This window comes from Xenopus tropicalis, chromosome 5, assembly GCF_000004195.4.
Source record: "Xenopus tropicalis strain Nigerian chromosome 5, UCB_Xtro_10.0, whole genome shotgun sequence".
NCBI lineage: Eukaryota > Metazoa > Chordata > Amphibia > Anura > Pipidae > Xenopus > Xenopus tropicalis.
Window position 1 is genome coordinate 74780480 of NC_030681.2, and position 125168 is coordinate 74905647.

The 125168-nt window shown below is 39.1% G+C and overlaps 7 protein-coding genes across 8 annotated transcripts; 5 read left to right on the top strand and 2 right to left on the bottom strand.

Annotated features, from left to right (window-relative positions):
• Positions 1–12721: 12721 nt before the first annotated feature.
• Positions 12722–23599, top strand: LOC100487890 (G-protein coupled receptor family C group 6 member A-like). Its single transcript, XM_002938300.3, has 6 exons — positions 12722–12935; positions 13525–13828; positions 16566–17393; positions 19966–20181; positions 20560–20683; positions 22017–23599. Exons 1-6 carry the CDS (start codon positions 12742–12744, stop codon positions 23123–23125), a joined length of 2775 nt encoding a protein of 924 aa, XP_002938346.1. The 5' UTR covers positions 12722–12741; the 3' UTR covers positions 23126–23599.
• A 10528-nt stretch (positions 23600–34127) lies between these two features.
• Positions 34128–42840, top strand: fam162b (family with sequence similarity 162 member B). Its single transcript, XM_004914862.3, has 4 exons — positions 34128–34296; positions 35611–35722; positions 39352–39460; positions 42364–42840. The coding sequence occupies exons 1-4, from the start codon at positions 34164–34166 to the stop codon at positions 42475–42477; spliced, it is 468 nt and encodes a 155-aa protein (XP_004914919.1). The 5' UTR covers positions 34128–34163; the 3' UTR covers positions 42478–42840.
• Positions 42841–44602: 1762 nt separating this feature from the next.
• On the top strand, positions 44603–56573 carry zup1 (zinc finger containing ubiquitin peptidase 1). 2 transcript variants are annotated; one of them, XM_012963061.3, is made up of 10 exons: positions 44603–45015; positions 45309–46041; positions 46764–46871; positions 49185–49303; positions 49763–49931; positions 50106–50294; positions 50940–51108; positions 53200–53351; positions 54896–55116; positions 56383–56573. In XM_012963061.3, the coding sequence occupies exons 2-10, from the start codon at positions 45375–45377 to the stop codon at positions 56428–56430; spliced, it is 1842 nt and encodes a 613-aa protein (XP_012818515.2). In that variant the 5' UTR covers positions 44603–45015; positions 45309–45374; the 3' UTR covers positions 56431–56573. The 2 variants fall into 2 exon arrangements, with proteins under 2 accessions (XP_012818515.2, NP_001017224.1); NM_001017224.2 differs by lacking the exon at positions 44603–45015 and having other exon boundaries at positions 45361–46041.
• Positions 56574–59682: 3109 nt separating this feature from the next.
• Positions 59683–68759, top strand: LOC100486282 (amine sulfotransferase-like). The gene is made up of 7 exons (XM_031902873.1): positions 59683–59731; positions 59816–59986; positions 60720–60928; positions 61328–61454; positions 63760–63854; positions 64842–65022; positions 68551–68759. The coding sequence occupies exons 2-7, from the start codon at positions 59827–59829 to the stop codon at positions 68673–68675; spliced, it is 897 nt and encodes a 298-aa protein (XP_031758733.1). The 5' UTR covers positions 59683–59731; positions 59816–59826; the 3' UTR covers positions 68676–68759.
• A 7102-nt stretch (positions 68760–75861) lies between these two features.
• rwdd1 (RWD domain containing 1) lies at positions 75862–92102 on the bottom strand. Its single transcript, NM_001005815.1, is given in 7 exon segments — positions 75862–76134; positions 77579–77641; positions 78302–78434; positions 80380–80523; positions 87604–87734; positions 89719–89784; positions 91946–92102. Coding segments are annotated over 7 exon segments (720 nt in total). The 5' UTR covers positions 92019–92102; the 3' UTR covers positions 75862–76024.
• A 138-nt stretch (positions 92103–92240) lies between these two features.
• Positions 92241–107021, top strand: arsa.1 (arylsulfatase A, gene 1). The gene is made up of 9 exons (XM_002938291.5): positions 92241–92332; positions 95659–96081; positions 97169–97409; positions 99793–100011; positions 101060–101229; positions 101729–101853; positions 102050–102177; positions 102611–102713; positions 103654–107021. Exons 2-9 carry the CDS (start codon positions 95864–95866, stop codon positions 103971–103973), a joined length of 1524 nt encoding a protein of 507 aa, XP_002938337.3. The 5' UTR covers positions 92241–92332; positions 95659–95863; the 3' UTR covers positions 103974–107021.
• A 2204-nt stretch (positions 107022–109225) lies between these two features.
• calhm4 (calcium homeostasis modulator family member 4) lies at positions 109226–120216 on the bottom strand. The gene is made up of 2 exons (XM_002938292.5): positions 119585–120216; positions 109226–109995 (listed from the first exon to the last, which is right to left on the bottom strand). The coding sequence occupies exons 1-2, from the start codon at positions 120143–120145 to the stop codon at positions 109585–109587; spliced, it is 972 nt and encodes a 323-aa protein (XP_002938338.2). The 5' UTR covers positions 120146–120216; the 3' UTR covers positions 109226–109584.
• Between the last annotated feature and the right edge of the window lie 4952 nt (positions 120217–125168).

The window sequence follows — 125168 nt, forward strand, 5'->3', positions numbered from 1 at the left end:
AGTGGGATGCTAGAGATTTCAATCCCTGCACTTTTTTATTAAAATACCAGAGCTCTCTTTTGCTCCACTTCACTTCTGCATGCAAATAAAATGGAAAAGTTAAAAAGTGCAAGGAAAATGAACATAAAGAAGATAAAGGGGGAGAAAAGATTGCTGGGAGAGAAGGAGAGAAGAGGTAGAGAATTGTTGGAAGGGGGTTATAGAGAACAGGTGAGAAGAAGAGAGAAGTAGAGGAAACAAAAATAAAAAAGAAAATGATTGTAGAGAACGAAAGTAAAAGATTAGCAAACTAAGTGAGAATGGTGAGAGGATGATAAATATTAAAGGAGATGGAAAGGTAAAATCACTGGGGGGCCAAATGTTAGGCACCCCCCCTGTTAGGAAAAAAACGCACCAGCCCAGGGTAGCTGTGAACGAATGATGCTCTTCCTTCTCTCGCCTATCTTCGGAATCCTGAAGGAAGAGGATCACTCTCTTGCAGCTACTCTGGTCTGGTGCGGTTTTCTCCTAACAGGAGCACAAGTCCAGGGTGTAAGGTAAGCGATTACAATCACAGTGATTGTACCTTTCCTTTAAATAAGGTGGGGGAATATAGAATATGCTGGGGTTGGGCTGTGTTACTGTTACAAAGCATAATATGCAGGACGGGGGCTGTGTTTGCAGACACTGAATTGCCAGCCAAGAATAGTCTATTTTCATTTTAGGGTCCCTACAGGCCCCACATATTTTGGTAGCATCAAACTGTTTAGTAGATGGAAATAGCAAAATAGCTTTGCTTTAAAGTTCAAAGTTTAAAGTTAATTTGAGAAAATCAAAGGAAAAAACCTGAATTGTAATTTTTTGTAAACATGATTAATAAGCCCTGATGCCAAAAAAGTCAATGGAAGAGTACTTTCAGCATTCAGCTAATTTGTGATTTCATCTGTAATTTTTATGCCAGATGCAATTTTTTTAGCCAAATTAAAAATGAAGAAATATGAATTTCGATTACAATCGTGTTTTTTGCCACAACTTTATGCAAACGCTATTACCTATTGGAGATGATTCATAAATGCACACCCAATAGTGGAAAAGAACGTGATGGTGTGAATTTTCATTTCGTGTTGCTCCTAAAATTTTCATTGAATTTCCGCTAGACTAAAGCTCACCCAATGGTGGTTAAAGCTCAGCCAGGAAAGCTGCTGATCAGATCCCGGCAACCACTTACTGAGGCCTAATATAGCACTGGGTTTTCAGATTAGTATTTGTGGAGCCAGGGAAACGGTTCCGCATAAAAAGTATATTTAAATGCATGCAAAATAGCACAAATAAATATTTCTAGCCAGCTATCTTGCAGAATTGCTGTGAAATCAATACAGATACTTATAATAATTAACTAGGAGGCCATTGTCTCCAGATCCCTTGCGTGCAGCAATGAACTCACAATACCAGTATATAATGATCTAAAATACTGAATCCATAATTATCACCTGTCTTGGGTTTTTTTTTTATTCCAATCAATACACAGGTATAGGATCCCTTATCCGTAAACCCGTTATCCAGAAAGCTCTGAATTATGGAGAGCCCGTCTCCCATAGAATCCATTTTAATCAAATAATTCAGAATTTTAAAACTAATTTCCTTTTTCCCTGTAATAATAAAACAGTACCTTGTAATTGATCCCAACTAATATACAGTACAATTAATCCTTATTGGATGCAAAACAATCCTATTGGGTTTAATTAATGTTTTATTAATTTTTTAGTAGACTTAGGGGCACATTCATCAAAGTATGAGTTCGAATCCCAAAATTTCTGATGATCGCAAATATCACGATAATATCACATTGGTGATCCGAAAGTCACAAAATTTTCGTATCAAACGATCCTAAACTGCAGGAAAACCTTTGTGACTTTGAACTTTCAGTGCATGATTTTGGAAGCCTCCCATAGGACTCAATGGCACTCTGCAGCTCCAACCCGGCCCAAGGAAAGTCTCCCATAGGACTCAATGGCACTCTGCAGCTCCAACCTGGCCCAAGGAAAGTCTCCCATAGGACTCAATGGCACTCTGCAGCTCCAACCTGGCCCAAGGAAAGTCTCCCATAGGGCTCAATGGCACTCTGCAGCTCCAACCTGGCCCAAGGAAAGTCTCCCATAGGGCTCAATGGCACTCTGCAGCTCCAACCTGGCCCAAGGTAAGTCTCCCATAGGGCTCAATGGCACTCTGCAGCTCCAACCTGGCCCAAGGAAAGTCTCCCATAGGGCTCAATGGCACTCTGCAGCTCCAACCCGGCCCAAGGAAAGTCTCCCATAGGACTCAATGGCACTCTGCAGCTCCAACCTGGCCCAAGGAAAGTCTCCCATAGGACTCAATGGCACTCTGCAGCTCCAACCTGGCCCAAGGAAAGTCATGATACCGAAGCTTGAATGAATCCGAAACTTTCGTACTCTGCGCGACAATACGATTTTGTTGCACAAATTTTGCAGCAAAGTACGAAAAAGTCGTGCAAAGGTACAAAAATATCACAGAAAATCCGCACAGTAAAACCAAATACAAACTTTTTGTATTTCTTACCTGTCGTACTTTAATAAATGTGCCCTTTAAGGTATGGAGATCCAAATTACGGAAAGACCCCTTATCTGGAATAACCTTGGTATACTGAATAAGGGGTCCTATACCTGTACAAACAAATAGCCTATAAATACATTTAGGTCCAAAACGGCAAGCCGATATCTGATATTTATTACTGAGAATGCTTAAAAGGTTTTAAGGAACATGTTCTCAAGGATATAATTAAAGGTGATTACTGCATGTTTACATCTACATGGAATATTCCACCTGAAACAGCAAAGTGTAACATATGGGTAACAACTCCTAGAGGCAGATTTATCAAAGTGTGAAATTAGAGCTCACTACAGAAAAAAACTCAAATACTTTCTATTCATTACTATGGGATTTTTAGAAGCATATTTATAAAATGGTTATTAATAAATACCATATGAATTAATAGAAAGTTGGTGAGTTTTTCTGTAGTGAAAAATTTATAATTTTACACTTTGATAAAGCCTCTCCCAATTAGAGGGCCACTGCACCCTTACCTTTTCTAGCAGAAATCTACTTAGAGCTGAGGAATAGGTATGCTGACATGGCTTTATTGTATGTTTTTGTACAGGATATTCAGTTCTGCCTGCAATTAAGAGTGCTATTTCTTATTCCGTTGCCATGCCCCTAATGGTTTCCCGCCACTCTGAGAAAACAAAAATAAATATGGTGGGCATTCTTGCTTTTAAAAAAACAACACAGATTTTTTTTGTGATTTATTAAGTATAAAAACCATGAAAAACACTGTAGAAGTCAATGGGAGTCAATTGTAACAATATTTAATTTAATTTTTGATTTTAGAGTTTTTTTTAGTTTTTAAGTCCATGAAGGTTTGTGGGAAATCATATAATGCATGAAAATTGTGATTTTTGTGGTCTTTTCATTTGCATTCCACATTTTAATTCGTTCATGCTTTTTCAATTCAGATCTTTTAATAAATGAATAGTGATGAGCGAATCTGTCGAAAAATTCACAAAATGCATTTGCTGAGCAATTTTTTTGACAACCACATCTTTTTTGTCACCCGCATCTATTTTTTTGTCACGCGGCTATTTTTTTTGTCACGCGCCTCTTTTTGACGCGAACGCGCCTTTTTTTTACACGACCGCGCCCAATTTTGACACAACCGCTCCCAAGTTGACACGCAACAAAAAAGTTTCGCAAAACAATACGCCAATGGCGAAATGCGGAATTTCGTTGCGAATCCATGCCTGGCAAAAAAATTCGCTCATCACTATAAATGACTAGACATTTGTGGTATTCATGAAAATGAGTTTATTTGTGTTTCAAAAAACTCTAAAACCACTAAAGGATCAGGATGTTTATGAATCTGCCCCTATGTGTCAAGCACACAATCTTGAGGTACACGGCAGTAAGAGCAACGGTAGGGGGTTTTGTGGTAGGAAGAAATAAAACTGTTTTGGAAATTAATAAAGAAACCAAAAGATGTCAATAGGGGAAAATTATCTATTTAAAATGGGTAGGCACAGGAATTGTGACATAACTGGGACCTAGATAGTCATTTTTAAACTTTTGGAGAAAAAAATGGAAAGTTGTCAGAGGAGGGGTACAGATAGATGTCTTGGAAGACAAAGCACATATATTTATTGTACAGGTTTCTGAAGCAGACTGAATAGTTTTAGGTTATAAATTAGTTAGAGTACTATGTTAAAGCAAATATAGTCTCATTACAGAGCTTATCCTACATTTTGAACAAATACAAAAAATATTTATTCCTGCTCTAGAGCATCCCATTGTAGGATTCTGTCATGATTTTTATGATGTACTTTTATTTCTAACTTACACTGTTTACATTGCAAAAAGTCCACTCCTACCAATAATTAAGTTATAATATTGGTGTGTAGGCAGCCATCTCAGTGCATTGTGCCTGAGTCTGAGCTTTCAGAAGGAGCCAGCGCTACACATTAGAACTGCTTTCAGGTAATCTATTGTTTCTCCTACTCCCACGTAACTGGAGGAGACATAATCCAGACTTGGGGTTTTTTTACTATTGAGCGCTATTCTGATATCTACCACTTTTAGCAATGCACGTGTCAGGTAGCAGCTACCTTGTTAACTTCCCATTGTTTTGCTGATCAGCTGCTGGGGGTAAGGGAGGTGATATCTCTCCAACTTGCAGCACAGCAGTAAAGTGTGACTGGAGTTTATCAGAGCACAGGTCACATGGCTGTGACACCCTGGGAAATAAAGAATATGGGTAGCCCCATGTGAAATTTCAAAATTAAATTTGAAAAATATGTTTGCTCTTTTAAAAAAAAATGGATTTTATTGCAGGATTCGCTGGAGAAGCTCTATTAACTGATGCTTTTTATAAAAAAACATGTTTTCCCATGACAGTATTCCTTTAAGTAAACTGTGCTTTATATTTGTAGTTCCATTGTTCTGTTGTATTTGCCAATAATCTTCTGCATCTCTTCCACCATATCCCTTTCTCAGTCTAATGGTTCTGACAGAGGAACTGCCTATAGGTGTGTCCTGGTAGTCAAGGGGCATTAAAGGAGAAAGAAAAGTAAAAACGAAGTAAGCTTTATCAGAAAGATCTTGTAAGGAGAAGTGCCTTACCGGCACGGCGGGGACGCCCGCCGCGCTGCCATCGGCGGGGACGCCCGCCGCGCCGTCTGCTCCCTATGCCTGCTCCTTCATAGTGTGCGCGCGCGCGCACTTCCGCATATTTAAAGGCGCAGGCGCGCTGACGGATGACGTCATGACGCATGGCGCATGACGTCAGCGCGCAATGGCGCCAAATTTGAAATATTTAAAGGGCCTTTCTATTGTTACTCATTGCCCGTGATAGGATTTGATTCCTGGTGCCTTTCTGAGCCTTGTGTATTTTGTTCCTGTATCCTGCTTGTTGCCTTCCTGTGTTTTTGACCCGGCTTGCTCCTGACTATCCTGATTATCCATATCTGACCTCGGCTTGTACTTCGATTACGATTTCATCTCATCCTGCTGTATTGATTATTCCGGTTTGACCCTTGCCTGTCTGACTATCCTTGATTGCTGCCCGCCCCGACCTAGCCTGCCTGACGACGACCTTGTTTAACCCTATTTGTACCGTGATCTTCGGCCTAACTGACTTTATCTACAGTCGTGCCCCTTTGCTTGCCAGAACTCCTGCCTCGTTCCCCTCGTTAAGTCCAGGTGGCATCTGAGTAGCTGAGGGCTCCTCCCGAAGCCAAAGGCGGTCACAATACTGGCGAGACAAGGGAACTTGGCATCTGTTCTGGTTTAGGGTGCCGACCGTGACATTATCACGGGCCATGGAGGACCAAGATCACGTTGAGTCCGCTGCTGCTCCTCCCACTACATCTGCTACCACTGAAGCGCTTCTTACTGCCCTGCTACAGCGCTTGGAGGATCAGGAGCAAAAGCAGAATTATCTCCTGCAGGGTTTCCACAATCTAACCCGCCAGCTGGAGACTACGCAATCTTCGCAGCAGCAACCTGTTCCTTGTTCTTCCCCTTCTGTGGGGGCATCTGTTATGGGAGGTAACACCTATAGGCCCCAGGAGCCTAAGATTGCATTTCCCGAGAAATTCTCTGGGGACAGGTCAAAGTTTTTCGTCTTCAAAGAGGCGTGTAAATTATATCTTAGCTTTTTCCCTCATTCATTCCCTTCTGGTGAGGAGAAAGTAAAATTTGTTATGACCCTTCTTCTGGGAGATCCCCAAGTTTGGGCCCTTAGGCTGCCTCCCTCTAATCCAGCCCGCTTTTCCCTTGATGTATTCTTTCATTCCATGGCAATCCTTTATGATGACCCGGATCGTGCATCATCTGCTGATTCGGCGATTCGTAAACTGCGCCAAGGGAGACGGGATGCAGAGGTGTATTGCACAGAGTTCCGCCGGTGGGCAGGAGAAACTGAGTGGAACGATGCAGCCCTGCGCAGTCAGTTCCGTATCGGGCTATCCGACTCTATTAAAGATAGCCTGGTGAATTACCCCTTGTCGTCCAGTCTGGATGATCTCATGTCCCTAGCCATCCAGATTGATAGGAGACAAAGGGAAAGAAGGAGTGAAAGGGGTCATACTAATTTTTCTGGGGTTACTTATATGAGGCCTGACTTAGTGACCAATGTTAAGTCTTCGGCTTCCCCGGTGTCTCCACCTCAGGAGGAGCCTATGCAACTAGGCCTATTCCATCTCTCTCCTGAGGAAAAGACACGCAGGCGGACCCTTGGGTTATGTTTATATTGTGGGGACAAGGGTCACTTTCTCAAACAATGTACCAAGAGGCCGGGAAACGCCCAAGCCTAAATGAAGAAGGGGAGCTTCATTTGGGTGCAGGCGTTTCCTCTCCCCAATTTGCCTCCAAGGTTCAGCTACCGGTCAAACTGTCCTGGCCTACGGGCTCCGTTAACTTGTCCGCTTTCGTGGACTCTGGGGCAGAGGGTAACTTTATTGAGGCCAGATTTGCTGCTAAACATGGCATTCCTGTAGTCCCTCTCAGTGTTCCCATGAGGTTATTAACGGTGGACAAAAGACCTTTAGGGTCTGGTGTAGTAAATAAGAAAACTGTATCTTTATCCTTATGTGTGAACGATTTCCATGTTGAAGAGATAGTCCTTTTTCTTATTGAAGGTGCCTCTTCTCCACTCATTTTGGGTTTACCCTGGCTCCAGGTTCATAACCCCCAGATTAATTGGGTTACTGGGGAGGTTTCTCAATGGGGTTCTTGTTGTAGGGGTATCTGTATTCCCTCAACTATAGCAGCCACCTCACTTGAGGGGTTACCTGCAGCCTATTCGGCTTATGCCGATGTCTTTTCCAAAAAGGCGGCCGAGACCTTACCCCCACACAGACAGTATGACTGTCCCATTGATCTGGTTCCAGGTTCCTCTCCCCCTCGTGGTCGTACATACCCTCTTTCCCTACCTGAGTCCCAATCCATGAAGGAATATATCCAGGAAAACCTCGAAAGAGGTTTTATCCGGCCTTCTAATTCTCCTGCAGGTGCTGGGTTTTTCTTTGTGGGTAAGAAGGATGGGGGTCTCCGTCCTTGTATAGATTACAGGGGCTTAAACAAAGTCACTATTAAAAATCGCTACCCTCTCCCTCTAATTTCTGAGTTATTTGACCAGGTTAAAACAGCCAAGATCTATACCAAGCTTGATCTTAGAGGTGCATACAATCTCATCCGCATTAGAGAGGGGGATGAGTGGAAAACTGCTTTTAACACCAGGGACGGCCACTACGAGTATTTAGTAATGCCCTTTGGGCTCTGTAACGCCCCCGCAGTTTTTCAAGAATTTGTCAACGACATCTTTCGTGACCTACTGGGGGTATTCGTAGTGGTCTACCTCGACGATATTCTTATTTTCTCTTCTAATCTAAATGAACATCGTAAACATGTGTGTGAGGTCTTAAAAAGGCTAAGGGAGAATAATCTGTATGCAAAACTAGAGAAATGTACCTTTGAAGTTTCTACTGTTCAGTTTTTGGGTTTTATTATTTCCGGCAAGGGTCTAGAGATGGATCCAGGTAAAGTGAGAGCTGTCCTAGATTGGGCCCAACCCTTTTCGTTACGCGCCATACAAAGGTTTCTTGGTTTTGCCAATTATTATCGTCAATTTATTAAGAACTTTTCTCTAATTGTAGCTCCCATCACGAATTTAACTAAAAAGGGCGCTGATCCCAGTATATGGCCTCCTGAGGCTGTACAAGCGTTTGAAACCCTCAAAAAAGAGTTTAGTTCTGCCCCTATCCTTAGACCTCCCGATTCCGCTCTCCCTTTCATTGTAGAGGTAGATGCCTCTGAGGTAGGAGCTGGGGCAGTCCTGTCTCAAAGACACCCGATAACCAACAAGATGCATCCCTGTGCCTTTTTCTCTAGAAAGTTTTCACCTGCAGAGATCAATTACGACATAGGGAACCGGGAATTGCTGGCCGTGAAATTGGCTTTCGAGGAATGGCGCCATCTTTTAGAGGGGGCTAAACATCTAGTTACGGTCTATACCGACCATAAGAATTTACTTTATATTGAATCCGCTAAGCGCCTGAATCCAAGGCAAGCCAGGTGGGCTTTATTCTTTTCAAGGTTCAATTTTTCTTTAACTTTTAAGCCCGGTTCAAAGAATACCAAGGCGGATGCACTCTCTAGGAGTTTCGACTCAGTTTCCTCCGACTCTAGTGAGTGCACTCCTATCATTCCCAGGGAAATAATTGTTGCAACCTTGAGGTCTGACCTCTCTTCCTTATTGTCCCCTTTACAGTCCTCTGCTCCTGCTGAGACCCCATCTGGTAAATGGTTTGTTCCTGAAGTACTTAGGGAGCAAGTATTAAGAGAGGCTCATGATTCTAGGGTGGCGGGTCATCCAGGTATTGCAAAAACCATTTGTTTATTGTCCCGACATGTTTGGTGGCCCTCCTTCAAACAGGATGTTAAAACTTTTGTCAGTTCCTGTTCAGTCTGCCAAAGGTCTAAGTCATCTCATCATCGGTCCCAAGGTCTGTTAAATCCCTTACCCATCCCAGAGAAACCATGGTCTCACATTTCCATGGATTTTGTTGTAGAGTTGCCCTCTTCTCAGGGTAAAACAGTGATTTGGGTGGTGGTTGATAGGTTCAGTAAAATGGCTCATTTTATTCCTCTTCCACATCTCCCTTCTGCTAAGACCCTGGCTGATTTATTTATTATGCATATTTTCAAGTTTCATGGATTTCCAAATATTGTTTCTGACAGGGGGGTTCAGTTTGTTTCTAAATTTTGGCGTGCTTTCTGTACTTTGATTGGGACGGAATTATCTTTTTCCTCTGCCTATCACCCCCAAACTAACGGTCAAACTGAAAGGGTGAACCAGTCCCTTGAACAGTATCTCAGGTGCTATGTATCCGATAACCAGTCCACATGGTCTGAACTGCTTCCCTGGGCAGAATTTGCATACAATAATGCTACCCATTCCTCCTCAGGGAGGTCTCCTTTCTTTGTCGTTTATGGGTTACACCCCAAAGCATTTTCTTTTTCTGGCTCTAATTCCCCTGTACCCTCTGCCAATTCCTCTGTCTTAAGATTTTCTGAAGTCTGGTCGCTAGTTCATGATTCACTATCTTCAGCTTCCCTAGCCCAGAAAAAAGCTGCTGACAAATCCCGTAGGGAGGCTCCCCAGTACAAGGTGGGGGATTTAGTGTGGTTATCAACCAGGAATATTAAGTTAAAGATTCCCTCTCCCAAACTGGGTCCCAGGTTTATTGGTCCATATCCCATCATTGCAATAATTAACCCATCTTCTGTCCGTCTTCAGTTACCTCCTAATTTCAGAATTTCTAATACTTTTCATGTTTCTCTCCTTAAACCTGCTGCTAACACTCGCCATCAGTCTGTTCCTCCCCCGGTGTTGATTGAAGGTCAGCCTGAGTATGAGATCCAAGAGTTCCTCGACTCCCGCCGTGTGAGAGGTAAACTTCAATATCTTACTAGGTGGAGAGGCTTCGGGCCTGAGGAGAACTCTTGGGTCTCAGTTGATGACATCAAGGCTGATCGCCTCAGGAAACAATTCCATTTAAAGTTTCCTGAGAAGCCTGGGGGTCCAGTGGCCCCCCCTAGAGAGGGGGGTAATGTAAGGAGAAGTGCCTTACCGGCACGGCGGGGACGCCCGCCGCACTGCCATCGGCGGGGACGCCCGCCGCGCCGTCTGCTCCCTATGCCTGCTCCTTCATAGTGTGCGCGTGCGCGCACTTCCGCATATTTAAAGGCGCAGGCGCGCTGACGGATGACGTCATGACGCATGGCGCATGACGTCAGCGTGCAATGGCGCCAAATTTGAAATATTTAAAGGGCCTTTCTATTGTTACTCATTGCCCGTGATAGGATTTGATTCCTGGTGCCTTTCTGAGCCTTGTGTATTTTGTTCCTGTATCCTGCTTGTTGCCTTCCTGTGTTTTTGACCCGGCTTGCTCCTGACTATCCTGATTATCCATATCTGACCTCGGCTTGTACTTCGATTACGATTTCGTCTCATCCTGCTGTATTGATTATTCCGGTTTGACCCTTGCCTGTCTGACTATCCTTGATTGCTGCCCGCCCCGACCTAGCCTGCCTGACGACGACCTTGTTTAACCCTATTTGTACCGTGATCTTCGGCCTAACTGACTTTATCTACAGTCGTGCCCCTTTGCTTGCCAGAACTCCTGCCTCGTTCCCCTCGTTAAGTCCAGGTGGCATCTGAGTAGCTGAGGGCTCCTCCCGAAGCCAAAGGCGGTCACAATACTGGTGAAGCCGAGCCGAGACAAGGGAACTTGGCATCTGTTCTGGTTTAGGGTGCCGACCGTGACAGATCTATGTAAATACAGCCATAAGCACTCACAGAAACGCTGCACTGAGTTCTGTGTCAAAAGATTTGTTGTGTCTGTAATTCCTGTGCCAGACACGCAGCTCTCTGCTCTCTCCTGCTACCCCCTCCCTCACCCCCCCTTAGGAATGTGGATCTGAGCCAATCAGCAGGAAGCTTCCTCATAGTCTTACAAACTGAGTATGTACACTTGGTCTGGGTCTCGGTGCAGGAGTGAGGCATTATGGGAACTTTCTTTACACAGCTCAGCGTTTTTTCTTCCTGTTTGGCTTCAGATCTTCTGAACAGGTGAAATATGGGGAGACTTAAGGGCACTATTGAGAGAACTGAAGGTATGCCTGCAGCTTGAGATTAACTCTTTATTAGCCTTTCCTTCTCCTTTAAACAACAGTATACACCTTAAAACACATTTGCTAAAAATGAGCACAATAAATAGGACTTGTGATGAAATTACATTCTGCCTATTGTTTCCACTAAAAAAAAATCTATATTTAACATATTTCTTTCCATTATAAAACACTAATTTGAAAGCTATTTGGGCTATTTTCACTAAACTTAACACCCCTTGTTATAAACAGGACAATTTGTTCAGAGCTCCCTATCTACCTTTGTGCAAACAGACTCCTCCCTTTTCTGAACAGCAGCCTTTGAGCAGCCTATTTTGAGGGGTTTCTCAGTGGACGGGTAATTACTTTTATTAACTCTTTTGAAGTTCATTGTGGTCAGGAAGTACAAAAGTGAGATTGACTTCATATTCTTGTTTGGTGCCAGAAATTACAGAAACCATAGATATTTTTTAATTAAAACAATAGGCAAAAAGTATGTTCAACACAAGCCCTGTTCATTGAGCTCATGTTAAAAAGGGTTGTATGCAGTTCTTGGGAGGATGGGCGCATTAACTACTGTCTTTGGGAAGCTGGGGCATGTAATTCTGACCTTGGGAAGCTGGGGGAATGGGCAGATGAAAACAGACATAGACCATACACGGTAGCCCCCCAATTTACAGTTTGTCTGTACAGAGAGATATCAGAAAATATGTATATTCTTTATATTTCAACTCATACATGTTCTATTATTATTGTAATTCTTCAAATTTTTTCCAAATCTATTTTTCTTCATAGTATCACTGGAACATATTTTCTTACAGACATCTCATAGGCCTTTACTAATTAATGTATATGTATAAAGGTGCATTTTGTTACACCAATATCAAATAAAAAATAAAATGTTGGGAATGTCCCCAATTATATCTGAAATTGCAGCTGCTTATTTTGAAGCAGGAGGCACAATCAGTTCTTATCACCCATATGCTGTGAAGCATGAGCTCATTGCCTGGATAAATGTGTACTGTAGGGTTTTCTAACTCATAGTCTTGTAAGCCTTTCTCTGATAATATTGATTGGGTATGTATTCCAATATACTCTTGGATTTAGAAAGAGGAGAGTTTATAGCAGCAGATTTACGTGTAAGCTATAAAGTACCTTAAGTTGTGACAATTATCTGTAAAAAAAATCAATGAAAAGGAGATAACAAGGCCAATTACCCAGGTAGCTTCAATGTCTTTGTCTGTAGGGACATGTAATGGAACAGCTGCAAAAATATTCTATTGCACTTTAGCCATTTCTGTTTATAAAGACATTTGTGTTTGTTATCTTAATCTTAAATCATTATCCAAGCATTTAGAGGTTTGACAGAAACGCTGAGGCAATTGTCCCCACAACAGAAAATACAGTATTAACTACAGCAAGGTACTTCCGGCTTTTTCAGCTCGTTTGCAGGTGACATTGCCATAGTACTCAAGTTCATTAATTTCTTGCTTCCCTGCAGAAGAAAGAGCATGACAAATAGACATGGCTGTGTATGGACTGGCAATCATCCTTGGCACACTCTTAAGTGGCATAAGCTGCTGCTTGACTCCTGATGATTTGATTGGAGCTAAGTCTCATGGGGACATTATTATTGGTGGCTTGTTCTCAGTGCATGGCAAAATGATGAACTCACCTACAGGATACCCAAACATACCCGCTATACAGAACTGCTCAGGGTGAGTATGAAAAACACTTCCCTTACAGGAATAAATCTACAGTATGCTTCTGTGTTACTGAAAAAGTGAAGATAATAATCAAAACATAGTTTTTATTATGACCTTTTTAATATGGAACATTTGGTATCAAAAGCAGCATATAATTAGTTCTAGAAGTGGCAAATTTTCTGAATCCTGAACTGTTACTACAATTAAGTGACAACCATTAAAGCTATACTGATTTTTTTAATCCATGCACTAGAAAAAAACCTATAATGAGTGTTCAACTCCACACTACTAAAACACTATAAATTGTATAATTGTATAAGAATATTTACTTAACAAAATATGACATATAAGCATCACACCACCAGAAATGTACTGATCCACATCAATGAATAAGTGCCAGCAATGCATAAATTATGGCAGGCAAGTTTAGAGGTTCTGGTGTCCACACTAAATATGTAATAAAAATGCTGAATGTTTGCCTATACCTATAGCAACCACTAAAAAGGTTCACTTTACTGCATAGATAACTATGCTATTTATTTGCAATTGGTCCTAATCAATTGTATGCATATTTCTAACTATATTTCATTCTATCTGGCAGCTTTGAAATGCAAGGATTTCTGCAAATGCTTGCTATGAGCCACGCTATTGAAATGATAAATAACTCACCTCTTATACCTGGCATTAGACTGGGCTATGAAATATATGATACTTGTTCTGAGGTTACCATGGCCCTTTCAGCAACTATGAGGCTTCTGTCTGAATTCAACTCATCAGAGGATAACTTGAAAATCAAGTGCAATTATACCACATACACTCCAAAAGTGAAAGCCATCATAGGAGACAGTTACTCTGAAGTGTCTATAGCAGTTGCAAGACTGTTAAATACACAACTCATACCACTGGTAGGTGATACTCTTCTGCCTGTTTAATAATATTTAATTGTCCTTCACATACTGTATGGCTAAGTGTCAGATTATGGGCTGGATTCAGTTTGATGAGAAAAGCTTAGCTCTCCTAATTCAATTCCTTATTTTTCCATAGAACCAGATGCATTTCAATGAGAAAAACGTATCTCACTGTTTATCACATGAAAACTCTATTGAAGTCTTTGAGAAAAAACTAAATTAGGAGAAGTTTTTATCTCCTCAAACTGAATCTCACACATACGTTTTCACATGATAAACAATAAAATACAGTGAAAAACTAAAGGTACAAAGGGAATAGATCCATTATAGCACTTCTAGAAAGTTCTGGTCCCGTCTTTAGTGGTGCATACTTACTCTCATTCTCACTGTTTCTCCATGAGAAAGGGTCATGTTGCAAAAGTCTAAAAAATTGCCATATGAATCCTGTTGTAAATAAAGATGTTCTTTAAATGTAAATGGGAGTCATCACTACAGCTTTGAATGTACTGTATATCTGCATTGGCAAGGTTACCCAAATCCAAGTGTGGAATTATTTGCAGTTCTATGGCACTGGTATCAAATAGCTTTATGGGACCATTTTGGCATAAGAGTAGGATAATTATTATGCTTTTAATGAAATAAGGACTATTGCTCAGCTATGGAACTCTTAATGGTGTTCTCTTGCAACTGCCAAGCCTCTTCTAAAGCCAGGAAAATAATTATCCATCTTGGAACAATTAGAACAGTGTCTCTTAGAGTGTGTTCTTGTCCAGAAAAATAAATAGCATTGGTGGACAGGAGTTCTTTGTAAGGCTTACCTCTGTGCTTGAAACAAAAATTGTAGACGGAGCACTGGGACCATTTCTTCATTTTAAAATATCACTTTTATTATTAACATTAAAAGCATGGCAATCCTATGTAGCACGCTTAACGCGTTTCGTGGCCTCGTGCCACTTCATCAGAAGCTGCTACGGTGTCCCTTCTCCACCATTCTTAAATACACACCTCTGTGCTTGGTATAACAAACGTGTATGCAGAAGTCTAGTTCTCATGGTTTTCCACACTGGAAGCTTGTCACAGTAATGGCATTTCCCAACAACAAAATAACAAGTGGCATCTTGATGCTATCTCCTAGGAGGTCAAGTAAGGAAGCAGGTCATTCTTCAGCAAAAGGGTCTCATCTGCCAAATTTTATGCTGATGCCTTGGCAGGAAGGTTTTTTAAAACAATTTTAATTCAACTGCTAGTAACTGTTCAACAGCAGAGTCTGCTAATACCCTTGTTACTTCCTGGATCTGCTCTACTTTAAGGTTCTACTGTAATATTGTCTCATTTGTGTTGTGTGCATGATCCATGCTATGCTATGTAAATGCATGTTGTTATTATAACATGCCATGTGCAAGTTATGGACAGAGGCCAAGGATCCTAACTAGAGGAAGCTGAGCAGAAAAAGATGGGCAGAAGAAATATCCTGCATACCTGAGCCTACTAACAAGCAGCAGTTTAATAGGGGAGAGCAATGTCAAACCCCAAGCAACACATCACGTCTCACTTGATTTTTCAATGTCTGCTAAACAGCAATAAACACTGACTGGCATATAGGACCCTTGTTAACAATTTTAGGATCAGCATAACGTGAACACTTTATACATATCTTTTAACTCCATTAGGCACTCCAGTAATATGTGCTGCATAAAATATTAGTGTTAAAGGAGAATGCAAGTCAAAATTTAAAAAGCATTCTGCCCAATAGTCCTCCTATTGTTTAGTAAAAACACCACACTTTTGGCTCACCTAATCAAATATTTACTCAGTCACACTTACTTCACATTTTCTAGAACAGGCAGCCATCTCTAAAAAGGTATTCTCCCTTCCTTTCCCTCCTTGCTTCATACTGCACATGTGTTTCATTCCCTCCCCCCCCCTCCCCTCTGCCAGATCTGCTTCTGATTGGCTGGTGGGCATGTGTAGCTCAGAACAGGAGACAGGATCAAGTTACACACATGTTTAGAGAATAGGAAGGCTGCCGCTGGCACCTACAGGAAGGGGAGAGAGATTTCAGTGATGTCACTGTAGTCTTCACACTGCTGTAGGCTGCCAGCACCATATCTCAGAGAAGCAAGCAGGGATCTGGGAATTTAGATAAACAGTAAGTACTTAAAAAGAATGCCTTTAGACTTACTTTTAATTTATATTAATCTTTCATTGTCCTTTAACCTCCAAAGAGGTTGGCCGATGGGATCATTATATGACTGATCTGATCCCATATGAACTATGCACTTAAGTTAAATTCTAAGGGCTGTGACAGACGGGGAGATTACTCGCTGAATGTAAATCGCCGGTGGGATGGCATACGTGGAACAGCGATTTTCCAAAATCGCCGAAGTTGCCTTGAGAGGAAACTTCGGCGATTTCTGCGCTGCGTATGCCATCCCACTGGCGATTTACATTCTAGCCGGTAAATGTCATATCGGGGAGATTAGTCGCAGGGAGATTTGTCGCGCGGCGACTAATCTCCCCGTCTGCCACAGCCCTAAGTGGCTGCACATATGGGAATATTATTTTATTGGTCTGTAAAGTATGATGATATACATATTAGTTTCTTGTGCTCTCAAAATTAACTTTTGCCAATGCTATGTTTTAGCTTTATTGAATGGCAAGTTACAGAATTGACCTTAAATCAAGTAACCATGATTCTAGTATTCTTTTTTCCACTTTTGTTTTGTCTTCCTAGGTCAGTCACTCATCATCCGCTGAAATTCTCAGTGACAAATTTCGTTTCCCAACATTTCTAAGAACAATACCGAATGATTTTCATCAGACAAGGGCAATGGCAAAACTTATACACTTTTCTGGCTGGAACTGGATTGGACTTATAGCAATGGATGATGAGTATGGACGTTCAGCCTTGGAGAGTTTTGGAGCCCAGTCTATGAAAATAAATGTTTGCATAGCATTTAAACACATTATCCCTGCACATTTATCTGACAGCACAGTCCAGTCTAAGATCAACAAAACTATTATGACAATACTGAGAGAAACCAGGGTGAATATTATTGTCGTCTTTCTGAAGCCGTCACTCGTAATCAGACTTTTTAAAAAAGTTATACAACTGAATATACAAAAAACCTGGATCGCAAGTGACATGTGGTCTGCAGCATCCACAATAAGCTCTATTCCGAACATCCAAAGAGTTGGCCGTGTCATTGGGTTTACATTTAAAAGTGGAAACATGTCACCTTTCCTGAATTATTTGAAAAACCTCAACAGTCAACACTTTGAGATGAACCATCTGTTAGATCAGTATGCTTGGCTTCTATATCACTGTCCAAAGGTTAAATATAATGAACTATCTAGCTGCATTTCTAATTACTCCAAAGAGACTCCTTATGACATCAAAAATAGAAAGGGCATTTTTTTAAAGGAAGATTTTCTTTTGGAATCAATGCAGCCAGGATTTGTTTATAGTACCCAGCTAGCAGTAACTGCCATTGCTTATGCCATCCGAAATATCTGCAGTAATCGCAACTGTAAGGATCCTGATGCTTTTGCACCTTGGGAGGTATCATTTTATTTCTTCGTTTTGCCTACCCTTGATTAGCCAACACTGATCTCAGAGATCTAGGAGCCTATGTCTAGTCTTTGAAGCGTATGCAGATTTAAGGCTAGAAGAGTAAAACTTAAAAATTAATAATAGTCAAATATATATTGTTATAGTTACATAGTTACATTGGGTTGAAAAAAGAGTCCATCAAGTTCAACCCTTCCAAGTAAACCCAGCACACACAAACCTATACTAACTAATCTATACACTCACATACATAAACCATATATACCAACATCAGTACTAACTGTAGATTTTAGTATTACAATATCCTTGGATACTATGCTTGTTCAAAAATATACATTTGTTATTTTCATTAATTTACACACAATAGAACAGTTTGTTTTCTCTGCACATTTTCTCTGAAGTTTACTTTCCAAGGTTCCCCCAATGCCCCCAACATAGTCTCATAGTCTATATTCTCCCATTTACCTGTGGGGGACCCAAAAGCACATCCAATTTCCAGTCTCTGATCAGGGCCGCCATCAGAAATCACGGGGCCCCTCACAACAAAATTTTCTGGGCCCCTCTCCCACCAGTAAAAAGGACTCACAGACATGAGACATTGCTAGCCAGCTGTGCCCCCCCTAGTACATTGGTAGCCAGCTGTGCCCCCCTAGTACATTGGTAGCCAGCAGGGCCCCCCTAGTACATTGTTAGCCAGCAGTGCCCCCCTAGTACATTGGAAGCCAGCAGGGCCCCACTAATGCATTGTTAGCCAGCAGGGCCCCCCTAGTACATTGGTAGCCAGCTGTGCCCCCCCTAGTACATTGGTAGCCAGCAGGGCCCCCCTAGTACATTGTTAGCCAGCAGGGCCCCCCCTAGTACATTGTTAGCCAGTAGGGCCCCCCTAGTACATTGTTAGCCAGCAGGGCCCCCCTAGTACATTGTTAGCCAGCAGGGCCCCCCTAGTACATTGGAAGCCAGCAGGGCCCCACCCCCCAGTACACTGGTAGCCAGCAGGGTCCCCCGCGTCTTGTTCGGCTCCACCAGCGTCTTCGGCATCTTCAGCGGCGGCTTCGGACTCCTGCACAACACCTTGGCACTTCTGAGTGCTGAAGGAAGACAGGCCCTTTTATAACGTTGCGCCCCGTGCGTACTGACGTGCATGTACGCACGGGGCGCGACCAATAGGATCACCCGCTGACCACCAATGAAAGGGCCCGGAATTCATTAAAGGGGGCCCGGGCTACTAAGAAAACTTTAGCACAGCCGGGCCCCCTTTTAAAGTTCAAATCGTCCGGGCCCGGGACGACTCTACCCCCTGTGCCCCCCTGATGGCGGCCCTGTCACTGATAGTGGCGTTTCTACCGCTGATCCAATAATTTGGTAGTTTTATACCTCCCCATATGTACACCAAACATAAATAAATAGATTTTTACAAGTAAAATAAATGCCAAATGCCTGTTCCCTGTTCTTGAGTGCTCAGAATATGTACCCCTTCCATGGATATATGCCTTAAGAAAGACTGCAGATTTTGATATAGCATTCTTTTCTTTGCTAGAACAATTCTGTTGCTGGAAATGCATAACATAGCATGGCTCCTGAATATTGGTATCTTAGATTTGCTTATTACATTAGGGAAGTATCTAGACTGATGACTTTGCTCCAATTTTAATCTCACTAAAATGTAAGAGAGGTGCATAAGGCGCATTGTGCAAAGCATCTGAACTGCTGCACCTGCGTAGCCTAGCCATTAACAGTCAAGAACAGCATAAATTACTTGTTTTTGCCAGTAAAAATCGTGGTTTGAGGGAGCTCAAAAACTATATATAAAAACAGTAGTTTAATTATAAAACCAGTTTATTCATATTCATTCCTACATATGGCGTGCAGTGCTATAAATTGAGAATCTATGCATAACGTACAAAACATATATATGGGCCTTTACAAAAACTGATTATGTCTTAAGGGTTTTCATTAGAATTATTAATATGTGTCAAATATACAGAAAAACATTGGTGCTAATTCCCACTGTATGCCACACATCACATGGTATCTAGGCAATACAAAGTTATGAAAATAAAGATTGACTTATCTTTATTTTAAGAACTTTGTATATTACATGCATGGTTATCTTAGGGGGCACCGATTTATTGATTAACACAAGGGCATGTATTGCTGGCTTTGCCCAGTCCTTTCAGTAATTGTAATGTCTCTAGGTATGCCAATGTTAAAGGAAAGGAAGGGGGGCAAAATACTGTGCTTTCCTGGTGCAGAATCAGGTGGATCTAAGACACCGCCAGAAAAAAATATTGGGAGCATTGTCAGTTATTTAGAGAAACACTGGTACCGAATTAATCCATACACCTAGCACTGTATTTTGGAAAAGCTGAGTAAGACTCATACTGCCTTTTTTAACTGTTGTTCTCCTGTCGTATATCATGTTTTTTATGTACAATTGACACATCCATTTTGGCACACACTGGCAGTCATTTGCCTACTGAAATTAATTGTTTGCTGTGTGAGACACCAGTAATTTCTGTTGTATATAACATTTAAACTTATATAACTGTCCTTTCTTTTACAGCTACTTCAAGGTCTTAAAACTGTAAACTTCACCTTTGATGGTAGAAATATCTATTTTGATTCCAGAGGAGATGCCAACACTGGATATGATGTGCTCATGTGGATGGTTGGTGATGATGGAAGAATTGACATTACCCCTGTTGCTGAGTATGACTCGCAGAAAGATAGCTTTTTGTTCAAAAACACAGAAAAAGAGAATGAGTTCATACGTTTGAAGGTACTGATTTAAGACTGATTTAAATTTTTCGTTATCATAGGGTTGTGAATCCCTATTGCAATTCTTTTTTATCCACAAGTATGCAACAAGTGGGAGACACTGGAATATTCCCAATTTAAATAACTAGGCTCATATTTAAAATGTGTACTCATTAAGGTTGTAAAGCCTAAAACGTCTTTTCCTATGGTAATTAGAATAATAGTCCTTTTTTGGAATGAAACAAAATATTAAAGATCTGCACACTCATATAACACGAAGGTGGGGAACTTACCCCCCATTTATTATGTCACCCTTGCAGGAGTGTTTGGATCTCTGCGGCTTCATAGTAAGTGCTTTTTGGTACACCACTGTATGTAAATTTGTTCATTGATGTTGCAGAAAATCGAGTCTACCTGTTCAGATCAGTGCAAGCCAGGACAAATGAAGAAGACCTCAGCAAGTCTGCACACATGCTGCTACGAGTGTGTTGCTTGTCCTGAAAACCATCACACGAATAAATCAGGTAATGAGCCGTTATAAGTTTAGAGTGGTTTCTCATATTTTTCTTCCCTGAGCTCACAATATGCCCATAGTCTTGTATGTAGGGATGTAGCGAACATCGCCAAAAATGTTCGCGTACCCGTTCGCGGACTTTAGGCAAAACTCGCGAATATTCGCGAACTTTGCGAACCCCATAGACTTCAATGGGAAGGCGAACCCAAAAAGGCGAACATCGCCAAAAGTTCGCAAATTTCCGCGTTCGCGAACACCCGATGTTCGCGCGAATTAGTTCGCCGGCGAACAGTTCTCTACTTGTACGTGGTTTTAATGGCTAAACATATATGAATAATGGGCATTATCACTTTTTGTAAGTTATACCCTTCGTTTAATATACAAAGACCTTCTTTTGATTAAATATGTGCATTTGTCTTCTGAAAGAGGCTGGGCTTTACTAGGTATGAGCCTACCTTGAGTTGCTAGGACTTTCTGACCTGTATTATTTAGCCATACATGCCATCAGTTCACATTGTAACATCAAGAGTAATGGCGATTTTAGGCAGTCTGCTTTCCACATTTTTTTAGTAGCCTAAACATGAGAGGTCAATATATTGGTGCTTATATATATTGGTGCTTTTCTAGAAAGGAGTGTTAAGAAAGCTGGGATTTCATTGGTGTCTGGAGTCTTTGTAGCAATGGTATATTCTAATTTTGGCATAGCCTTTTCTCTGCTAAATGCAGAATCTATTGACCTCTCTAAACAGAATGAAAAAAAAATAAAAGTAATGTCCCTCTTAAAACCATGCATATTCCTGAACAGTATAGTTACAGTCTAATATGTGCTCAAATTTCCACAGGAAACTGTAGCACTGAGCCCTTGCATGCAAGCTCACATTGTCTATAGTACAGGTATCAGATCCCTTATCCAGAAACCCGTTATATAGAAAGCTCAGAATTACAAGATCCTAAACCTGTACTGCTCTTTACTAGTCATTTGTGGGCTGACCCGCAACCTGTCAGTTTACCCTTAGGTCAAGTGGGTTAGGGTTGAAATTCGGGCATCCATTTTAGGTTCGGGATGGGTGCAGGTCAGACTGGGGGAAGTACACCATTCCTTAAAAGCGTTGTGATAAAGTTGGGAGAATGAAAAAAATATGCTTTTTTCGCCAAGATAGCAAATTCTGATAATCCATTTTACCAAAATCCATAAATACAACTTAAATATGGCATCTTGTGCAGCATATAACATTAATTATGTATTCTTTGCACCCTTAGATTACAAAACATTTTTTTCATTGTTCTGCATAAAAATGAATGCTCTGCATACAAGTAATATTCTGCTTCTCATTCCCTTTCAGATATGGGTTATTGCCTTCAGTGCAACAACAAAACTGAGTGGTCTCCTGTAAACAGTTCTGTGTGTTACAATAAGGATATTAAATACCTACGCTGGAATGATGGTTTTGCCATTATACTTCTCATTGTTTCCTTCCTAGGAAAAGGTCTCATCATTGCCATAGCTCTGCTTTTCACAAAGAATTTTAATACTCCTGTTGTCAAGGCTTCGGGAGGGATACTGTGCTATGTAATTCTGCTCTCAATCTTTTTCAGTTTTGTCAGTGCAGTTTTCTTCATTGGGAAACCAGAAGACTTTAAGTGCAAAGTGAGGCAGACTCTGTTTGGCATTAGTTTCACAGTGGTGGTTGCCTGTATTTTTCTAAAGTCTGTCAAAATTTTGCTAGCCTTCAGTTTTGAACCCAGAGTTCAACGTATTCTGAGGTTACTCCACAAACCCTTCACCTTAGTCTTTATTTGTACAGGGATACAGGTGCTTATCTGTGCTACGTGGCTTGTGTTTTGGCCCCCACACATGAAGGAAAATTTCTCACTGCCACAAACCATCATATATGAATGTGATGAAGGTTCCACCATAGCCTTCAGTGTCATGTTAGTATACATTGCAGTATTGGCTTTCATATGCTTTATTTTTGCATTCAAGGGTAGGAAACTGCCAGAGAATTACAATGAAGCCAAGTTCATTACTTTTGGTATGCTGATTTATTCCATTGCATGGATAACATTTATCCCCATATATGCCACAACCTTTGGGATATACTTACCAGCTGTTGAAATGATTGTCATTTTAATATCAAGCTACGGTATTTTAACATGTACATTTTTCCCAAAATGCTATATTATCTTGTATAAACAAGATTCAAATACAAAAACAGCCTTCTTAAAAATGATATATAAATATTCCTCCAAAAGTGCAAGCAACCTGACTATTAGTCAGGCCTCATCCAGCTCAGTTGTTTTAGAATCCAGTTCTTCTGCTTCTGACGTGTACGTTAGCACTACTTTGAGCTGCATAAGTAATACCTTCTCTTTCCATGAGAGACTTGTAACAACTGATATCCCTTCCAGCCATACTGGACTTCCTACAAGGAAACGATTATCAAGCATTTGAAATATGATATCAAATATGTAAAAGTCTAAATTTTCTAATAAGGTGCAATATTTATAATGAAAGTAAAAGAAGAACTTAGTATACCAAAATGTCTCTAGTTCTTTATTGAGTAAAATCTTAGTGGGCATTGAATATAATAACTTATTTTATAATCAAAATAAGCCATAAAAGATGTATATACAACAAAGATATACATTCTCCTTATTCAATAAATATGCACAAATGATTGTTATCTTTGCATATATTTTCATGTGTAAGGAGGTGATAAAATAAGAGCTGCAAAATTTACTTGGAGTCAGAGATACAGAGGGAGGAGAGTTTATTTTGACTTTTAGAACACACAGCCACACCACTTTTACTATTGATATAAGTAATATATTGTGTATTAGGCACACGTCACAATCTGTAGGTAAATCTTGCTTCATCTAACTGCAGAGAATGTATCTTGGAACAATAAGACAAATAAAGTTAATATATAAATAATAAAGGAATATATATATATATATATATATATATATATATATATATATATATATATATATATACCATTGTACATAAAACCCTTACAGCCCATTTCCTGTTCTTTTTATTGTAAAGAATTTTCATGTATCTTTTCTGCTTTACAGAGCTGCTGACAGATGTAAGGTCCCTAAGATAAGCTCCAGTACTCAGTGAATGATCTGTAGAGCTAGAATTTCCATAACAAAGTATTTTTTCATAGGTGTTACATGTACTTTCTGTCATTACTTGCAATATAAAGAGTGGCACATAATAATGTAACTATAATGTAGCTATTAAGCTAGCAATTGCATACTGTAAAATTACATTTATTAAAATTCTGTGAAACCTATGATTTCTATACATTTTGTTAGCCCCATTGCTAATTCTTTTAATAAACTAAAAAGTTCTGTGGTGAAAGTGCAAAATAACATGTATTCCTTGACGTTAAATACCCATGTAACTACAGAAGGTGGTGGTACAGTACTTCTAGGGGGTATATTCATCAAAGAGTAAGGGGTTATTTGCAAAATGAAATAGGTGAAAAAAAAATGTCCTATTTTCAATACATAAGATGATTATTAAGAAGGTTTTATTTGTTACAATCGAGGATAAACACATATGTAAATACACAAGTTTTTTCTGAAACCTTGAGTAGTAGGCCTCTATTAAAGAGAAAACATAAAAAGTTGTCACACCAGGCAAGTAAAAGCTGGCAAGGTTGTCCAGAAATCCATGGTAACAGTCTCAAGGGCAGCCTGGGACCTAAAAATGCCCCTGCTAGCAGAATAGATACGGAGGAGTTCAGACTGAGATTTGGTGTGTTCCTTGATGCAGTAGCCATGCCTGCTAGTGTCACTGATGCTGTAGATACTACAAATAAAAGATAGAGAGGAAAAAGGAAGAAAAGATCATAAGTTACTTTTGTGCCACTGGCCATTATGCAATCTGTCTGGGTGCAGCTTCCACGCTCTTAGTTTATAGACCACAATGTCAGCAATGCCAAAAAGAATCATTATACTGTACATTCAGAGACAGCCCTTTACCGAAATGATTCAGTTTGTCTTTGAAAGCTTTGCCCAGGAGACTGGTCCACAGGGCAGAGCACTTTAAACCAGGCAGAAATAAATGTTCCAGGAACCCATTAGCTCTTGGAAAGGTATCTCTAGGGATTATACTATCGTGGAAAAGTAGATCAAAGTCCAGGAACACTTATGAGAGTATTCAGTAGAGGACAAGTATGGCAAATAATGTGTATACTGTATATTTATGGAATGTGTAATTCAGTGGTTAATACAGACTAACTGGTGAAAGATGAAATCCATGTTGCTGTTTACAAATCAGTAAAGGCTAAAATGAATTCAAACAAAATAACTGTTTAATTGCTTCCCTCTTATAATGACTTTTTTTTTTTAACTGGTGTCTGCTGTGCAAGTCCCTTTGGAGCTGTATTTTGCAAGTTTGGTCCTGGAATGGCAGCTGGTTGTGGTTATGAAACATTCTGCTTAGTATGAAAAACATTTTCCCATGGTCCCCTCTTGCCACTTTCCATAAACAAGAGTATGATCATGTAACACAAACAGACATGAGTGTTAGGAACAGTCAAGAAAACAGGACAAATTAATTAATTCAAAGAATCGGAAATTGGCTTAGTAAGTCTGCACCAAATTCACTTCCACTGTTGTGACATTATTTTTAGAATTCCAGCAACTTTGCAGTTTGTGCGTGTGTAGCGTCCAGAATATTGGGTTATATAAATATTATTCTTAAATTCATTTCTATGGGGTTTTCAGGTGCATATTTATCAAAGGGTGAATACTTGCTTTCACCAATTAAAAAACTGATCTCTAAAAAATATATGAATAGAGAGTGGAGAAATTTTACTGTGACAAGTTCACTGCTTGATAAATCTGCCCTTTGACTGGCAGGAAAGAATGGTGCCTTCAGTATCTAATAACTGGTTTAACTACAACTGAGTATTCTTGCCGGTTCCATTGCAAGACTCAGTCTGCTGGGTATTAAATGGTCCCATAATAATATGATTAGTTAGTGACATATTAAAAAAACTCTTTACCACCAAACGACATTCCAAAAACTCATTTAACAGAAAACACTACATCACATTACCTTGATATGTTTTGCAGAATTTTAAAAAAATGAATGGGTAAAAAAGTGGATACCATTTTGATCTTGTTCAAAATAAAAAAAACTGTGGATTTTCTAAACCTCTTTTGTCACCCAGAGTTTAAAGTTATGGTATACATGTAAACACACAATAAGCACAATATATAGGATTTATACTGAAAAAACATTCTATGGTTTTCATTTAAAAAATTTTTAAAGTTCCAAGGCAATTTGTTCGGAGTTCCTTAACTACCTTTAAACAAACAACCCCCTCCTTTCTCTAAGCAGCCACCTTTGAGTAGCTCATTATCATAGGGCTTCTCAATGGACAGGTTTTATCAGCTCTTCCAGTGCTCTGCAGGACCATGAAGTCACAGGAAGTGCTAAAGTAATACTGTTTTCATAGTCTTAGTGGCAGATATAATAAAAACAATAGGCAAAAAGTATTTTCAACCCAAACCCTTCATTGAGCTTATGGTTAAAATAGGAGTATACTGTGCCTCTTTGTTCAAGGCAACAGGGCAAAAAAGGTAACAGATAAGAAAGTATTTAATGGCAGATAATGTGGTGACCCTATCAGCTGAATACAAACTCCCAGCAAGTATTGCAGGGTATTTGCAGCCCCTTAGGGCAAAGTAATAAGTTGCATAGGTTCCGCCAACCCTCAGGTTCCCTGTTTCTTGTGTGCTTTAAACGCAACAGCACATACAATGCTGTTTAACCCTTTCCTGTAAAAATGATAAATATTTATATAAATATGCATTAGCAGCTTAGCAATGGGTGGAGTTCTGAGGTTGTGGACTTAGGTAGTCAAAGAAGCAGAGGGTATGAAGATAACAGGAATAAAGTTAAGTACTACCCTGTAGTCTGGCATCCCTAAGTGGAATTATTTAGTTCTGCTATATCTCGCACTAGATCACCGCACACATGATGTTTGTCATTTAATTTTTTCCAGAATCGGTATCAAATCGCAGAGCTACCATCAGACATCTTGAGTCCCCATACAAGTTATTTGTCTGGGGCTCCCTATGAACACAAGTGTACCTTGAAAAGTTTCAGGCAGGTATAGAGTCAAGTGGGGGAGAAGAGGGCACAAGTAAAAAGTGATAAAGCAGGTGAGAAATGCATACTGAAATAAGTAAGTGGCTGATGAGGGGAGGGTTCAAAAGACCCTTGAATGAAGCACATGAGGGTCTCTGATCAGACAATGAGCAGAACAGGGAATGGGTGCTAATAAGGCCCCAGGAGAATAGTTATTATTATTATTATTAAGATGATAATAATAATACAATAAACATACAAGAAAGGCTTCACCCCAAAGAGGCAGATTAGGTACCCACTGAATGATGTTATGGTAATTAAATAAATAATTATTTGCTTTGATTTGTGTTTATGTATATATCCATCTGGTTTGATCGCTTGATCATAAAAATGTCTTTTTCTTTGAAGAGCTGTGGAAGACATGTCATAAGCATAGCATTCTGCCCACTAAATAAACAAACACTTTATTTAACTGGTGTGATTTGTTCTACATACAGAAGATAAATAGCCTCAGTTAATTTTTATTATAGATATCTTGTACTATGGGCAAGATTTACCCCATTCAGTAAACCATAGCAATCATTAAGTAATGGACCAAAGTAATCTCATGTCATTATGTCACCCCTAAATAAACCTCTACAAACTACTAACTATTACCCTGGTATTTGTTAAAGACACTAAAAAATATATTTTCTATAACATCATAGATCCGAGAAGTTTTTGAAAGGTAATATCAGTCAATTATTATGTATCATATGAAGCAAAATATAACTCTCAGTCGCACTGGTCCCAGAACAAAGTTATCTTATAGTGCCCCTATTACATATACCTGAAATAGTTTTGACCCCAGTCACCACTTCTTTCTTTGGTCATTGGCCCCTTTACATTGCAAATTATAGCATCCTATCTATGGGTTCCACAGAGTTTTTATGGCACTAGCAACAGACCTGCAAACATGTTGTGTATCTGGAAATAGCCCATAATGCTGTAAAAGTTGTTCAGTATTGCTCTAATAAACATGTGATCAGTAAATGTGCTTTGTATAGTTTTATAGTTCTGAAGCTATATATCTACTGTATATAATATATGTATTCTATAATTTTGTGCTTTTTGGCAGGTGATTTCACCTGCCTTTTCACCAAATCTGTATCTGTATCAGTTGTGAGTAAACACAGATCTTCTTCATATACAAACTGAACCCAAACATACCTTATTTAAAGCAAAAATACAGCTGCTCAATGTCAGGGCTACCGGGCCGTTAGGAGTAGGAACGCAGAAATAAAGAGGAAGTTGGCACTGTGCAAAAGGCAAATTTCCAATAGTTAGTTATGCAAAGGGTTATGAGAATCGGAGTCCAAATTACAGCAACGCTCAAGACAGGCAGTACTCAGAATATTCAATGATGATGAACAATGATGATGTTACCAAGGCAAACCGATTAAAGGACATATAAAGCCTACATTTGCCTACAATGTATACAAGTTGGGCACATTTCCCCCGCACAAATGGCATAATTTTTACTGCATATATCCCCAGCACCATCACACTTTACTAAAACAAATAGCAGTTTTTACCTGGTAGCCTGGCAGCCACATCATCAGTGACACGTACATCTGCAAACAGTACATGTGCGCTGTAAAGTTCAGGCATTCAACAATGCAGGCTTACACAGGCAGAACTTACTTAACTTATAAAAAGTCCTGCATGGATTCAGCTCTGTAATGGTTAAGCTGAGCTCAGGAGAGGAGGTTAGGAGAAAAAATAAGAGCAGACAGCTACAGCAGACTTTCTATGGGAAGCAACAAAGCCATCTCTTTATTGGCTGCTAGACTGGAGGGAGGGTGTGTTTAGCAATCTGAGCTGAGAAGAACTGAGCATGCTAAGTAGCCAATAGCTAAAGTAATTTCTGTGGAGAGGTTTACATGCCCTTTAAATTATGACCTTACACTGATCCTTTCCTTTTGTTGATTTTATTTTAACTCTTAGCCTCAAGGAACATCCTGTATCCATTGCAAATCTAAAGATATTAAATGAATACTGTCATGGGAAAACATGTTTTTTGGGGTTTTTTTTTAAACGCATCAGTTAATAGAGCTTCTCCAGCAGAATCCTGCATTGAAATCTGTTTATCAATATTTATAATTATTTCATTTTGAAATTTCACATGGGGCTAGCCATTTTTTTTCATTTACCAGGGTGCCACAACCATGTGACCTGTGCTCTGATAAACTTCAGTCACACTTTACTGCTGAGCTGCAAGATGGGGTGATTTCGCCCCTCCCTTTTCCCCCCCAGCAGCCGATCAGCAGAACAATGGGAAAGTAACAAGATAGCAGCTCCCAGGAGATATCAGAATAGCACTTAATAGTAAGAAATCCAAGTCTGGCTTGGGACTCCTCCAGTTACATGGGTGTAGGAGAAACAAAAGTGTTCCTGAAAGCAATTTTAGGCACAATACACTAAGATGGCTGCCTATACACCAATATTGCAACTTAAAAAAATACATTTGTATATGTGTATATATACAGTTTGTATACAACATTTTGTATACCTGACAAAGGTTTCGGTAGGAAACTGAAATGTAGGATCAATAAATCTCACTACTTGCATTAATTGATGTTTGTTATTTTTTACCTATGTTGAATGAAACCCTGTGAGTGCCGTCACTTTGCCTTTGTTATGCTTCATATTATGCTCTGGCACCTAGGTATCATTACTTACTTAAGGTGTGCTTCCTAATCTGCACTCTTTGTATATATAATTTATGTATGTGTTGGTATTGTTAAGTATAGATTGTGTGTGCTGGGTTTACTTGGAAGGGTTGAACTTGATGGTCTTTTTTCAACCCTATGTAATATTTGTTGGTTCAAGAATAACATTTGAAATGGTAGAGTGAATTATGTGCTATGTAAACAGTGTAATTTAGAAATAAAAAGTATACCATAAAAATCATGACATTATCCCTTTAAAACGCAATTTAAAAATGATATAGACAATAAGAAAATTGTATACTAAGGGAAGCTTGTTGGTGGTGTATATATATTTTAGAGACCATATTGTTTAATAAGTATAAAAAACTTTGCAGACCTGCATGTTTCCTTTCTAGCACATCCTACCTGCAACACTGACAATTATGCAGGATGGCTGCATGGAAATATAAAGAAAGAATGTAAAGGGAAATAATGTCATATAAACTGGGTGCCTCAAAGAACAAGTGGTGTAGTGTAGAGAAGAAAACCAACACTGCTACTCAGTGCATCTTTTTGCATATGTTGGGATTTTAGTATACAAACTGGCAAAACATGGATATCAACCCCATAGTATTGTGACACTGCCAAACTGTAAAGCCCATCAATGATGTTTTTTTTTTTACAGAGGGTCACATGTTTCAACTTTGAGATTACCGCCTGTGTAACCAATCTGGAAGCCCTTTGTTACTGGAATAAAGGGAACAATTGGGTATCTTAGTAGCACTTTATACAATATACATACAGTATATACATGGTCACAATACAAAAATATGTTTGTTTTAGTCATTAGGAATAATGATAGTTCTTTTAGTCAGACCATATGTCTATTGATTACTTGCTTGTCGTAGGTCTATTGATTACTTTATCTTGCCAGTCCTATCAAGGTACAGTAAATCAATTTGGTACATGCTATCCATTTCTTGCACACAGATTTATGTAAATCTCTGCCACAAGCACACAAGCAAGGTAGGAGTTTCGCCGGCCAGGCAAAAGCAAGAGGGAAAAAAAGCCCCCAAAGACCCTAATAAGCCCTTACCTAGGAGTTACTAGAAATGCTAAAAATATTCCTTAAAGGTGTCCAAAATCAGCAGTGTGTTGCTACATACTGTACTAGATTATTGTCATTGCTATGCTAGAAATTATCTTTATATATTTATAGAATTGCTCTTCTGATACATTTAGGGGCTGATTTACTAACCCACGAATCCGACCCGAATTGGAAAAGTTCCGACTTGAAAACGAACATTTTGCGACTTTTTCGTATGTTTTGCGATTTTTTCGGCGTCTTTACGAATTTTTCGTTACCAATACGATTTTTGCGTAAAAACGCGAGTTTTTCGTAGCCTTTACGAAAGTTGCGTAAAATCTTGCGATTTTTCCGTAGCGTTAAAACTTACGCGAAAAGTTGCGCCTTTTTCGTAGCGTTAAAACTTAAAAGGTGCGAAGTTTCGCGTAAGTTTTAACACTACGAAAAAAGCGCAACTTTTTGCGCAAGTTTTAACGCTACGAAAAATCGCAAGATTTTACGCAACTTTCGTAATGGCTACGAAAAACTCGCGTTTTTACGCAAAAATCGTATTGGTAATTAAAAATTCGTAAAGACGCCGAAAAAATCGCAAAATACCGATCTTTACGAAAAAAACGCAATCGGACTCATTTCGACCCGTTCGTGGGTTAGTAAATCAGCCCCTATGTCTTAGGGATAACTGGTATGCTGTGAATATAATTTCTGGTACATACAGAAATGAAATAGGTTGAGTAGATTTTGTTACAACAAGAGCAACTGCATATTCATGAAAAAGTTATATTAGAACACTAACGTTACTAGGCACAATGTATAACATGAAAATCCCTTGACATGTGTAATGTTTAAACTGTGAATCCCAGAGAAACCAGCAAACCTTCTGGCTTCTTGGATTGTACAGAAATACTTGTAAAAAAACAACTTTTACACAAAGATTCTGTAGGGCCAAAAAAAAGGAAACAGCATATTGTTAACACTCAATTAGAACTTATGCAATCATTCTAAAAGGCTATGCACCCCTTTGTTATGAAAACAAATTGGTATGATGACATAGGTGTGCGTAAAGCTTGCTGATTGGTATCACTATTAACACTATCATGTTATGGTAACAAAAATGCATTCAGAGCACAATGCCAATGCAATAGCCAAAACAGAATTAATTTACTATGACAAGATCTGTTCTTATTCAATTTAACAGCAAATGAAAAAGCTTAGAACCTGTTGTAGTAAAACAGCTCAATTATAGACAGGTCTGTTCAGAAAAATATTATTTGGGGGTGTGTTTGGAGTTTTAATTGAAGTCCATTTACTGGTCATTCTTCCCACTGTTTGAATTGTTTTTTTTCGCTCCCCTTTTTTTCACCATAGGGATTGAAAAAAAAAAACTAGAGACATGTTTATGGGAAGCCTATTTGTCTTACAGGAGTTATTAATGTTAATAGCCAATAGGAGATTCCTATTTCCTAACAGCCAATCATCCAGAGGAAGGCACCACTCACCGACACCGACACTGCTGGGTCACTCACCGACACACGCACAAACCCTGCCGGCCCACTCACCGACACGTGCACCCACCCTGCCGGCCCCTGCCGGCCCACTCACCTACACACGCACCCACCTGCCGGCCCACTCACCGACACACGCACCCACCTGCCGGCTCACTTACCGACACATGCACCCACCCTGCCGGCCCACTCACCGACACACGCACCCAGCCTCTCGGCCCACTCACCGACACACGCACCCACCCTCCCGGCCCACTCACCGACACACGCACCCACCCTCCCGGCCCACTCACCGACACACGCACCCACCCTCCCGGCCCACTCACCGACACACGCACCCACCCTCCCGGCCGGCCCACTCACCGACACACGCACCCACCCTCCCGGCCCACTCACCGACACACGCACCCACCCTCCCGGCCCACTCGCCGACACATATTTTGAATTTGGCGCAAACTACAACATGATGATATCACATGTTGGTGCCGCCAACGTTCCATATGGTACCTATGGGCACTGTCATCTTGGAAGCCGTGTGCCTGGCAGCGCTCGTTGCAAATATTACTGTAACATTCACAGGAGACAAATTAGTGCTTTTAAGGAAAATATGCCAAAATTCTGATCTGAAATACAAGGCAACCAAAGTTAAAAAGAAATTTCCCCACTGAAATACATTACAACAAGGAGAATGAAAAAAACATGTAAAATACAAAAGGATACTGTATACACAAAATCCATAGGAGTATAAGTTCTATTTTTTAGAAGATTGTCCACTGATATAGAGAGGCATTTATGAAGTGAATGTCAACATCTAAACAGTATATAATGCTTTCATTCATACATACTGCTATATGGGTATACATACCTGTATATGTGGTGGAACATGCATACAAGTGAAATTTTCATAAATATATATGTTGGTCTGTAGCGAAGTGTATGGCTGCGTATAAAAAGTAAAATTATGAAACCCTAACTGCATGATGACAGTGAATTCTGTTCTCTACCTTTACCATTTTGGAAGCCATCCTCTTTCCATTTATAGTGCAATATCAAAGAAAAAATACAAAAGGCTCAGAGAAACACTATGTAAGTTGTAGCTTTACTAGAAGAAGTTGTGGGCCTGCAAATTTGCAAGTTTCTAATGTCTTGCAATAAATAAACTTTACATTTTTAAATTGTAGTTAAAACATGATAAACATCCCAAAACGTAGTACTTATTTCAGATTTCTGGTTAGTTTTCAGTTGGCAAACAGAATCTTTATATACAGTGTGACACATTAGTAACTAAGTAACTACAAAAGAGATGCATATTAAACCTTGAACAATATGCAAACATATGTTCACTAACAATGAGCTATATTAACTAAATATTAGGTTATATTTGCACTCTGCACACATGATAAGTTGCAAAAGAAATTAAAAAAATTGGACACCATAACCCCAGAAATAATGATAAAGGAAAGACATATTGATCAGTGCTGGCCATGTACTCTTCCTGGTAACCTAGGAAATGTCTATAAGAACTAATGTTCAGCAAATTATCTTGTTACGAAGGCAACGTCTCACTTTTTCAGTTAAAAAGATGTTAATGAATCCTTTTGTAAATCAAAACACATATGTAAGAGCTACACAATATGCTTTTGCCCATTTTGCAGCCAATGAATATAGCTTATCAGCTATAAGCTATATAAGTTCTCTAATTCAGTAATATACTAAGTAACATCTACCAATTGTGAATATTAAGGTCATATTTTGCAGGCATTACCCTACTGAATTCATTGTAAACTCTTTTGAATCTTACTTAGAAATGTATACCGCCAGTGAAATTTGCCAAATACAGTAAATGGTAATTGTCACACATTTATTTTCATTATCTTTATATTTCTACCTATCATATTCTAGACTTAAGAGGGTTTAATTGTACTCCTTTTTTCTCAAAGTATAACTCCTAAATTCTTAGGAGAGGATGGCTCAGCAGGGCTACTGACGTTATCGGATGGGAACAAGGATACACAAGAAAAACTGGCTGACTTCCACTGCTTTATTACTAAGGGGCTGAGATTATTAGGCAGCACAAGACACAAGACTGGGAAACAATGTTTGCTACTGTGTCAGTAAGAAGAGGTTTTGGTTTAAATAAGATTTTATTCAAGCGTTCGCAACAACAGTTGACCTTCCCAAGTCACAGAAGTCAAGTGCTCCATTATTCCAGTGACTACAACCACAAAGGTAAGTTTCCATAAGAATACAAGCCAGCTAGGAACAAAACACAAAAAATAATGGTGAGTGAAGCAGGAAAGTATCACCCAATAGTGGCAGAACTCACATAATATATGTAAAAATTAAAAATGCTTATTGCAAGAAGTGCTAAAGGGGTCAAAAGCCCTTCAAAAGCCCAGTATGCAACTTCTTTTTGCATATAATTAAAGTAGATAGATATGATTCACATTACTGTAGAGGGGGATCAGATAATGGTTGAATATTAAACACAATAACAAATTAAAACTAAGAGTAATTACAATATAGAGTATGGTTTGTATAAAAATATCCGTATATGCATATGCACAGAAGAAGTGTGACAAACTAAAAACAGCTTAGTGTTATATGAAATAAATCAGCAGCCAATAAAACAGGCAAAGTAAATGTAAATCAGATTAATCTCCAGTCAGTAATAATAGAAATGACATAAAGCACAACAAGAATTAAAAATATTAGGTTAAAAAAAATTTTAGAATGGGAGAAAAATGCTCTTATTTATAGGTGGGCTCACATTCACCTCAATCAATGAATTTTATTAACATTTTAGATTACATAAAACAAGTTTAAATTTGTTTATAGATATTGAGACGTATTTTATTTGTATATTTGTTTTTATAGAGGGGTCTGTTATTTTAGTTGTTCTGAAGAGTGGGAATTCAATATTGGGGTAATGGGGGTATTACTACACTTGTGCCTGCCCAAGATGGGACCCACAAAGGGGACCCTAGGACATCGCAGAGATGCAGATAAAAGCTGCTATTGTGGGGTAGAGTGTGGAGTATTGAGCCCAGCTGAGTCAGGAGAGACCATAACTATTTGTAATTTTGCAGGAAAAATAATGCAGATTTCCCAAAAGTCTATGTTAAATGTCTATGTTTAATTAAGCGCTAAAAACCAAATTTAAATATTCGGCATCAGACAGCTTAACTCATACAGAAGTCAATGGGAGTGATCCTAGGCATAATTTTAACTATTTAGTCAATTCAAGTTTTTTTACTTTTTCGATTTTATTTCAAGCTTGGCGACCCAAATTTGAGGTATTTGAGTATTTTTCACAGTTTTATTGGATTGTGTTTTCTTTATTTCAAGGTTATTCGAAGTAGAAAAAATACGAAAATTACACAAAAACATACTTTGATAACCCCTAAGTGATATTAAAGATATTTGGGCATGTTTATTTTCCATAGTCTCTGGCACTTTAAAATGGTAGTGTTCAGATATTTCTTACTATGCAAAATTGAAGGCTCACATTGATAAGCTTATGTTATTTTCTAAATTTTATAGATGGTGGAAGCAAGAGCAAAGTTCCCCGCCATAAACCCACACTCTTTGATAAAAAAATTCTGATGTGGACTGGCCGATTCCAATCAGAAGAAGAAATTCCATCAACAATTTCGTAAGTAGTAAAGGGGCCTACAGAAGAAGCTTAGTGAAAAAGTTGCCATGATGGGGTTAGGAGATCCAGGTTGGTGATGATTAGCATACATGGTAAAGGGCGCAGCAGGAGAGGAGAGGAGAGTAAAAGTGATGGGCAAAGACTGTGGAGAAGCATCCTTCCTTTCTTCCTTTTCTTTTGTATCATCTGGTCAGCAGTTTAGCTTATGTTCTTGGAAGGATTGCATTTTTACTATTTTTCTTGTTACAGCTGGCAGAGAAATTTGAGGTCAGGGTTGATACAGCTGAACCCCAACAGAGGCAGATTTATTAAAATTTTCATTTTCATTTTTTCATTTTAAATTAGAACAAACTTATCTTACATTTACTAAAAAGTCTGAGCTGAAAAGTCTGTGTGGAAAAAAATTCACAGAAAAGTCGCGAAACGCTGAATTTTTTCACACAGAAACCCAGTGTCGGACTGGCCCACCAGGATGTAAATGGTCATGGTCATTCCCTATTTCTGAATGGGAACAGAGGAGAAATAGATGGAAAAATATATGCCAGCATGTAAATAAAAAAGACTAAGAGAATAAAGAGGTGGGGTGAGGAAAGGAGGAAAAATAGTTTGGAGAGTGGGCCTATGGTCTAAGGTTTCCTGGTGGGCCCCTTGGGTCCCAGTCCAACACTGCAGAAACCTCTACTTTTCACACAAAAATCTGAAACCTCTAACGTTTCAAATCAAAAGAAGGATCCTCAAGGGAAGGAAAGGGACATTTGCAGCTAATTCAGATTTTAAAGGAGAATGCAAGTCAAAATGTAAAAAGCATACTGCCCAATAGTCCTCCTACTGTTTAGTAAAAACGCCACACTTTTGGCTCACCTAATCAAATATTTACTCAGTCACACTTACTTCACATTTTCTAGAACAGGCAGCCATCTCTAAAAAGGTTTTCTCCCTTCCTTTCCCTCCTTGCTTTATACTGCACGTGTTTCATTCCCCCCCCTCCCTCTGATCCACTTCTGATTGGCTGGTGGGCAAGTGTAGCTCAGAACAGGAGACAGGATCAAGTTACACACATGCTCAGAGAATAGGAAGGCTGCCGCTGGCAGTCTACAGGAAGGGGAGAGATATTTCAGTGATGTCACTGTAGTCTTCACACTGCTGTAGGCTGCCAGCACCATATCTCAGAGAAGCAAGCAGGGATCTGGGAATTTAGATATGCAGTAAGTACTTAAAAAGAATGCCTTTAGACTTACTTTTAATTTATATTAACCTTTCCTTGTCCTTTAAGCAGTTTTTACACATAGTAAATCTTGAAAAAATGCAATGCTGCACAAGTATTTTCAAGATTTTCTGTTTAAAGATGCTCAATGACTGGTTTTGTTAATGCTTTGTTTATGAAATGCACAGTTAGCAATGTAAGGGCTGTTTCTGTAACACTGTTAAGAAAGGCTACTTCATGCACACTTTTGCAAAACTTGCATTTTGTCACTGAATACAAGGTTTCACAAACATTTTTTAAGCAACACAACTACATAGGGCTGAATAATTATGTTCTGTTAATTAGTAAACAGGAGTTTTTTTATTGCTATTTCTGGATAACAAAATTAACATATATCTGTGTAGTTTGTATGTTAAATTTCTATATAAAGGTAGACAATTTTGTTCATGCAGTGCATTTATGATATTAGTGATGCATTTTAAGCCACATGGCAACACCAAAATGTAATTTACTGGGCAAGAATTTACATAATACATAAAGGGAAGTTTGGGTTATCTTTGTGGATGATTTAAAAAAATCTGCCTTATAAATAAGGTATATTTTACAGTAGGGGGCAAGGTGCAACTGTTTGCCTGTATATTACAGGGGCAGCAACTAATGTAGAATTTAAATCATTAGGACTGATTGTTTATTTATAAATAACTAAATAGCTCCAGTCACTGCTGAAATCTGCTGCTAAATAAAGAACAATTTTTTTTATTTAATTAAATTGTATTAAGCACATGCTGTTCTGAAGATTTTATCAGGGTTAATGAAATGCAGATGCTGTTCTATAATTGTTCAGCTGCATGTTCATAATACTTCCACATTGACCATGGGGATAGTATATTCAGAACAAGATTTGTGCTTGGCAGTGGCAGATTTTTGCACCTGTTCTTAGCACTATGCCCCCAGCATCTTGAACTGATCCATATCAACATATCACCAATGATTACTACATTATTTAGTTAAAAGGTAACAGTAAATTATTTCCTTGCATCCACTGAATAATAGGAAACTCCTGCATAACATATATATGCATGAAGCGATCAGTGTACATGCTTGTACAGTCATGTCAGCATGCCAACAAAGATGAGAAATTGGGAAACCATACTAACTGCTTGTGCACCCCTGTAAAAATGCACATACACAAACGGCACAATGAAAAAGTGACCTCATAAAAAGACATTATGCATTGAACACAGTATAAAAATAAGAATTTCACAGCAATTTTGCAGTGCTGGTGTCATTAGTTTGATCATGTTTTTAAAACTGGCAAGCATAAGATATTGCACCTTTACTACAGGAAAAATATTTTTTACTAAATCAGGTCTAGTGCATCAATTTGAACAGTTTGGAATACCTAACAGTGCAGTTATGGTGACTCTATATATATCTCTATATGAATATAAAGGGAGAAAGGGAGGATTGTCTATACAAGGTTATTTAAAATGTAACTTTAATTGTGTCTAGGATTCTCACTAACCACTGAGTTTAGCAGAACTGGGGCCACGAGACTTTAGAATGCTGATCCATTCTTAACTGTAAGTTAATAGTTTTCAGGTTCAGGATTAGGCACCCACATAGTGTCACTTTGGACAGCATTTTAACACCATATTCCATGGAGGATATCTTCAAAAGGACTATTGCACAAGAACAGTATTCTGAAACATGGCACTTGCCAGATGAGGCTGCTGAGTGAGTTTTGTGTTAGACATTACACACTGAACTTTCCAGTACCTCAATAACCAATGTGTGAACTGTTCTGACTACAGAAAAGTGAAATTGATTTGGACTATGGATTGTTTTTCTTTAATTATACAACATTAAAAATAATAAATAATAAATATTACAAAGGGTACAATTTTTTTTGCACCCCAGTTTTATAGTGGGACTGAAATCTGTAGATATCAGCAACAAAAGTCTTCATATCCAGGCAATGTCTTTTTATGACCGTTGCGCTTTATTTACATAGTACTGACATTTTAATACAGTCTTTCATATCACCGTCACTAACACACATTGTAATATTAGTTTCATCTGGAGCTAATTTAGAAAAAACATGAAAAACAGAGAAAGAGAGAGAACAAGACTATTCCATATAGTGCCCTGTTAGAGTCCACTAACCCAGTGCTGCAGATAGATATTATAACCATTGAACAACCATGGCTGTCACTTATTTAATGTGGACTCCATATTGTTCAAGATAATTGTTGTTAGCTACTAAGTTTCAGGTTCTTAGAGCAACCAAAACACCATAGGATATCATGTTCTCCAAAAGTTGCCAATATATTACACTACTAAAAAATGTACATGTGTGGAAAAAACAAAATGATCATAGCACTAGGAAAGTGACATTTTATTCTTTCTTCTGTTTGTCCTTCAGAATAGAAACACTGGATAGAGCAAGGAACAAAGCACGTATCAAGGCTTGTTACATTATGATTGGACTCACAATTATCGCTTGTTTTGCTGTGGTTGTGTCTGGTAAAAAGGTAAGGAAGGACAAGGTGATCCCAGATTGAAAGTAAAGAAAACTTTAAGATAAAAGCAGCAAACATAATTTAGCATCATTTGCTGACAAGAGGAGTTGCAACTTAGTAGCACAATTACTTAATAAAATCTTTGGGTGGCAGGAGCTCTTTTAAACCACTTTTTAAGCCATTGTCTGTATGTTACATAGTTACATAGTTACATAGGGTTGAAAAAAGACCAGTGTCCATCAAGTTCAACCCATCCAAGTAAACCCAGCACACACAACCCACACCTACCAATCTATACACTCACATACATAAACTATAAATACAACCACTAGTACTAACTGTAGATATTAGTATCACAATAGCCTTGGATATTCTGATTGATCAAGAACTCATCCAGGCCCCTCTTAAAGGCATTAACAGAATCTGCCATTACCACATCTCTAGGAAGGGCATTCCATAACCTCACTGCCCTCACCGTGAAAAACCACCTACGCTGCTTCAAATGGAAGCTCCTTTCCTCTAATCTAAAGGGGTGACCTCTGGTGCGTTGATTGTTTTTATGGGAAAAAAGAACATCCCCCAACTGCCTATAATCCCCTCTAATGTACTTGCACAGAGTAATCATGTCCCCTCGCAAGCGCCTCTTTTCCAGAGAAAACAACCCCAACCTCGACAGTCTAACCTCGTAGCTTAAATCTTCCATCCCCTTAACCAGTTTAGTTGCACGTCTCTGCACTCTCTCCAGCTCATTAATATCCTTCTTAAGGACTGGAGCCCAAAACTGCACTGCATACTCAAGGTGAGGCCTTACCAGGGACCTATAAAGGGGCAAAATTATGTTCTCATCCCTTGAGTCAATGCCCTTTTTTATACAAGACAGCACTTTATTTGCTTTAGTAGCCACAGAATGACACTGCCTGGCATTAGACAACTTGTTATCAACAAAAACCCCTAGATCCTTCTCCATTAAGGAAACCCCCAACACACTACCATTCAGTAGATAGTTTGCGTTTATATTATTTCTACCAAAGTGCATAACTTTGCACTTATCAACATTGAACCTCATTTTCCAGTTTGCTGCCCAGTTATCTAATTTTGTCAAATCGCTCTGCAAAGCAGCAGCATCCTGCATGGAACTTATAGTTTTGCACAATTTAGTGTCATCAGCAAAAATAGAAACAGTACTGTCTATGCCCACCTCCAGGTCATTAATAAACAAGTTAAAAAGCAAAGGCCCAAGGACTGACCCCTGCGGTACTCCACTAACCACACTGGTCCAATTAGAAAATGTTCCATTTACAACCACTCTTTGTACTCTATCCTTCAGCCAGTTCTCTATCCAATTACAAATATTATGTTCTAGGCCAATATTCCTTAATTTGATCATTAACCTTCTGTGAGGTACTGTATCAAACGCTTTAGCAAAGTCCAAGTAGATGACATCAACTGCCATTCCAGCATCAAGGTTCCTGCTCACCTCCTCATAAAAGGCGACTAAATTAGTCTGGCAAGATCTGTTACGCATAAAACCATGCTGGCACAAACTAATAGTATTGTGAACTGCAATGTATTCAAGTACCCTATCCCTTATTACCCCTTCCAAAAGTTTTCCTACTACTGATGTCAGACTAACAGGCCTATAGTTTTCAGGCTGAGAACGGGATCCCCTTTTAAATAACGGCACCACATTAGCAATCCGCCAGTCTCTTGGCACCATGCCAGACCTCAATGAATCCTGAAAAATTATGTGAAGAGGTTTGGCAATCACAGCGCTCAGCTCATATAATACCCTGGGATGAATCCCATCCGGCCCTGGACCTTTGTTTACCTTTACATGTTCAAGTCTCTTTTGAATTTCCTCCCGAGTGACCCATGCGCCAGTAGCTAAATTACTAGAACTGGGCATATTACAAGGGAAGCCTTCATTATCTGGCTCCTCAGATGTATAGACAGATGAAAAATAAGAGTTCAAAATTTCAGCTTTTTCCCCGTTCTCATCAACCAACTTACCCCCCCGTGATAATAAAGTTCCCACCCCTTCTTGCTTCATTTTTTTACTATTCACATAATTAAAAAATAATTTAGGATTCTTTTTACTCCTAGCAGCAATATCCCTTTCCATTTCTATTTTAGCTTGCTTGATAGCTTTTTTGCATGCTAAATGTTATTTCTTAACCATGCAGACATTGGCAGTACTGGAGCTAAGCTGGAATCCTTAAACACTGTTTTTTCAGGGAAACACTTGTGCACAGCTTCAGACAAGTGCTTACATTCATGCTTCAGGATAAGTTCTAACATAAAGGAGAAATGTCCCTATATTGTCACATTTACTGACAGCTAGGCATCATTCAAAGTGCAAAGTCACAATGTTTATGATACTTTACATCTGGCCTGCTGTAAGCACTGCTAGCCACAGATACTTGCACTACAAGATGGATCACAAATACCTGAATTCTGTCCATAAATATAGCACTGTCTGCACTCAGCAGCACTGCATTAATGAGGGGAAGGCAGGAGATGACATCAATGGTTGGTGGCCGTGACATCACTGGGTGAGACAGTGATGTCATGGGTTAGGGCTAGGATGTAGTATTCACCAATTGGCCAATTGCCATGTCAATCTAGGAGAGTCCAGCCCGGTTTGCCTAATTTGGAAAACTGGGCAGGCAGTTTTGACCTGGACAGCCCTTCTGACAACCTGGCTGTCCAGGTCAAAACTAGACAGGTGGCAACCCTACCTAGGGTGTACAATTAAAACTACACTGACAGCTGCTGCAAAATTGTACAAATGGGAACATAGACACTAAGCTCAGAAATACAGTGTGAACAGTGGATGTTATTATCACAAAACATTGTCTGTGAGTTCCATCAAGTTTTGTTCTTTAAATAATTTCCTCTGCTTAATCCCTCTGCAGGCTGCTGCCCGTCATGAATCACTTACAAGCCTTAATCTTGCAAAAAAAGCAAAATGGCGTCAAGAAGCAAAAAATAAACAGAACAATGAAAATGATGAACATAAAACACAATAAATATTTAAATAAAGCTAGTCCTAGAGGGCTAATGGAGTTGAAAATGTAATATACTGAAGTTACTGTGCAGGTTTTGGCTTGCCAAAATAACATAGAAATCAAGCATTAAAAGAGTGAACAAAGTGTTTGATAAAAGTTATTGGCAACAGGACTGTTTTATCCTCTAACCCCTGTTTGTTAATCTAGTTGGCCCCTGTTTGCTATAAAATGTATGTAAACCAATAAATGAAATAATGCTGTGAAATAGTTTGTATACATGTCCATCTGGTTTGATCACAGAAATTTCCTCTACTTAGAAGAGCTGTGGAAGACATGTTATAAGCATAGCATTCTGCACACAAAATAAACAATCACTTCATTTAACTGGTGTGATTTGTTCATCTACAAATATCTATAAAAAAAATCCCCAGTTATTTGTCTTGTTCTTTAGATATCATTGCATTCCCATGTTTCTGTAACCTGTCATTTATCAAATAATTAGCAGTGTAACTGTGCATTTTGTGCTCACGGACTGGATAATTATAAAGCAAGAGTTTGCTTTATAATTTTTTGTAAAAGCACAATTATTACAATATTTCCTCTAGAGTTTAATTTTTTCTGAACTGAATGTGACATTGTACTCTACATATACACTATTTATAAATATATATGGAGTGAGACAGAGAGAGAGAAGGACACTCTACATTGAAACAGGAAATTCAATAGGTGACTGGTGTCCCTTTACATTTGCTTACTTTTAGAGACATATTTACTCATTTTCAAGGTTGAAAATAACAAAACACACATTTTTTTTATATTTTCCGTCAAGTACTACCTTATTCAATAAAAAGCACCAGCATATTCCCTTCGTGGTTTCATGGGAAAAAAACTCTCAAACAAGCAAGAATCACATTGCTCCATTTATTTTCAATAAGGCTTAAAAACACAAGGCTTTTAATAAACTGACAGCATAAAGTTGTTATAGACAATTCACATTGTCTTCTGTAGAGACTTGCCAGCTCTTACTCTCAGAATTTTTTCTGGTGATGTGTTTTTTTCTGTAATAAATCCTGACTATTCAAGGTTTTGAGAAAAACACACAGACTCAGTGTTTGTTGTCTTGTTTTAACTGCTTATGTCCAATGTACTGTTGGCGCTGCCAAATTTACCTTTTTGGGTTGTTCTTTGATTTATGCCAAAATCCCTGAAAAGCAAGGAGTTAAAACATCCCTTTTTTTCTCTATTTATGTCAACCCTTGATGGGGGTATTTCATGTCCATTGCCTGTGTCAATGCTGTCCAGGTTATTATTTCTGGATAGTTTTAAAATATATTATTTCCCCGTCAACCCCATTGGTTGTGAGAAAGGAGAAACAGTAGGAACGGACCACCTACAATGGTACAATTTTATATCACTGAAATCAAAAAGTAAAAAGGATGAGGAGCTCCTATTGCTTGCCAACTTACTGTTTTTATGCCACCATTTTTTTTTAAATAAGAAAAGGAAATTGTTCTTGTTTAAAGAGACCACCTTTTACCAGTGTTCCTTTCAAAAATAGTGTTGGACGAATGAGAGATCCCTTGAAAATCCAGTTTCATTACAAGTGGACTCCTGCATTTTTTTCAACTGCTGGCAAATAGCTTTATTGCTCCCCAACACAAGATTACCTGTATAGACACTTCACCAGCTCTTAGTTGGCTACGCTGAAATCAATTGGATTTGCCAGCTGGGAGATGGATTTAAATTGCTGTATGATATGCATTAAAGTTTAGCCAGTCATGTGATCTGGAGGAGAGACAGCTTGCAGTGTGCAGTTTCATCTTGAACATTAAAGGTGGTAGAGTTGTTTCTTAAAGAAGGACACTGAATGCCAGATACACATGCTTAAACAGGAAACATTTCCCATTGTATCCAATCATATTTTATTCTACAGCACCTCAGATCAGATTGTGTAGCATTTATGCTATCATGTCTAGTTGCATGATGAGGTTTTGCGAGACAAAGATCTGCCATGTAATTCAGGCCTTTAAAAAGTCAGGCCTATTGCACTTAACAATATTATCAGAGCTCAAGCTCAGCGCCCTCCCGCTCGGTTCCCACACTCCCCTCCAGTGGGCGCTGTTGTTACACCACGGCAGGGACTACAATTCCCATCATACCGTGAGACGACAAGCTGTTGTCAAGTCTCTGTAAAAAAAAACGCCTATCCCGGCGCTCTCTGGCAGTGACAATATGGCAGAACCTGAAACCAGAATGAGCCGCACAGCATCTCTGCAGAGGCTACGGCACAGCCATCGCTTAGCACCACTATGTGTATTGCCCATTACTTGCAAGAGCATTAGGGACAGTCTTGTAGAGAGGAAAGTTTGGCAGTTCATCAGTAACCCGTCACGCCTCAGTGTCAGAAATTTACTTTTATTGGTATTTGGTACTTTATTTGTCTAATAAACCTAACCCGGAAGTGATGACACCTATGCGCTGTGGCGCCTGGGTGACGTCACGAGTTTAGTTCTAAATTGAAATCCCTGTCAGTCTGGGAAACGAAAGTCGAGGATTGGGGTAAGGCGCTGCGGTTTACTTCTTTTGCCAATGTTCATAAAGACAATATATATACACACACACACACACACACATATCAGTTCTAGGACAAATATACCTGTTTGCACTACCACACTCTCCAACATATAGCATTGTTTACATTTTGCCTTTGCTATAATCATTTTGTTTATTCTAGACATTTGTCCTACTGAACATGCTATAGGCTATATATTTCTCTTTAAGACGGCATTTATGCACAAACATATTTATTTAGTATACCTATTAGCTAATAGCCTGTTTCTTCTTTTATCCAGTTTCCAGATGTGTGAATCCTTTTATGATTTGTGAAGTCTCTCCAGCTCAGTAAGGTGACATAAAACATGCTCATTTGTGACATCTGCACTCAGGAGGTGCACTCTGAAAATGACATGAAGAGCCATTTGCTGCTTGCTCACATGGAGCAGGATGCTTGTTGCCCTTTCTGCCCCCTGGCTGGATTATCGTATGATGAACTGAACTTCCATATTCACGCAGCCCATGAGGACATATTGGAGGTGTGGAGTGAGGATGAGCAAAATACATCTGAGGGCATCATTGATAACTCTGCTGGTCGTAGAGCTTTACAGGATTCCGACACTAGGGACCACGAAGCATTGATTGCAGACAAACCCAGGCTTTCTGTCCCTTCCCAACCCAATGAGAACAATCTTCAAAACAACCTAAATAATGAATGTCCACAATTCAGCAGAATTCATTGTCTTTCTACTTCTAAATCTTCTTCTGTTGCACAACCTACAAATACTATCATAGACCTTACCGCTGGTGCTGCTTGTTCTGAGCCTTCTGTATATGATGTTGACTCTGTTAGAGAAATTTGTGACAATACAAATTTTGATGTTCAGTCCCAGTCTGTTACCCCTCCACCTTCCTGTGACATGGACTTTGTTCCAGAGTGCCCTTTCTGTTGTGAAGTAAAAGCTTCTCTGGAAGAACTAGAATGTCATGTCAAGACTGAACATGCAGATCTTCTGGGAACACCTACTAAAGGTGGAAGGATTGATCTTTACATTCAATATTAAACTGTGTTTATTGCTATCATAAAAGTTTCATAGAAATATAAAACTGCATACCAAGGAAATTACTAAAAACATAGGTTATGGATTATTTATAATTTCTTATATGTATTAATTTGCATGACTATCTGTAAAAATGGCCCCTAATTGGAGCTCCCTATAGATCCTCACAGGTTCCTGTCTGTATTTCAGATGAGGGGTAGGTGTGTCCTAACTGTCCCTGCCAGAAGCACGGTAGTAGGGGAGTAGCCAATCGCAGTCCTGCAGTCACATAAGCAAAGACAGGCAGCAGTTCTCTATCAGGCCAGCCTAGCTGCTTATTGGTTCCTATCTTACAGTTCAGTGTGCTGAGTGCACCCCTGATCATCCATAGAATTCAGCCAGCAAGAAGTGGAACAGATGGGCGGGACTTGTAGGGTTTTTGGGGAATTTCTCAATAAATCCGTCCTAAACACAACTTTTGTTAGCACAATCCTTCTATATTTAGAGAAATATAATGCACTGGTACATTCTTAATTTTCACATGATTTGTCTCCTTTAATGTGGCAAGTATTTAAATATTAAATATACCTATAACGAAGATTTAAGATGGAGTGAAAGCCAAGTCTCCTGCTAGTTCATTTTGATACAGTGTATTTGTTTTTACCTAAAAAGCTTTGTCACCCATGTAATTTTGCTGTTGTCTTGCATTACCAGATGATTGCAGACAGTACGAGTGTCCATTGTGCACCCTTGTGTGTGCAAATAGTCAGATCTTAGAAGAGCACGTAAACCTACATTTGGAAGAAAGCAGCTGTGATGAAGGTGATCTTTTCATAAATTATTTCTGTTAAAGCATTTTTTTTTTTTATTAAACACATTGGTTAACTAAGTAGCAACAAACCAGTATAGAAATAGCATTAAAGGAAAAGTAACACTAAATTTTTTTTAAGTAAAAAAGCTGCCCTATCCTGCAAACCACTTTTAAATGCTTTTAACTAATTTTAAATGCTTTAATAGAAAATACCTGCTAAAACTTGGCTTCCTGTCAATTGAACTATGGCGATACGGTGAAGGAGGGAGCTGCATCCACTATGCGACGATCAATTGATCAAGCCTAGCCTGACTCCTTCCTATACAGAAAGAAGGCTAGGCTCGATCAATCGATCGTCGCATATTGGATGCAGCTCCTTCTTTCGCCGTATTGCCGTAGTTCAATTGACAGGAAGCCAAGTTTTAGCAGGTATTTTCTATTACAGCATTTAAAATACTAAGTGATTTGCAGGATAGGGCAGTTATTGGTGCAGGGTAGAATAGCTTTTTTACTTAAAAAAATTTAGAGTTACGTTTCCTTTAAAAGAAGTATATTGCTTTTTGTTTTAGTTTAATTGAAGATCATGATGTATGCATATATATTGTAGATATAGATTTGAACATGCACTAGACACATGTCATTAAGCAATCACATTTTGGAAAGATTGCAGGTGTTGCATGAATTCTGGACTTATACATGTCATCATTTCAAGTGTTTAAAAGCAATGGGTTCAGCACTGTTGTAGCTGTGTCAGTTTGCCATGATAATAAACTAGAACACATATTTTTAAGGTGCAGTGGGCGTATTTAAAAACACTAGCAAATATATAGCATTGAGTTTTCCTAGTCATATGTCATTGCCTTTATTTTAAGTACTGTAGATATTTCTTTATAGTTTATGGTTGGGCACAGAACTTTGTGTAAAGTTTTACTACAAGGTTGTTATAGTTCACAACTGTTGTCCAGTCAAACTTTGTATTTAAATTATCTGGATATAGGTTTTTCAGTAAGCAAATAAACAACTGTATGTATGTATGGACAGCTTGTTACCATAGAAATGCCATAAGAACAGTGCATGCCAATTTCTTACATGTTGTAGTTCTATTTGCATGGCTTCTTTCTTGCATTAGAGAAATCTTCTCCAGCACGGGCAACAAATTGTCCTAACTTCCCTTCCTAATAGAATTAATGAAAATGGAAAGCATATGTGACGCATATTTTTTTCTCACCGGCGATTTACATTAATGCCAGTGGGAAGGTAATGTTGGGAGCTTTGTCACCTGCACTTGATGTGGGGCCAGGGGTGCCATTGCCTTAAGAGTTTCTTCCAAGTTTTCTTTAAATATTGAAAATGTTAAAGAATAAAAGAAAAAAGGGCACACTACTTACCGATTTAGTGTGCCCTTTTTCTTCTGTTATTCTTTAACATTTCCTATATTTTCCTTTTGAGTTGGAGCCCCCCCCCCCCCCCCATTTGAGGCTCTATCTATTTCCTGTGCCAATTGCTTGTTCTAATTGTACACTTTCTTTTTTTATTGCTTTTTACATAGTTTGTAATAAGACATGTGTTTGCACGCCCTTGGTTGCAATTATGGTTACAAGATTCCGTAAACCTGTTCTTGTTTTCCCATGATCATAATATAGCATGGAAACAAATGGTTGATAGCAAAATGAAAAGCAATTGGCCACGTTTTAAGTACATTTATTGCCATACGTGCATATATTTAAAAATTTGACCTTTCCTTTATCTTCGTAACAAATATGAGAAAGCACTCAAATAAGCAATTTTTCAGACAGGCATGTAAACAAATTTCAGGATTTTAATTGCACAAACAAGAGCAGCCTTTGTTCTTTCAATACCCCATAGTCATAGGCTTTGTGACTCTTTTGCATATGTCTCTTTTGCATATGTCTGTGCAAAATAAAATCCTGGAATTTGTTCACATTCATGTCTAAATTTCTCGTATTTTTTACCAATATTATCTGCCCCCTTAGCTGAAAGCTAAGGCAGTGCACCTAAGCACCCCCTGGACTGTGGTGGGTTACTTTATTCAGACTCTTTTCTATTTTCATCTTGTGATTTTGTTTAACTTGCAATAAATAGTTGTTATCCTCTAGCCCCTAAGGCCATGGTCACCTCAGTTTCTCTCAGCCTGTGTATTTTCTGCAGGCTGAAAGAAGTTAATCTGCTCCCTTCTACATCCCTGTGTATCTGCCCTGAAAACTATAGCTTCGGCTTGCGTGCAGGTACACGAAGGGGAGGAAAGTACAGCACTAATCTGCAAATGTTGTTACTGTACCATAATGTAATTTGGGGATTCACAGGAGCTTCAGCTAAAACCTCCACTGATCAGAATTTGGCAAGACAGCTTCAGGAAGAGGAAGACCATCAAAGAAGAGCTGAAGAGTCACAACGAGAGAAGGAAGAGTTCCAGAAATTACAGGTATTCTGGTTTTACAGGTCACGTTTTATACACTTGTGCCCTTTTTCATTTCTTTTTTAAGTTTGTTTAGTTCTGTAGAAAACCACTAGTTTGCATTGTGTATTATCTGTATTGCATATATTGAAGATATTATGTCCCTCAATGATAACATATTATAAAATATAAAAAGTCATGTTTTGAAAATGAGTTAGCAGCATTAGTTATGGCCAGTAGACCTAAGAGTTGGATAATGTGAGGGTTATCTGTCTACACAGATGGTTGTATATCTTTGTTTCTTTGGTCTTTTTGTCATGAACTTTGGTTCATTTCATAGTTTCTCCTACAAATACAAATGCATAAAAAGAAAAGAAACACAACTGAAATAAAAAGCATTCAACATGGTGAAGTTTATTAGTTATTTCTTTTAAATGATGAAGGTTTGGCCTGATGAAAAATGATAATAAAAATGTTCTGCGACAGCAACTATTTGGATTAGACAACTCTGGAGGTTACAAGCAGCAATCCCTTCACAATATGGAAAGGGCAGTTGGAAGGGGAAGGATGCAGCCCATGGAGTTTCACTTGCACAGAGCACAGATGATGGAGTCGTTGGCTACTGGTGTGGATGATGGAAGAACTAAGACTTCGGGTTTGCCAAAAATACTAATTTTAATGTTTACGTACAATTTAATATTTGTGACTGTAATGAAATACACATTCTTGATTTACATTTTGATAGCTTTTACATTTTTGGGGGGGGGGTTTTAGCTTGAAAAATACAAAAATGTATTAATGTTTTCTAATGTATTTATTTTTCCTTAAGGTGTTATAGAAGCTTTGACTAGATATTATCGTAATGCAGCCCATGAAGTTACTCGTGTTTGGCTATGCTCAAACTTAGACCACTTCAGTAACTCTTCAGGGGATAAAGGTTGGGGCTGTGGCTTCCGGAATTTCCAGATGCTTCTTTCTTCCCTTTTGCTGAATGATGCTTACCATAACTGCTTGCAAGGTGGGGTTCTGTGCACATGTGATTTTATTTCTTTATTTATTTATTATCGATAATATTATTATATGTATACACACTAGTTTGGTAATGTAAGTTTTGATAAGAGGAAAATATTATAATATAATCAGCAGGTACTTTTGTAAACAAATGTAATATATCAAGCCAAGTTTTTATATAATAAATAGCATTTTTCAATTGTTTTTCCAATATACAGCTCTACTCTCTAAGTCTTACAGTCTTGCTAATTTGAACTGATTTTGTCAGATGACTGCTGTTCCATAGTGGTGATCATCCTGGGAAATTGATACTTAACTAACTATTTACTAACACAAGTCATGAATGTAAAAAGAACACAGAGACAAAGGAATTTAAAAATATACAGGCAGCTGCTTCTGTGGACCACAAATTACAGCAAGGTTCCAGTCAAAACATCCTAAAATAAACCCTCTTGAAGTTCTTGAGCCACTAGAGTTCTAAAAGCTCTTGGAGGTTAGCCATCACTGATCACCCTTACGGTAGTGCCTCAGAATTGCTAGCCTTCTTGTGCAAACTGAAAGAACTCTGGCAATTTTTCTTTAACAAGGGAAATTAAAATGTTGTATTTCTCTATTGTCCAGAAGATAATTAAACATGATCTTTTTAAATCAGCCTGTAGGTCAATACCTTGTATTCCAAAGATCCAGTCTATGATTGAAGATGCGTGGAAGGAAGGTTTTGACCCTCAAGGTGCTTCTCATTTTAATGGCAAATTACAAGGTACCAAGGCTTGGATTGGAGCATGTGAAATTTACTGTCTGCTGACATCACTCCAGCTAAAGTAAGCTATTATATACAATCATTTATTCTATTTAGTGCCCAACCATCTGTTAAAGTATTCCATTTAACAAAAAGGTATTGCACCTTCTTGATTTGCCGGGTCAGTCTTATGATACATTGCCCCCTTCCACTTGTCTATATGTCTTTTTTGTACCTGGTCCTACCATAATTGGTGGGTTTTTTCTTTGTTTTTTTGCTCATTCTATGAAGTAAGAATATATAGTTAGTAGTACTGCACTCCACAGTTTATAAGAAAATGCTTTATTTGGATAAAAAAAAACTATAGTGGTCCTGAGGAAGGTCACCTGAATGTGACCTTTACATTGGAAGTGACCTGTGGAGTGCAGTGCTATATTGACTATTGATTCCTCCTAATCTGTACCCAGACAAATTGAGACACATAGAGGCCGATTCACTAAAGGTTGTTAACGCTTAACACATAGTTTTATGTGTTAAAAAGTGTTCATTAATTAAGTACTGATTCATCAAGTACTTTTGCATACTTTACTACTCATATCGCATGTGCAAAGTGTTATTTCCATCGCATTGCGGTAATTATTTAATAGAAATAATAATAATGCATAATTCACAGATATATTTGAAGTGTTAAAGGCATAAAATGAGATGATAATTACTGTGAAACTTAACGCCTCCAAGGAGTAGACATTGCAGCTGGTGATTGTGGTGACAAGATGGAGGTTGCTGTCAGATTTTTTCTGGAATCTGAAGAAGAGAATCAAGTATCTGTTCGCCCTAGAGTGATGCATCCTCCAGTTATCAGGGAAATGGTAATTTTCAGAGCAGTGGTTTTCAGAAACGGTTACGTGCGCTAATATCGCGTGCTACGAAATAACCAATAAATATATTGCATGCTTTAAAATATCGCTTAAAAATATGTCATCGCAACATAAATAGCGACAATAAAATGGCTTCTTAATTCAGACAAGTGTCTTTTTTTGTGAATCAATCGTTAATTCTCCAAATATAAGAAGTGATAATATTTTTAACAAATGCTATAAGTAACACACTTTTTTTCGGCCTTTAGTGAATCAGCCCCATACTTTTTTTTTGTATATTCTTTATTTATGAACATAGACATTTTATATCACATAATAAAGGGGGGTAAAGAAAGAAAACACGTGTGACATAATGCATCCATTCAGGCCCCAGATATTCCTCTCTGGATACCTGTTATGTTATTGGTAGCACGGCCATAAACTGTATGTCCCTGTTAGATGCTGTCTCCTTCCCGTCGCTGTGAAAAGTAGTTCTGATGACTGCATGTGGAAACCAATTTAGTCATGTAGAGTCCGCTTTATTGGGATTTTCAATATAGTGTGCTACCATTCTGGAACAGTTACTATTGGTCTTCTGTTATGTCATCACATGTGGTTGGGGTGGGGAGACAATAACATTCAATAGGAAAATTAAGTCATATTAATAATTAAAGAAGAGAAAGAAAGAAGAACACAAACCTGATGGGTCGCACAGCCGTTCCACTCCCGTTGGTTTATTTTAACTTAATTCTAAAGCCCCATACTTTTTAATGTGATGGAATAAATTTTATGTCCAGAATATAAACTTTTTAACTAGGCTTAGGCTTAGTCTGTGGTTCTTTCCATGCATGGTATTCTTTAGTTTTCTTTCTGGCATCTTGTGTGGACCTTGTTTTTCTGCTGTCCTAACCAAATCCATAACTTGCAATGATAGGAACACTTGCCCCATGATCTGTATCATTAGACTCCAGAATAAGTATATGGAGGCTCAACCTATGCCATTATAATTTCCTGTCAGCTAATGTGTGGCATAATTGTCTGCCTTATCTGACAATTTTGAATATACCTGAACATCACTTGTGCAGACCAGTTGGCAAAGGGCAAGCGTCACTTACTACTGTATGTTTGCTGTTGTTGTTTTTTTTTTTATTATTTATTTTAGCAAACATCTGCTTTTTTATGTATGGGGAAACCATACAAAAACTATATTTACTCCAGAATGCTTCTAGTAAGACCATTGTCTGAAAGGAGCTCTGTCATATTGAATGAAATCACTGTGCATCGTTTCTATTTTATGTTTGTTTTTATCTGTGTAGGTGTCGAATTATTGATTTCCATCAGCCAAGCAGTTCATCAGGAACACATCCTTTGTTATTCGACTGGGTGCTGAAGTATTATGCTTCGGAAGGGCCTGTAGTAGGCAAGGTGGTTTGTACCACCAAGCTGCCAATTTACTTACAACATCAAGGTATTTGGAATCCTTCTGACAGGAGTAGTCTGCAGTAATTAAGTACCATAAATGCTTAAAAATGTAGCGTACTGAAATGTGGATTTTCACTTCCTGCAATAGTAAATCACAAACATGGTGAACATTGCATTAAGGCATGGCAGCTGCTAAACATATAAATAATACTCAAAAGCAATAACCTATAAAATATATCCTCATACGTGATGTATAATGATATGCTCAGTTAAACTTGGTGCTTAGTGGTATGTTTCCCCTTTACTTAAGCATACAAAATGATACATAAATAGTTCTGAAATAAAGGTGAACTGTAAACCGAATAAAATGTTATGATGTTGCAGAAAATACAGAGAAAACATTAGGTTTCATTAAAAAAGTCTGAAATATTACTGCTTCTGAACAAGTTTAATGTGACACCTGATTGGGGTTGTGCTCTTCAAACTGGGTTATAAGGTTTCTTTCTGTCCTGGATAGACATAATATGAGCTGTTCTTTATGGTTTGTTGTATCAAAGGGAATCTTTAAAAAGAAAGACCTCTATAAATCAAGTGCAGTGTGCAAAGTGCAATTTTGGATGCATATTACAAAGTTTTTTCCATAATGCAGAGTTTTCTCCCATTATTCATTATTGTTTTGCCTTCATGCATTTTTGCACTCAACACAATTGCATTAAATTGCATTAAGGCACAAGCAGCCATTGTAGTAGGGATTGGGCCATTTCTTGTGCTTGGCATTTAAATTATATATGTGCAGCCTCATTTAGGGGTATTATCACAATTGCAGATAAATAAACCCTGTTGTTATATGAGTTATTCATCTGGACAGTATTGTGAATGATCAATAATTCACAATCATGTTTCAGAATAAATATTGGTAGATACAATCACACTAAGGGGCTGATTTACTAACCCACGAATCCGACCCGAATTGGAAAAGTTCCTACTTGAAAACGAACATTTTGCGACTTTTTCGTATGTTTTGCGATTTTTTCGGCGTCTTTACGAATTTTTCGTTACCAATACGATTTTTGCGTAAAAACGCGAGTTTTTCGTAGCCTTTACGAAAGTTGCGTAAAATCTTGCGATTTTTCCGTAGCGTTAAAACTTACGCGAAAAGTTGCGCCTTTTTCGTAGCGTTAAAACTTAAAAGGTGCGAAGTTTCGCGTAAGTTTTAACGCTACGAAAAAAGCGCAACTTTTTGCGCAAGTTTTAACGCTACGAAAAATCGCAAGATTTTACGCAACTTTCGTAATGGCTACGAAAAACTCGCGTTTTTACGCAAAAATCGTATTAGTAACGAAAAATTCGTAAAGACGCCGAAAAAATCGAAAAACATACGAAAAAATCGCAAAATACCGATCTTTACGAAAAAAACGCAATCGGACTCATTTCGACCCGTTCGTGGGTTAGTAAATCAGCCTCTAAGAGATGGAAATTTCAGTTTTAAGCTAATTAGCTTCAACTGCTGTTTATGGATAAAGATTTAGTATAGATAGTAGATGTGTTTTTATTGTGATAATAACAGTAATATCTGTTTAATGGACACAGGTCACAGCCGAACAATTGTGGGAATAGAGGAGCGAAAGAATAACACCTTTTGCCTTTTAATTTTTGATCCTGGGTGCTCTTCTGAAAATATGCAAAAACTATTAAAACAGAATGTAGATGGTGCTGCTCTTAAAGGTCTGCGGAAATTTGTGGGGAGCCTGAAGCACAAGCAGTACCAGATTGTGGCAGTAGATGGAACACTCTCTCCAGAAGGAAAAGCAGTAAATATTTTACCTATTTACCTCATTTCTATAATGCCACAGTTTTTCTTTAAGATGAAGTTTTCCTTGCTTTAGTGTCGTATTCCCCTGATGTTGTCAATACCTTTATGCACATGGCAGCTTTGTTTATTATAGACATCATTCTAAAATAGTGTTGTGAGATTGTATGCATGGATAAGAATACATCATTTGAAAATAGTTGCCCTTGTTTCTGGGAACCTACAGAGTAGATAATTCTACCAATATGAAAATCACAGGCAATAATGTAATTATTTCATTTTGTCAAATTAGGCTTATAACTTAGTTGGTAGACCCATGCATCCAATAAGAGATATGAAAGGTACGGGACTCCGAATTAAAGGTAGCCACGCTTAAGATGATTCTTTTTATACAATAAGGTCATTGCCAAGTAAGTTGTATGGCCAAAAAATCAGTGTATACACATTCAGTGAATCGACAGAAAAGAAGATGAGGAGCTACTGTTTGCTAGCACCATCACATTTTTCCTCTGATACATAATCAGATACATTTAAATCTGCAAACAGCATACACACTCACAGACCCTTATTTGGCAAGAATACAGGCTCACACAGGCAGAACTGTTTTTGATAAAAATTTCTGCTTTGTTTGGGATGAGCTCAGGAGAGGAAGTTAGGAGAAAAAAATTGAAGCAGGCAGCTAGAGCTGAGTTTCTATGGGAACCGGAAATGCCATCTCTTCACTGGCTGCTAGACTGGGGACGTGTTTAGTAATCTGAGCTTTAAACAACTGAGCATGTCTGGCAGGCCAAAAATCAAAGCAAAGTCCTGATGGAAGGGGCTGAGTCGGTTTCAGGAGGAGAAGGAAAGCTAAGTGATTAATGAGATGCTGTAGCCTTACTGTTAACCTCTGGACAACCAGTGTGGCAGATATTGAAAGATTTCAGGCTGTTCACTGATTACATTTTTGTGTGGGGGGTTTACATGTCCTTTAAGTTTTAGGTCTTTTAAAACTGTATTGGCTTCACCCCCATACAGCAGGATGGGCATTATTTAGCCTTTCAGCCCATAGTATGGTATAATCATACTATATGAAAAGAGCATTTTAGTTAAGTAGGCTTCTCTAGCCTGTTGCCTTGGAGTAGTAGTTCTTTTTAGCAAGTTAATGTGGAATTTGCAGAGTGGGATGAGACATTAACTAGACCACATTAAATGCAACGTTAACTTATTTGCTGCTCCCTTGTTTCAAGCTGACAACTTTTTTTTTTTCACTTTTGTTTACTTACAGGTCCGACTACAAGATTCAAAAGTCTTCAGAGCTGAAAGGATTCCATAGAGAAAAGAGCATTTCTATTATTCCATTGTATAAAATAAAAATGTATGTAATATCCAACATTTGTTTTTATATTTATTATGAGAAATATTAGTTTTTAAAAGCAGATCTATTTTTGGTATTAATATTAAAAGTTTATATCTGAAGTTTCATTTGTCTGTGGTTCTTCAACTGCTCAGTTAGATGGCTCTATTCAAAACTGTACATAAAAGGACATTGTATTACAGATTTATCAAAACCTTATAGGCAGATTTATTTATTTATTTTTTTTTTTAAATCTGGAAACCTTGATTGTGTAAAAACTTGAAAAGAACAACTAGAATGCAGTCAAATCCAAATCGACTTATTATTTTCAGTGAGGTTGAATTTTGGTAATATAGCTCCAATTGACCACTACATGAATGCTTCAGCTTTTAGATGCCAATTTTTGTTATATTCCAGTGTTTTGGCATTTAATAAATCTCGAAAATTCAAGTTTTGAAAATGCAAATTCTAATTCACATATTGTTGGCTCAAGAAACTTGATTTTGAATGCCGATAAATATTCCCTGTTAAAATCTGCCCTATCACAAAGATCAACTGATGGCTTTTATTTTTGTAATTTTCATTTGGTATTTTGCTTAAAATTCAATTTGGTTCAAGTCTTTTGTTGCAGTATTTAGCCAAATGCTTGTTGTGTATTGATTTTGGTATTACATAGACTGATTTTATATGGGGCTTATGGGCAGCAACCCTTTATTATTTAAATGCATCATACCTAAACCTTTAGAACTATGCTTTCAATTTTTTAGAGGGGGGTATGGGATTTGGTCACGACATACCATACTTCATAAATAGTATATATATTGTAGATATATGGAAACAACTGAACTATAGCTGAATGGCTGATATACCAAACAACATCTAGGGTTGCAAATAAGTGTCTTCCTATCTGACCTTCAAAATGGGCTTTCAGGGCTTCCTATGATTCAAGCCCAATGGCATTCATGCTGAGCCCCCCTTCTTCCCCAAGAAAATGTTCTGAACCACCCTTGGGGACCAGCCAAAAATTTGGGAACCACTTGTCGAGAAAATTAGCAGCTTTCTTTGCTAGTATATTTCTACGTCTGCACACTCTTTATGCTGCACTACATAGTCTAAATTAACAGTCATGGTACCAAATCTGTAAATCATATGGAATTAACATCATAGAAACAACTTAGATATAAATATATCCGCCCATGATATAACTTCAAATAAACTTTCAGTCCTGTTACTGTTCCTTTAAAGCTTTGAGCCCACTGTGTCTGAAATCACGAATTTGGGGACATAAATGCCACCACAGGTGCAAGTAACATACACGTTAAAGAACACGTAGCTTTATTTTCACTGCAGAATAATGAAAATGTAATTATTTGAAAAGCTGACAAAGAAGGTAGCATAGTTGTGTAGAATAAAGAGCAATATAATGCCAAGGCTTACAGGCCTTCTTGAACCTAGAACCATATCTATGATACTGATTTTTTCATTTTATCCATGCAGGTCATGAAAATAGAATGCGCCAGCAGCATAGACAAATGAAACATAATGTTAAGGTTAATAATTGCTAGTGTAGCGCTTACCCTCAGAAACTGCAACATGGCTAACATGCATTATGTACTATTATTTTTCAAGGCTGATGTCAGACGAGGCGTAGGGCGGATATTTTCGGCAAGCGGAAAAACACTTAGGGGTGGGCTGAGAGGTGTGTTTAAAAGGTCACCACATTCTGTATTGTTTTACACTAGATTAGTAGTCCCCAACCAGTGACTTGGCCTCAAACAGGTGCTTAATTGTGAATTCTTGGCTTGGAGGCAAGTTTTGGTTGCATAAAAACCAGGTGTTCTGCCAAACAGACTCTCCTGTAGGCTGCCAGTCCACATAGAAGCTACCAAATATCCTATCATACCCCTTAGTTGATACCCCCAGGTACATTTTTCATGCTTATGTTGCTCCCCAAATCTTTCTACAATTGAATGTGACTCATGGGTAAAGAAGGTTAGGGACCCCTGCACTTGAAAAAGCACATAAAAGACCTGATACATGCAGAGGCTGGCCAAGTCGCCAGGCCGCCACCTTGCCCCCACCGCTTCCTGTGCACACGTGGGGACGCAGTAGAGGGGGGAGTGCCGGGAAATCAGCTGGGGGGGGGTGAGATCCAGGAATAGGGGTTGGCAACAGAGGTACCTACCTAGCACCCCCTCACTGTTGCGCCCTAGGCAGGTGCCTCTTCTGCCTACCCCCAGTTTCAGTATAGCAACAAAAGCAAGTGGCTGGTGCAACGTTTCGGGGCAAAAATGACCCCTTTATCAAGCATGCTTGTTTGCAGCTCTATAATTCAAACGTTGCACCTCCGCAATAAAAATTTCAAAGGGTTTCTTCCCTTGTTTGCAGCTCTGAGTGCCACTTGCTTTTGTTGCTATATAGGAATTGGGAGGGTGCCGATCCCTCCAGCAGTGTGCACCGAGCATTCAATTTTTGGAGTGCCTGGGTGTGCGGAAAGGGTCTCTGGTTGTGTACCCCCCAGTTTCAGCCCTGGATACATGTCTGGTATTCAGCAATAACATACTGCATGCCAAAAGCTCTCCTCATTCTCTCCTGATTTGTGATTACATCAGACTTGTGGAACATCTGAGAGGATTAATGCACCACAACTATAATTATTTGGGTAGTGCACTTGAATTGTTATCAGACACTAGAATTTTCTGGCCAGCCTTCCTGTCGTTTATCCTGGGTTTCCCTTCAAGAGGAAGTTTAAGCTGTGGGTTGAGAGTTCTTGTCCATACATGAACCCTGCTTCTACAATTATAGCAAATTCATCTTTGATCTAGAAGGGTATGCCTAAACTGTGTTCTACATCATTACAGGGGAATTAGTGTGTTAGAGTTCCATTACAACCTATGCTAGAAACAGGCAGTTTGTGTGTTATATATATTTTCCTAAATTTTAATAAGGCTCTTTCACCAACTTTCTTTCTTTTAATACTTTCTTCCCATGTTCTTATGCTGTTTTCTTAAAGGGTTAATATACCTTTGTGTTAACTTTTATTATGCTGTGCCATATCCTTTTAGGAGTAGATGTTTTTTTGAATTATTTGCCTTCCTCTTCTCTCTTTTATTGTTACATTTCAACTTTTATCTTTTATTTCAAAGTCCAAAGTCGAAACACAGTATTAGGTATTTTATAATCAGATTGGCAAAGCTTTTGGGATTGCTTTCTATAAAAGCTCACAAGTTAATCAAGTAATCACACTGATATCCCCAGTCCTAGCGCAGACAAGGAACAAGTGAGTATTTGCTGCTAATACATGACTAGTAAATGAACTCTTTAGTTGGACATTTCCAAAATATATATTTTTTTTACTGTCTAGGTGTGGCAGAAATGCCTGAAGTTGATGCCAATGAGAATGATGATCCATTTATATTTAAATATGGAGGAATATATTTTCCATCTACGCATACTTCACCCCAAATAATAGATTCTGTCCAGGACTTTGAAATTAGAGACAGTGATGTTTTTCTCATTACATATCCAAAGTCTGGTAATATATCTGGGTTATTTATTTTACTGTACTTCCTTGACGCACAAAGTTTACACAGGTTAGTTCTAAAGTAGGTTATAAGATGTGGGGATTTAGCTGGTAGCGGCAGGTAGTGGACTGAAACCTTGGCTTCACAGACAAGACAGGCCACTCTGGTTTGCAACGAAACTATCGGGATCCTGCCTGTGCTTTATTTTTCACAGCAAAATAACATACACATAACAGTTTTGTGTTTGAAAGGAAAAACTTCAACAAAACAGAATCTCGCCACAGTGTAGTTTTCAACAAACAATATAACAAAAGTCCTCACTGCCAATGCCAGGCAGTCTTTCTCTGGAGTCCCAGAAACAGGGGTAGTTTGCTTCCAAACCAGTCTTCCACTCACAGCCTCTCTAAGCTACTCAACTCCAGCTCCACACCCAGACTACCTTTAAGTGCTTCATCTGTTGACTAATTGTCTTCAGTCTTGTCTAGCCATACTCTGGGGCACTAGCCTACCTTGCCCTGGAGATTTAAAGGAGCCAATACTTTAGCCTGGGTGCTATATATCTGCCATGAAACAGAAAAATCACACAAACCTGCTGTATATTATGGTCAGTAGACTGTATTCTATGTCAGTATTTTGCCTACCATTACCATTTAAATAATATTTGACATATTTCTATTTTTAGTTGGTGTGCCAGAAGTTATTCAGTTAATGTTAGTGTATTTGCATGGACTGTATTTCACACAGGGACAGTCTGGACACAGCAGATTTTGAGCCTAATAGTTAATGAAGGACATCGGAATGGAACAGAAGAAATTCAAAATATGTCCAGAGTCCCATGGATTGAATATAATCTTAGCAAAATGGACTATGACAGCCGCCCTTCTCCTCGTCTTTTTTCATCCCATTTGCCTTATTATTTTGTTCCAAGAGATCTCAGGAACAAGAGAGGTAAAGTAAGTATCCTTGAATACAAATACTCATTTTGCAATTAGCATTCGGCTTATTGCACAATGACACTTGGTGCATAGAAGGATTGTGACCTTTTTGTTTGGGGTGGCTAACAATACAAGGTTTTCTATGGTTCAGTTAGAGACCTTGTACATTATTTTGGTTGCAAAATTGAGTTTATTTAATGTTTAAATGTTGTTAGTAGATTTAACGCATGGTGATCCAAATTACTGAAAAACCCCATCTCCAGAAAACCCCAGATCCCAAGCATTCCAGATAACAGATCTTATACATGTATATAAATATTAATAACCATGATCTGTCTATGCAATACTTCCCATACTCTACTAAAAGTCCCCTCTATGTACCTATAACAATCACTTCTCTGCTCTTTGCATCTATAGATCATTTACATTGCCAGGAACCCAAAGGATGTGGCTGTTTCATATTATCACTTTTATAAAGCCATTAAGAAAGTAAAACAAAAAAAGGACTGGGAAACGTTCCTGGATGATTATTTATCTGGGAAAGGTAAAATATTCATTGCATGGCTCAGCATGATATTTATATTCTTAGTTAAGTGAAGGCAGATATTATGTACAATGCTTTGCAAATGTATTTATACCCTAGACCAGGGCTGTCCAACTTCTGTGGTACAGAGGGCCAGAATTTTTCTGGCTTACATGGTGGAGGGCCGATAATGGAAGCCAGTTTTGACCAATCTCCTTTATTTAAACCACACCCACTTTAAACCACACCCATGTTACCATAAACCATCACAAGAGCTTTTAAGACCATACCAACATTAGTGGTGATAGCACAGCAAAAATACAAATGGTTGGTGTAGGGATGTCACCCTTCATTCAAATGTGAAAGAATTATATTAAGAGTCATATTAAGACACCCTTAAATCCATATGCCTCCTCCCCCCCGTGGATAGCACAGCAACCCCCCAGCATATAATTACACACCTTAGGGTCCATTTCCAAATGCTAGCAAACTTCCAGAACTAACCCTTGCCAGGTTCACCTTCTACAGGCAGCATAAGGCAGGCAAAGTAAGGCATGTAGGCAGCATAGGGCAAGCAAGGTATGGCACACACAGGCAGCATAGGGCAGGCAGAGTATAGCACACAAAGGCAACAAAGGGCAGGCAGAGTATGGCACGTACAGGCAGGGAAGGGCAGGCAGAGGATGGCACACACAGGCAGGGTAGGGCAGGCAGGGTATGGCACACACAAGCATCATAGGGCAGACAGAGTACTGCCTGTGTGTGCCATACTCTACCTGCCCTACCCTGCTTATGTGTGCCATACTATGCCTGCCCTATGCTGCCTGAGTGTGCCATACTCTGCCTGCTTGTGTTGCCTGTGTGTGCCATACTCTGCCTGCCCTATGCTGCCTGTGTGTGCCTTACTCTGCCTGCCTTATGCTGCCTGTGTGTGCCATACTCTCACTGCCCTACCTTGCCTGCGTGTGCCATACTCTGGATGCCCTATGCTGCCTGTGTGTGCCACACTCTACCTGCCCTATGTATGGCATACACAGGCAGCATACAGAGACACAATGCTGGCACTGCTCCTACAGTCTGAGGTGTGAACAGGTTAACAATGTGGTGGTTTACAGTCTGAGCCTGAGGTGTGAACAATGCAGGGGGTGATCAATGCATGGAGTTTATCTCAGTACTGAAGCCATTTAAAGCTTACATAAAGGCAAGTTGTCACAGCAGCCAGACAGGTGGGGGGCCACATGGGGGTGGGGGATGCCAGTTGGACAGCCCTGCCCTAGACCAATTAAAGGAGAAGGAAAGGTAAAAACTAACTAACTAAGCTTTATCAGAAAGGTCTATGTAAATACAGCCATAAGCACTCACAGAAACGCTGCACTGAGTTCTTTTTTAAAAGAAACAGGATTTCTTGTCTGTTTGTTTCCCTGTGCCAGAGACACGTAGCTCTCTACTCCCTCCCCCCTTTAGGAATGTGTGATCTGAGCCAATCAGCAGGAAACTTCCTCATAGTCTTACAAACTGAGCATGTACACTGGTCTTGGTGCAGGAGTGAGGCATTATGGGAACTTTCTTTACAGAGCTCTGCATTTTTTTTTCCTATGAGGCTTCTGATCATCTGAATGGGAGAAATTTGGGGAGACTTAAAGGAGAAGGAAAGGCAAAGTCACTTGGGGGTGCCAAAATTTTAGGCACCCCCAAGTGACTTAAATCACCTACCTTTTACCCCGGACTGGTGCCCCTGTTCAGAGAGAACAGCAGCAGCCCGGGGTAGCTGCAGCGCTTCCTCCTTTTTGTTCACGTGCGCGCATGCACAGTAGAGTGAAAAAGTGGAACTTTAACAGAGAAGTCGGCTTTTCACTCTACTGCGCATGCGCCGGTCGTGGGGTCCCGGCAAAACGAAGCAGGAAGGATGAAGCGCTCGCTGCAGGTACCCCGGGCTGGTGCTGTTTTCTCCTAACAGGGGCACCAGCCCAGGGTAGAAGGTAAGCGGTTAAAGTCACTTGGGGGTGCTTAACATTTTGGCACCCCCAAGTGACTTAGCCTTTCCTTGTCCTTTAAGGGCACTACTGAGAGAACTGAAGGTATACCTGCAGCTTGAGATTAGCTCTTTATTAGCCTTTCCTTCTCCTTTAATTCTATTCTAACAGATCCTGCACGGAAATCTTGTTTACTGTACTAAAACATAAACTTATTTTTATGTTTAATTCCTCTAATATTTAATCTAATATTTTGTATTGTATATTATAGTATATATCAACCTATACAGATTTGGGAGGTTTTGTTAATAAAAGGTTGTAGAAATCCCTTTTGATTATCTAATCCTTTACAGTGCTAAGCAGTTCCTGGTTTGATCATGTCAAAGGATGGTATACCCACCAGGAAGATTTTAATATTTTATTTCTGACATATGAGGAGATGAAAAAGGTAAGACTGTTATTCTGCCTAAGCAGGTATTTTGTAGGAATCATAATGGTGCCATATAGACCAGAACTACATAGCACAGGTTCATAGAGAGACTGCAGTCTTGCTCATGTTTCATTGAAAGCAATAACTGGAAGTATTGGAAGTGTACAAAGAGTGTGGCCGAGGAGGCTCTCCTGAGCACTATTTTTTTCTTATTTTAATATATTAACATAATTATTAAAGATGTATTGTATTTAAAGATATTATACATTCGATGCTTAGTGGCTTTGGCAGTTAGTTGAATATTCAGGGAGCTTTTCCAATGAGGCAATGTTCTACATTCCTTTCTGTTTTACATTGAGATATAATCACACCTAGACGCCTAGAGGAAACAGCTGCTGGGACAGTGTAGGGCAGTGATCCCCAACCAGTGGTTCATGAGCAACACGTTGCTCTCCAACAACTTGGATGTTGCTCCCAGTGGCCTCAAAGTAGATGCTTATTTTTACATTTCTGGCTTGGAGGCAAGTTTTGGTTGCATAAAACCCAGTGCAAAGCCAAACAGAGCCTTCTATAGGCTCCCAGTCCACATAGGGGCCACCAAATAGCCAATTATAGCTCTTATTTGCACCTCCAGGAACCATTTTTCATGCTTTTGTTGCTCCCCAATACTTTTTCCATTTGAATGTGGCTCACAGGTATAAAAGGTTGGGGATCCCTGGTGTAGGGTATGCATGTGAGAGGGTGCCACAAGTTTGTCCCCTACATTCATCACTAGCAAACAGGAGTGTTCAAAGTCACAAAGCTAATCTACAGTAAAGCCTTGGCTCCAGCACCACCTAAAGCCTCTAAGGCAACACTGTACTAATATAAATGGCTGCTCTTAAATATAAATACATTTTTAATCCTTAAATTAATATTTATTTATTCTGATGTAGTTACAACACTCCAGAATTTGGCAAATGTGTTTCTTTCAGAGCTTGACTACATTTATGTTTGCCATTGTAGGACCTACGATCCTCTGTGCGGCAAATCTGCAGGTTTGTGGAGAAAGAACTCGACGAGAGAGAAGTGGACACTATTGTAGAGAAAGCAACATTCCAAAACATGAAACAGGACCCTCTTGCTAATTATACTACTGTGCCAGAAGACACTTTGGACGTGAAGATAGCAACACACCTTCGGAAAGGTATCTACCTTCTACAACATTTCTATCTATCTATCTCTATCAAAGTACTATGTACATTATGAATAAAAAATTAAAAGCAGAAATCCGGTCTGTTGCACACAGGTTTCCTCTCAGTCATGGTACGTTATCGGGATGACAATTTTTTTTGTTGTAATGCAATTTATCAAGATTTGTTTTTAAAAACTTATGACACCTAAAATTCAAAGAGATGCACGTATTTAGAATTCAAACAAGTTCTCATGCGATTTTACCCCAGTCGCTAATTTTCAGCTTGCCAGTTGTAAATTTAATCTAGTAACGTTTATAGAGATGGTGATTTGTTTAAAAGATGACACCTGCCCTTTAAAATTATTCTTAGATATTGTAGACTGCGGAATATGAATGCTGACCATACAGGGGCAGATTCAAGTGTTGAGTCTGATCAATGAACGACCAGATCTGCGACTAACAGAGCTACACAGGGAAACCAACCTTCCATTTGGTCTTTTAAAATGTAGCTGCTTACCAGTTTATTTTATCTCTAGAAAATACAGAAACCCTGGATTGACAGTCACTAAGGATGTGATGGCGATTTTAGGAATACCACAGTGCATTGTGTCAATAGACTCAACAGACTTGCGCCAACAAATCTCACACTAATGCAGTTATTAAGTGCTGCATTAAAATGCTGGAAGTGACACCAACCACATTCTGTCAATGCTAGATGCACTTAAACTGCACTTTGCACACTGTTTCGCTGCTGTAAATTTGGCTTTGAAGCCACAGCAGTGCAGTGTCAAGAGCAGTTTTCAGACACAAAATGGCATTTTTCCCCACAGTGTTGGTTTTTACGCAAGATTCTAGCATCATCACAGTGAGGTTGTGTCCCCCACAATTGTGTACTGGTAGCCCACACTAAAAGCATTTTCACTTGTTTTGTTTGGCTCAAATCTCTATTGATGCAAACCACCGTGTGAACCCTGAAATTACTGTTATATCCAGGATGGTGGTAATTCCACAATTACAAGGAAAACTATACCCCAGAAAAATGTAGGTCTTTAAAAAAATATATTGCAAAAACCAGCTGATATGTAACTGCTTCCTCTAAATAAACCATTTCCATAAAAATAGACAATTTTTTTACTAGTATGTGCTATTGGGTAATCCTAATAAGTCATTATTAGGATCCATGTTTGTGCTTCGCTTAAGCTTGGTCACTGCGGTTCGTGAGCTGAAACGGTTACATGCAAGGGAGCCGGCGTGGAATTTTCAGGCACAAGCAGTTTCTTTACAAGGTCGCTCTTAGTGACATTGACGCTTTAACAATGCCAGAGGCAAAAGATTTAAAACTAGCCATCTGGGAAAGCAAGGGGGGATTCATTGAATAGGAATGTTTTTCTTGTCCTTTGAGAGGGGCTTGGATGATTCTTGAATATAATATCCAAGGCTATTGTGATACTAAAATCTACAGTTAGTATTGATGTTTGTATATATGGTTTATGTATGTGAGTGTATGGGGTTCACTTGGAGGGGTTAAACTTGATGGACCCTTGATTTTTTTCAACCCAGCTTAACTATGTAAGTATGTACAGTAAATATGAAGTGCAAGGAGCATGTCTAAGAGTAAGAATGTTTAATGAATAACCTCAATTGTTATATATAACCAAATCGTTATATATTTGTGCACACTGCATTTGTCCTTGTAAATGAGGCTTATTCCTGTGTTAGCTCCTTTTGACTCTTGAGAAGCTACTTATCTTAATATCCTCCAATCATCAAATGATTTTGATATAGGCCTATTGACAAAGGCCTATGTATAGTGCTGTGTAATATACAGTGGTGTGAAAAACTATTTGCCCCCTTCCTGATTTCTTATTCTTTTGCATGTTTGTCACACAAAATGTTTCTGATCATCAAACACATTTAACTATTAGTCAAAGATAACACAAGTAAACACAAAATGCAGTTTTTAAATGAGGGTTTTTATTATTTAGGGAGAAAAAAAATCCAAACCTACATGGCCCTCTGTGAAAAAGTAATTGCCCCCCGAACCTAATAACTGGTTGGGCCACCCTTAGCAGCAATAACTGCAATCAAGCGTTTGCGATAACTTGCAACGAGTCTTTTACAGCGCTCTGGAGGAATTTTGGCCCACTCATCTTTGCAGAATTGTTGTAATTCAGCTTTATTTGAGGGTTTTCTAGCATGAACCGCCTTTTTAAGGTCATGCCACAACATCTCAATAGGATTCAGGTCAGGACTTTGACTAGGCCACTCCAAAGTCTTCATTTTGTTTTTCTTCAGCCATTCAGAGGTGGATTTGCTGGTGTGTTTTGGGTCATTGTCCTGCTGCAGCACCCAAGATCGCTTCAGCTTGAGTTGACGAACAGATGGCCGGACATTCTCCTTCAGGATTTTTTGGTAGACAGTAGAATTCATGGTTCCATCTATCACAGCAAGCCTTCCAGGTCATGAAGCAGCAAAACAACCCCAGACCATCACACTACCACCACCATATTTTACTGTTGGTATGATGTTCTTTTTCTGAAATGCTGTGTTACTTTTACGCCAGATGTAACAGGACACGCACCTTCCAAAAAGTTCAACTTTTGTCTCGTCGGTCCACAAGGTATTTTCTCAAAAGTCTTGGCAATCATTGAGATGTTTTTTAGCAAAATTGAGACGAGCCATAATGTTCTTTTTGCTTAAAAGTGGTTTGCGCCTTGGAAATCTGCCATGCAGGCCGTTTTTGCCCAGTCTCTTTCTTATGGTGGAGTCGTGAACACTGACCTTAATTGAGGCGAGTGAGGCCTGCAGTTCTTTAGATGTTGTCCTGGGGTCTTTTGTGGCCTCTCGGATGAGTTGTCTCTGCGCTCTTGGGGTAATTTTGGTCGGCCGGCCACTCCTGGGAAGGTTCGCCACTGTTCCATGTTTTTGCCATTTGTGGATAATGGCTCTCACTGTGGTTCGCTGGAGTCCCAAAGCTTTAGAAATGGCTTTATAACCTTTACCAGACTGATAGATCTCAATTACTTTTGTTCTCATTTGTTCCTGAATTTCTTTGGATCTTGGCATGATGTCTAGCTTTGAGGTGCTTTTGGGCTACTTCTCTGTGTCAGGTAGCTCCTATTTAAGTGATTTCTTGATTGAAACAGGTGTGGCAGTAATCAGGCCTGGGGGTGACTACAGAAATTGATATTGAAATTGAAAATTTAAATTGATAAACCACAGTTAAGTTATTTTTTATCAAGGGGGTCAATCACTTTTTCACACAGGGCCATGTAGATTTGGAGTTTTTTTTCTCCCTTAATAACGTAAACCTTCATTTAAAAACTGCATTTTGTGTTCAATTATGTTATCTTTGACTAATAGTTAACGGTTTTTGATGAGCAGAAACATTTAAGTGTGACAAACATGCAAAAGAATAAGAAATCAGGAAGGGGGCAAATAGTTTTTCACACCACTGTATCTTGGCTAATTAATTAATGCTGATTATGATATCTTTCTACATGAATATTAATATCTTTCCCTATTTCCTTCCATAACCAGGTACAGTTGGAGACTGGAAAAACCTAATGACTGTAGCACAAAATGAGAAATTTGATAAGATTTATAGTGAAAAAATGATAGGCGTACCCATCAACTTTACTTGGGATATCAGTGAGGGAAACTAAATTGTATGTTATCCTCTGTAACTAATAATAATAATGTCTTTAAAATAAAAGATTTTAAAATATCAATAAAGTTGTTTTGTCTACTGAGCCTTTTCTAGGGTGATACCAGACCAAAATACAGTGCTGCCCTTTTGCTGGGTGAAATTGATATATATCCTATAAGTTATGTCTCTTGAGGTACTTTCAGATTTTTCTGAAATTAAAATTCTGAACAATAATACATCTCCAATGCTCTCTTCATCAGGGCCAGACCTAAGGGTAGGCAGAAGAGGGACTTGTGGGAGTGCTAAGCACATATCTCTTCTATCCTCCTTCCTCCCTTCCAGCCCTTCTTCAACCCTGAGCAGCAGCCAACTGAGGGAGTGATGGCAGCTCAGAGTTTTTATAGACTGCCGATGGTAACATCAGACCCCTCTGTTCATCATCAAAGGGCCCCTTTGGGCTCTGCTTTCATTATTATCTAAACTTGTGCCCAAGCACAATCCAACGCTAAGTAAATTAATTAGTGGCACCCAAAGGCCCAGGTGAAAGATTTAATTTAGATTTTGTAAACCCAGAGAGCATTAAAGCTGGCCATACATGCTCCGATAATATTGTACGAAACCCTGTTTCGTCCGATATTCGGTGCGTGTATGGCAAGTCGGTGAGTCGACCGATATCACAGGAGGCTGCTGATAACGGTCGACTCGCCGACCGGGCGCCATAGAAGCATTCTTTTTTAGTGTGCAACGTATTAACCCTAAAATAAATACAAAAAGCTGCAAGAGCTGCTAGCTTGTGCAACACTCACTCAATGCTTTGCTGGGCTATACCGGTAGCTGCCAAGTCAGACTGAACTGCCTTTTATTCAGCGGAATTGTTCAATGGGCTTAGTTATTAAAGTGGCACAGTTATGGGAGGAGGAAAGACCTACACATTTCATCTCAGAGACACTTTATGAGGGTGGTGCAAGCCCTGCTATGTACTTGCATACATCAAAATATATTGTGGGTTATTTGTTCACACAAGAACCAAGGTCTATCCAAATCAACTAATAAGGATCATACCTAATATAAATACAATCAAATGCATTCCAGTATGCATGAGTAAGCACTACACATACACTGAATCCATATTTTGTTTGGTCATTATAGATCACAGGCCTATGGAAATGACTGACCTCACATGAACTCAGAAGCGAATTGGCAAATGATTACACAAGTTATACAAGATCCAGGCCGTAGAAAGAAATCATTTGATTTTGTTGTGCAAACAGTCAATAAAGTCTCTGTGTGTATTGCTGTATTTAGTAGTATCCCAAGAAAGAGACTATGTTAAAAAAAATCTATTAAAGTAATTTTACTAATAATGACCAAATAATTAAACCAAACAATACAGCCTAGGTCCTGACCCACTTGATAAAACTAAGATTAAGTGAAAACGGGACATTCCTGAGCTAGAGGACGACATGTGGAAGGACGCACTGCATCAAGTACCAAGTCTAACTATCTCCATGAGAGACAGTTTCATACAACTTCAGTTTATCTGCAGGGTATACCTCACTCCATATAGATTGGCAAAACTGTACCCACTGCCTCCGATACTTGCCCCAAATGTATGGCTGATATAGGGTCCTACCTCCACGTGTTTTGGACTGAAGTTTCTGACCAAGTAACGTAACTATCCCAATATCTACTCACTGCTGCTGTGTCTCCTCAGAATAGTAATTGACTCCATGCTCACCCCCACATGCAGAACTCTGCTACCTGCAGCTTTTATACTATGCAAAAAAGCAATACTATTACATTGGAAACTAACTACAGTACCTACTATTGCATACTGGAAAAGTTGGTTAATGACTCCTTGCCCAGGCAAAAATCAACCTATGTAACCCCCAAAAAATAATGCAGTATGGGGTACATGGATATCTGCACAACAATAACCATGTAATAACTTATCTAAGTATGCACTTACACTGTACCCTGTCAAATTCTGTAACATGGCTCCTAAGACTCCTCTCCCTGTTTCCTTTCTCTTAGGTTCTTCTACTTTCAAATTCAAAAATAAAAACTTAAAATAAAAAACAATACAGCCTAACAAGAATATGTGAACTTGTACATTTAAATGTGTAAATACTGTAGATTACATTTCAATACCCTCAATTTCCAAAGTGATTTTCAGCCTATTATCTCCCTGTTATCATATCATAAATACTGGCTGTGCTACACCTTTAAGCTGCCAATAATATTTTCTTCTTATATTGGCAGTATTGATATGTGATTTTTAACTTTGAATAAACTTTGTGTTTTAATCAGTGTCAAAGGTATTGTGCCCAGAGTTCCACGAAAGTGCACTTGTGAGTGTAAGACAATTGCCAAATATCTAAATCAACCAATAAGGATCATACCTAATATAAATACCATCAAATGCATTCCAGTATGCATGAGTAAGCACTACACATATAGAATAAGCCTAATATAAAAAATAAAGAAACTTTCTTGTGATCTAATTTAAAATTGAACTTTAAATTTAAAAAAATTAATTCTAATTAAAACTAATTAGTTAAATGATATATATTCCATATAATCATACATATGGAATATGGTTTGTATTAGTAGGACATATCTTTTGTCAGAGATCTGGCCTATGAGGCTTTCCAGCTGTAGAGAACTACTGTTCACTGAATCCATATTGCCTTTGGTCATTATAGATCACAGGCCTATGGAAATGACTGGCCTCCCACTAGAAGGTCTATCCTCACATGAACTCAGAAGCAAATCGGCAAATGATTACACAGGTTACACATGATCCAGGTCGGAAATAGAATTGATGTGATTTTATTGTGCAAACAGTCAAAGTCTCTGTGTGTATTGCTGTATTTAGTAGTAACCCAAGAAAGAGACTATGTTAAAAAAATATCTATTAAAGTAATTTCACTAATAATGACCAAATAATTAAACCAAACAATACAGCCTAGGTCCTGACCCACTTAATGTGGAAGGACGCCCTGCATTAAGTACCAAGTCTAACTATCTCCATGAGAGACAGTTTCATACAACTTCAGTTTATCTGCAGGGTATACCTCACCCCATATAGATTGGCAAAACTGTACCCACTGCCTCCGATACTTGCCCCAAATGTATGGCTGATATAGGGTCCTACCTCCACGTGTTTTGGACTGAAGTTTCTGACCAAGTAACGTAACTATCCCAATATCTACTCACTGCTGCTGTGTCTCCTCAGAATAGTAATTGAATCTACTCCCACCCCCACATGCAAACCTCTGCTACCTGCAGCTTTTATACTATGCAAAAAAACAATACTGCTGCATTGGAAACTAACTATAGTACCTACTACTGCATACTGGAAAAGTTGGTTAATGACTCCTTGCCCAGGCAAAAATCAACCTATGTAACCCCCAAAAAATTGATACAGTATGGGGTACATGGATATCTGCACAACAATAACCTTGTAATAACTTATCTAAATATGCACTTACACTGTACCCTGTCAAATTCTGTAACATGGCTCCTAAGACTCCTCTCCCTGTTTCCTTTCTCTTCTGTTCTTCTACTTTCTTTGTTTTCTTTTGTTATTGTGAAAATAAAAAAATACCTTAAAAAAACCAATACAAAAAAAACCAATACAGCTACAGAAACATACATTTCAATGTGTAAATAGATTATATTTTAATACCCTCGATTTCCAAAGTGACTTTCAGCCTATTATCTCCGTTATCATATCATAAATACTGGCTGTGCTTCATCTTTAAGCTGCCAATATTTTCTTCTTATTTTGGCAGAATTGATCTGATTTTTAACTTTGAATAAACTTCATGTTTTAATCAATGCCAAAAGGTATTGTGCCCAGAGTGCCATGAAAGTGTGCTTGTGAGTGTAATTGCCACTGTCTCTGGTACATTATATGAAAGTTATCAGAAGGAGTTTTCCTCATTGCCTAATAACTAAGTTATCCAAAATGAACAAGTACAGGTATGGGACCAGTTATCCAGAATGGTCTGGACCTGGGGTTTTTTGGATAAGGGGTCTTTCCGCAATTCAGATCTCCTACCTTAAGTCTGCTAAAAAAATTATTGAAACAGAAATTAAACCCAACAGGATTGTTTTGGCTCCAATAATGAGTAATTATATCTTAGCTGGGATCAAGTACAAGGTGCTGTTTTATTATTAGAGAGAAAAAGGAAATCATTTTTAAAAATGAGAATTATTTGTTTAAAATGGAGTCTATGGGAGATGACTTTTCCGTAATTCGGAACTTTCTGAATAATGGGTTTCCGGATAAGGGGTCCGATACCTGTACTTAGTTTGAAAGGAACTATAGGGTGAAAATTGAGTTGCTGGGGTTTAAGCAGTGCTATAAGAAGGGGTTTTTCCCCACTGCCTAATAACTACGTTCACCAAGATGTACTTTTTGTTTTGTACAGTTTAAGAGGAGCTTTGGGATGATAAGTGAGTTTCTGGGTTTAAGATATAAACAAATCCACATTAACTCAGAAGCAACAACACATAAATGTACCGTATATACTCGAGTATAAGCCGAGTTTTTCAGCCCTAAAAATGTGCTTAAAAAGTAAGCATCGGCTTATACTCGGGTATATATGGTACTTGCGCTCATACTACAGGCTATACTGTCGTTGCGCGCGTACCCTACCTCCCCTCCCGTGGGTGGCCGTAAGCATCATGTATACGCGGCGTGTGCAGGACAATATGCGCATCCTTAGGATTAAGCAGCATATGGACATTGTAGGACACAGTGAGTGGCACGGGAACTTTAGTCATTGAGACTGTTTCAAACTATCTATCACCTCTCTGTTCTGGCAGAGCTTCCTGCTGAAATATGTTTAAATAAATCCAACATGTCTCCTCATTTATTGATTTATAAGGAACCCCCATGTTTCTCACCCCTCGGTTAAGCTTTTATAGGCAAGCTGGTAACAGGGTCACCCTAAAATGTTCCTCTAGAGCAGTGATTGGAGGATCAGTTTTAGTTTGTGTCCTTAGCTTAATGCTTCAGATATGGAAAATATCCATGTATCCGTTATTCAGCCATACCCTAGGAAAGTAAAGTGGTCACCATAATTGCCCCTCATACTTGCTGGCTCTCATGGTATCTAGAGAGCAAATCAGTGATGGTGACCTGGATAGGAACTGGTCTGGGCACATCTTGATTCCATCTGTCATTCCTCCCAATTGATCCCGACCACTGCCCTGTTTCGCCATGGCCTGCACCCCCAATTGTGCTCACTGTTTTTATATGTATTGTATCTGAAGCTCTTTATGCACATGCAGTTCTTCTCAGGCTTATGTACAGTCACAAATAAAAAAGATAGAGAGATGTACTGGTCTCTATATTATGAGAGGTTTACATAACTTGCTAAGCTTTATGGCTAGTGGCACAGTAGTTGTTTTATCAAATTTATATAGAATAATTTTGTATTCATTAAAGTGACATCCAGAACAGCAATTTACTGTATGTAAAGAATACAGAAATGCCATATTTAGTTATGGGATTAAAGATTTTGTATACCGGTATATGGATGCTTTTCATGCTGCACCATTGAGGGGCTTATACTCGAGTCAATACGTTTTTCCAGTTTTCTTAGGTAATATTAGGTACCTCGGCATATATTCGGATCAGCTTATACTCGAGTATATACGGTATATTATAAATATCTGTCTGGAGTATCACCTTAGTCACTTATAGTTATAGAAACATCAAGGCAGGCAGGCAGGCAGGCATGGACAACATGTAGCCTACCACATTTTACTGCACTTTTACCCCAGACAGCTAATAGTGTCATGAAGAGCTGGGAACAATATCTGGTGGGACAGGTTGGCCAGTTCTCTTTTTGCATTTTAAAAGGGGGTGGCTTTTTTAAAATTGTTGGTTGTGGGAACTTGCCCACGAGGCCAAACTACATAACAGAACAATGTTATTAGTTATTAATAGGAATGGGTGGCTCAGCAGATCACTTAAATGATTTTGTTGTTACACTGACATGTTATGGAGAAATCGTAACTAGTAGCAGCCTTTGTACTGTACGGTCAACAAATGCTGAGCTTATGTTTTTTTAAAACTCCAGAGCAGAAAAAAACTTCCATTGTCTAAATGAACAATTATAGGAAAGAGGTAAACATTTTTCAAAAGAGCTTCATATTTTAGACTCGAAGATACTGAAGATTGTGCCTTCAAGTAAAACTGGCTGGTCGCAATAAACTCCACTAGATCCCATGAATGGAAACTTCTGATATTTATAGCAAGAAAATGGACTGGGAAATGAATTTTATTTGGTTAAACACAGCGCTGAACATGGTGGTGTGGGTGCTAATAGGAATATACATTGGGATGGTACATTTTTTAACAAAGGTAAAAACCAGCCCAGGGTCCAAGGTTACTGGTCGAGAAGGTTGGGGGTCCTGACAACTAGGCAGCTCCAGTGATTGTCCTTTTCTTTATCTACTTTAAGTTACTTTCTACATCAAAATATGCCATTATTACCATAGGGTTCACTTACAAAATTAACAAAATATGTAATATGGCCAGGGGTGCCCAAAGTTTTGCACACTGGTGCTGTATACACAGTAAAGGAATATTACACGTGAGGAATGTTGGTAGCTGCTACCATTCATAAAAGCTACTTGTGCCCATGCACACTTTCAGCAGTGAATATCAATGTTTCTAACCAGCCTGCTTGTTTATAAACACTGTGAAATTTGCACCTTGATAGTAACCCATTACAACCAATCGGTTATTTGCTTTTATTATTCTACATGAAATTGACTGGAAATAAAATATATCTTATTATATGGATGGCAACATTGCCACTCTGAAAATGTTACCAATAGCCTCAGAGCAATTGGTTAAATTGCATACTCTAATTTGCACATGTATTGGTGCATCAGATGCAACTTAATGTGCTCTACTAGTGTTAGTAAATGAGCCTTAACATGTTTTATAGCCATAACTGCCCCAATAACTGTATGTAAACTGCAATATTATTTTTGAACATGTGAAACTTGACAAATGCACAATTTCACTGGTTAAACTGGATGAAAAACATACACTAAAAAGGTTATTTTTAATTGTGGCGGTAATAACATGGCGCAATTAATAAATATGCAATTTCAGAAAATGTTTTTGCATGTGTATAAAATGGAAGCCAGAGAGCAAAAGTTTTTCAAAAACAGCCTTTTTTAAGTCATTTTATTAAGTGTCAACCATGAGAGCATCAGAAGAATATTCTCCTGAAAATTAAAATTATGACTTAAAAAAAAAATAGCTGTGAATGCTTGCTTATTTAAGCCACAGATACTGTGACTGCTTTCCTAAATGTGCCGGTTCCAAGATATTTAGTCACTTTCTAAATCGATTGGATTATAATCTGGGTCATCATCATCATCCAGCTCTAAATCATCCAGTTCCTGGAATAACGATTCATCCACTTCAACACTATTCCCGGCTGTAAAAAGAAACAAGATAAAAGGTGGGTTTTTTTTTGCATAACATCTCAATTGTACCATCAACACAGTAACAGAAATAAGGAAACATGAAAATAAGAGTACTGTTCTGTATTAATTAATGTTTTAATTTTGTTTTATTGTTATAAGGAGTAATGCAACCAAACATACAGGCCATAATGTATCAACCACTTCATTGGAATGGTTTGTCACCCAGACACAGTGCTACAAAACTCTTGGCCATCAGGATGCCCCAAATTGCTCTGTGTGTCTATACCCTTGAATGGCCCCTGACTCAAAAACATTGCTGAAAAGGGGCAAGCAGCTAAGCTGGACATGTTTGAAATGAATTTTAAAAACATTTATTTGTGAATAAATGTTTTTTTTTTCCTTTTCACTGTGTGCAATGCTGTTTCTCTAAACTCAATGGGGGAAATTCACAAACACAAATCCACCTAAATTCCGACTCAACCGCCACTTTTCCATTTATGGTGAAAAAAAGACAGTTTACAGACACTTTTGTGAATTTGTCGTTTAAGAGACATTTTTATGCCGTTTTAACAACATTTTTTCCCAACATTTTCCCCCGCCATTTTCAAAATGGAGTAAAGCTCAGTGTAACTCTGTCAGATCAATTCTAAGCTCTTCCGTTTTGGTTCACCCAGTCTCCAATTAACACCTCTGGTAGGGGCCCCATTGGGGGATCATTAACATATTAATGGGGGTTAGCAGCCTATTAACATTTTATAAACAAGTAAAACACTGATTTAAAAAAAAAAAAAAAGTTTAATTGATATCTTATATATAAAAAGTTTTTACCTCAATCACATTATTCTGCTAGTTTTTGCTTAATGAATAAGGCCATAACATTTTAAGTGAATATATTGTATTCATTTTTAAAGGAAAATTAAAGCCTCCCTGGCAAATTTTAGTTTTAGCAGCAGTGCCCCCTCTTTAATCACTTCACTAAAACGTGCCGCAACTAATCTGTGCCCCCAATAGCATGTCCAGAACTACGGAGCTGCTTAACAGCATTGGCCCCCACCTCTAGCTGTGCCTTTTGTTCCCAGCAGATTTTGGTGATCAGTAAACAACACATGCACACTGACACCCAAACTGGGATATTGGGGTATAGGGTTGGACTGGCCCAACAGGGCAATGGATAAAAAACCGGTGGGCCCTACGCACCTAATTCACAAAAGTGGAGATAGAGATTTGTGGATTAGGTGGAAAATCCAACAAAGCTATCTCCACTTTTATTTTGTCTCAATATCACCACTTTTAAGAATTCCCCCCCCCCCAAGTTGCTCAATTTTTAACCCTGGCAGAGCACTTTAATGTAAGCGCAGCTACTGGACACTGCGCATCACTAGTCTATGTGAATGACTAAATGTCTGCAATACAATTTAGGCTATGTCAGGATAAAGAACAACTACAATGTTTTACCTTCTTCCAGAAACTTGATATCTGATGTATCCAGATTGTGATCTGTTTCAAACAGCTGCTTTCCTAGATGGTAGAAGAAAACATCACTGTGTGACTCAAACCAGATATGCCATATGTAGAACAGTTCTTCATTCAAGTCTGCTTCTACTAGCTTAAAAAACAAAATCTTGGTCCATATGAATTTTGGCAGATGTACAAGTGGAGAATATGTATATTTTAGTAAGTGCTTGACATAGTAACGCTACCCATATGTTAGTAGATCTTATTTTTGGGGAGGTCTTCAGGTGGCAGGATATTTGTTTGACTCGGACACTCACATGCTGCTCCAAACCTATAGCGATCAGAAGACAGCTGAGGCTAACAAAGATGCCTTGAATACTACTAACCACAGAAAGCAAGACTTGCAATTAGTCCACACCACAAATCCGTGTGACAAAAGTAGTAAAGTTAAATGTAAGAAAGGGACTGTGCTCATAACAGCTAAAGCTGTTGCACAGTGCAGTCAGAGGAGGCAGACAGATACTACTGGGGGGCACATTTGATATAAAAGTTACAGTGAGGAAAGGAAAGTTTAGTTCAAGATTTGTGTACTACGCTGGGACACTGAGGAAAGGATTAGTGAATACAATATGTCAGATGGATACACTTAAAGAGGAAGTTTTTATAGTGACAGTGCTCCCACCATTAGTACAGCACTAGTGGATAGTAAAAGCAGACACTTACCAGTAAGTTTATTTTTTCCTGATTGCTCTTCTTCCTTTTGCCTTTTCTTTTTCATTTCGCACACCTCTGCATCAAATTTGGCTTTCCAGCTTAGAAAGTTTTCAATTGTGACTGGAGTACCATGAAAGCGCACCTGAGTAATGGTTAGTTAGAAAATCGTTAGATAAATGCCCCTGCCTCTGGTACATTATATGAAAGTTAACAGTAGGATTTTTCCTTAATGCCTAAAACCAAGTTTACTAAAAAGAAAACGTATATTGTTTTAAACACAAGCAAACAAACAGAATTCCTTGCTATGCTGCAGTCTTGGGTTCTGAATCCTTTTAGAACCTGGTGATATAGCTCCAATCAAAATAAAGAAAGCAGGAGAGAACCCAGATTGCGGATTTACTGCAAATCTCTTTGTTTGGGAAGTATCGTCATGACATGTTCCATGACGTAGCTCTTAACTTTGATTATGTGTATACTATTGTACAGCTTGAAAGAAGTTTTTGGTTTATGATATAAAGAATACTGCTGTGATTGTGCTCTCTAAATATTGTGCACACAACTTAGTTGCTAATAGTCAGAGGAACAGCACTTTTTTTAAGGCCAAATTGAACATGTAGCCTTCTAGATGTTAAAGGGATACGGACATGATTTTTATGGTGTACTTTTTATTTCTAAATTACACTGTTTACATAGCAAATAATTTACTCTACCATTTAACATTTTATTCTTGCACCAACAAATGTATATTTTTAGTTGTAATATTGGTGTGTAGGCAGCCATCTCAGTGCATTGTGCCTGGGTCTTTCAGAAGGAGCCAGCGCTACATATTAGAACTGCTTTCAGGTAACCTATTGTTTCTCCTACTCCCATGTACAGGTATAGGACCAGAATGCTCGGGACCAAGGGTATTCCGGATAAGGGATCTTATAATTTATAATTTGGATCTCCGTACCTTAAGTCTACTAAAAAAAATTAACATTAAGTAAACCAAATTTGATTTAATAGGGATTAATTATATCTTAGTTGGGATCAAATACAAGGTACTCTTTTATTATCAGGAAATCAATTTTAAAAATTGGAAATACTTGACTAAAATGGAGTCCATGAGAGAAATGCTTTCCGTAAAGGATTTCATACCTGTAATGGGAGGAGTAGCAATTGAGTGCAATTCTGATACCTACTGGGAGTTGCTATCTTGCTACCTTCCCAATGTTCTGCTGATCGGCTGTTGGGGGGGGGGGGGTGGGTGTGATATCACTCCAACTTGCAGCTCAGCAATAAGTGTGACTGAAATTTATCAGAGCACAGGTCACATTGCTGTAGCACCCTGGGAAATTAAGAATATAGCTAGACCTATGTGGAATGTCAAATTTAAATATAAAAAAAAAAATCTATTTGCATTTTTGAAAAACAGATTTCAATGCAGGATTCTTCACATAAATGAAGCTATTTTAGCAGATTAGGTCATTTTAATAAAATATGTAATGTATCTCTTTAAAAAAATGTCTACTGTTAACTCTGAAGATAGCATTTCTCTATAGGGCAGGAGTCAGTGGAGGCACCAGGGGAGGGGGTCACCGACCCCTTTCTGCACAAGCCTGTGTCAGCGTGTAGAAGCTGAGTGTAACACTGAGTACTGGCAGTAGGAGCTTCTAAAGGTACTGCTTCCTGTCTCTTTTCTTCCGGCCTCTCCTCTGATTGGCTGCTAAAGTTACAGGCAGGTAAAATGATCCCTGCTGCTGCTGTCTCCTGCTATGAATGTACGGGGAGGGAGGGGGGAGCAGGGGGGAAGCTCCTATGTGACCAGGGTTGCCAGGTTGGCAGTTTTCCCACCAAATTGGGTTACTAATTTAAAGCCCTGGCAGGTTTCCAAAGTACAAACCCACCAAGGTACAGTTTTGGGCTATTTTTTGGAGCCTTGGCAGGTTTGTAGTTTGCAAACTAGCCAAAGTTTTTCCCCTAGTGTGGGCTTAGTGTTAGGGCTTTAAAAGATTTTGATAAAGATAATTTAGGAGAACATATACAGATGATTTAAATGCAATAATACTTCTTCCTCAGACCTAAAGCAGTAAAACAACAGGGGTTACCTTTTCTGCTTCTTCTGCCTCTTTTTCTTTCCTCACTTTCTCCTCCTCTTTTCTGGTTTTGATTTGGTCTACAATTTCATTTAATTTATCCTGAACTGCAGATACTAAAGTAAAGATCATAACCATACCAAGATTTTCCTGAGCCTGAAATATGGAAAACAATACAAAAATACATTATACAGTACATAGTAATAGCAGAGACTAATGATTTAAAGGACAAATCAACCCCAAAATGAATTTTTTGCCTAACAATATTTGCTGAACTCCTGGTTGTTACTTTTTAGACAATGTTGCAAAGGTCAGTCTCCTCCAGCAAGACAGGTCTGTCAGTCTGCTGTCTTGTGTTACGTTGTTTCAAATTCTAGAGCCACCAGGCCAGAGAATAGAAAAGGACTGGCAAACACTACTTCTAATAGCAATTATATATACAAAACTAGAAAGGGAAGTTTGAGAACAAACTTCATGTTGGTTTCAAAAACGTGAAGTCACTGAATGAAATCTGATTGGCTGTTGTTGGATCCACCCAGTTTTTCTAACCTTGGACCACAGTTATATTATATAGTAAAAACCACTGTGCAAAGTTTGGGGATCCTGGTTTTAATAGTGTCTGAATGGCAGCAACTTAAATTTCCCCACTGAAAGTCAATGAGTGACATCTGATTGGGGGTTGGTGGCTTCGCCTACTTTTTCTAACCTGGAACTGCAGTTACCCAGTGACTAACTCTGCAAAGTTTAGGGACCCTAGGATTAATCGTTAAAGAACGGCAGCAGTTTAAATTTAAACCAATAAAAGTCAATAGGTGAATTGTGATTGGTGGTTGGGGGGAGTGCCCACTTTTCTAACCTTGAGTCAATGTCACCCAGTGACAAACAGTGGGCACCCTGGCATAAACAGTGTGAGAATGACAGCATTTTAAATTAAAACCAATGAAATCTGATTGGTTGTTAGTGGCCCAACCCACTTTTCCTATTTTTTGAACTGAAGCCCCCCAGTGGCCAACTTTGGGGACTAGGGGTGTAAAAATTGTGGGACTGACAGCATTTTACATTTCCCCTTGAAATGTGATTGGCTGTTGATGGCTCCTCCCACTTTTTCTAACTTTGAACCGCAAATATCCAGTGACTAACTTTGCAAAGTTAGGACAACTCTGGAATACTTAATGTTGTTGGCTCCACCCATTTTTCCTAACCTTTAACCATATTCTCCCAATAACCAACTGTGAAAAGTTTGGAAACACTGACATTAAACATGTGAGAATGGCAGCAGTTACAATTTCCCTATTAAAATCAATAAAATAAATCTGATTGGCTGTTTGTAGCTCCACCCACTATTTTCAAACCTTGAATATTTGTCACCCAGTGACTAAATTTGGGGACTCTGGCATAAATAGTATAAGAATGGCAGCATTTTAAATTTCAACCAAAAAAAAATCTAAAAATGCTTGTCCTTTGACAAGGAATACTCATTCAAAAATTCTATTAAAACGGGGCCCCCCAGTGGTCAAAGAAGAATGGTGGAATGTTTTCTTTGATTTACAAAAGGAACAAAAATCTAATAAAGAAAGTGCCCTATTAAAGAAGAAGGCTTTAAAGGCATTTTGACATTTTATTGCCAATAGATTAGCCAATTTACATAGGTTTATCCTATAGGCTAATGCTCACCCACTGGATTTAAAGCAGAAGCCAGGATAATAGTTGATCAGATTCCCAACTACAGACCGGTTTCGCCTTTCTTGAAGCTCATCAGTGTAGTGCAGGGTTTTCTGATCAGCTTAGGTAGAGTTACCGTGTGGTTACACAACAAATTGTCTCCTCTTAATAAGTGTGACTGAAGTTTATCAGAGCACAGGTCACATGACTGTAGCACCCTGGGAAATGAAGAATACGGCTAACCCCATGTGAAAATTTAAAATGAAATATAAAAAATAATCTGTTTGCTCTTTTGAAAAACAGATTTCAATGCAGGATTCTGCCAAAGAAGCTCTATTAATTGATTTGTTTTGAAAAAAAAAAAAACATGTTTTCCCATGACAGTATTCCTTTAATTACTTTCACAAACATGGTGCACAGTATATAGCTCATTGTCTGTCTAATCATACAGTGCTGCAAATGATGTGAAGGACATGGTAAGGGACAAAGGAGAGAGTCTGAGTATTTTGTTGAAGAGGATATACCCTAATTAGAAAGATCAAATTAACTTTATTTTCCTGTAAATACTGGGAAATTATAATACAGAAGCATTGCTTATATGCATAGTTACATTTATTCATATGAATTGGGTAGACATTGCTGCTTTGACAAGGAATACTCATTAAAAAATTCTATTAAAACAGGGCCCCCCAGTGGTCAAAGAAGAATGGTGGAATGTTTTCTTTGATTTACAAAAGGAACAACAATCTAATAAAGAAAGTGCCCTATTAAAGAAGAAGGCTTTAAAGGCATTTTGACATTTTATTGCCAATAGATTAGCCACAATAGTGCAAGCTAGAACACTATATTTATTCTGCAGAACAGAATAAACAAACAGAATAACAGATCTTCCCAGACTAATTTAGTTGCCTTTTAGAAGGAGGTGAGCGGGAACATCAATGCTGGAATGGCAGTGGATGTCATCTACTTAGACTTTGCTAAAGCATTTGATACAGTACCTCACAGAAGGTTGGTGATAAAACTGAGGAGTATTGGCCTAGAACATATTATTTGTAATAGGATAGAAAACTGGCTGAAGAATAGATTACAAAGAGGGGTGGTAAATGGAACATTATCTAAGTGGGCCAGTGTGGTTAGTGGAGTACCGCAGGGGTCAGTCCTTGGTCCTTTGCTTTTTAACTTGTTTATTAAGTTCTGTCTTTTGCTTTCACACATCTTCCTGTTACAGTTAAGGGCTCTGGCACACGGGGAGATTAGTCGCCCGCGACAAAACTCCCTGTTCGCGGGCGACTAATCTCCCCGAGTTGCCATGAGCTGCCAGAGTCTTTTTCGGCGATTTCGGGAAATCGCTCCGCCACGTGTGCCATCCCGCCGGCGACTTACATGTTCGCTGGTGGGATGGCGGCTCATGGCAACTCGGGGAGATTAGTCGCCCGCGAACAGGGAGTTTTGTCACGGGCGACTAATCTCCCCGTGTGTCAGAGCCCTAAAGCGGCATTATTTCTGGTCAGATGATCTCTGAGGGAGCTCACAGCCCATCACAAAATGGTGGCTCAAGGGAAAGGATGTAAAAGGGCAATATTTACTTATATATATTCTAGTTTGGCAAGATTCTGTAATAGGTCACTTAATATATTATAAACTATTTGTTGGTAGTATTCATTCTGGGGGTATAGTTTTCCTTTAATGAGCTGGAGAGTGCAGAGATGTGCAACTAAACTGGTAAAGGGGATAAAAGATTTAAACTATGAGGTTAGACTGTCATGGTTGGGATTGTTTTCTCTGGGAAAGAGGCGCTTGCGAGGGGACATGATTACTCAGCACAATTATATCAGAGGGGATTATAGACAGATAGGGGGTGTTCTTTTTTCCCATAAAAACGATCAACGCACCAGAGACCACCCCTTTAGATAAGAGGAATGGAGCTTCCATTTGAAGCAGCGTAGGTGGCTTTTCACGGTGGGGGCAGTGAGGTTGTGGAATGCCCTTCCTAGTGATGTTGTGATGGCAGATTCTGTTAATGTCTTTAAGAGTGGCTTAGATGATTTCTTGAACAAGCATAATATCCAAGGCTATTGTGATACTTAAATCTACAATTAGTACTGATGTTGGTATTTTTGGCTTATGTATGTGAGCGTATAGATAGGTCAGTTTAGGTTTGTGTGTGTGCTGGGTTCGCTTGGAAGGATTGCGCTTGATGGACTTTTTTTTTTTTTTTCCAACCCAACTTAACTATGTAATTTAATGTGTAAAATACTCCCAGTTAAAGATAAAAATATAACCATCCACTATAGATACCACTGTTATATACAAGTTTTTTTCAATTACTAGGTCTAGGTCACTAGTCAACGAAAATATTTCCAGTTTGACACATTATACATATACAGTGGCTTGCAAAAGTATTCGGCCCCATTGAACTTTTCCACATTTTGTCACATTACAGCCACAAACATGAATCAATTTTATTGGAATTCCACGTGAAAGACCAATACAAAGTGGTGTACACGTGAGAAGTGGAACGAAAATCATACATGATTCCAAACATTTTTTACAAATAAATAACTGCAACGTGGGGTGTGCGTAATTATTCAGCCCCCTTTGGTCTGAGTGCAGTCAGTTGACCATAGACATTGCCTGATGAGTGCTAATGACTAAATAGAGTGCACCTGTGTGTAATCTAATGTCAGTACAAATACAGCTGCTCTGTGATGGCCTCAGAGGTTGTCTAAGAGAATATTGGGAGCAACAACAACATAAAGTCCAAAGAACACACCAGACAGGTCAGGGATAAAGTTATTGAGAAATTTAAAGCAGGCTTAGGCTACAAAAAGATTTCCAAAGCCTTGAACATCCCACGGAGCACTGTTCAAGCGATCATTCAGAAATGGAAGGAGTATGGCACAACTGTAAACCTACCAAGACAAGGCCGTCCACCTAAACTCACAGGCCGAACAAGGAGAGCTGATCAGAAATGCAGCCAAGAGGCCCATGGTTACTCTGGACGAGCTGCAGAGATCTACAGCTCAGGTGGGAGAATCTGTCCATAGGACAACTATTAGTCGTGCACTGCACAAAGTTGGCCTTTATGGAAGAGTGGCAAGAAGAAAGCCATTGTTAACAGAAAACCATAAGAAGTCCTGTTTGCAGTTTGCCACAAGCCATGTGGGGGACACAGCAAACATGTGGAAGAAGGTGCTCTGGTCAGATGAGACCAAAATGGAACTTTTTGGCCAAAATGCAAAACGCTATGTGTGGCGGAAAACTACATTGCACATCACTCTGAACACACCATCCCCACTGTCAAATATGGTGGTGGCAGCATCATGCTCTGGGGGTGCTTCTCTTCAGCAGGGACAGGGAAGCTGGTCAGAGTTGATGGGAAGATGGATGGAGCCAAATACAGGGCAATCTTGGAAGAAAACCTCTTGGAGTCTGCAAAAGATTTGAGACTGGGGCGGAGGTTCACCTTCCAGCAGGACAACGACCCTAAACATAAAGCCAGGGCAACAATGGAATGGTTTAAAAGAAAACATATCCATGTGTTAGAATGGCCCAGTCAAAGTCCAGATCTAAATCCAATCGAGAATCCGTGGCAAGATCTGAAAACTGCTGTTCACAAACGCTGTCCATCTAATCTGACTGAGCTGGAGCTGTTTTGCAAAGAAGAGTGGGCAAGGATTTCAGTCTCTAGATGTGCAAAGCTGGTAGAGACATACCCTAAGGGCTCTGGCACTCCCTGTTCGCGGGCGACTAATCTCCCCAGATTGCCATCCCACCGGCGAAAATGTAAATCGCCGGTGGGATGGCATACGCGGCGGAGCTATTTCAGTGCCACCGCGTATACCATCCCACTTGCGATTTACATTTTCGCCGGTGGGATGGCATTTTGGAGAGATTAGTTGCCCGAGACACTGGAGCTTTGTCGCGGGCGACAAATCTCCCTGTGTGCCAGAGCCCTAAAAGACTGGCAGCTGTAATTGCAGCAAAAGGTGGTTCTACAAAGTATTGACTCAGGGGGCTGAATAATTACGCACAACCCACTTAGCAGTTATTTATTTGTAAAAAATGTTTGGAATCATGTGTGATTTTTGTTCCACTTCTCACGTGTACACCACTTTGTATTTATCTTTCACGTAGAATTCCAATAAAATTGATTGTTTGTGGCTGTAATGTGACAAAATGTGAAAAAGTTCAAGGGGCCGAATACTTTTGCAAGCCACTGTATATACATACGTATGTAAAAGGGACCAGCTAAGTGCATGACTTACCCGGCTGACTTCACTTTTGATTACCGCAGTGCCTATAGTACTATCTAGCCTATCCTATCTATCGCACCCCTGCCAATGTAGCCCTGGGACACATTTGGTCTTTGTCTCAGTACCTTCTGTGCTGCAGCTCTGGCTGCTGGTAGCTCAGATTACACAGCACAGTTGGAAGGGGGAGAGAGGAGCAAACTGAGCAGACTTTTGCTGTGCCCTGAAGGATTTTTCTGAGAGCAGAAAGTCTGACACAGAAGTACGTGTATACACAAATGAAGAAAATAAATCCTGTGTCTCTGTTGAGTGCATCTTTTCTGCGAGTGTTTATGGCTCTATTTACATTGACCTTTCTGATAAAGCTTACTTAGCTTTTACCCTTCCTTCTCGTTAATCCATTTGACTGATAATTATATACTTTTGCTGATATGGTTACTGTTTGAGTGACTTGCCTAACCTATTTCTGATGAGATATGGAACCAAATTACCTTTATTTAGACATGGGCAGATGCCAGCTTGTTTTGTCGAAGACATTTTCTGCCTATGTGTATCGAGCTTGAAAGATAACAGGATATTACTTTAGTGTGATGGCCCTCTGGCACTTAAGTAAAGATTCACATTTTTCAAAACAACCGGAGTGCTGCTGTTTTCTTCATTTTTGAATTTATCTGCCCGGGCAGTGGGTACAGCGTGCACCTGGGGCTGCAAGAAGCTATTTTCACTGTGTAAGTACATGTTAACTGATTCTATTGGCCCACAGGAATATAGTTACCCCCGGTGAAATCACGGCTACTATGGGTGGCTAATCATCCCAAAATGCCTTTCCCCTGGCAATAGTGAATTGTTCATGGAAAGGCATATGCATTGCTTTATGCAAGTCGCACAAAGTTTAATCCTGCAGGAGGATTCATTTTACTGCCGGTGCAAAGGCATCTTGGGGAGATTAGTCACCTGCAGTAGCTGAGATTTAACCGGGGTGACTAAACTCCCCTTGGGCCATCACCACAGGATATCACAAAACTAATAATTAAAAAGAAGCCTTTTCATGATTGGCTTGTTAAAACAGCATGTGGCAAGTGACACAATACCGCCTTTTTCAACATTATTTCAGTGAACAGGGCTTGCACTGAACACACTTTGTGTCTATAGCTTTAATTAGGAAATATCTAAGGTTTTTGTTATGTCATCCACTAAATGGTAACATCTTAAATTGAAGCAACACTCTATTTTATTTCTAGTATCCCCATATGACATTTGCTGAAAAGACAAAAAAATGCATTATGGAATATCATATTTTAAGTGGGAAGATTGAGGATACCTGATCTTTCAGCAAGGATAGTAAACTGGATGTATCTGTACATTCAAGGTTTTCTTGAGAGACTATTTCATAGACAGGGGCTTCATCTGGGTAGGACTCCACATAGCTGAATTTAATGGTTACTTGCACATCTGTAAAATAAAGCCGCAGTTTTGAACACATCTGCACGGTTTAATATTTTCTTTCTCCAGTAGAGGTCAATATTTGTAAGTAATCTATATGTTCCATGTATAAAAGTTATTTTATACAGTTGCCATTTTAGAACCATGTTAATAACTTTATTAGCAATAATATCAATATCATGCATCCCAATTCATGTGTAAACCTGAAGGTGAATATAGTTTATGTTATAAATAGTACATGGTTGCTGTTTTGTCAGTAAACAGCACCCACCCTACTGAGTTTTCCTGTTTATTTTATATTAACACCATTCCTTATTGGTTACATTGCCCCTTAGGGCCAGAACACACACAGTGTATCCTTGTTGGCCAGCGTGGAGCTACATTCATGCTTTTGCATTTGAGCTGATACCCCTTCAGTGTAGCTCCACACAGCCCCATGCAGTGCCAGTGGAGCTACAGGAAGGAGTGCATTACAGCAGATCCGCTTTCCTCTGCCTGTGAACAAAACACAGCTGGAAGAAAGCAGAGGAAAAGCTGTGTGTGCCCTTGCCCTTAGACTACAGAGTTCCCATTTGAACACTGACTTTCTATGAATAAAATTGTTTATGGTGTATTAAAAATATAAGATTATTCAAAGTTCTAGGAGGAACGCACATCAAGTTTTATAGTTATATCTATTAAACAAACGCGAGGAATATATAGCTTCTGCTCTTGAAATGCATGTGCCAGTGCAGCAATTGCAGTCAGGTGCAATACTTTGATCTGCAACACTGTGTGCAAGGAAAGAGGGGTGGGGAAAAAAGAAATTGTCATGGTTTTTGCACTTTGCTCCCCAACCATTGGCCTTTAACATGGATGAGAATGAGAGCTGGTGGGAATTAATTCTGATATGAACTACACTGCTAGACACTAACAAGACACTACACTGAAAGGGCTTCAAACTGGCTACACTCCTGTCATTTTTTTTTTTTTATGTATAACTCCCTAAGTATTTACTGAAAGGTAAGATATTGTAGCAATGATATTTGGCTGGTGTTTTAAATAGGAAAGATTTCAATGGTGAACTGTATTGTATAGACTTTTCATACTACCGGTTTCCAAATTGTTTAAAGGAGCCCACTGCATTGCTTTTGACAGGTTACTCTTAGATTGCCTTAAGTAGTAGTCCAAAAGTGTTGCTTCAAACAGCCCAAACATCAATCAGAGCTACAATGAAATCATCTAGAAGTGCTTGTGCCAGAATGTCAAGCAATTTGTGTGTGGAAAAGCATCCATATGTGCATCCATGCAACTAATGCTTGGCAAACACTGGCACGAGTACTTGTAAGTAGATTTAAATGTAAGTCTGCGGGGGAGAATTGAAGTCTTTTGGTGCCAAGTTTAAAGGTGCCATTACCCTAAAGATGAAGTATGCAAGTGAGATAAGACTAACTTCAGGGCTGGAGGTTAGCTAAACCAATGCCTCGGTTCCATGTGGAATGAATTTGAACTACTTATTAATTTACTGGCAATTCAAAAACTGTGTCACAAAGAAGAAACTAAAAATCTTAGGTAGGCAGGAAATGACAATTTATAACACTTAAAACCATTCACCAGTGCAACACTGAACTGCAGTTCTCTCAGGAAGAACCACTGATCTAAACACCCTTCTCTGCTGGTATTCAATTCCTACTAAGCAGAATGGGAAACACACTGTCTATAGCAGACACTTCTGTGAGAAGAAATGATAAACGCACAGTGCCAGCCTGGTACAAGTATCTGCCCCAAACAGCACATTTACAATTCAAGTAAGTGAAAAACAGGGGCCAGCTAATAAGATTCTACAGATCCAAAGTTCTCCCGGACAGGACTTTGCCAAAAAAAAACAAAAACATCCCATGTGCTAGGGGTCTAAAAGGTTTCAGTTGTATTTCAGAAACAGACTTTCACTGTATTAAAATTGATAATACGACTAGTCACCTCACCATCTCTGAATGATAAAAAGGACACATACTTTCCTCATTTTCTCCTGCTTCTGATGTTACTGTGATGGAAAAACTTGTAGGAGTTGTGGATAACACTGCAAATAGAATAATACAGAAATAAGTTTAATATTAACATTTAACATAGCTTTTTAATGAACATTATCATCAAGAATATATTTCCTTGAATCAAACTGTAGAAATATGCATTTACACTGCTCCATGTCTTCCTTACAGAGAACCAGAAGAAGACATCTCTTTGACAATACAGACCTAGCAAAACTACCATAGATGAACTGGTGGTGCTGTGGCAAAAGCTAAAGAAAATCTTGCTTATTCCTGATATATCTCACACATAATATATGATCTCACCTTTAACATCTGGCTTACTTGCTTTTAGAATATAGCAATTCTAGAAACACACTCACAATAAGAGCCATTGCTCACACTACATAGCCATGACACCAACCCTTTATCTAAATTTCGCTAAGGCTAATGGCACATTGGAAGCAGCATCTGTTTTCTAGACCATTATCACAGTCCCTTATTCCTACAGAGGTTTTGGGGTCTACACACTTGTTATTGCACAACTGGCTGTGGACATTTCAAATAGCAGGTTTAAGCTGGCCATACACGCACCAATAATATTGTACAAAACCTCGTTTCGTACGATATTCGTATGGTGGCTCGACAAGGTGACCGATATCGAAAAAGGCTGTGGATAACTCGTCAATGGAGCAATTTAAAAGATTTTGATTGGGCGCCATTGAAGGCGCTCGAGCAAAACCTACATTCTGAATCAGCAGAAGGAGGTTGAATTTCTATTGGTTCTACCTCCATAACGTATGATTCAGTACTGCAACCAATGGCCACACGGAAGATAGAAATTGCTACGTGTGGCCACCTTTAAGGTGGCCATACACGCACCGATAATATCGTACGAAACCTCGTTTCGTACGATATTCGGTGCGTGTATGGTATGTCGGCGAGTCGACCGATATCGCAGGAAGCTGCCAATATCGGCCGACTCGCCGATCGGACCAGTTTGAACATTTTGATCGGGCGCCATAGAAGGCGCCTGACCAAAATCTCCCTTCAGCGCTGAATCGGCAGAAGGAGGTAGAAATCCTATTGTTTCTACCTCCTAACCTGCCGATTCAGCCCTGAATGGTGTGTTGCGGATCTGACGATATTTTGTGCGACCATCTGTATGGCCAGCTTTAGATTAATGGCATACTAAGTGCAGTATCTGCCGACGTACTCCTATCCGCTCTGCCGTCTCCCACTGAAATGGAGTCGGCCTGTGTGCAGACACACACAGCGGATATCTGCATGCCAATGTGAACCAATGCAATTTATTGCTGACAGAGAAAAGCTGAGGCTGTGCCCTGACAGTGCTGCAACAATAGAGTTTGCAGACCTTATGCTGCTGTGGAAATAAGGGGCTGCAACAAGGTGTGAACACAAACAGGGGTACCATTCAGTGCGGGTAAATACTATGCAAGTTCCTTGAAGTGATTACAATCTATGAAATATGGGAAATGTCTTGACTACAACAATCCAACTGATGCACAGAGATTCCAAACTGTGTATTATCAGGACCTTTAAAATGTAAAACATTTAAAAAAAAAAAATAGTATAACAATTATAGATTTTAAAAAAATATCCTGATCTTCAGCATGCAGTCCTGGCATTCCATCCCCACCATATGGGGTCTGTACTTTCACAAAAGTTAAAAAAGGGACCTCTTTGGTGCAGAAGGTATTTTTTCTAAGCTTTATTACATATAGTGCATAAGCTAGGGTAACAGACAGCCCATTATTACTGAATCTACATTAAAGAAACGTGAACGTTCTCTCTAGTTGCCCTGTAGCCCCAGACAGACAGGTGCTGAGAGTTGCAGTTTAAAAGCAGCAGGCGCTACTAAGGTCTGCTCGGATCACAACGTAGTCATTATATTTACAATTCAATACACTACAAACTGCGACAAATGTCTCCTGACCCAGACAGGCCTACGTGTGCGCTTCACTGGCCTAGCGTCCGACTGTCAAACTCATGTTAGCCAATGGGTCCCACGAGTTCCCTCACAACAACCATCAGTCAGGGTCTAACCCAACTCCCACTGGACTACAACACCCAGCAACACCTCGCAGACATCGAATGCCGTGGGATTCTGGGAGTTGTAGTTTACTCTCAGAAGGAAGGCTTCAGGATGTGCAAGCACTCAATGAAAGGAACCGGTTTTCAAGCGCTGCTCACCAGTAAAGGAGTCGGCATAAATAGACTCAAGAGCCTCCAGCTCATTACGCTGCTCCTCGGCGTAGTCCGTCATGGTGTGCGGGCCATGGAGCGATGTGTGCAGAGAAACAAGGAGAGCGCTCAGCCCCTGACTATGGAGCCGGGCCGGTCACGCTCGGGAAAGGATCGTCTTCTCTGGGAATGATTGCTTCCCCCTGGCCTGGGGCACCTCCCCCGCATCGCCATGGGTCCATATTAACCCTAGAGCTGCCAGAGGGATGCGGTCTGTACTAGTTGCTCTCTAGCGCCTAATAAACTACAAGTCCCAAGTCTACATTGGCAGGGGTGCGATCTGATAGGCTAGATAGTACTATAGGCACTGCAGTAATCACGAGTGAAGTCAGCCGGGTAAGTCATGCTCCTAGCTGGTTCCTTGTACATACGAATGTATATATGTATAATGTATCAAACTGCAAATATTTTTGTTTAAACTGTCTGGTTATATCTGAACAGAGTTGATTTTCAGAACTATTTTTTTCTAACTTTGCATGTCCTGGGTCAGTTCCCACAAAACTGCCTGTAAAAATGACTAGTAGTGTATAAGATGACGAGTACTGTTCTAAGCTGTAAAAAAAACTCGTATATAGCAGTGGTATCTATGGTGGATGGTTATATGTTTATCTTTAACCGGGAGTATTTTACACATTAAACTACATAGTTACATAGTTAAGTTGGATTGAAAAAAAAACAAAGTCCATCAAGTTCAATCCTTCCAAGTAAACCCAGCACACACACAAACCTATACTGACCTATCTATACACTCACATACATAAACCATATTTACCAACATCAGTACTAACTGTAGATATTAGTATCACAATAGCCTTGGATATTCTGATTGTTCAAGAACTCATCCAGGCCCCTCTTAAAGGCATTAACAGAATCTGCCATTACAACATCACTAGGAAGGGCATTCCACATTCTCACTGCCCTCACCGTGAAAAACCACCTACGCTGCTTCAAATGGAAGCTCCATTCCTCTAATGTAAAACAACCTCAATCTCGACAGTCTCACCTCATAGCTTAAATCTTCCATCCCCTTTACCAGTTTAGTTGCGCATCTCTGCACTCTCTCCAGCTCATTAATATCCTTCTTAAGGACTGGAGCCCAAAACTGCACTGCATACTCAAGGTGAGACCTTACCAGAGACCTATAAAGGGGCAAAATTATGTTTTCATCCCTTGTGTTCATCCATTTGGGATTTTTAGAAGCCTGTTTATTAAATAGTGAACTCTAACATTCGCCCATTAATAAAAATGCTTCTAAAAATCAAATAGGAATGAATAGAACATGGGTGAGATATTAAGTATTAAACTATAAATGCACATTTAGATAAATATTCCCTTTGTTGTCAGCACCTAGCAGCAGATTTCTAATCTGGTGCAGAGTGCAGCCAAACCCCAGACACAAGTGCTTTTTAAATAAATGCTAAGAGGTGAGCTTCTGGGGCCCTTAGTGTTTACGCAAGTTAGGGAGTGCACAAATGAGCGCCATACCCAGTGGCAAGCCATTGCGCTTCCATACATGTTCCAAAGCAAATGATTCCTTTTATTTGTGCCTTCTTTTTCATTAAAAAAAGTCTATGGATATGACTGTTTACGGGGGATTTAAAACTAAAAAAATGAATTGATATAAACTTACTCAGAGTGGTCCTCTAAACCATGGGTCCCCAACCGCTGGGCCGTGGACTGCTTGGCACTAGGCCGCCTCTGTTCCCATGGAGCGCAAAGCGGCACACACATAAAGATGCGAACGAACACGCCGCAAATAAAAGCATTGCGTGCAAGACTGTGCCTGAAATTCTCCTGCTTGCAACCAGTCCAAAAAAGGTTGGGGACCCATGCTCTATACCCTTGTAATTTTAATTAATTTTCTCTTGTTAGAGGTTCCTAAGATATTAGCAGTTATAGACTGTTTTGTACTGCTTAATTTTCTGTGGCACGTCCTGTATTTAGTTGGGGTGAAGACACATGAAGCTATTTAGTAGCAGCTACTTATCATGGCTACTAAACACCAGAAAATACCCTGCCATAAATTGTACTGAGAATTGCCTCTGCTAAAAAATACATAGAGACAGTTATCAATAAATAATCAGCATTTTTTCTATTTTAGTAGCTGCTACTAGTAGCTATGTGTGTTTACCTTTTAACTCTCAGGTTGCTGACTCACAGTTGAGCCAGAAGCCTGGTATTAACAGTCAAAAATATAATTCTCTTAAAAACGGCTTAAAATAGAAAATGAGCAAAATTTGCAAATGTTCTTGTGGAGCATTTTTTAAGGGTTAAATAATAATTTAGACAGTGTTCACTGCATGATGGATGAGTTTTTCTTATTAGAGGAGCCTGTTAGTTTTGTCTAACCCCCATCTCCCAAATGAATTCAGCATTAATAAATAACCCACGGAACTGCATTTTTTTATGTATCAGTAATTAAAAAAGCAGGTGTATCAAGGGTTTATTGGGGATACCACACATAAGCTTACTATCTTATCTTTGATCATTAGTGGCTGGTATCAAAGGGGATCTTACTTTATAGTACCACAGTTTCCTCATTTAAATAGGAATATTGCCAAAATGAATAATGAAGTGCTGTACTCTTAATTGTGAAGCAGAGTGTAAAGGTGCCCATACACGTTAAGATTTGCTCGTTTGGCGAGATCGCCAAGCGACCGGATCTTAACCTGATATCCCCACCTACAGGTGGGCGATATCGGGGAGCGTGTAGGCTAATTCAGTCGTTTGGCCCTGGGGCCAAATGTTCGAATTATATTGGTGGCAATGGGGCAGTCGGTTCGGGGACCACATCAACAAGCTGATGCGGTCCCTGATCCGACTAGATTTTCTAACCTGCCCGATCGAGATCTGGCCAATTTCACGCCAGATATTGGTCGGCAGGCCCGTCGGTGGTCCCCATACACGGGCCGATTAGCTGCCGAATCGGTCACCGCTAAGGGGCAGCTACAATCAACCTGCGTATGGGGACCTTAAGAAAGAGAGAAAATAAACCAGCTTTGTGCAGTATGTGTGTGTCAAAAAACTGTTAAATTGTCAGGGGCCACTTAGGGCCAGTAGCATAGGCTTATTTTCACCAAAAGCAACTGCTGTGCTGAATTGCCCTGTGTGAGGCTAGCTACTGCAGTGAACAAGGGGTTTCTATTCTCCTTTTTTAGCTTTGCCAAACAATAATTGGTCAATGCATCTCATTTTTCTTTATACTAAAGGTAAAAACAGCATCCATACCTATTTTTGGGTCCCAACTATAGGAAAACATTTCCTACACCCCACATCACAAATGTTGATCACATTGAACTTTCTTGTCACTGCATTAATGATGTTTCTCTTGTTTACCCTTATTATGACATGAAGTGACTTTATGTAAATAGAGCTTGAACTCTAAAAGGGTAATATTTGCTCTGTAAATAATCAATCGTTAATTTGCAGGCTGATGTGTTGTACTTTCTGTAAATCTTTTTCTGGTCTAGGAACTTTTCCAGTTTACTCTGCAATATCTGTGAGCCAATACTTGCCTAGATGCTGAGAGTTGTGGACCAGTGCTTTTGCTTAGTTTAGCTGCAGCTGCTGAAGATCATTGGCATGACGGAATTGTATAGCCCACTGTTCATGTGCTTATAGCTATAGTTTGTTTATATTCTCTTCATTTTTTTTTGTTCCAGTAATGCTCTTGGCTCTTCTGCTGCACTTTGATCCCAGTATAAAGAAGGGATGGGCTTCTGTTAAATCAATGATCAGACAGTCAAGTGTCTTACTCTGAGGACCTGGCTAAATGTTGTATTTATGGATTGGGAAGAACACCCATACACATTACCTTAGGAAACCATCATTTTGTGCAAGAAAACACTGAAAGAGCCTGTCCTAGTCATGGAAGTCTGGTACATTCTCTTATTGGGGTACATGTATACCATGGTAATCGCTGATTCACCAAATATTATATTGATCCTTGCTGATGACTTAGGTTATGGTGACTTAGGGTGTTATGGACATCCTTCCTCTCTCACCCCTAACCTGGACCAAATGGCTGCTCGAGGGCTGAGATTCAGAGACTTCTACTCTACAGGAACTGTGTGCTCACCCTCCAGGTACTTTAAATTTTCCTTACAAATAATACGTCAGTGGCTACTTTCACAGCTGGTATTGAGTTCCTTGTTATCCATAGTCAAGGATGAGCAGATAACAACTTTAATTAAGGATTCCTATCAAAACGGATATTATATTGTTAGACATGCTTCCATGTGGCCCTGTAAAGCTAGCCTCCATTGGAAAGATCTAATCAAAGAAGACGTATGACATTTGGACTGTAAAGGTGGCCATACATGTAGCAATTATGATCCTTCCTGCGACCATGATTGTTTGATTCCCCCACTGACGTTCAGGGCTGAATCATCATATATGGAGGTAGAAACAATAAGAATTCTACCTCCATCTGCCTATTCAGCTTAACCTAGATTTTGCTTGGGTGCCTTCAACGGCGCCCAATCAAAATCAACAAGACAACTGATATCCGCAGCCTTTGCAATATCATCGTCAATCTGCCATACACGCACCGAATATCGTACGAAACGAAAGGTTTCGTACAATATTATCTGCATGTACGGCCAGTTAAAGCCGGACTTCTGCTGTAAAAAGCCTGAATATCTATAAAATCTAATTTTCTATTTAAGTATCTTGAACTGAATGTCAGATTATTGAATGGTAGATTACAAATGCCTCAATTTCTTCTCTTATTCTCTTTTTACACTTTTTTTTTTGTTTTTACCACAAACAGTAAAGTAGCTCACTAATATGTGCACTATAATAATATTAGTAATACTTGGGAAAATACCATAGGCACAAGTAAACTGAGAATAGTCCCTGTTGGGTCACCTCTGCAGAAATGGATATCACTGTTGGTACCGCCATCTACTTTTTTTATAGGATTTCATGTTTTGGAAACTACTCTTTTAAAAAATTATTGGAAAATATCCAATTCAAGTTGCACCCCTTCTAGCTCTAGTTTAATGTAACTATTAATTTTTTGTTGAAATAATAGACATTTACACCCCCCTCCCAATAGGTTTCTTTGGTCATGTAGCAAGCAGAGGTCTACAAGGACTACAATCCTATACAAATTTGAGGAAAATAATTCAGGCCCATCTTGATAAATCACTTCTCTTTCACTTTTTACAGAGCTAGCCTTATGACGGGCCGCTATCAGTCCCGGAATGGGGTGTACCCAGGTGTTTTTTATCCTGGCTCTAGAGGTGGCCTCCCATTAAGTGAGGTAACAATTGCTGAGATGCTGCAGTCTAGTGGATACATCACTGCCATGGTTGGCAAATGGCACCTGGGCTTAGGGCTGAATGGAACCTATTTGCCAACAAGACAGGGATTTCAGCACTTCCTAGGAGTGCCCTTTTCACATGATCAGGTAACTTTAAAAGTGTGGTTATAATGTATAAATAAAAGTTATTGGAAATAGTTATAATAGATGTTTGCTGACATTTCTATAGTTGAGACCACAGCTTGTGTATTATGTCAATTCCTACTCATCACATTCCCAGAACCTGCTGAAACATTTTTAGGAGATAAAGCAGAGACCAGATTTCTCATAGGTCACTAATCTCCAAGTGTGTAGCTTGCAATAAAATATGAGAGGCAAACTAACAGAATTTACAGCATTTGCAGCAGGAAAAATGAGTTCATGTACATTGCACAAATGTTTATCAGCAACAGATTGCACTCTAGTCCACTGAATATGAGTGTGGTTAGAAATAAGCAGAAGCAATCTAGAACAGAACAAAGCGGTGCTGTTCCATATTGTTTTTGGTTGGATATACCAATTAGAAGTGGCCATTGGAGAACTTGCACTGTTCTAAAACAAATTCAAGTTGCAGTTCTGACTACTACCTTCTAACTACATAGAAATAAGCAGAGACAATATTTTGGTGCTGCTAACTAGTTTGGTTATTTACCTTGTGTGGTAAAAGGTAAAGTAAATGAGTGAACATAGCAGGCTAAAACTTCAGTGTTTGATTTTATCAAATAATAGGGCCAGATCAACCCTTAAAAACTGAAATATGTCAATCTCTAAAATAAATTTCTAGGGCTTGATAGTATTTTTTTACACAGTTGCTGCACTATCTGTATATCTAGTTTCAACTAATTAGGGCCAGTTACGTTCAATTCTTTAGATGTTAGGTCCAGCTACAGTTGTCAAATAATTGCTATAAAACTGTACTTGCATGACTTAAATACTTATTCTGTATGGGAAGGGATGCCTATATGAATGCAGTGAGTGGAGGATGCATGCTTATTATTTAACAATCTTTTGTATGGCATATAAAGAATTAGAGAATGAATGGAAATGGATTTACTTAATTTCCAAAATACACTTAAACAAATTAGTGACCAGCCATCTTTGTGTGGATTTTGCGTGTGTCCAGTTTCAAAGGGAAGATGAGACAGTCCTATCTTTAACTTACTAGGGCCCCTGATTATCATATACAGGTGTGGGACCTGTTATCCAGAATGCTCTGGACCTGGGGTTATCCGGATAAGGGGTCTTTCCGTAATTGGGATCTCCATGCCTTAAGTCTACTAAAAATAATTTAATCATTAAAAAAAACCAATGGGATTGTTGTGCCTCCAATAAGGATTAATTCTATCTTAGTTAGGCTCAAGTACAAGGTACTGATTTATTATTATTATAGAGAAAAAGCAAATCATTCTTAAAAATCTGAATTATTTGCTTATAATGGAGTCTATGGGAGATGACCTTCCCGTAATTCAGAACTTTCTGGATAACGGATTTCTGATAAGGGATCCCATAGCTGTACTCTACAAATACTGATCAGAATTTTTATAACATGCATGTACAAGGGCAAGTAAATGTGCTTCTTCCCAGGTACTTTTGCAATATACTGTAATTATGGATTATTAAAAACCTCAATAACTAAGAAGCTGTACAGCGAGTGTGGTTGTTGTTGAGTATGGCCTGTGATGTAAGTGCCAAAAAGTTTAACTGGCATTAAAAACAAAAAAGGTATTTAAAACTGAAAAGGTGAAATACAAAGTAGGAATTTTACTTTATAGGCAGCAGTAAGAATCTAGTTTAAGGATCAGTTTGTAGGTTTGTTGGTGCCATTCAGTGTGTGTCTTGACACGTGTATGCAATCTTGGAGCAGCCATTAAGCATTCAGTGAGAGGTGCAGGTGGGAGAGGCTGCTAACTGGGCATTGACTGTCAAAGGAAAGTGATGTGTGGGGATGGGACACTTGGGGCAAATGAGGGAGACAGGTTTGGCACAGTTAAAAGGGGAAGTTGAGAATAGAAGGGCAGGGTTGCTGACCCACAGCTAGTTCACAACAGCAGATTTGTTCAGCATGTGTTGGAGCGAGTGAAAATATTATTTGGAGGGTCTGGGAAAAACCCAGTATACACTGGTACTAATGACAAGTTAGAGGAAGCGAAGACTAGGGCTTTTATGGTAACGTTTACTTACTATTCTGTTGGACAAGGAGTTTATTTACTGTGCAAGAGGCTTCCCCAATAAGATTTGATGCCAGAAGTCTTAAACCTAATTTTATAATGGGTCCTGTTGATAATGACTTGATAGTATCAGTAAAGTTGCATGGCACAATAGTGCATTTTTTTTAACCTTGACTGCTAGCACTGGATTGAACTGCAGTTTATCTTTTGGGCTACAGAAATGAAATGATCTTAAAGCTGGAAAATTTCCTCCTTGACTATATATGTATTGTTGGAAATATATTGCTTTGTTAATTGCTTTGTGTCATTTTATGCTTCTGCAGGGCCCTTGCCAAAATCTTACTTGTTTTCCTCCAAATATAAGTTGCTATGGGACATGTGACTTAGGAGAAGCTCTACTCCCCTTGTTCCTTGGTGAAAAAATAATTCAGCAACCAGTGGACTTCACAAAACTTGTACCCAAATACCAGAAATTCAGCAAATCCTTCATCAGTGCAGCTGTGAAAGACAAGAAGCCATTCTTTCTCTACTATGCCTCCCATGTGAGTGACCTCCTTAATGCTCCTTATTAACTTTGCAGCAGTTCTTTTAAAATGCTGGATACACGGTTAAACACTTGGAGGTCGTCTTGGATCCTGGATTCAGTGCATCCCTAATTTTAACCTTTCCTTCTCTTCGAAAAGGGGTGGTTCACCGTTAAGTTAGCTTTTTTAGTACAGGGATCCCCAACCTTTTTTACTCCTAAACCACACTCAGATGTAAAAAGTGTTGGTAAGCCACAGAAGCATAAATAAACTTGCAAAATAAGTGCTGTGATTGGCTATTTGGTAGCCCCAAGTGGACTTCTGGCCTGCAGGAGGCTCTGCTTGGAGTAAAACTGTGTTTCTGTGCTTCCAAAACATGTCTGCAAGACAGATTTCAAAATGGTCACCTACTTTGAGAAAACTAGGAGCAACATCAAATGGGGTGGTGAACAACATGTTGCTTACAAGCCACTAGTTAAGGATCACTGTTTTAGTATGTTATAGATGTTTTAGTATGTTATAGTATGTCCTATTTTTATCATTTTTGATAATGTTATTGTTACTTTTTATTACCTAACTTTCTATTTAGGCCAAAGCGGAGAGCTGCTAAACAAAAAGTTAAATAACTGAAAACCCATAAAAAATGAAGACCAATAGCAATTAAATCAAAGTTTACATCATGCTAAAAGTTAATTTAAAGTAAAATTACCCCTTTAAGACAATCCATTTTGCCTTCAGAAGTTTTTGTTATAACCTTTAGGTTTGGGACAATTTACACATTATACAACAGCATTTTTTATGTAGACACATGTATACCTAAATGCAATATCAAAAGTGATTTTTCAAATTAAGAAGGGGGTATCGGCTTATTCATGTTTTTAAAAACAGTATAATCAAATATTACTCAACACTACATTAAGCTTGCATCTCTAGCCTGTTGGCTGCTTGTTTGCCACCAGATTCAGCAATAGAGTGATCTATAACTTAAAGTTATGTATGTAGAATGAATACAGTTTTATTGCTTTCCTGTTTCTCCCTACCTAAGAATCTCTATTTTTTTCCCCAGCACACTCATTACCCACAGTTTGCAAGTGCTCAGTATACAGGCCAGTCTCTAAGAGGACGGTTTGGAGATGCGCTTCTTGAACTTGATGGATCAGTGGGGGAGCTGCTAAGAGCTATTTGGGAAAATGGGATTCAAAATAACACGCTCATCATCTTTACCTCTGATAATGGGTCAGTAAATTACAATAAAATTTAAAGTATTGTCAACATGATTTTGTTAGTGAAACATACCAAGAATCCAGGGCTCGCTAATGTTCCCGATTTTGTTTCTGAGCATGGCGTGTGTATATGTATATATATATATATATATATATATATATATATATATAATCTTCCAACTGAGTCGCACTCGATATGTGCAGAGCTTTGAAACATCCTTAATATATATATCTAAGGGCAATGGCACAAGGGGTAATTTACAAGGGGCAATTTCAGCCATTATTCATGGCCCAGATAACCTTCCATTGCTCCCAGTGGGAATTGTGTGTAATCATCAACACAGGCCACTGTACCAAGTGCAATTTCAGACACAATTTGCCATGTTTTTTATGAACTGCAGTGCAATAGGAGATTTAGTCAGTTCCTTTAAGATATTTTCTGTTTGGTTTTGAGAGAAGTATTATTTCTTGAAATGTATAGTGTGATTGCCTATGTCACAATGCATTTCCAGGCCTGAGACCATGCGTATGGAGAGAGGGGGCTGCTCCGGGCTTCTGAAGTGTGGCAAGAGTACAACCTATGAAGGTGGTGTAAGAGAGCCAGCAATAATGTACTGGGAGGGAAATATACAACCAGGTAAGAAAACTGAAAAAAATCAGTTTAATGCATTAAAACAGACGGGTTTATTTAGAATAGTAGTGCTGATTTCCGGGGTTTAGCACCAAGAAAGAGGCTGTTTGAATGGGTTATTTAGCTATACCCATTTTTTCCAAGTGTTATTCATACACTGTTGTCTATTGGCTTTCTGATTTATTTTTTTTTTTTAATCTAGGAGTTACTTCAGAGCTGGCTAGCACACTGGACATTTTGCCCACTCTAGCAAGTCTTACAGGAGCCTCACTGCCTACCACTGTGCTTGATGGATATGACTTAAGCAAACTCCTATTCAATGGACATCCAGTGAGTATGATCTATCTATCTAATCTTCAATTAAGTACATGTACACTATAGGCCTATATTAAAAGTAGGTGTTAAGTGCAAGAAAATACACACCACCTAGTGGACACTTATTTTATTGCAGCAGCTTTATGAACTTCATGGTTGTAGGAGATATGATCTGACAGTTTTTAAAGGGGACATTAACTTTCTGCATTAGTGTTGCTCCACCTAAATAAAGTCAGAAGAAGAAGGCAAATAATTCTGACCATATAAACTGACCACCATATAAAATATTAAAAGTTAATTGCCTACCAGAGAGATAAGGGCTCATAAGATTTTTATAATATATAACATGCACATATAATACATGACACATTTGTATATTCCATTCTTAATCCTTAATGATCTTTGTATGCTGTAACAGCTAATAATAACTATATCTTGTAATCCACAGAGTCCACGGAATACATTTCATTACTACCCCTCCTACCTTGAACCTAAAAAAGGCATCTTTGCCTTGAGATTAGGGAAGTACAAGGCACACTTTTATACAGAGGGTGAGTATATTGTGCTGTAAAGCATTGTACACTGGATAGAATGAGAGTCTGACTATCTTATTATATCATTATGCATGAAGATATTTTCCCCATAGCTACATTTGTTTTTAATTAGCGTGCTTGTCATCAAGAGGGACGGGTGGTGCTGGAGAGGTGCTCCAGTAAGGGGCCCCATGGCAGATGGAGGCCCCTAGATGACCAAAGAGGCAATTTGTGGGCCCCAAAGGCAGGCCCATGTGGGGAGTGAGCAGAGCTTGGTGCATCAGAGGTGTGGTTTTGCCATAATGGTTGGACTGCATCAGGGGCATCACAATGCATACATGAGATTTTTTAATTGGTGCTTCATTCTACTTGTTGGCAGGGCCCACCTCCTACATGACCACTGGGCCTCCTGGGGGAGGGCCCTGCTAACTTGGTAGTATGGAGCCCTGTGATTAATGATGGTGGCCCAGTATGCTGTACCCATAACTAGGGCTCCCAGACATCCCATTTTCCCAGATCTTCCAGATATGTACCTTGTTTTAGTAACGCTAAATGATCCATTGTGTGACGATTCTGTATTGCAACTTCATTGGTCATTTTTTTTGGCTTGTATGTTGTAGTAAGTAGTGTTGGCTGAATTTATTAAAATATAGCATTACAGTATCTAAAATCTAAGAGCCTTGCTTATGGGCATAATAAAGCTTTTTAAAGTCAAGTGAAACACAATGCAAAAATGATTCGAGAAAATAATAAAAATAAATGATTTTTCTCTTTGCATCTCTTTACATACATTACAATATACCCTTTTGGATGTTGCTTACTGTTATAATCTAAAATATGAAAGATGCTGTAGAACAATGCAGTTTGATGCTACATACACACCAACTACAAGATCATGATTCTCTTTTTTTCCTAATATGGAGGCTGTAATATTTAACACCTTTCAATATTTTTAAAGGTGCATTCCACAGTGAGACTACTCCAGATCCAGACTGCCATGTGACTGCCCTTCTGAAATATCATGATCCACCTCTTCTGTTTGATTTGAGCAACGATCCTGCAGAGAACTATAACTTGTTAAAGGATGGAATCCCCGTGGATCTTGTGCCAGTGCTGAAAGAAATTTTGGCTGAACAAAAAAGATTTGAGAAAACTGTAAAGTATGCAGATAGTGAGATTAATAAAGGATCAGACCCGTTACTGAGACCCTGCTGTAACCCAGAATGCAGCCCAAAACCTGGCTGCTGTCACTGTGAAAAGAGGAGTGGAAAACTGTGAAATGAGGAAAGGAAAACTTTATTCATGAAAGGTGCTTGCATCAGCATGTGCGTCTTTCACTTCTGTACAGTTGTGCCCAGCGCTGCTGCCTCCTGTTTCAAATCAAGTGCTGTTGCACCAATTGATGCAGGGATATCCAGGAGCTACCACCACCTCCAAACTAGGTGGTAACTTCAGGGTTTCCACTGCAGCTTGAGGCAATAGGCGCAGTGCTGATGCACCTAAAGAGTTGGGTGCATGTGCCACTCTCACGCTGAACACCAGTAATGACGCCAATTGGAACATTTTTAGTGCAGTTGCATCCAGATGTGGTGTGCGACTGCAACTGTGTTAATTTTGATGCACCAGCCACACTTGCGTCGGACGCAGCTCTCCGTGGTGACAGTTAATACAGGTATAGGACCCGTTATCCAGAATGCTTGGGACCAAGGGTTTTCCGGATAAGGGATCTTTCTGTAATTTGGATCGCCATACCTTAAGTCTACTAAAAATTTTATAAAACATTAATTAAACCCCAATAGGATTGTTTTGCATCCAATAAGGATTATTTATATCTTAGTTGGGATCAATTTCAAGGTACTGTTTTATTATTACAGAGAAAAGGGAAATCAGTTTTAAAATTCTATATTATTTGATTAAAATGGAGTCTATGGGAGACAGGCTTTCTGGATAATGGGTTTCTGGATAAGGGATCCCATACCTGTATACTGGAATTCTGGGGGAAAAAAGCTGCATTGTGGGTAAAAAAAAACGTGCCTGCGGTCATAAATGCCTCCTGATGTGTAGATCTGGTGCTTACTTTAATTGTCTTCTATTCAGTGCAGGGCATAGCATAAACTACACATTGTGCAACACATACTTTATGGTTGAGCAACTTTTTACCAGGTCTTTTTTCTGTTTAAAGGGATAGTTCACCTTTAAATTAATGTTTAATATGATGTTGAAAGTAATAAAAAAAAAAAATAGCATTTTCTGCTGCCATTTGAAAGAAGACAAGTAAAACAATGGAAGGCAAATAATACAAAAACTGGAAAAAAAGACCATTTAACAAACTAATACCTAATACATTAACAGTAATTTTTAGCCAAGATTGAAATCACAGACTGTATACTTTTAATGATTACAGTGATTGCAAAGATGCAACCTTCATGGGCTGGAATTAGCTCTGCAACTAATTACATGCAAAATATGCAGCATTCTGCACAGCAGAAATCACTGTTGCTTGTATCTTGTGATTAGTCAGATATATATTGTTACAGTATATGTTTGATCAGAAGGTTAAAACCAAGCTTGCTGACATTAATCCAAATTTTTTTATACTGCCATAACATTGATGTCTTTTCTGCCTCAGAACTGTGTCTAAGTCTGGTCTTTTCATTTAATGACTTTTGTATTGTTATAGAGTTGTAAAATGAATCAGAATTGCACTGAATTTTATTTTAATTATTACATCAACTATATGCCCCAGCATTCACCCCACGTCTGTGTAGGATATTAAGGGAATAGCAAGAACAGCAACAGAATGTCTTAAGCTGGCCACACACGTGACCATCGGCCGCACGAAAGATCATTCCAACACTCCACTGACGTCCAGGGCTGAATCGTTAGATATGGAGGTAGAAACAATAGGATTTCTGCCGATTCAGCCCTGAACATAGATTTTGCTCGGGCGCCTTCAATGGCACCCGATCAAAATCTTTTAGCCCGCCCCGATCGGCAAGACGACTGGTATCTGCAGCCTTCTGCAATATCGGTTGCCTCGCCAGGTTGCCGTACACGCACCGAATATCATACGAAACCTTGTTTTATCTGTGTGTATATGGCCAGCTTTAGGGCCCTAGTGCTACAGCGTGCAACACATTTTAATAGAAGCCTGACAAGCTCTTAGTCTCTCCCGGTTATAGCAATGTAACCACATACAAGCCGATACCTTTGAAATATACTTTGGCTGCACAGGGATGGTTACAATTCACAGATCAAATTGGTGGGTATGAGTTATTTACAGTGTAATCACAGCACAAGTCCAGGCTTTAGTTAACTTGAGACAGTAAATTAACTAGTAAAGATTTACCTTGCAATTTACTGCTACTCTTCTGTCACTAAATTATTAGTATCATTTTAGTATCCATTATTAGTATCATTTTCCAGGGCTCTATTTAGCTGTAGCAGAAAACAGTTATGTTCTTAAGATGGTATCAACTGTACCAAACATGTAAAAGATTTATATGTTTATGTAAAATTGGACACCAAACAAGTTAGTTTAAATACATCCTCCACACTCTTCATTGACTTCATTTTATTTACTTTAATTATGTATAAAAGTCATACCTAATTAAAGTTATTAAAAAATAAGTGTTCCCTTTATAGAAGCAGTTGTGTAAATTGTGAAGCTTCGCTAGCAGAATGCCTGGCTTCAGTGGATAATAAGGAGGGCAATGAAAATGCAAGTAGATATATAGTCACTAAAAAGTCAAAATTGTTAATGTAGTTAGATCCTTGCTATGTATATTTGATGATGCTCTCACTAGCATAATCTTTGCAAGTTTCAAGCAACAAATGCAACACCACCAGAAATGAACTAGCCATAAGCTTTATAACATATCTAGCTTTATCAGTGCTTCTGGAAAGGGATTCAAGTACTGTACATTGGCTTGGCAGTGATGTCCAGATTAGCCTAGTGTGCTCATCGTTAGTTAGTTCTATGTTAGCAGAAGGAAAAAGGGGAAATGATAAGAAAGGCTTGCAGCGCAATATAAATCCATTCACTGCATGCTAGTATGGTTACTTATTAACTGGAACAGGGCCGTTCAGCTGGAAGATACTGGATAGTGTGGGCCTCTGCTTAATTTTTTATGGACCAAAGCCTGATCCACAGATGTAGTTTTTGTATGATGTCATCATTTTAATGTAACTTGTCCTGGACTTGTAAAATAACAATCCGTTCTCTGTTTTTTTTCATTCTGAAATTACATTGTAGTGTATTTGGTGCATAAAACAAATGAACAATGATGACTTGTGTAGTGTATTAAAAAAAAAAATGTGTCTAAATCACTGCCCAGAAATTCATTTGCATTCTGGCCCAGTCAGTTCCTGTTGTTCAGTTCAGATACTCTTTCCTGGTAAGTCTCTTATACTGTATGCCTTCTGCATACTCTCTCATATATGCCATAGCTAAAGATGGACTAGAAGAACACTAGAAGTGTTGATAACAGAAATCTACAGAAACTAAAAGCTGCCATTTAAGGAAGTTTAATTAGCATAACAGCAAATTAACTCTGATAATATCTTGAATGTGTAACAGGAGAGCCCTCTGTGTCAGGAAGTGTCTCCTAATGCTTTTCTGCTCAACTGAGGAAGAGTTGCGCCTGTATCAGTAATGTTCTGTTCTGTCTGCCTTCCGCCAAGGCAAAACGGTAGGGGGTGTGCCTATTACACTTAATATAGTGCTACATCAAATGTGCAGATTGGCGTATTAATAACTTAAGTGTAACAAGTAGTGTGGGTTAATGTGCAAATTATAATATGCAGAATGGGTTAATGTACTAAGTGTAATATGCAGAGTGGGTTATAGTGCTAAGTTCAATAGGTAGAGTGGGTTAATGCACTAATTATAATATGCAGACAAGCTTTAGTCAGACTTTGTACAGTTGATGACCAGATAACACCTGGTGTTCACATAATTTAATGCAGTAGCTTTATGTGAAAGGAACGTGAACCTTCCACAGCAAAGTTGCTCTAATTAAATGTTGTTGGATTACATCTGCATACCCCAATTTTATTGCACGTTACAAAATGCAATGAGCTGTAGTCATTAAAGTATGCTGTGAGATGTAATCTAGAATATTCAAGGATGATAATATTTAAAAATATTTAAAGTGTAATGTAACAAGTCAGAAACTGCATAGTAATGTAATTGTATTTGATAACCCCAAGATTAACATCATTGTGCTAGTAGGGTTCATTCCCAATGGAGAATCCCCTTGCATCTTGTTATGGCTTAACTGAGAGAGTTTTATGGACGATTTAGGATTTATTTTCTTTAATCTCCTTTGTCCTTCTGCAAGATTTCTCTTCCTCTACATTGCCTATGTGCTAGCTATTGAAGTGGGCAAACAACTAATTGTAACTACATCTATATTGTGTAATGTTTGAGACAAACTATATATATATATATACTATATATATATGCACCGGGGTTCACGTTATGGATGAGTGCGGTGACAGTATTGTTTAAGGTATATATATATATATATGAGCACTGTGAAGAAATATGATCATATTGTTAGATTGTTATTGTCAGGCTTGCCACAATACAGAAGTCTCTGGAATAATTCAGTGCTTTGCATAGGCCGAGCCTGAACTGCAGGGAATACCTATATAGATTAGGAAAGATGGTGGCAATGCTGAACAAAACCCTGGGCTAGAGAACTGTGTAAAGAAAAGGAATGCTGGCCTGGGTATAATGTAAGCAATTATAGGCCTAATAAATTGCAACCCCTAGTAGAACTGAGGCTTTTCTTGTCCTTTAAGTAACTATTTTAAAGTGACATATGATATCATTTCCCTGGACATAAGGGCACAAAATTGTGCTCCTTAGTGCTCAGTTACAGAGAACTTGCCTCTGGGTATTTCAATGCAGCCAACTGTTCTTGCACCATGTGCTGAATTAAGTGCAAGGTTCTAGGCACAGTGCTGTAGCCACGATGAAGCCCAGTACTTAGATATGAGTGGGTATGAGGAGGTTATTGCATAATCACAACACAGAAACAGGATCATTTGGCGTACTAGTGAATACATAACAAGTGTTATGTACTGGCATCAAAAGATATACTAAAGAAAATTAATTCTTTACATGTATAGGTATGAGGATCTATTATCCAGAACCAGAAAGCTCCAAAATGCAGCAATGCCAATTTGTTAGGGGCCCCACAAGTCATTCTAATATTTAAACTGGGACCCCTCTTCTTTCAAAAATGCACTAGGTCAGCATTCATTTTGCAGAATGTGCCATCTTTGTTTCCACTGCCATCATTTCCATCTGGGGCTACGGCCTGATGAGCATGTTCTGTAGAAGTGGTCCAATTGTTTCTTTTTTAGAGAACTTCACAGTGAGTAATCTACACTCTACTCACATGTCCTAGATTCCTAACCGTTGATGATTACCTTCTCTTTTAACATTCACTGTATTCTAGTTTTAATAATTATCAACAAGAGCAAGGGTGTAAAACTAGAAGACAGCAGACAAAATAATGTGGCCCTCCAAGGAATTTTTATGGCCCTCAGTCTAGTCAAGAACTCAAAAGACTTCTTTCCATGACAACACTTACATGTATTTTTTCCTGGACATGGCAAAAAAATGAGCCTGCTGCATGTGAAAACATTAGTAGCACTGACCTAGAGCACTTGCGGCCCTGTTAGAAGATAAAATACAACTTGTGCATTTAGGGTATGAAACCAATAAATAATGTCAAGTGTTAACTTGGTGCTTTTCTGTAGTTCTTTATACATTTTATTTAAAAGAAATTAGAAAAAAATGTCTAAACCTAAAAACTGTGCAAATCTCAGGACATACGCAAATCACTTGACCTGTCAACCTGTGAAAAGGCGAGGCTTAGGAAAGTGAATCTGAGCCAGGGCTGTTTTCTACATCAATGTGAATTAATTTCCCATCTGCAGGATCTAGGTCAGCCCATTGATGGAGAAGACTGTAATGGCAATGCTCGTCATCAATGGTTTTCAAAAGATCAAGTCCAGAGATCATTCTCCAGTCCCAGCGAGAGGGGACACGGATTTCTTTGATGTTCTTACTTCCAGGTGAGAAGCCAAAGAACTTCTTGATGTTTAGTAAAGCATAGATTTTGGAGTGCTGGTCTGTTGCTTGCTCAAATAGTATCTGTTCATTATTCACATAGCTGGTCCAGTACTTAAGATGCAGAAATGTTAGAGGAGAGCAACATCTGGCTATACAGAGGGTTATAAATATAGAAATGGTTACAACTGCAACCAAAATCCATCCAGCCACCTAAAAGAAAAAAAAAAACTTGAAACCAGTTTCTTAAACAAGAATCTACTTCAGATTTAAAATATTCCTTGATTTATCAGGATTCCTTATAAAACATTTAATCAGATGTAAGCTTTTTAAAATAAAGGGAAACTATCATTTATATATTTAAGAATTTATATTTGTGTTCCTCAATCAAACATTTTTTTCTAGTTGTGAGTTGTGCTGCCTTAAATAATGCATAGCGGCATCAACAATTTGCAATGCACTAGTGGAAAATAGCATCTTTGTTTTGTTTGGAATTAGATCTACTTGAGTTTTTCATCATTTGATCACAAACTTAACACCACAAGGTGTAAAATGATTTTTATTGTGACCGAAAACTTAAAACAGCTTAAACAACAAAGAAGAAATTTCTTAGTTGCATAAGTATTCATGCCTCTAAGTCAAATCTGACTTATACAATTTGGGGTGTATTCTGATTTGCAAAAATGCTCAAACTCTGCTTGGTTAAGTGGGGAGCATTGGCGAACAGCAAGCAGATACTTGATTGGACTGAGGCCTAGGCCAGGCCAGATTCTAGGGGTAGGCAGAAGAGGCATGTGCCTAGGGTGCAATGTTAGGGGGAGGCTAGGCACATACCTCTTCTGTCTGCTGCTAGGGGGAGGTTTCTGCAATCGGCAGCTTACCTTGGAAGCACTTACTACTTGGCCTGGCACTAGTCTAGGCTTCCAATGGGCTATTCAGTCAGGGTCATTATGTTTAGGGTTAATGTGCTTTTAAAATGTGAACTTCTGCCCCAGTCTCAGGTGTATGTAGCTCCATGCATATTGCCCACTGCCATTTTTCCAGTTCCTGCCTGTGAAAAGCATATGATGACACCACCACCACCACACCACCATAATGAACAGTCCTTGCTTTCTGCCAAAGCATTTTGTGCTAAAGCCAAAAAGTTAAATTTTCTGAACTTTTTTTTACGTTTACTGTGTCTACTACATGCATTTAAATGCTCCCGGCAAGATTAAATATGAGTTTTTCAGCAATTAAATTCTTCTTGCCACACTTCCATAAAGCCAAACTCTGTAGATAGAGCATCCAGAATCTAGTTGTTCCATGGATGTTTAGTTCCATCTTAGCTATAGATCTCTCTACCACTGGCATCTTGCATGTCTCTCCGAATAATGGCCCCTTGTTCAGTAAGTTTTGGTAGATGGACTTCTCAAGGCAGAGTCTCAATTGTGCCATATTCATTGCATTGTTTAAAATAAATGGACTTAAAGGAGAAGGAAAGATAAAAACTAAGTAAGCTTTATCAGAAAGGTCTATGTAAATACAGCCATAAGCACTTACAATAAAGCTGAACAGAGTCCTCTAGCAAAAGAAACAGGATTTCTTGTCTCTTTTTTTGTAAACATGATGTTCCAGTATCTGACTTCCTCTCTCAGAAACATCCTTAATTCCTGGGGCCAGAGTCTGCACAGTTCTCTCCTCTCGCCCCTCTCCTGCTCCCTCCACCCCTTTCCTGCTCCCCCTCTCACCAGAATGCTAAGAACTCCCTCCCCCTTGCTTAGGAATGTGTGATCTCAGCTATGACAGCTAGAGACTGCAGGAAGGAAGCTACCTAAAAATGGCAGCTACTATCTTAAGCAAAAGGAGAAAGCTTCTAAAGCTGTTTACTCAGGTATGTTAATGGTTTCCGCAGAATAAATATATTGTTCTAGGTGGCACTAATGTGGCAAATCTATTGGCAGTAAAATGCCAAAATGACTTTCCTTCTCCTTTTAATGTTGCTCTGAGGGTATGTTTAAAATGTGGGATTTTTTAGCCCAACCCTGATTGGTACTTAGGCAAGCTTTTATCCCAGCTACTGATGCTGTCTGTTCTCTTACAAACTTGGACTTTCCATAAGCAGATGTACAGTATTTATACTGGCAACTTTAATTGAACATAGGTAAACTCCATTTAAACAATTCTGTGCTTTACCTAAACAGAAGCAATACTTAGCCACTATGCATAACTAAGGCATTGGCTAACCCATAACAGTTCACAATGCCTCTCCCTACATTGAAAATAAAGTTTTACATGTTTCAATCGTCACTGGTATATGGCTAGTGCTTCCCCAGGAATTTCAAAACAAAAACAAAATTTTTTTTTAAGAAAATGCCCACCTTAACATATGTAGTCTCTGAATGACTAGGGAGGTTTGTACAATTTGCTCAGCAGTTACAAAGGTACACTGCCTTGGTATGCCTTTGCAGTTGCTTCACCCGTTCTCCATAAAGCTTGGGTTGCACCATGCATAGTCTTGTGTTATAAGGTACAGGTATGGGACCTGTTATCCAGAATGCTCGGGACCTGGGGTTTTCCAGATAAGGGATCTTTCCATAATTTGAATCTCCATAACTTAAGTTTACTAAAAGTTATTTAAATATTGAATAAACCCAATAGGATTGTTTTGCCTCCAATAAGGATTAATAATATCTTAGTTGGGATCAAGTACAAGGTACTGTTTTATTATTACAGAGAAAAAGGAAATAATTTTTAAAAATTAGATTTATTTGCTTATAATGGAGTCTATGGGAGTTGGGCTTTCCGTAATTCGTAACCTTCTGGATAACGGGTTTCCGGATAAGGGATACCATACCTGTATATATCTTCCAGGTGATATTGCTTCCTGTCGACTTAGATGGGGTAGCAACTGTTGGCATATTATGCATCTGCTGCAGGATAAAGAAAGGGATAGCTTTGATACTTGCTGCACCTGCTGCTTAAAGGCACCTTTCACTTCCAGTATTTGTGCAAGTATCAGTATCCCTTTAATGCTGAAGTTTTTTCTTTTAAAGAGAACTGAATGGTTATTGCTGCAATCTGAGCATTTCTGGTTAGACAGGTATCCCATTCTAACTAATAACTACAATGTACCTGAAATATAGAATGTAGATTTTATTTTGTAGCTTGGACTAATTACTTTTCGCTGTATTTTTATATCTGGTGAATGTGCTAGTATATGGAAATTAAATTTACTTTTTTTATTTATTAATGTAGAACAATTTGACATAGTGATAGTGTCCTTTTATACAAATATGTAACAATTTATAACAGCTTAGTTTTGTTTTGAACAATAAATTTGCAGCCAAAATTGTCTCTTCATAATGTAATTGATTACTATTAGGTTGTTTTTTTAAGGTGTAACACACATTTGGGTTATTGTTTCCACCTGATGGCTGATGCATCTTCTTCTCCAAGGGAGATTAACTTTTTAGTCCTGGCATATTTCTTTGGCTGTATCTCTGGTAAATTAATTGGTAAATTAAACTCTTCATTGTCATTCCTTAAGATAGAAAACTAAGAGGTAACTGTTATTAAGCAAGTTTGCCAGTGTGCTTCTAATGCTGTATATATTTCATCATAGCTAAATTACAAAGGAGAAGTGAAGGGCATGACCAGTGGGTTACCACATCTAAGATCGATGTCATGATATCTTAAAATGAAAACCAAAGTGAATATATTTTGTCCTTACTAGGGCTTATTTGTGCAGCTGAACGCAGCGGCAATAGGCAAAAAAAGCTGCAACTGGCCTGTTTTTGCACTCTGCACAATGTGTTTAGCTGTATGCAGATAGCCACATGCCTCTGCGCTCCATTATTGAGAGCCAATTTATAAGGTGCAAGGAATAAATTCATATAATAAGCTATATGATATTGAACCTGATAATATTGTATCTTTTTTAAGTTGAAGAAGCTAAATAAATCCCTAGAGAATGTTGCCCCTAAAGTTCAATGCGCAACATTTGTTATTTACAGTGCACTTTTTGGTATTAATAGTTCTCTGTATTGATTTATATCTGAAAATGCTGTTTCCTTACTACATTTCCCTGTTTTTGTTTTTGTTTTCATTTGCTGCCTTATAACTGTTTTTTACTGTTTTGTATAAGTAATTTGGGGACACTGGTTGTGAAGTATTTTATATTGCAAGTAGCTCAGGAAAAATTCTACCAGCACCCATCCCTAATCCACAACACCTCAACCGGCACATAACCCACAAAATGTTTCCATTGTAGGACCCGCACCCAAACTGTCTTTCTGCTCTGTGTGCTACTTCTGCAGGGACCATAGGTTCCAAGACAGAAACTTCAGGAGCAGAGGAACAGAGTCTCACCTGCACCAAACCTAAACCCTCATTGGTCTCCCAAATTTCATCCCTAACCCACCTGACCCAAGGGTCTTAAGTTGGCCATGTACAGCCCAATAAACGCTGCCAATGGACTGCATCAGCAGCTTATTGGTCCATGTATGGTGCCTTCTGATAGGACTGCACAACCAATATCAGGCTGATTTAAAAATTCATTTAGAACAAGATGCACATTGATGCATTCCTCGCCCCCATGACCTGTATCTCCCAATTGTCTAGACCTCAATGTGGGCAGATCTTTCAGTGTATGGCCACCTTTAGACCCCCTGCAGAGCTCTCCCCATGTTGATCCAAACAGACATGGGAATGTTCTGTTTTAAGTTCTGTGTGTTTAAATATCCCAAAAGGTATATGGATCCTTATTCAAACAACTATTGCCTTACAAGTATGTGTATGATTGCCAGGTGACTGCAATGTTTGTCTAAGGCAGGCTCTTTTAGATAATTAAGGGGACACAGAGCCGATCATCTGCTTTACTCTGCCTGAGAAAATGCAACTGTTCCAGATATCTCGCTGTGCCCCTGGACTTAGTCCTTTTTTTGGGCTATTCAAAACCATGGAGCTTAAAGGACAAGGAAAGGCAAAGTCACTTGTGGGTGCCAAAATGTTAGGCACCCCCAAGTGACTTTAATTGCTTACCTTGTATCCTGGGCTGGTGCCCCTGTTAGAAGAAAATTGCACCAGCCCGGGGTACCTGTAGCGAGCACTTCCTCCTTCCGTATTAGCACTGCCGGCAAATTCCCGGGACAATCACATGTGCAGTAGAGTGAAAAGCCGACTTTATAAGTTTAAGTTCGGCTTTTTCACTCTACTGCGCATGCGCGCACACGCAAAGCAGGAAGGAGGAAGTGCTCGCAGCTACCACGGGCTGGTGCTATTCTCTCCGAACAGGGGCACCAGCCCGGGGTAAAAGGTAATCCCACAGGAATGAATAGAATGTGGGTGAGTTTTTATGTATTAAGCTCATTTTGATAAATCTGCCCAAAGTGCTCAAGATAATTGTTGTCTGTTGCTCCTTTGAAAAGTATCTTTCTGGGCAGCAGTGTATCGAGAACCTGCCGAGCCCCCATGCAAAAAATCTTTAGAGAGACTCGAACAATAACATACTTAACCTATGGGTGTGGATCTCTACAACCACAAGTCTGAAATAAACAATACAAGTTATTTATTATGTAAGGTAAAGATTCAAAAGCAAAACTGGTGACTCATAAGTTTTGCTTCTCAAGCAATAAAAGTAACAATATTTATATAAAAGGAAAGATTCAATTCCATGAGAAAAAATAATTTTATGATTTATAATGTAAAAACATTCAGTTTGAGGAAACCTTTTGGACCAGTTTCAATTAGATTAGAAAAGTTTATCTCCTAATTCAGTTCAAGACTGTCCTATACAGCCACATGCCATTCAGTGAGGAAAAACTCTGTTTATTACATTAAAACTCTATTGAAGTCTATGGTAAATAACTGAAATTGAATTAGGAGAAAGTTTTTTCTCCTAAAAGTGAAACTTGTCCATAAGTTTTCAAGTGATAAACCATAAAATAACATTTTCTTAAGGAAATAAAACTGGCCCAAAATGTGCAGATACATCCATATATTCCATATCCACTTTTTTTGCCATGCATTCTGCACCTTTAAAATAAAATAAAAGCGCCTTAAAGGAAAAGTAACACAAAAAAATTACAGAATCCACTATGCGGCGATCGATTGATCGATCCTAGCCCAACTCCTTCCTATACAGAAGGAAGGTTAGGATCGATCAATCGATCGTCGCAGAGTGAATTCTGCCCTGCATCGCCCTATTTCAAATGACCGGAAGCCAAGTTTTAGCAGGTATTTTCTAATAAAGCATTCAAAATAATAAATGGTGTGCAGCATAGGGAAATTATTGGGGCAGGGTAGAATAGATTTTTTACTTGAAAAATGTTAGTGTTACTTTTCCTTTAAATAAACTGCACTTTATTTTCCATAAATCTTGCTAGCACCAGCAAGCAATTTCATTTCCTTCTGGCTGCTTTTCCAGGCTGTACAGTATTCCAGCCAATGAGAAGTTACTTGTACCTGCCAGGTTACTGTTCTTGGCAGTGTGGTAGCTCAGTGGGTAGAACTTCTGCCTTGCAGAGATGGGGTCCTTAAGTTTAGTTTCCACACTCCAAAAACAAACATGCAGTTTAACTGGCTCCTGACAAAACTGCCTGTACTTTGTGTAAATGGGTGTGAATAGTCTGTAAGCTCCACTGGGGCAGTGAATGATGTATAATCTCTGTAAAGTGCTGTTTCATCGCTATATAAATTTTAAAAAAGTACCTTTCCCAGGGTGAAGGCAGAGCTGTGATTGGCTACATTCATCTCATTGTTTCTGAGGAGAACTGTTAGGACATGTCTATCATTATTTGCAGACAGACATGGACTAGAGAGGATTTATGGAAAACGCCAATGAAGATACTTTTTAGCCACAACTGAAATCAGTTAAAATCTGCATTTGCAACATGTAGATACTTTAAAAGTACTGTGTAGCAAAATATGTAATATGCAAAAACAGGTTCAGTTCTGAAATGTCCCTTAGTAAAATAGAAATGTTTGCTGGAATATCTGTAGCTTTATTTCACAACTGCACACCCATCCTTCTTATATAGGGTTAAGTAAGCTGCCTTCTAAATACATCTATATGGAAGTTTCTTAATTTCTGGTCCATGTCCTAACATGCACAGGCACAGTTATGTAATTCCTAAACTGCTAGGTCTCCTGTGTCTTGGGTTTCTATTCCAGGCTTCTCAAGATATTACCTTTTTATATCTATACAGTAAACAGCCAAAACAAAGTACAGACATTTAGGCCTTATTCACACTACAAATACTTTTATGACAAGCGGAAGATCGGATTTAGATGTGACATGTGACATGACACATGATTTGGAATTACATGGTCTGAGTTTCTTTGAGAGAAAAAAAAACTATTTCACTTTAAATTACATCAGTAATCTGACAGAAATTGCAAATATTTCCTTGTGACTCTATAGAGATAAGTGCTACCTTGTATCCTATTATCTCCAAATATCTGTTGGGAAGCCTCTAGGGAGGCCCCATACATTAAAGGGCATCTGTCACCCTTAAATTGCGTCCCCCCTATTCTTGAAAAAAAAAAAAAAAAACTCCTGACAGCGTTAGGCTGCCCACACAGCGTGGAAGCGCCAGGGGTGGGCAGCCATGTTGTGGCACAGACATGCACATTATAAGCAACTGCCAGATCTCGTTCCTTATGCGCATGTGTGTGCTGTAGGCTGGTAAGTCGCATCTATTGCTCCTACGTAACACACATGTACATTATGCGCATGGGCGCCAAGTAACATGGCCTAGCGCCTGTGGGGGCTGTCTTTTCTTCGAAAAAAACAATTGTTTCGCCCAACCGGAGTGCAGGCTCTATTGGCCCACATCTCCAAGGGGATGACAAGCTAATCGTGACAGGTGCACTTTGAGTGATAAGTTGCCAAACTTGGGCCAAGTTGCATGTTCTCATGAGTCCACGTATGGCCAAATGAATGTACTGCAGGACTTCCCAAACTCTGGAACTGACTCCCCAGCAGGTCTAAAGGAGCGGAAGAGGGTTCCAGCCAGAGGGCCAATTAGGATGAAGTTTGGTGAAAACCAGATCTTACTTAGCCTGAGACAGCAGCCCCAATACCACCCCCACCCTCTCAATGCTTACCTTTTTGGCATCAGAATGGATCAAGGGGGGCTGCATCACTAGTTTTTGCATCACTACATTTTTAATATATAGAAATTCAGCTCTTAAAGTTATCAGATAAGCCTTTTTGCAGCCCCTGGTAACTGTCTGCTAAGGTTCTATCCTTGTCTCATGGCAGGAGCAGCCCTTTTCCTACTACCATATAAAGAGTGCCTAACCACATGTTTGACCACAAAAGGAGAGCCTGGACAAAATGTCTTGAGACCTCTGGCTTAAAGGGTCACATTGGTCTGTGCGCAACATGTGATTTGACAGCAAAATGAATAGCAGAATGCAACAGCCGTGGTCCTGTCTGAGCACTTACACAAGGGGATGTATAATTGCACCAACTTATCTTATTATCTTTATGGAGTAAAGGATAATGACAAGGATAGAAATGCAACCAAACAAATGCAGTAGGAACACTAACACATAAAAACTGAAGGAATTACATGAATGACAGTTGTCAAGGTTATGCCTTTTTCATAAGTCATTTGCAATCAGAGCCTACATGTGCTTATATTGACAAATTATTGTTATATAAATAATGTTCTGTACATATGTTCCTTGTAAATAAAAACAATTTTCCCAAACCAGTAAGATGTTTCATTTAATAGCTGAAGATGTGAACCAAATTGCTCGTAACCAATAATAGTGAATACCCTTTTGAATGGGATTTTTTGCATCTGGGAGACATTTTCTCTACTCCCCCTGATTCCACATTCAAGCCTAGATTGGCACATTGGCCCTTGGGTACATGTTTTTGTTAGCCCCAGTAGTGAATTTTCTCAGGACCTCAGTTTGTCCTCAGATAACTGTGCCCTGCCCCTACATTTCTGCCACTGTGCAAAAAAAAAGGGCAGGAGACAGCATTACTAAGGTTATGAGAGTACCTTAAAAACTGCTGACATAACCCAATGAAAAGAAACTGTAGATTTAAAGGAATAAGCGCCATACTTTACAACCGGTAAAGGGGGTGGAAGATTTAAGCTATGAGGTTGGACTGCCGAGGTTGGGTTTGTTTTCTCTGGAGAAGAGGCTCTTGCGAGGGGACATGATTACTCTGTACAAGTACATTAGAGGGTTTTTCACGGTGAGGGCAGTGAGGTTGCGGAATGCCCTTCCTAGTGATGTTGTAATGGCAGATTCTGTTAATGCCTTTAAGAGGGGCCTGGATGAGTATCCAAGGCTATTATGATACTAATATCTACAGTTAGTATTAATGTTTGTATATATAGTTATTGTATGTGAGTATATAGATAGGTAAGTATAGGTTGTGTGTGCTGGGTTTACTTGGAAGGGTTGAACTTGATGGACTCTGGTCTTTATTCAACCCTATGTAACTATGTAACTTTGTATACTTGTAGCAGCTGGTACATATGTAAAGCCCAGGGGAACACTGGCCAGAAAGTTTGTTTAGTGCAAAATAACCCCCACTGATTGGCATTGCAGGGCTCAAATAGCTCTGCACTCCATTTATTTATAGATATAGAAGCTTGTGTAGAAGCAGCTTGGATTTTAACTACTGATAACCCCCAGCACCCACAGTGCACCCCCACTAAACCCCCTGGCTTGCGTATATGTGCAACCTATGCGCAATATCCTGTCAGAAAGTAAATAGCGATACTTGGCAATTAGGTTAATACCCAGCATTTCCGTGTTACTAATCTTTTATACATGTATAATGAGAGCTCACCTGGGACTGGTACTTGAGCTGCAGGACCACCTCGTCTTTTACTCTGGTGAGGTTGGCAGGCACAAATTGCGCACAGGGAAACTGGGCAAGAAAGCGCCTCCGCTCGGCCTCTGTAAGTGAGCGCAGGATGTCATACTGCTCCACATCGGCATACTCACTCAGTGCGCACACATAGTATGAGCCATTGAGCAGCGTCACGGCTAGCCATGTGATGGGAGCCACCATTGCCCGGCCAGTGATGTTCCCAATCACAAAACAGATGAGCTTGTACTTCATTATAGTGCTCTGCCTGCTTCTCTCCTGCACTGCGTGGCTGTGCGAGGAGCCCATAAGCAGCCTCCATGTGTTATCATTGAACACAAAACCCACAACGAGCAGCACCAGTGCAGGGACTCCCAGGAAGGCTAAGCCATAGTTGAGGTTCTTAGAGGGGCTGCAGGGGCAACTAAAAGCGAAAAAAGAGAAAAGTTGTTGTCCCCCAACAGTCAGAATGGCAACAACTGCGTTAAAGAGAATGGACTCTTTGCTTTTGAGGAATGTTAAGATCGGCTGTAAGGACATCTTGGGGCTCAAAGTTATCGCGCCCAACCCCTCTGCTGTTTTACTTGTTCCCTTGTGTTATGTGATCTTTCTGGCTTTTCTGGGTGTGCCAACTTACTTAGCTCTGCCTCCTAACAACGTCCTGCCTCTACATATCCTATAGTAATGACTGCCTAGTGTACAGGAATCTGACTAGGAACCGAAAGGGGGTCTCCCAATTGTTTCCTCAGCTAATGTGAACTCTTATCCCCGGTTGGAGCACACACTTATCAGCAGACTCCCACCAAAAAAGTATATATTATATTAAAATATCTTTAGAATTAAAATCCATTTATGTTTTAGTAACTTTATTTTAGACTATTTCAGGTCTGCCACTAGGTTTAAAAAAAAATTATATATTCATTATATGAGGAGAAAATCCACCCAAAGCTACAATAAATAGCTCTCTCTAATGAATCTATTCCAGTTTAACAGTTTCCTTCTGTGCATTTGTACCAGGATTTCTATTCCCAGTGCACAGTGTACCACAAGAGCTGAGCTTGTTTGGTTGAACGGTTTTGACATTACTTCCTGACCATAAGGGCATTTATGGCAATCAGTGAGGTGCTGCAATCCTGGTGGATCAAGTATTAACTTTAATGAAAGAATATTTGCATCTGTTGCTCCACTTCCTGTTGTTTAGATCATTGGGGCAGTTTGGCAGAAATATTGGCGCTATAGAAAAGTGGCCATACACTGTGTGTCATAATATTTGGCAAGTTAGGTACCACTTTGGTCAGTTCATGTATGGCCACCATTACACAGTGTCCAGGGACCCATGCACTCATGCTACAACCACAAAGTGTTCCCCACTCCAGCATATTCTCACAGAATGACCATTGTTTTTTGAGCACTACGTACATTAGAAAAAAAAAAAAGCAAAGATCTGATTCTGGTCTGGTTTCTATAGGCAACATCACCAGTGATGTTTGTCCCCAATGTTAATAAATACACCCCTTAGTGAGGACCACAGAATGTAACACAATCTCCAATTCAACCATGGAATATCCAGCAGTCCCCATCACTCCTATAGAGGTAGAATTTGCACCAACAGTGTGACACGGTGGCAAGTAGGCTCAGGGTGTCAAACAGTCCTTACTGCACCAAGATTGTCATATGCCTCTGCAGCCTTTGAATGTAGAACTGGGCTGAGGCCATCAGGAGGCTGTATAATCTTATTTTTAGGGTAAGAACCCACTGAGTGGTTCAGTCATATCTCTGCTATCGCGGGCGACTAACCGCTCTGAAATGGCTTTCCACCAGCAACAATACGAGTTGCCAGTGGAAAGCCCTTAGCGTGGCTTCAGTAATCCAAAGTCATGCAAGGTTTCTTCCTGCAGGCAACTTCTCACTACTTTGGCAGACTTTGAAAAACAAAGTGATAGGAAGGGCTTTCCACCATCGACTGTTGTTGCTGGTGGAAAGCCATTTCAGCGTGGTTAGTCGCCCGCAATAGCAGAGATCTATCACGGGTGACTGAACTGCTCCATGGGTTCTTACCCTTAGACATTGTGTTTGGTCTCTCTTTTTTGAAAAGACCGTTTTCATTAACATCAATGTGGGATGTGCAGCAATTTAGAGCAAATTCTTAATGGTATATAAATGTGTAACTAATTAATTATATTTAATATAATTTATATAATTATATTAATTCCATTTTCTTAGTACATTGGCCCAACTGAAAGCACAGCAAATGATAGTCTGTAAATGATTTAATGCTTAATTTACTAAGTAAATTAGTAGCAGCTATTTATCACAGCTACTAAAAGCCAGAAAACACACTGCATTGACAATACTGAGAATAAAACACACTTAGGGGCACATTTATCAAAGTATGTTTGAGTCCGAATACAAAAAATTAGTATTCGAACTATGCATATTTTTTGTAACTTTTTCGTTAAGTTGTGCGACTTTTTCGTACTTTGCAACAATTTGCGCAACAAAATTGTATTTGTCAAAATGAGTACGAAAGTTTCGGATTCATTAAAGCTTCGTTATCGTGACTTTCCTTGGGCCGGGTTGGAGCTGCAGAGTGCCATGGAGTCCTATGGGAGGCTTCCAAAAACATGCACAGAAGGTTCAAAGTCAGAAAGGTTTTCCCACCATTTACGATTGTTCGAATACGAAAATTTTGTGACTTTCGAAACGCCATTACGATATTATCATGTCTAATACGATTTTTTCATAAGCATTTTCGTGAAATTTCCGATCATCAGAAATTATTGTATTTAATTTGAATTTTTCCCATTTCGTGATTCGAATTCGTACTTTGATGAATGTGCCCCTTAGAGACAATTATCATTAAATGATCAGCATTTATTTTTTTGTAGCCGTGACAAGAAGCTGCTACTAGTAGCTCCGTGTGTCTGCACCCTTTCCTCTGGGGCATTCTGTACTCCATGTGCTGTGTCCTTGGGTGTTCTTTCTTGTGGTTCAGGGACCCATGGAAACCTCAAAACACTTCAGAGCCTCTAGCATTTGCACTCACCAGAGACCAGAAAAAGAAAACAAAATCTCTGATCAACCAGAGAATGTGAAGTAGTAAATATTATTCTATTAGGGCTGTGGCACATGGGGAGATTAGACAAATCTCCCTTGTCGCGGGCGACTAATCTCGAAATGCCATCCCACCAGCGCAAATGTAAATCGCCGGTGGGATGGCATATGCTGCGAAGTTTCATCTCAAGGCAACTTCCGTGATTTACATACTCGCCGGTGGGATGGTTTTTCGGGCAGACTAGTCACCCGCGACAAGGGAGATTTGTCACGGGCGACTAGTCTCCCCGTCTGCCACAGACCTTAGGGCAGGCTGTAAGAGAATGGTATATCTCCCCAGCAAAGTGACACTGCAAAGGTTAATGCTTAAAAAAAAATAAAAATGTAAAATATGGTAGGAATATGCCAGTGATGCTGAATGCCTACCATGCATATAGCATCAGAAAATAGTGATAGATAACTAATGTAGGTCTGTAGTGTTTATCTTGTTTATCTTTTGTGTAAAACCACAGAGCTAACTGATACATTATCTGATATTACACGTTATAGTAAAACCACAAGTCTGTATGCCTCTCTGATTGTACCCAATTACTTCTTCTTCCCTTAACCTTTTTGGCTGCCCTTTTTCCTCATTTCTGTTTTTCTCCTTATTCTTATTAGCAACAGTAGCTGCTATTGAAATGAAATCAATCTCGTTATAAATCAAGCATATCTCAAGCACATTTGGTTATAGTCTTAATAGATATTTGTGGACATGTTTTTTACAGTGTAAATATGTTCCCTGTTGAGAGATGTTTACTGTGTCTGAAAACAAATTATGTAAGTGGTATATAATAAATATGATCAAACATCAGTTCTGCATAGTTACAAACCTGGGTGTCTGCCTGCATAGGTAGAATAACAAAAGCACCTATTTCCAGAATGCTTGGAACCTGGGGTTTTCTGTATAAGGGATTTTTCCGTTATTTGAATCTCTATACCTTAAGTCTATAAAAAAATCATTTAAACATTAAATAAACCTAACTAGATTGTTCTGCCTCCAAATAGGATTAATTGTATCTTAGTTGGGATCAAGTACAAAGTTCTGTTTTATTATTATTTATTACTGAGAAAAAGGAAATCATTTTTTAAAATGTGAATTATTTGCTTAAAATCATGTGACTTTTTGTCACATAACCACAAAAAAAAGCAAATGGCACTCAGGGCTATAAACAAGGGAAAAACCCTTAGAATTTTATTGCGGAGGTGCAACGTTTCGGGGCGACGTGACCCCTTTATCAAGCTACTTTTTGTCACATAACCACAGAAGTTGAAAATTATTCGCCACATGCTTAACATGCATTTTTTTTGGACCCCTCCTATTTGCATATGCAAATTAGGATTCAGTTCATGATTTCTCGAACAAATATAATATCCAAGGCTATTGTGTTACTATTAAATACAACTAGTATAGATATTGGTATATATGGATATATATGGATATATATATACAAAATTTAGTAACTCTCAAATAACCTCATACCGTTTGTTACAATACATACATTCTCTGAGACTGGAACTACAGATATGCTATGTTGTTTCTATTCGTTCTTCTGTCTACACTTTCCTTTATTCTGCGCTGTAGGCAATAGACACACCCGTCCTATATAAGATCATTGGAGTTATTATTGATTCGCTCCCCACTATCACCGTGCCCGATTTTTACATAGCTCTACTGTGTAACATTTTTAAACATTGTGCTTAATTACCGGATCGATGCCTATACCAGAGGGGCCGTGTGTGCTTAAGTCCAATAAACAGAAGTGATTACCATCTCCATGCATGCCGCTATGATTAATGGCGGGCTGCATGAATGCTGGTGGTCATATACTGTATGATGTATGCTGCCATGATGCGTGGCAGGTATTTTTTATACAGTTTACCTCAACTTCCCTACCAGTGGACGTCACGATCATTTTTGTGTCTAGCCACCTGAGGGTGGTAAGATCGTCGACCACGGAACCCCAAGCTGGTCATATTCGGCTATACGATCTTCTCTGCACTAAGCCACCTATTAGGGGTAAGCCTGATTATCCAGTAATTTCTATTTTTCCTGAACGGTGATTAGCTCCCTGTGCTCACCAACACCCCCAAGATACAGCCAGTGGTTTAACTCGCCCCCTAACAGGGCGCGTACTCCTCCCGGAATAAGGCGCTACATTCTTTAAGCGCACGATAGCGTTGTGGTTACCATGACAACGCGTGTGCATTATTGCCTGGCACGACTCAAGGTACGCACTTATAGACCCTTAGCCTGGCTGAGTCTGATACTCTACAGACAGACACGGGGTTTTACCCGAGTAATGTATAACTGACAATAATGTGGAAGTGTTAAGACCTGGACTACGTTTGGCACTTATAAGAATTACTTCATACGGCGTGTGAGTTGCAGTTCAGCTATGGCAGGTGGCTTTTTCCCTTTTCCTTGTCTCCTTCTATTCTTGCTCTGTATTTCTAATTTTATGTTTTA

Coding starts and splice junctions, on each gene's coding strand:
- calhm4 (XM_002938292.5), bottom strand. CDS start 120,145: ATGTCCTTACAGCCGATCTTAACATTCCTCAAAAGCAAAGAGTCCATT. Junction 109,996..119,584: donor AGCTCAAGTACCAGTCCCAG/GTGAGCTCTCAT, acceptor TTTTTCTTTTAG/GTGGCTGGATGGATTTTGGT.
- zup1 (XM_012963061.3), top strand. CDS start 45,375: ATGCTCATTTGTGACATCTGCACTCAGGAGGTGCACTCTGAAAATGAC. Junction 46,872..49,184: donor AGAAAGCAGCTGTGATGAAG/GTGATCTTTTCA, acceptor GGGGATTCACAG/GAGCTTCAGCTAAAACCTCC. Junction 49,304..49,762: donor AAGAGTTCCAGAAATTACAG/GTATTCTGGTTT, acceptor GTTCTGCGACAG/CAACTATTTGGATTAGACAA.
- LOC100486282 (XM_031902873.1), top strand. CDS start 59,827: ATGCCTGAAGTTGATGCCAATGAGAATGATGATCCATTTATATTTAAA. Junction 59,987..60,719: donor CATTACATATCCAAAGTCTG/GTAATATATCTG, acceptor TATTTCACACAG/GGACAGTCTGGACACAGCAG. Junction 65,023..68,550: donor AGCAACACACCTTCGGAAAG/GTATCTACCTTC, acceptor TTCCATAACCAG/GTACAGTTGGAGACTGGAAA.
- arsa.1 (XM_002938291.5), top strand. CDS start 95,864: ATGGAAGTCTGGTACATTCTCTTATTGGGGTACATGTATACCATGGTA. Junction 100,012..101,059: donor TTCTCTACTATGCCTCCCAT/GTGAGTGACCTC, acceptor TTTTTTCCCCAG/CACACTCATTACCCACAGTT. Junction 102,714..103,653: donor GGCACACTTTTATACAGAGG/GTGAGTATATTG, acceptor ATATTTTTAAAG/GTGCATTCCACAGTGAGACT.
- LOC100487890 (XM_002938300.3), top strand. CDS start 12,742: ATGGCTGTGTATGGACTGGCAATCATCCTTGGCACACTCTTAAGTGGC. Junction 17,394..19,965: donor ATGCTTTTGCACCTTGGGAG/GTATCATTTTAT, acceptor TTTCTTTTACAG/CTACTTCAAGGTCTTAAAAC. Junction 20,684..22,016: donor CCATCACACGAATAAATCAG/GTAATGAGCCGT, acceptor ATTCCCTTTCAG/ATATGGGTTATTGCCTTCAG.
- fam162b (XM_004914862.3), top strand. CDS start 34,164: ATGTTTGCTACTGTGTCAGTAAGAAGAGGTTTTGGTTTAAATAAGATT. Junction 34,297..35,610: donor CAGTGACTACAACCACAAAG/GTAAGTTTCCAT, acceptor TAAATTTTATAG/ATGGTGGAAGCAAGAGCAAA. Junction 39,461..42,363: donor TGGTTGTGTCTGGTAAAAAG/GTAAGGAAGGAC, acceptor ATCCCTCTGCAG/GCTGCTGCCCGTCATGAATC.